Here is a 144,179-nt window from a genome sequence, read left to right on the forward strand (position 1 = left end):
GCAGACAGTTCCTATCTGGCTCCCGAGATCCTTCTTTATACAAATACATCGCTTATTCTCAAAGTTTATATGGAACGCTGCTCACCCTAGGCTGGCATACGCTCAAATGCGACTTGGCAGAAAACAGGGGGGATGCGGATTACCAGATGTTCAGACCTATTATAGAGCTAATCACTTGGCTAGGTGGCTGACGCTAGTGCACCCACAGCAGCCTGTGTGGCCGCATACACACGTTGAACGACATATTCTCGGGGAGGAGGGGATCATACACCTTTGGTCCACGGTTCCGATAAAGGCAGGTCATCTGAGTGACACACTGAAGGGCACAGTGGAGGTGGGGCAGCACTTCTTTATAAAACTGTTACCGGATACAGGACCCTCTCCACTTATGCCTTTAGGGGTCCTCCCGGCCTTCCTGAGAGCAGCTGTTACCCCGATTCATTTTCCTTGGTCCCATTTACAGCGAACCTCAATATACCCTACTTTACAAAATGTATCAGCCCTACCGAATCTAGCGGACTTACTAACCCCACTAGACTCTACCCCCATCTCATTTATACATGAATTTGCATTCAATAAGGTATGTAGAGAATTCTGTGCAAGGTATACACAACCATTAAGGGATATTAATTGGCTAGAACATTATTTGATATTTCCTAATTTACCTAAAGGTCTTCTCTCTAAAATATATACTAAACTCCTGCAGTTAGCTGCTCCGACTAAACCTAGGTACCTGTTAGCATGGGAAAAGGAGCTCTCTGCCACCTTTACACCTTCTGAAGTCTCTGTGGTTCTGTCCAACTCGCATGGATTTTCCCGTTGTGTTAAGATCCAAGAGAATTCATTTAAGACGTTGACAAGATGGTATAGAACCCCCCAGATCCTCGATAAATGGAGGCTTACCACTGATGAAATGTGTTGGAGGTGTGGATTGGATGTGGGGACCATCTCACATTTATGGTATCACTGTTCAGTCCTACAGAAATTTTGGTCTGAGGTTGGGAGACTTATTAACGTAATATGTGGGGCGAACATATGCCTCACCCCTGAACTGGTGCTGATGTGGCTACCTAACATTTCATTTAGACCATCTAAGCATTCACTGGCAACCCACTTGCTGACAGCAGCCAAACTCCTCATCCCCATGCAATGGAAATCTGAGTCCCCACCTACAATCCCTCAATGGCTAGAAAAAGTTAGACAAATTTTCAGAATGGAAGATGGGATGGGAGAGTGGCACACACGTAAAATTCCTACATACGTGGAAGAATTGGGTGGAATTCACTAAGAGCCCCGTATACAGTCACAACATGACACCCTCCCTTTTGACCTAACCTTCACCTTTGTCACTATCTCATATACAGAAGTTGAGCTTTTTAGTGCATACACTGATTTTACTAGGTTCTCATGGTAGTCATCTGGTTTGTATTGTTGGTTTATTTGTGTTTGGGTTCATCAGTTACCAAAAAGAAATGCCCCGGATAAATAAAGCTGATATGCTTGAATATGTATACAATGGGTATGACAGGAAGACTTTTAATAAAGCCGTACATGGCCAGGTTCTTAACTTATCTAGATATGATTAAGATTGTACTTGCCTATGTACATATGTCTCTTATTAGGCCTGTGTGCCGCAAAGTATTATGTTATATATTATGCCATGTTGCATGTCAAGTTCATATGTTATAATGTATTTCTCAATAAAAATATATTGAAATAAAAAATTATCTCCAGCTTAACAGAATTATTCCATCACGTATTGTTGGCTGTGAAATCTGCATTAGAAGAATGGTGACATCTCCTGGAGTGGGCCAATCATCCTGTCACCATCTATACGGATCATAAAAACCTGTAGCACCTTCAAGCCGCCCCGAGATTAAACTCTTTTATTTTCACTTGTTTCTATTTCATACTCACGTACAGGTCTGCTGACAAGAATCAAAGGGTCGATGTCTTATCTCACACCTTAGGTGGCCAATGTATTCTAGCTGACAATGCAGACTCTACATGCCATCCTAATGATTTCACTTTTTTGCCACTTGCTATGCCCAGCTCAATCTACGTATGCACAAGTCAAATGTTCCTGCTCAGACACCTTTTTGGTCTACTGCAGTCATTACCAATTCCCACACAACCCTGGACCAACTTCCCCATGGACTTTATTACCTACCTGCCTACCTACCTACCTACCTGTGGACCAAGATAATTGTGTAATATGGGTGCTGGTGGACAGGTTTTTTTTAACCCCTTCCGTCTTTGGCCACTTTTGACCTTCCTGACAGAGCCTTATTTTTCAAATCTGACATGTGTCACTTAATGTGGTAATAACTCTGGAATGCTTAGGGTATGTGCACACGAGAAGTGGCTTTTACGTCTGAAAAGACAGACTGTTTTCAGGAGAAAACAGCTGCGTCATTTCAGACGTAAAAGCTCCTGCTCGCATTATGCGAGGCGTCTTTGACAGCCGATCATTTGAGCTGTTCTTCATTGAATTCAATGAAGAACGGCTCAAATTACGTTTCAAAGAAGTGTCCTGCACTTCTTTGATGAGGCAGTCATTTTACGCGTCGTCGTTTGACAGCTGTCAAACAACGACGCGTAAATTACTAGTCATCGGCACAGTACGTCGGCAAACCCATTCAAATGAATGGGCAGATGTTTACCGACGTATTGTAGCCGTATTTTCAGGCATAAATCGAGGCATAATACGCCTCGTTTACGCCTGAAAATAGGTTGTGTGAACCCAGCCTTATACCTATTCAAGCGATTCTAAGACTGTTTTCTCGAGACATATTGGACTTTAAGTTAGTGGTAAAATTTGGTCAATACGTTCAGTATTTAATTGTGAAAAACACCAAAATTTTGCAAACAAATCCAAAAATGTGAATTTTTCGAAATTTACATGTATCTACTTGTAAGACAGATAGTAATACCACACAAAATAGTTGCTAATTAACATTTCCCATATGTCTACTTTAGATTGCCATCGTTTTTTGAACATCCTTTTATTTTTCTAGGACGTTGCAAGGCTTAGAACTTTAGCAGAAATTTTTCAGGTTTTCAAGAAAATGTCAAAAGGCTATTTTTGCGGAGACCAGTTCAGTTCTGATGTGGCTTTGAGGGGCCTATACAATACACACCCCATATGTCACCCCATTTTAAAAAACGGCACCCCTCAAAGTATTCAAAACAGCATTTAGAAAGTTTCTTAATCCTTTAGGCGTTTCACAAGAATTAAAGCAACGTAGAGGTGAAATTTAAAAGTTATTTTTTTTTTTGCAGAAATTCATATTTAATAAAACAAATTCTGTAACACAGAAGGTTTTACCAGAGAAAAACAACTCAATATTTATTGCCCAGATTCTACAGTTTTTAGAAATATCCCACATGACGCTCTAGTGCGCTAATGGACTGAAACACCGGCCCCAGAAGCAAAGGAGCACCTAGTGGATTTTGGGCCTTTCTTTTTATTAGAATATATTTTAGGCACCATGTCAGGTTTGAAGAGGTCTTGTGATGCCAAAACAAAGGAAACACCCCAAAAAAGACCCCATTTTGGAAACTAAACCCCAAAATGAATTCATCTAGGGGTGTAATGAGCATTTTGACCTCACACGTGTTTCATAGATTTTATTAGAATTTGGCCGTGAAAATTAAAATTAATTTTTTTTTCCAAAAAGGTGTAGTTTTAGCTAAAAAAAACAGTATCCAAAAGGAATAAAGAAGAAAAAGCCTCCTAACATTTCTAAAGCAACTTCTCTGGAGTACAGAAATACCCCATATATGGGCATAAAATACTGTTTGGGCACACGGCAGGACTCAGAAGAGAAGGATCGCCATTTGGCTTTTGGAGTACAGATTTTGCTGGATTCGTTTCTTTGCACCATGTCGCTTTCGCAAAGCCCCTAAGGTACCAGTACAGTGGAAACTACCAAAAAGTGACTTAATTTATGAAACTACACCCCTTGAGGAATTCATCTAGGGGTATAGTAAGCATTTTGAACCCACAGGTGTTTCAAAGATTTTATTAGAATTGGGTAGTGAAAATAAAAACAATACTTTTCCTTCAATAAAATGTAGCTTTAGCTCAAAAGTTTTAATTTTCTCAACAAATAAAGGGAAAAAAAGGAACCCCAACATTTGTAAAGCAACTTCTCAGGAGTACGGAAATACCCATATGTGGTAATAAACTGCTGTTTGGGCACATGGTAGGACTCAGAAGAGACGGATCGCCATTTGGCTTTTGGAGCACAGATTTTGCTGGATTGGTTTCATGGCACAATGTCGCTTTTACAAAGCCCCTAAGGTACAAGTACAGTGAACACTTCCCAAAAGTGACTCCATTTATGAAACCACACGCCAGAAGGAATTCATCTAAGGGTGTAGTGAGCATTTTGACCCCACAGGTATTTCATATATTATTAGAATTGGGCAGTAAAAAAAAAAAACGTTTTCTTCAATAATACGTAGCTTTAGCTCAAAATTTGTATTTTTCCTCAACAAATAAAGGAAAGAAAGAACCCCAACATTTGTAAAGCAATTTCTCCCGAGTATGGCAATACCCCATATGTGGCACACATTAGGGCTCAGAAGGGAAGGAGCAGCATTTGGCTTTTGGAGTACAGATTTTGCTGGATTAGTTTCTCGGCACCATGTTGCTTTTGCAAAGCCCCTATGGTACCAGTAGAATGGAAACTCCCCAAGAGTGACTCCATTTACGAAACTACACCCCTTGAGGAATTCATCTAGGGGTGTAATACTCATTTTGACCCCACAGGTGTTTAATAGATTTTATTAGAATTGGGCAGTGAAAAAAAACAAAAAACCTTTTTCTTCAACAAGAAGTAGCTTTAGCTCAAATAAATATCCCATATGTGGTCATGAACTGCTTTTTGGGCACATGGCAGGGCTCAGAAGGGAAGGAGCGCCATTTCACTTTTGGAGTGCAGATTTTGCTGGATTGGTTTCTGGGCGCTATGTCGCCTTTGCAAAGTCCCTGTGGAACCAAAACATTGGAAACCCCACAGAAGTGACCCCATTTTGGAAACTACACCCCTCAAGGTATTTACCCAGGTGTGTAGTGAGCATGTTAACCCTGCAGGTGTTTTGCAGAAATTAGTGTGCACCCGATGTTGCAGAGTGAAAATGGCAATTTTTCCATAGATATGCCAATATGTGGTGCCCAGCTTGTGCCACCATATCAAGACAGCTCTCTAATTACCATGCTGTGTTTCCCGGTTTCAGAATTACCCTACATGTGGCCTTAGTCTTTTGCCTGCATATTCGACAAGGCTCAGTGAAAGAGTACCATGCGAAATTGAGGCCTAATTTGGCGATTTACAAAGTATTGGTTCGCAATTGCAGGGCTCTGATGTGAAATAATAAAAGAAACCCTGAGAAGTTACCCCATATAAATTATTTTATAAATTATTTTTTATATTTTATTATATTTTATAAATTATTTTTTTACATTATTTATTTACACTTTTTAGTCCCACTAGGGGACTTGAAGGTCCAACTGTCTGATATTTTTTCTAATACATTGCACTATCTATGTAATGCAATGTATTAGATCTGTCAAATAATCTGGGCAGGCCTAATCTGCTTCCTTAATGGCCGAGCAGGAGGCCATTGTTAGGTCTCCTGTTGCCAAAGTAGCAGTTGGCAGCCCTTCGATCGCATGGCAGGGCTGCCGATCTGCTACCAACCTCTAAGATGCATCTAAGTGGCTAATGGCAGGGATCGGAGCCAGCTCCGGTTTCTGCCATTAAAGGGGGATGTCAGCTGTAACATATAGCTGACATCCAACGCTGATGACGCCGGCTCCGGGTGGGGCCTGCAATGCTTGTACTAGGCAGACCGAGAGGCCAGTATTAGGCCTCCGGTTGCCATTGCAGCCACCGGCACCCCGGCAATTTCAAACTGCTTAAATGCAGCGATCCCTTTTGACCGCTGCATTTAAGGGGTTAATGGTGGGGATCGAAGCTAACTTCGGTCCCCGCCATTACATCAGGGTGTCAGCTGTAACATGCAGCTGACACCCGTGGATGGAGGCACCGACTCAGCTTCTGAGCCAGTGTCCACCATTTGTCGTATGGATACGGTAAAATGCGGGAAGCACTAGCTTTCCATGACGTATCCATATGACAAATGTCGGGAAGGGGTTAAAGATTGCTCATTTAGTCGCCCTGGCACCTTGTTTCCTTGACCTCTTCTGGGACCTCAGACGCATTAGCCCTGTGACATTCAGCCTTCATCTTCCCTACAATCTTCACATTCCAAAAAGTTTCCATATCTCTCTGCTAAGACCTCTGGTCTTGAATAGATTTTCTAAATCTCCGAAGATTTCTAGAACACAAAACACGATTTCCGCTTTTGAGTTTGAGGTTAACTTGACTTTAAGTCTGTTCAGGGCATACTTTACAACTTAATGGGTTCCTGAACCCCCTGCTCCTCCTCACTGCTTAACCCGCAGTGAGAAGGATATTGAATGGAGCGACAGTCATGCCTGTGCGCTGCTGATCCATACAAACTCTATGGGATGGATGGAGACAGCCGAGTACAGCGCTTGGCCATTTCCGACAGTCCCATAAACATTGAATAGATTGGCCGGCACATGCTAGACCACCGCTCCCTTCAAGCTTCCCCATTCTCCTGATGGCTGGAGGTCCCAGTGGTGGGGGCCCCCCAGCGATCAGACAATAATCACCTATCCTGTAGATAGGTGATAAATCGTTATGTTATAAGACAAAACAACCTGTTTGAAACAGAATACAATTTTACACATTCTAAAAAATAACATAGTCCAAATTCGTTGGCCAACAATCTATCGCCAGCAATCTAAAACACATAACTTGTTATGTTATGCTGCGGACAGTCCCATCTGAAACTACCTACGGAGCAGATTACCTGTCTCTAGAGCTTTTACTAAGTCAATAAATTGCATAAGTGAAGGGTCTACTTTGGAAATCACATAATGTGTATTAGCAAAAGTAAGCTACACATACAAAAGAAACCGAAAAATTATGATTTGCATTTTGGCATACTTCCAACTTCTTTATTGATACCATTGTTTAATAAGGCTTCGTTCACAACTGCGTTGGGGTCCCGTTCTGAGGTTCTGTCTGAGCTTTCCTTCAGAACGGGACCCTGAACAGACACAAACTGACACAAACGGAAACCAGATTTCAATGGTGACGGATCCGGTGCCCATGGTTTCCGTTTGTCTCTGTCGTGCACCGGATCCGTAGTTTTGTCGGAAGCAATAGCGTAGTTGACCTCTGGTTTCCGTTTGTGTCAGTTTGTGTTTGTTCAGGGTCCCGTTCTGACGGAGAGCTCCGACGGTATGTCAGAACTGGGCTCCAACGCAGATGTAAACGAAGCCTAAGTTATCTTCAATGTTTTCATCCCAAACTGAGCAACATGGAGTACCAGCAATAAAGTTAAACTATGCCACTGCTGTAGGGTCCATCAAAGGGAAGGGGACAGCAACCCTTGCCCCCTTTTCTGACAGATTCTCTTTTCTCTCCTGTTGGCTACCCCGTTTTCCAACTGGCAAGAGAATCATCCAAAGAATGAATTTAGCTACCTTGAATCTCTTGACTTTATGCCCACATCCAGTTGCCCTGTGTTATATCTCCACAACTGTACTGTGAATAAGCCATCAATGGCAAGCTCTTCCTGACATTTGTCATAAGTATAAATCATGGAAAGCCAGTGCTTCCCGCAATTTGTCGCATACTTACGACAAATGGATGGCACGGACTCAGAAGCCGAGTCTGTGCCATCTACCCGGGTGTCAGCTGGATGTTACAGCTGACACCCTGCTGTAATGGCAGGGACCGAAGTTAGCTCCAATTACTGCCATTAACCCCTTAATTGCAGTGGTCAAAAGTGACCGCTGCATTTAAGGAGTTTGTAGCCAATCGCCACCCCACCGACGAGATCGCCAGTGAGTCGATGGCTGGAGAGGGGGCCTAAAAGGCTCAGAAGATAGCGCGGGCTCAGAAGCTGGGCCTGCGTCGTCAGCGGCGGGTGTCAGCTGTATGTTACAGCTGACATACTAATGTAACGGCAGGGACCGGAGCTAGCTCCGATCCCTGCCATTAACCCCTTAGATGCAGCAATCAAAAGCAATCGCTGCATCTTAGTGGTTTGCCCTTGCGACGCGATCGCATGGATGCCGAAGGTTGCTGTGGCAACAGGAGGCCTAACAATGGCCTCCTGGTCGGTCTGCCAATTACGGAAGCCGATTTTGCCTAGCTCGGAGGTGGAACCTAATCGGCTTGTTGTCAGTGAACGACTGACAGTTCTAAGGGTATGTTCACACGGCAACGCCAATTACGTCTGAAATTACGGAGCTGTTTTCAGGCGAAAACAGCTCCTGAATTTCAGACATTTTGACAAGCGCATGCGTTTTTCGCGGCGTCTTTTACTGATGTAATTGGAGCTGGTTTTCATTGGAGTCAATGAAAAACGGCTCCAATTACGTCCCAAGAAGTGACATGCACTTCTTTGAGGCGGCCGTCTTTTTACAAAAAAAGCCCGCCTGCACAGAACACCGTAAGACCCATTGAATTCAATGGGCAGAGTTTTGCAGACGGTTTGGAGCCGTTTTTAGGGCTTGTGAACATACCCTAATACATTGCACAAAATAGGTAGTGCAATGTATAAGGGCAGAAATCGGACAGTTGGGCCTTCAAGTTCCCTAATGGGACTAAAAAAAAGTGTAAAAAAAAAATGAAAAAAAAGTTGTCAAAAATAAAAAATAAAAGTTTCACGTAATAAAATAAAACAATCACCCTTTTTCCCTTATCAAGTCCTTTATTATTGAAAATAAATAAATAAACCATACATATTTGTTATCGCCATGCCCGTAACAGCCTGAGCTATAAAAATATTATATAATTTTATCCTGCGTGGTGAATGCCGTAAAAAACAAACCTAAAAAACATTGTCAGAATTGCTGTTTCTTGGTCACCTTGCCTTCCAAAAATTGAAATAAAAAGCCCTCATACAGCTGCGTCGACTAAAAAATGTAAACGTTATGGTTCTCACAACATGGCGATAGAAAAAATACATTCTTTTTACAAAAGTAATTTTATTGTGCAAAAAGTTGTAAAACATAAAAAAGTGCTATAAATTTGGTATCACCGGGATTGTACTGACCCGCAAAGTAAAGTTAACATGTCATTTATAATGCATGGTGAACGCTATATAAAAAAAACCTTAGAAAACTATGCCAGAATTGCTGTTTTTTGGTAACATTGCCTCCCAAAAAATAGGATAAAAAGTGATCAAAAAGTCGCATATACCCCAAAATGGTACCAATAATAACTACAGATCGTCCTGCAAAAAAACAGCCCTCATGCCACTACATATATGAAAACACAAAATAAGTTGAGGCTCGAATACGTCAGGAAATAAAAAATATGCAGTTGTGCAGGCCCGAGAGGAACATTTCTTCTGTTTCAAGAGGCAATTTATCAAGGCCCTAAAATTGGGAAACCAGGAAGGGGAGGGCCCAAACATATCTGCTGGAAGCGAGGGTGCGCGTATTATACCAGGAAAACACTTCCCAGCAAATTCTCCAAACTGCAAAGGTGCGGAGTGTGGACCAAAAGGGGGATAAGAAAGGACGCCATATATCAGTGCGACACTGGCCTGTGCAGAAAGGATTGCTTCACAGCGTAACACAGATCTATGGATTATTTTATTGTTTTTTTTATCCCCTTATTATGCTCTCTTATTATGCGCCTGATGTACTCTGCCCAGCTTACATGTACCCCCACAGTATGAACTCATTTACTAGTTTAACTCCAAACAAAACTACTACCAAGCAAAATCCACCCTCCAAAAGCAAATGGCGCTGCCTCCCTCTGAACCCTACACTGTGCCCAAACAGCGGTTGGCAAATATATGGCATCGCTAATACCCGGGAGAACCCTTTTAACAATTTTTACTTTGCACCATCCGCAGCGCAATCATTTATGGAAAAGGCCAGTGGGGCAAAATGCTCACTACACCCCTTAATAAATGCCTTGAAGGGTGTAGTTTCCAAAATGGGTTCTCTTTACAAGGGTTTCTTTTATTATTTCATATCAGAGTCTCTGCAATTGTGAACCAATACTTTGTAAATCGCCAAATTAGGCCTCAATTTTGCATGGAAGTTTTTCACTCCTGTGCCCTGTCGAATTTCAAGGCAAAAGATTAGGGCCACATGTAGGGTGTTTCTAAAACCAGGATACACAGCATACTAATTAAAGAGCTGTCTTGTTATGGTGGCACAAGCTGGGCGCTACATATTGGCATATCTATGGAAATATTGCAATTTTCACTCTGCAACATCGAGTGCACACTAATTTCTGCAAAACACCTACGGGGTTAACATGCTCACTACACACCTAGGTGAATACCTTAAAGGGTGTAGTTTACAAAATGAGGTCACTTCTGTTGGGTTTCCACTGTCTTGGTCCCACAGGGACTTTGCAAATGCGACATAGCGCCCAGAAACTAATCCTGCAAAATCTGTACTCCAAAAGCCAAATGGCGCTCCTTCCGTTCTGAGCCCTACCGTGTGCCCAAACAGCAGTTTATGTCCACATATTGGGTATTGCTGTACTCAAGAGAAATTGCTTTACAAATATTGTTGTTCTTTTCTCCCTTTATCTTTTCAGAAAATTAAATATTTTAAGCTAAAGCTACATCTTATTGGAAACAAATGTAATTTTTATTTTCACTGCCCTACTCTAATAAAATCTATGAGGCACCTGTGCGGTCAAAATGCTCACTACAACCCTAGATGAATTCTTCAAGAGGTGTAGTTTCCCAAATGGAGTCACTTTTGCGTAGTTTCCACTGTACTGGTACCTTAGGGGCTTTGCAAATGCAACATGGTGCATAGAAACCAATACAGCAAAATCTGCACTCCAATAGCCAAATAGCGCTCCGTCCGTTCTGAGCCCTGCCATGTGCCCAAACAGCAGTTTATGACCACATACGGGGTATTTCCGTTCTCTGGAGAAGTTACTTGACAAATGTTGGAGGGCTTTTTCTTCTTTATTCCTTGTGGAAATATATATTTTTTTTTTTTAGCTAAAACAACATCTTATTGGAAAAGATTAACATTTTTCATTTTCACATCCAAATTCTAATAAAATCTATGAAAGACTTGTGGGGTCAAAATGCTCACTACACCCATAGAAGAATTATACAAGAGGTGTAGTTTCCCAAATAAAGTCACTTTTTGGGAGTTTCCACTGTTTTGGTTCCACAAGGGCTTTGCGAAGCGACATGGTGCCAGAAGCCAATCCAGCAAAATCTGCGCTCCAAAAGCCAAATTGCACGCCTTCCCTTCTGAGCCCTGTTGTGTGCCAAAACAGCAGTTTATGACCAATTGTGGGGTATCTCAGTAATCTGGAGAAGTTGCTTTAAAAATGATTTTTCTTCTTTATTTGTTGAGAAAATGAAAAATGTTGAGCTAAAGATACGTCGCATTAAAAAAAATAAAATTATTTTCACTGCCCAATTCTAATAAAAACTATAAAACACCTGTGGGGTAAAAATGCTCATTACACCCCTATATGAATTCCTTAGGTGGTGTCGTTTCCTAAATGGAGTCACTTTTGGGAAGTTTCCACTGTACTGGTACCTTAGGGGCTTTGCAAATGTGACATGGTTCAGAGAAAACAATCAGCAAATCTTGCACTCCAAAAGCCAAACGGCGCTCCCTCCCTTCTGAGCCCTGCCATGTTCAAAAACAGCAGTTTATGACCACATATGGGGTGTTTCCGTATTCTGAAGAAGTTGCTTTACAAATGTTGGGGGGCTTTTTCTTCTTCATTCCTTGTTGAAATAGTTTTGTTTTTTTAGCTAAAACGACATCTTATTGGAAAAGATTTTCATTTTTCTTTTTCACATCCAAGTTCTAATAAAATCTATGAAACACCCGTGGGATCAAAATGCTCAGTACACCCCTAGTTGAATTCCTTGTGGGGTGTAGTTTCCAAAATAAGGTATTTTTTGGGGAGTTTCCATTGTTTTGGCATCACAAGACCTCTTCAAACCTGAGATGGTGCCTAAAATATAAACTTTGCTTCTGAGGCCTGTGCTTCAGTACATTAGCACGCTAGGACCATATGTGGGATATTTCTAACAATCTGGACAACACATATTGAGTTGTGTTTCTCTGGTAAAACCCTCTGTGTTACAGAAAAAAAATTGATTCATTAAGATTAATTTCTGCAAAAAAAATGAAATTTGTAAATGTCACCTCTACTTTGCTTTAAATCTTGTGAAACACCTAAAGAGTTAAGAAACTTTCTAAATGATGTTTTGAATACTTTGAGGGGTGCAGTTATTAAAATGAGGTGATTTATGGGGGTTTGTATTGTATGGGCCCCTCAAAATCACTTCACAACTGAACTGGTCCCTGAAAAAATAGCCTTTTGAAATTTTCTTGAAAATGTGAGAAATTGCTGCTAGAGTTATAAGCCTTGTAATGTCCTATAAAAATAAAATGATGTTCAAAAAACGACGCCAATCTAAAGTACACATATGGGAAATGTAAAAAAGGCTCTGTCACCACATTATAAGTGCCCTATCTCCTACATAAGGAGATCGGCGCTATAATGTAGGTGACAACAGTGCTTTTTATTTAAAAAAACAATCTATTTTCACCACTTTATTAGCGTTTTTAGATTTATGCTAATGAGTTGCTTAATGTCCAAGTGGGCGTATTTTTACTTTAGACCAAGTGGGCGTTGTACAGGGGAGTGTATGACGCTGACCAGTCAGCATCATGCACTCCTCTCCATTCATTTAGGCAGCGCATAGGGATCCTTTTAGATCCTTATGTGCTGTCTTATAATAACACATTAACAATACTGAAGTGTTTAGACAGTGAATAGACATTCCACGGGATGTCTATTCACAATCCCTGCACTTTGTTACTGTTTCTTTGGTAGTTACAGCAGAGAAAGCGTGATCTCGTTGTACCTGTCATTTACACCGAGATCTCGCTAGATCACGCTTCCTCTGCTGTAACTACCACAGACAGAGTAACGAAGTGCAGGGATTGTGAATAGACATCCCGTGGAATGTCTATTCACTGTCTAAACACTTCAGTATTGTTAATGTGTTAGTATAAGACAGCACATAAGGATCTAAAAGGATCACTATGCGCTGAGTAAATGAATGGAGAGGAGTGCATGATGCTGATTGGTCAGCGTCATACACTCCCCTGTACAACGCCCACTTGGTTTAAAATAAAATTACGCCCACTTGGGCATTAAGCAACTCATTAGCATAAATCTAAAATCGCTAATAAAGTGGTGAAAATAGATCGTTTTTTTAAAATAAAAAGCACTGCTGTCACCTACATTATAGCGCCGATCTCCTTATGTAGGAGATAAAAGTGAGACATGTCAGATTTGAAAAATAAGGTCAAAAGTGGCTGCAGCGGAAGGGGGTTAAGAAAATTTATGTATTTTGTTTTTGTTTGTTTTTTAACAATTTTCAAAGATATTTTAGTCATTTGACTTTCGCTTCACAGAATAAAGTAACAAATATAAGGGTTACTTCTATTAATGGCAACAAAATCACAAGCAAAATGTTCAAATTCTAAAAGCTCACTAACATATCGGCAATGTTTACAGCTGCATCATCATCGCAAAAAAACAAGTTTCGCTTGTCAGATTTGTATGGAAAATTCTGTGAACACCGAAGCGTCTGATACCATCTGTCCAAGAACCCTGCATCTGCTGAGGGATCCATGCCATATCAGGTACAGAGATTACTTCTCTTCTCACAGAATGTGCACTTGACAGAGCTACAAAAAAATATGGAATGGCTGTCAGTGAAAACGACTCTATATTCCAGAAAAGACCAGATGCCTCGCATTTTGTCAATTCGTTTTACAGCCGAATATAAGGTCACACTTTTCAAAAAGTGCAAGGCCAATGTTACGTGGCTATAAATAAATGCATAGATTCCAAGGCTTTCATACCTGTGAAGATCTCTGCTGTCTTTATGTTCTCCACAAGACAGGCTGTAGAACAAGTTTACAATAAAGCAGTGAAAGAATCTTTTATATTTTGTCAGATGTTTCCTCTGTATACATTTATAGAACCGTCATGTAGTTCATTCATTTTATTTTAAAATCTTGTTTTATGGCTCCTTTCTACAAATTCTAAGAAGTCTAAGAACCCTTATACTGTAGCACATTTTACTTACATGAGTTCATATTTTCTCTTGACACCCACAGAATTGTGGGAGTAAACTGGTGTGCCCAGAGGAAATTCACCCAACACAGGAAGAAGATATGAACTGCTTACAGATGTTGCCCATGTTGGGATTTGAACCCAGGACCCAGTGCTTACCCCTGAGACACAGTGCTGCCTTGCTTGCAATTTACAGATCTACTTTTGTGCCTGTAATGCTATAGTCCTATGTTGGGATATAGCTACACACAACCGACAGCACTTTGTGATTATTTACTTTTTAGCCACAAGTGGAGGTGCACCCATTTCCAAATTAAGGTAATTATTTTAGATCGGTAATTGCGAATGGTACAAAAAAAAAAACTGGAAACATTATAGTGCTAATTCCATCAGTAGCCTTAAAGGTTATTATGCGCCATCTGCGTGTCTTGAAATTTAAAAGTGATGGTGTGAGTAGCTGCCAGGAGAAAGGACGGTCAAGTTTTCTAGGCAATTGTACAACATTGAAAGCCTCTCCTGCAGAGCACCTTTATGCGAGAGGCATCCGACCTGGGGCTGTTTCCTAGATAACCTGAACTTCCATGTTTCCCTTTGTCACTTTTAAACTTCTGGAGGTGTAAATGGAATAATCATTGGAGGTACCTTTTAAAGTGCATTAACATGATGGTACTGAGATGCATGAATTACACAATCCCCACAACTCTCTAGAATTCCCTTCTGTCCAAAAAGGTCAACAGAAGATGATATTGCTTTTGGATGGAATTCGGTACTGACCCACCCCAAAAAGTCTAGTTCCTATGTCCTAATGCTGTTACTTGACTACAGCTTGCCTACAATTTGACATTTCTGCTTCTTTAGAAACTCTCAAACCTTGGACGACCTGATTGACTTGGAAACTAGATTGACTTGGATTCTAAACCTTGTCCACAGACTACAGGTTGTCAGAATTGGAGGTCTCTCCTCTTCAGTCAGTTCTATATGCTCTAGTACTCTGCAAGGGGGCTGTCTCAGAAAAACTCTTGTCCAGCAGAAAATCTATAGTCCCTCTAGTAGATTATTATTTTTGTTGTTATTATTATTATTATTAGCATTATCTTATCAAATTGTTATTAGTCATCGAAGGGTAAAAAACAGCCCCCAGGGACAGCCCCCCAGGGCTCCTACACAGTTTCTCGCCTATTTCTCTGCCTCATCTGGAGTGCCAACAAGTCATAGTACAGACAGCAAGTACAGAACATCCTTAATTACAGCAGAATCAACAACCTTCAACAATGCAAAAACTAAATACCTGATCTTCAACTTCAGGACGAATCTGGCACAATTTAACACCTTAATCCTACATGGCCAAGAAACTAATTTCTACAAGTTCTTGGTCCTGCATATCACAAAATCACGCTGGAGATTCAATGCTGAACAGTGTCAAAAAAACTTACCATAGACTCTACTTTGTTAGAAAGCCAAAGGGAATTGTCCTCCATGCTTTCCTTAACTTCTAAACAATTGCCCTGAAGGAAATTTACAAGTAACCATCGGGTACCCATAGCAAAACGTAGAATAGGGCCCCACTCTACCATGACCGCCTTCAGTTGCATGTTCAGAAAATATAAAACGTATTATTGTTTTAGTATCCACATCCTGCCATGTGTCTTTTCTTAATATCATGTATCTCATTTTTTTTTTTAATTTAATTTTTTATTGTTATTTTTCAGACATAACATAAACAAAAACAACAACAGGTTAATTTTTACATACATATCCATATCTTATAACAAATACAAATAAGTATTAATTTGTCTTTTCCACTAGTCAAACAAATACAATAAAAACATTAAGGAAAAAGAAAAGAAAGAAAAGGAAGAAAGGAGAGAGAATACAAAATACAAGAAAGGCAGTTACGATTTTTCCCGGGTACAGTTTTGCTAATTATAAACTGTATAAATGACAATGCGGGACTTTATCTTTGTAATTTACTATGGGTCCATTACTTAAAATTGTTAAATCCTTACAGCTATATCCTGGTGTCCTTGCGCCAATCAATTAGAAGGGCTTCCAATATTTATAACCTGGGAAGGAAATGTTCTTGAAGTGTTATAGTCTGACCATAACATCCAATTACTTAAGAATTTCCCATATGAGTTGGAGCGAACCGCTATCATTTTTTCCATAGTATAATCAAATTGAACAAGATTGGTTAACTTAATGATATTAATGGGGTCTGAAGATTTCCAAGTCCTAGCTATCAACAATCTAGCTGCAAGAATGACATGCCCCGTTATGCACCTTAGGTCTCTGAGAATGTTAAAGGGCAACATTCCCTTGGATTCGTAGAAAAAACCAATCGTCTCAACCCCAGCTGCCTCCCATTTTAGTACATTTAATTCCGGTGTAAAGGAGAAAAGATACCGGAGGGGTGATAGCCGGAGGGGGTGACAGTCAGACTTAGGAGTATGTGAAATCAGATATTGCCAGGAAGCTATAGAAGCAACAATAGAAAGCATGTTTATGTTCCTATGCGGGCATTTAGAACTATCTAATGACAAAAGGGAAATTAGATGAGCCCCCAGTGTGGCCCTCTTAATTTCTACCCATTTAAATTCATTATGCCTACCCCACCAATGGTAAATCTGACTAAGAACCTTAGAGTGAAAATATTGCCTAATATCAGGTACCCCCATCCCCCCTGAGGACCAAGGACGAGACATGGTAGAAAATCGAATCCTAGGTTTCTTACCAGCCCATATGAAATCCGTAAGCAACTTTTGAAGTTTCGAGAGATAATTAATGGGAAGTGGAATAGTTACTGTACGGAATACTTATAGTATTATAGGCAGAATCATCATCTTAATAATAGCAATTTTCTCTAATTTTATATAAATAACATCGATATCTAATACACATAATATATAATGTAATAATATTATAGTAAAGGGACAATTAGCTCAAGTTGCATCACTGGACCCATGTGCACAATGATGTAGTAGTCATAGTAGTGGGATAATGTGCACAGTGATGTCCCAGTGCAGTGATATACACACGGTGATGTCACAGTAGACGGATAATGCACACAATGATATCATATCACAAGAATATGACACAAAAATGTTACCATGCACACAGTGACATCACAGAGCAGGAATAAATAACATAATGATTTCACAGTGCAGTGCACCAAGTTGGAGAATGTATCATAGGGACAAAAGTATGCTTAAGGGGATTGTCTTACTAAGACAACCCCTTTCCATATGCCCTATTAGGGCATAAAGATTTTAACGAGGGGTATTCCCCACTCGGGAACCCCCTCTATGAACCACAGTGGAGAAATGTTAGGTATCAGTGTCTCACGTTTTGGCAGACCCAACCCCTAATTTGGTTGCCCCAGCAGTAACAGCTGATCACTGGGAGTTTCCCAATCAAGACCTGCAATGATGAATTTTAAGGTAGCCTCTGTTATCAAAAGGAACCGATCTCATCCTGGCCATAACATTTAAAGATGTTGTGGCCAGAATAGGATGGGTTTCTTAAAATAAAATTGGCGTTCTAAAAGGGTTTTTCTAATAAGACAACTTTTTGAATTTGTTATGGCCAGAATGGGTTGGGTCCCTTGAGATGACCCCCTCTTCCCAGATATGGCCCTTAATTTGTCTGGCAGCAACTTCCCCCCTGGCATTAATAGCTGATTACCGGGCGTTAAAGAAGCAAAACCTATGTTGATAAGCTGTACCTGCTTAACTTAAAAAAGGCGGGTGTTTTTATTATACAACCCCTTTAAGAAAACTCCCATCCCACTCTGGCAATAACATCTTTAAATGGTAAAACTCATTCTGCACAAGGTGAAATCAGCGGCGGCTCATAATCAAAGTCAGAAGCAGGAGACTCTAAAAAAAAGTTCCCCTCTAGAGCTGTGAGTACTAACCAACGTCTTTCTATGCTATGACATCTAGCACCCCCCAAGATTCCTTGTCCCTCACCCCACAACTCCTATAAATAGTCTTTGAATGATGTGAATATTATGAATACGAGCAGGACAAACTACTATAAACTTGACTTCTCTCGACAGTTGCCCTATTTGAGCTTATGTGAGTCATTGCAAACATGATCATTTTGTTGCTATAAAACCTTGAATTTACTACATTGACAACAAATCTATTTTAAACTAGGGAATGATTTAATGTATAAACGTTTTCTAGTATGAAACAAAGAAGTACTCAATATTCCTGATTTTATTAGTTGTGATTGAGTATAAAGTTTTCCTTCTGTAAACTTTAATGACTTTTCTCCTTTGGCGCCCCGTCAGGTTGTAGTGACAACCACATTTATTTCCTACCTATAATTAAGGAGACGCGACTTCTCTAAGATGGGCTATCTCTCTTCCAAATATAATACTTATATTTCTCTACAGTAATATATTAGAGCAACTCACGTAGATGAAACAAGAACGTAGATTATAGTGACAAGCGAAAAGATGGAGACATTCTAGAATTCCGTTACTTTTTGTCTTTTAGAGCAGCATGTAATGGGATCTGAGCTGGGATGGGGATATTAGGCTGTCACATCTAACACAAATAATTAGCACTAGACAAATATCATTATTTCATTCTATTCCTTGATTGTCAGTGGGTATAGTTCATGTAAAGCTTCTGTCAGGCTATTCTACCAATTACCTCCTCAGATATGGTAGATAAATGCCATGAACAACACTAAGAGGTTGAAAGCCAAGGAATTCACAGAATAGAAATGGAAAACTGCAATTCTATCACGCTACCGCAAACACATTCTTTAATTGAAACATCAGCTATCGCTTAGAACCGTCACAGAGTGACACAACCGCTGATAGCAAATCCAATCTGAAGACGAAAGAAAGCCCCATATTAAAATGAGAATTCGGCAGATTTTGGACACTCGGTTAGCGTTTTAAAAAATTGCGTTGACATGCTACAATTGCATGGGCAGTAGTACAAGGAATGTTGCCAATTTCTAAAAATATTTTAAAAAATATTGAACAGTGTAATATTGCTCCAAAAAGTTTAACCCTTAATCATCAGGATTAAACCCCTTAAGGGCACAACCAATCTTAATGTTTTCATTTTCATTTTTTCCTCTCCGCCTTCTAGAAGCCATAACTTTTTTATTTTTTCGTCGACATAGCCATATAAGGGCTTGTTTTTTGTGGGACAAGTCGTTTTTTTCATGGCGCCACGTACTGGGAAGCTGAAAAAAAATATTTGTGGGGTGAAATGGGCAAAAAAATTAGTCCATTTTCTGGGGGGTTTTGTTTTTACGGTGTCCATCAGGCAGTAAATCTACATATTCACCTTATTCTACGGGTTGATACGATTCCGGCTATACCACATTTATATAGTTTTTTTTATGTTTTACAACTTTTATAAAAAAAAAAAAAGAGATTTGCTAAAAAAATTGTTTTGTGTCGCCATGTTCTGAGAGTCATAACTTTTTATTTTTCGGTCAATTGAGCAATGTGTGATGGCTTATTTTTTGCAGGGCGAGTTATAGTTTCCACCTATACCATTTTGGGGCACATGCAACTTTTTGGTCACTTTTTATTCCATTTTGTTTTAGAGCTAAGGTGACCAAAACACAGCAATTTGGGTGATATATATATATATATATATATATATATATATATATATATGTATATATATATATATGTATATAATATTTTATTTTTTGGGGTTAAATAAGGCTATATTGTGGTAGTTTGGACTTTTATGGACGAATCAATACCAGTTATATTAACTTTTATTTTTTTTAACATTGCTTTAGGGAAAAATGGGAAAAGGGGGATTTCTTAAACTTTTAATAATTTTTTTTTTGGAACATTAAAAAAAACTTTATTTAACTGTATTTTACTTTTTTTTTATTAGTTCCCCTAGGGGACTTGAACCAGTGATCGTTGGATCACTTGCCTGATAAACTACAATACCAATGTACTGCAGTATATCGCTACACTGACAGTCTCCTTTGAAGCCCTGCTGCATTAGGCCCCCTGGCTGCAGTGATGACTAATGGCAGCAAAGTGGCGAAGTGGCGTGGGGCAATGGCACATCAGAGGGGCCGTCCCCCTGATTCTAACTATTTAAATGCTGCGGTCGCGATTGACTGCGGCATTTAAGGTGTTAAACGGGCGGAAGCAAAGTGATCTTTGATTACGCTCATTGCAGTAAGGTGTTGGCAGTATTACACAGCCAATACCCGCTGAGTATGGAGAGCACTGAACCCGTGAGGGGTTAAAAATGTTTTTATTTTTGCCTCTTTGCTTTTCAGTAGCCTTAAAGAGGCTCTGTCACCACATTATAAGTGCCCTACCTCCTACATAATGTGATCGGCGCTGTACTGTAGATTTTTATTTTGAAAAACGATCATTTTTGAGCAAGTTATGAGCAATTTTAGATTTATGCTAATTAGTTTCTTAATAGACAACTGGGAATTACTCACACAGCTCAGCGTGATCTCGCGAGATCACGCTGTGCTGTCATTGACAGCTTGATCTCGCTGTGCTGTGATTAAGTTCCACACAAGCTTTCGTCCTGGCTGGAGGCAATGTCTATTCACTCTCAAGACACTTCAGTTAAATTAATGTGGGTGTATGTGACAGCACAGCGTGATCTCGCGAGATCACGCTGTGCTGAGTACAAATAGACATGAATGGAGAGAAGTGTATGACGCTGATTGGTCACTGATTGGTCAGCGTCATACACCTCTCTCCACAACGCCCACTTGGTAAAAAGGTAAAAAAACGCCCAGTTGTCTAATAAAGAAACTAATTATCATAAATCTAAAATTGCTCATAACTTGCTCAAAAATTATCATTTTCAAAATAAAATAACACTGCTGTAATCTACATTACAACACCGATCAGATTATGTAAGAGATAGGGCACTTATAATGTGGTGACAGAGCCTCTTTAACCTTTTTAGTTTTTCATTGCCGTGGCTATATGAGGCCTAGTTTTATGTGGGAGAAATTGTATTTTTTTCCTGGGCAGTTTGGTGGGTACAAAAAATGTACTGTGTAAGCTATGTAATTTATTTTTGCGGCGTGAATATTGGACTGAGCGATATTTGGCATTGTTCATTTTGTTTATATTTTACTTCACGTTTCACGCTAAATAACTTGTTATTTAAGATTTTCAGGTTATTACGGTTGTGTAAATACCTAGTATGTGCAGGTTTTTTGTTTTTATGTAATGTATGGGCAATACAATATATTTTATGTTAAGTAATAACTTTTTTGGACATTTTTTTAAAAAAAATTTTTTTACAATTTATTTTTAATCCCACGAAGGGGTATCTTTTTAACCCCTTAATGACCGGGCCTGAAAAGGCCTTAATGACCAGATACATTTTACTGTTTTTGCCTCTCTGCATTTCAGCAGCAATAACTTTATTTTTTCATTGACGTGGATGTATGAGACCTTGTTTTTGCGGGAATAATAGTATTTTTTTTCTGTTGTTTGGGGGTAGAAAAAAATTATTTTTACGGCAAGAATGTAGGAAAAAGCGATTCTCGGCATAGTTTTTCTTGTTTATTTTTTATCCCGTTCATGTTTCACACTAAATAACCTGTCAAATTAATTATTCGGGTTATTACAGCCGTGTAGATACCTAATATGCGTAGGTTTTTAGTTTTTATGTAATGTAGGGGCAATAAAATATATTTTATGCAAAATAATCACACTTTTTTGGGGAATTTTTTTATTTATTTAATTATTTTTTGTTACTTTTTTTTAATCCCATTAAGGGATAACTTTACTCACAACTTTATTTTTTACTTATAATGTATTAGCATACTCCTGTATGCTAATACATTACACTTTGACATAGGCTGCTGTTAGGGCAGCACATAGCGTGCCCGAACAGCAGGCTTACTGAACAGAGGGATTCCCTGGTCTATGATCACGTCACCAGGTTTCCGATGAGGAGATCAAAGAGGGGAGTTTCCTTTGATCATGCCGCGGTCACTGACTGCGGTGATGAAAGAGTTAAACAGCTGGTGTTGGAATGTTTTCCGATCCCAGCTGTGTTCAGGAGGCTTCTCTAAGATCAGGAGCTGTAAGTTACAGCTCCTGCTTAGAGCATGAGCACTCACAGGAGCGCTCATCAGCCTCTTCTACAGTGACGCCAAAAGACGTCGCTGTAGACTAAGCACCTGCACCGCCTGCCGTCAAAAGACGGTGGGCGGTCGTTAAGGTGTTAATTACATTATTTTTTTACTTATGATGTATCAGCATACTCCTGTATGCTAATACATTACACAGTGTCACTATGAAACAGACTGCTGTTAGAGAAACAGATAGTGTGCCCTAACAGCATCCATACTGAACTGACTGCCCTAGGGTCCTTTCTAGGCCCCCAGAGCTTACTACAGAGGGATCTCCCAGATTCCAAACGCATCAACAGGTTTTTCAATGATGCAACCAAAGAGAAAAGTCCCCTTTGATCATGCCACAGTCACGGACCGCAGTGATCAAAGGGATAAAAAGCTGGGGTAGGAGTTTCCTCCGATCCCAGCTTTATTCAGCAGGCTGCTCTAAGTAACAGCTCCTGCTTAGAGAATGAGCGCTCATAAGCCCTTTCTACAGCAATGCCAAAGAGATCCAGTCACCTTTATTTTGTACCTTAAATGGGATTTTTAACAGCTAAAACGTTTTCCAGGATTTTACATAGATAGCATATCCTGGATTCCACCCCTGGTGCCCCACAATAGTGAAGCAACATTTACTGGAGACCTACAGCACCTTTACTACAGTAACTGACACAGCATTGTCAATGCCCATGTGTGATGCCCACTCATTCCCTCTTACCACGACCGTAGGACTCTCCACCGGCGTCTCCTTCCACAGGGATGCCGGCGCGCTTTGTTCTCTCCTCTATCCTGTGCCCATAGGTTTCACACACACTCGTCCCCGTCCTTAAAGGGCCTGTGCTCGCACCACGAATGTTGCTTCCAACCTATCCCAGCACACCCTTGACTTTATTTTAAGGAACTCTGCCCACTTCTTCAGTGTCTGAGCAACGTTGTTTCTAACCTTGTGTTAGTCTGTAAACGTTCCATAGCCTGTTCCTGTATTCAGTGTCCGCGACGACTTCAGTATCCGTGTCCGGTATCGGTGTCAAGTCCAGTGTCGATGATGACTTCAGTATCCATGTCCGGTGTCCATGCCAAGTCCAGTGTCCAGGACGACTTCAGTATCCATGTCCGGTGTCCGTGTTAAGTCCAGTGTCCGTGACGACTTCAGTATTCATGGGTGGTGTCCGTGTCAAGTGCTGTGTCTGCGACAACTTCAGTATTCGAGCCTGTTGTCCGTGTCAAGTCCAGTGTCCGTGACGGCTTCAGTATATGTGTCTGGTGTCCGTGACAAGTCCGGTGTCCGTGACGAATCTGATAATACTTCACAAGCCAGCTTCCGATAATCCGACATAAACCAGTTTTCGATAATCCGGCACAAACCAGTTTCCGATAATCCAGCACAAATCAGTTTCAGATAATCCGGCACAATCCAGTTTCTGATAATCTGGCTCGTCCAAGTGACTGTTATACATATTTGTTTGGCCAGCTGCTACTCCTTTACGGCGGAGTTGCCCAGTAGGTACACAATCCCCACAGTTGTGACAATGTGCAGTTGTGTCTGGTTCTGTAGTTCCGTCATTTAAGTAAGAAATTATAAGTGGGGGTCCCTTGGATTAGACCCATACTCATCACACATTGATCGCCTATAATTACTTATCCCTGTGCAACAACACAAAGGTTTATTTTCTGAATTTTTAGTTCTTGCAATGTGAGCAAAAAACAGAAAGGTGACAGGGGAACAGGACATCGATCAGATACCTTTAGTACTGCTAAACTAGCAGTTGCAAGAGTGCCTGCTAGGTGGCTCAGTGATCTTCATGAAAATAAACAGACTGATGGAAAATCCATTTGATTTTTAAATCTGTGCCCTAAAAATATTGAATTTTAGTACAACTGAAGATTAGTGTTCAGTGTGTAGTTGACAAACTGTACATGGTAAAAGAAATGCAAAGTTAGTCCTGATGCACTTGCCAGTTTGCATTTTGCGGCCCGTAAACAAGAGATCTGTTGTTTATTTTTTTGCGGTCCGTGTGTTATCAGTGTGTCTTCTGCACCCCTTCTGTATGTTTCATAGGTTTGACTTGAATAGGCGAGACCGAGCCGCAAACATGGACAGGAATAGGACTTGCTCCAAGTTTTGCGGGTCTGTCCCACGGCCCGCACACAGGACAATGGGAATCACAGTCATGTGTATGTGCTATCAGAAGTGAATGAGTTTGTGTGCTCTCCGTTGAACATTGGATATCAGACGAAAATAATACAACGGTCGCGTGCATGGAACCTAACTGAACATGGGTGAAATGGTGCACAAGCAATAGAAGAACACTGAATGGAGAACAAATATATATATATATATATATATATATATATATATATATATATATACTACCGTTCAAAAGTTTAGGGTCACTTAGAAATTTCCTTATTTTTGAAAGAAAAGCACAGTTTTTTTCATTGAAGATAACATTAAATTAATCAGAAATACACTCTATACATTGTTAATGTGCTAAATGACTATTCTAGCTGCAAACGTCTGGTTTTTAATGCAATATCTACATAGGTGTATAGAGGCCCATTTCCAGCAACCATCACTCCAGTGTTCTAATGGTACATTGTGTTTGCTAACTGTGTTAGAAGGCTAATGGATGATTAGAAAACACTTGAAAACCCTTGTGCAATTATGTTAGCACCGCTGTAAACAGTTTTGCTGTTTAGAGGAGCTATAAAACTGACCTTTCTTTGAGCTAGTTGAGAATCTGGAGCATTACATTTGTGGGTTCGATTAAACTCTCAAAATGGCTAGAAAAGAGAGCTTTCATGTGAAACTCGACAGTCTATTCTTGTTCTTAGAAATGAAGGCTATTCCATGCGAGAAATTGCCAAGAAACTGAAGATTTCCTACAACGGTGTGTACTACTCCCTTCAGAGGACAGCACACACAGGCTCTAACCAGAGTAGAAAGAGAAGTGGGAGGCTCCGCTGCACAACTGAGCAACAAGACAAATACATTAGAGTCTCTAGTTTGAGAAATAGACGCCTCACAGGTCCTCAACTGGCAGCTTCATTAAATAGTACCCGCAAAACGCCAGTGTCAACGTCTACAGTGAAGAGGCGACTCCGGGATGCTGGCCTTCAGGGCAGAGTGGCAAAAAAAAAGCCATAGCTGGCTAATAAAAGGAAAAGATTAATATGGGCAAAAGCACACAGACATTGGACAGAGGAAGATTGGAAAAAAGTGTTATGGACAGACGAATCGAAATTTGAGGTGTTTGGATCACACAGAAGAACATTTGTGAGACGCAGAACAACTGAAAAGATGCTGGAAGAGTGCCTGACGCCATCTGTCAAGCATGGTGGAGGTAATGTGATGGTCTGGGGTTGCTTTGGTGCTGGTAAAGTGGGAGATTTGTACAAGGTAAAAGGGATTTTGAATAAGGAAGGCTATCACTCTATTTTGCACCGCCATGCCATACCCTGTGGACAGCGCTTGATTGGAGCCAATTTCATCCTACAACAGGACAATGACCAAAAGCACACCTCCTAATTATGCGAGAACTATTTAGGGAAGAAGCAGGCAGCTGGTATTCTATCTGTAATGGAGTGGCCAGCGCAGTCACCAGATCTCAACCCCATAGAGCTGTTGTGGGAGCAGCATGACCGTATGGTACGCAAGAAGTGCCCATCAAGCCAATCCATCTTGTGGGAGGGGCTTCTGGAAGCATGGGGTGAAATTTCTCCCGATTACCTCAGCAAATTAACAGCTAGAATGCCAAAAGTCTGCAATGCTGTAATTTCTGCAAATGGAGCATTCTTTGACGAAAGCAAAGTTTGAAGGAGAAAATTATTATTTCAAATAAAAATCATTATTTCTAACCTTGTCAATGTCTTGACTATATTTTCTAGACATTTTGCAACTCACTTGATAAATATAAGTGTGAGTTTTTATGGAAAACACAAAATTGTCTGGGTGACCCCAAACTTTTGAACGGTAGTGTATATATATATCTCTCTCTCTCTCTCTCTCTCTCTCTCTCTCTTTCTCCCTGCTCCCTCTCCTGCTCCCCCTCCCCTCTTCACAGACTTCTATAGGCAGGCTTTGAAGAGACACAACCCCAATTCCTGCAGTCTTTCTTCTCTACTCTGTAACTAGAGATGGATTTTTATTGGCAACAGGGGGTGAACGACAAAATACAGGAAGGAATACACCGAGTGGCAGTAACTTCACGTAGAATTTCATTGCTAGAAAATGTTAACAGTAGTTAAATTACAACGTTGATCTATTTCAGGTATACTATTAGATTAGCATAAATTGTATGAAAAGTTAAGCCCCTTTTACACTGGCCAATTATCGGGCTAACGAGCATTCAAAGAACGCTCGTTCCCGATAATTACCCTGTGTAAACAGGGCGGCGATCAGCAGATAAACGCTCGTTTATCAGCTGATTGTATGATTTTAAAAGGGCAAAATATTATCGTTGTCAGAAGCACATTTCCCTATGTAAACAGGGAGACCTGCTGCCAACATGATACAAATGAACGGCGACGAGCGATCGGAGTAACGAGTGCTCGTCCCCATACTAGCACCTTGTGAAAGGAGTAAATGAGCGCCGATCAACGACCTTTTTCGTTGATTGGCGCTCGTTGCACTGGTCAAAATATGCCGGTGTAAAAGTAATTAAATCACAAAATGTATCTATATCAGGTATACTCAGTGGCGTAACTACCGCTATAGCAGCCGTAGCGGCTGCTACGGGGCCCGCAGCATGAGAGGGACCGCTCCACCCGCCAGCACAGCCCCCCCCATGGCCGGAGGCTCCGCTAGCAGCTACTATGGCTGCTACAGCGCGATGCCACTGAAGGGGTAGTTCCTACAAAAGACATGCATCCCCTATCCACAGGATAGGGGATACATGTGTGATCGCTGGGACGCCCAGCGATACGGAGAACGGGGGACCGAAAGTCCCCCGAAGTTCTCCATGACAAACCTCGGACTTCCGCGGTCTGTCTGCAGCTCCATAGAAATGACTTGCACACCAGTCGCACTTGTGCGCATGTGTGACCAGCTCTCCTTTCATTTTTATTGAACTGCGCAGACGCCGGAAGTCCGAGGTTTGTCAGGAGAACTTGGGGGACTTTCAGTCCCCCGTTCTCCTTATCACTGGGGGTCCCAGCGATCACACATGTATCCCCTATCCTGTGGATAGTGGATGCATGTCTTGTGTAGGACAAACTATAGGCTGTTTTTTTTTGGGGTGGGGGTCTGTATGGCGTTATCTACAGGGGGTGGTTCTGTATGGTGTTATCTACAGGGGGGTCTGTATGGCGTTATCTACAGGGGGTGGTCTGTATGGCGTTATCTACACGGGGACTGTATGGCGTTATCTACAGGGGGGTCTGTATGGCGTTATCTACAGGGGGGATTTGGGGCTGTAAGACGTTATCAACAGGGGGGGCGGTATGGCATTATCTACAGGGGGGCTGTATGGCATTATCTACAGGGGGGCTGTATGCCGTTATCTACAGGGGGGATTAGGGGCTGTAAGACGTTATCTACAGGGGGCTGTGTATGACGCTATCTACAGGGGGCTGTGTATGGCGCTATCTATAGGGGGCGCTGTGTGGTGGAATCTATAGGGAGGCACTATCTCAAGGGGGGGGGTTGTGTGATACCCAGCGGAGGGGGGGGCCCCAGTCAAAAGTTTGCTATGGGGCCCAGTCTTTCCTAGTTACACCCCTGGGTATACTATTAGATTAGCATAAGTTGTATGAAAAGTTACTGTCCATTTAAGTAGAAAATTCTGAAACATACAAATAAACTGTGACTAAAATGCAGCAGTGATAATTAAATGTGAAATGAATGTATGTACTGTACGCAACATTCAGACAGATGTCTAAGACAGCAAAATGAGCCACATGTGGTGTTCTGCTAAGTGATGTTTGAAATATTTTGTGTATCCTGCTGACTTTAAGTACAAAATATAAACTGCAGAACATTTTATTATATTTGGAACACATTTTCTTACACAGTGGAATTAAGCATTAAGTTCCCAAAGTAATCTCTATTTGTAGACTGCAGGAATCAGAAATGGGTTTAGTCGGTGAGAAGTGACTCCTTATTATCCTTATGCCACTGCATGCTGTCATTAAGTGCACAGCCTGAAGCTTTTATGAATGGAAAAAGTTTCAAACACGGCTGAAACTTTCTGTAGGTGACACGAGGAAAAGATTTAATCAAGATAAAGTGAACACAACATCAATAGATAACTATTTTCTTACTCTGTCCTTTTCAGGTGGTGTAACAGACAATGTATTGTCAAAAGGGCAGAGTTTGTGGGCAGTCAGAGGCCAACTACGTCTTTGTTGTATACATGTACCGGGCCGGTTTTAGACAAAGTGTGGCCCTGGGCAAAGTTAAAAGTGGGGCCTGAAATGCTGAATTAGGGCCTGTTCACATCTGCGTCAGGCTTCCGTGGACTGCGCTATTAATTCCGCCCAAAAAATGGAAACCTCACGGAACGGAGACAAACTTAAAGCATTTGCAACCGAAGAATTACTATTGAAATCAAATGGAAGCTATGGTATCCGTTTGTCTTTCCATGATGGGTTCCTCTGACGGAAAGGTCTGACAGAAGCCATCAACGGAAACCAAACGCTGATGTGAACACACCCTTACTGTATCAATAATGCAGTCATTTCAGAAGGTGATGTGTAGAGAACTGCAAAGATCCAAAGAAAGGTATATGGGCAGCACAGCAGAACAAAAACCTCCAGGGCATCTAGGTGCAAGCCTCCAGGGATCTGACTTGTAAATCCCCAATGGTATACAAATGTAAAGAGAAAGTGGCAGCACTTCAAAGGTCAGAAATATAAGAAGTTTATTCGCCCATCAGTGAAAAAGGTGCAACGTTTCAGCTGCTCAATGCAGCCTTTGTCAAGTTTTTCACTGAGGGGTGAATAAACTTTTTATATTTCTGACCTTTGGAGTGCTGCCTCTTTCTCTTTACATGTGTAGAGAACTGCATCACTGATTACTAATGCATCAAGGAGTGTTGTAAGCCCAAAAGCATATGTCCCCCCTCTCACACAAAAGAATTATCTATATACATATACCTGCAATCTGCTATGTCCTCCCTTGTACGCTTTTATGTTTTTGCTTGATGCCACATTAAAGAAAGAATACAAACCACGGGTGAGTGCCGTAATTTCATCGCTCACTACTTGCTATATACATATACAATTATTAATTCATACCACTATAACAGATGAAATATTACATGCATTCTGTTACTGAACACTACTCACTATTATAAGACCAATATTACCAATAATAATACATTATAAGGTCCAAATAATACCGCCACACCATAACCACATAGTGACGGAATAATACCCCCATACTGTTACTGAATAATACCGCCACACCATAACCACATAGTGACTGAATAATACCCCCATACTGTTACTGAATAATATCACCACACCATCACCACATAGTGACTGAATAATACCCCCATATTGTTACTGAATAAAAACACTAACAGAAAAAATGGGACATAGATATCATCAAAACCACAAAAAAGGCCATACTTACTAGGTAGGTGGGTGGGTGAAAACCCGTTCCCATCAGGACGCAGACGGGTCAAAGAATGCTGCAGAAGGAGTGTGCATTAAATAGTGATAGCCCCTCCCACTAGTCTTGAGGGGAGTGGCGAACTAAGTGCTCAAAGGTGTGCGATAAATGAGTGTCAGTGTAGTGCTAGGGTGTGAATGGATGGTAAAAAATAATAAATATGTTTGCAGGTAAGATCGACTTACCTGCAAACGCTGATGCTGCTGCAGAATCAACTGTAGCCTCTGGTGCCGATGTGGCCGTCACGATGCAGGACCTGTGAGTGACGTCACAGATCTGCACTGTCAGAAGCTGGGCGTTCTGAAGAGAAGAGGATGTTACTTCTCTTCAGAGCGCCCAGCTAGTAAATGTATTAAAAACGCCCCGATGTACGCACATAATACACGCCCACTTGGACTTTTACTTTTAAACACACCCACTTGGACTTTTGCAAGCCTCATTTGCATAACTACAAAAATGGTCATAACTTGGCCAAAAATGTTCGTTTTTTAAAAATAAAAACGTTACTGTAATCTACATTGCAGCGCCTATCTGCTGCAATAGCAGACAGGGGTTGCAAAATCTGGTGACAGAGCCTCTTTAAACAGTATTCTCTGAATATCAGACTGTTGGCCTCCTTACCAGGCCTGGTAAGACTGGCAAGTTTACTGGAGATCATATTCAGACAACATGTGCTTGTAGATAGAATGATGTGTTATTAGTGCACATTTCTTGTGTCGTCAATAACTTGTAAGGTGGTTCCTTGATGGCAGTTATGAAGAAAAGACCATTAAAAGGTTAATCTAAAAGTTAATATTTGGGTCTTCTGTCTAACTTTTCAGAGGATCTCCGTGGCCATGTCTTTCTTATTTCTTACTTTTCTCTCTTAACTTATTATTGTAACTTTTCTTTCTCAATAAAGCTTTAAAGGGTTATTCCCATCTTCATAAATTGAGCTATTAAGTTCAACCTGTTAAAGTTAATAATTTTTGCAAATACCTTGCTTTATGAAAATAATATTGTTTTCGTGCTATCCATCCTCCATGTTGCTGTCAGTCCCTCTTTGTTTATTGCTCGTTGCCTAGGGATCCAGCCTCCGCTGATTTCAGATAGCGGTGGCCACGCATGCGCAATGATAGCCTTTCTGTCCTTAGGAGAGGATGTCATTCTAATCGTGAATGCGCATATCAGTGTATGCGCATATAAGCGCATGCACATTAGATGCTGGCGTGACCACTGCTCATCTGGATATATCAGCGGTCGGCTCCAGGTACTGCGGGGTACTGTGGAGGAAGTGTTGCTGTGATGGGGGTATACAGCTTATCGCGAGGGAGAACATGGGTTAGAGAGTAGGGTGGCGGGGGGTTGCAGTGAGGAGTGGCATGGGTGCCTTGAAAGTAAAGGTGTTACTACTTAAAACTATGTAGGGAATTGGAGGGGGGTGCGTCTCAACCACGCTTACCATGCCTGGTTGAGACGATCGTTCTCCCGATGCTGCTAGAACTACATTATCTAGCAGCGTCGGGAGTGCGCACAGTGCAGAGCGGCTTGATTGACATCGAGACGTTCACGCCCACTTTTATAAAAAGATAACCAGCACTAGCTGAGTTATTAAGTTAGAAAAAAAGGTAGTTAAGGAAGGAATTTTTTTAATTTTTTAACATGAATAGATTTATAATTTAATCTCTGATTAGGATTCATTATAAAATAAAATGACTCAACTTGGGAATAACCCTTTAATTTAATTTAATATTACTGTAAGACAAGATAGTTTGTTCAAGATTTCCTTATCACCCTAGAACTTTAGGTATAATAGATATTAACCCATAAGCACCCTAGACCACTATGGATAATGGATATCATCAACAACACCTTTATCACCCTAGACCACCAGAGAAACTCGATAATACCCACTAAACCACTCTAAGACCACCAGGGAAATTACAGGAATACGATACTTAAAGAGGCTCTGTCACCAGATTCTCAAATCCCTATCTCCTATTGCATGTGATCGGCGCTGCAATGTAGATAACAGTAACGTTTAGTTTTTTTTTTAAAACGTTCATTTTTGGCCAAGTTATGAGCTATTTTATATATATGCAAATGAGGTTTTAAATGGACAACTGGGCGTGTTTTTTTTCGTATGTCCAACTGGGCGAGTATTGTGTTTTTAACTGGGCGTGTTTACTTGTTTCACTAACTGGGCGTTGTGAATCGAAGTGTATGATGCTGACGAATCAGTGACCAATCAGCATCATGCACTCCTCTCCATTCATTTACACAACACATAGTGTTCTTACTAGAACGATGTGCAGCCACATACACAAGTGTCCTGATAATGAATACACATGACCTCCAGCCTGGACGTCATGTGTATTCAGAATCCTGACACTTCAGAATCTTTTCTGTGAGATTTCCAGCAAGGGAAACGAAATCTCGTTTACCTCGTAATCTCGCGAGATTATGCGTGGCTTGCTGGAATCTCACAGAAAAGATTCAGAAGTGTCAGGATTCTGAATACACATGACGTCCAGGCTGGAGGTCATGTGTATTCATTATCAGGACACTTGTGTATGTCGCTCTACATCGTTCTAGTAAGAACGTGATGCTGCTGTGTAAATGAATGGAGAGGAGTGCATGATGCCGATTGGTCACTGATTGGTCAGCAACATACACTTCTATTCACAACGCCCAGTTAGTGAAACAAGTAAACACGCCCAGTTAAAAACACAATACACGCCCAGTTGGACATACGAAAAAAAACACGCCCAGTTGTCCATTTAAAACCTCATTTGCATATATATAAAATAGCTCATAACTTGGCCAAAAATGAACGTTTTTAAAAAAAAACAAAAAAACGTTACTGTTATCTACATTGCAGCGCCGATCACATGCAATAGGTGATAGGGATTTGAGAATCTGGTGACAGAGCCTCTTTAACCCTAAATCAAGCCTATGTAAAATTGTAATGTAAAGCTATATTCACATCAGTATCCCAGCACTGTATTGAACTGACAATAACCCATGGAAATTCTCCAAAAGCAACACCTCCACTCTATGTATAAATTGCTTTTCCACTTGCTTATTGCTGCATACATTATCGAACAATAAATGCAAAGTCATGCCTGCTATAGTATTGAAAGGAGGCATTAATACAGCATATAACAACATATAATAAATTCATTGTCCTTCAATTACTTGGCTGACAATGTGATATATGAAATGGGCCAAAAGCTAAAAAGAAATACAATCACCATACATGAAGTCATTACAATGCACATATTGTAATACAAGATCAGTAATGACAGACGTCATTGGAAGAGTTTGCAGTCTGTTGCTGAGTTTTGTGGGGCATATAATTTACCTTGTATGTTTGTTTTTGTGCGGTTTTTTTATTTGCTTGTTGCATAAAAATAAATCAATTTTACTCAGTGTCAGGTGCCTCCTTACAGTTCTATAACAAGGTGTACTTTTGTACGATTTTAATCTGCATACGTTCAAGACAGCAAAGCTTTTCAAAATCATTTTTTAATGGCATTGCAATTTATAGACAGTAACTAATTTCAAACTTCATAGCACTTGGCTTTTATGATTATTTCAAATCATTTAAATGCAAATGAATTTCCATAGAGGGAAAACATCAATGCCCTGGAGTGGCAACGTGTAATAGACCTGCAAGCTAAAATCACAGCCAGAATTTGAAACAGTCTGATAAGGTTTGACAGGAGGTCTATATAAAAGTGTTTGCCCAAATCCAATTTACATTTCATTTCACATAGCATTCTATTTGCCCGTTTTGTCACTTCAATATATCTTATTTATTTAATCATATTCTGAAATCCAATCTTCAATCACAAATACATATGGATTTCAGACAGATATAAAAATCACATGTCTAATGGTTTCATGGCAACAAGAATATTATCATATTGGGACACAGACTTTAATTTATGGCAGCCGTTAATTTCATAAATGTGCAGGGTTTCCAATTACAGGAATCGAAATTGTAAGCAATGTGATCTATTTTTCCTTAGAGTTTTATTTATGGGCTATTGTTACTTGTTAAAAGAAAACCTGATAAATGACTAATTGACTCAAATTAAGCAACAGATTGAAGGATGCCTATGGGTCAAAGAAAAAAATCAGTGTTGGACTGAGATATCTTGGGCCCACCAGGAAAATAACCCTAAGAGATCATCTCCAGACAGCGTCGGACTGAGATTCCTTTTGGCCGACTAGGATAAATGAAGGCCCACCCTTCATCTATACAGAGCATTGTAAACTTAGAAGTTGTTATTATTGCACACACAAGACATATCATCAATAAGGTCTAATATGTTATTTGTGAATTAGCCCATAATAAAAAGACCCTAGGGGCAAGTGATTTATCTAAAGTAGGGTTGCCTTCTTCTGGACTATTGGAAGCTCATTATTATATCAGAGCATGTGCCCACCGGAAGATGTTTTGGTGTTATCATTGCACACACCATTTCATCAGTAAGGATAATAGGTTATTTACTATATGCAATAACCATCCTCTTGTCCCCCCAAAAAAAGCAATATACCCTAGTAGCAAGTTATCCACTCCCCTGTCAGCTTTTAGATGGGGGCATCCTTTACCAAACCTCATGAATAACACATTGGCTGAGCCCCATTATCATTTTAAAACCTGTGCCCAATGGGGGATCTTCAGGTTCTCTGCTTGACCAGTTCAAACTTACATAAAAGAACCGATAAAAACAAGGGGACATATACGAAAACACAGAAAAAGGCCATACTTACAAATGGACACAGCCAGGTCAGAAACGCTGATGAAGGAATGAGCAGGTGCTTTAAATAATAATAGCCACTCCCACTGGTCTTGAGGGGAGTGGTGTGTGTGGTGCATGGGATGTGTAGTAAGAAATGAATAATGTGTGTGCAAGTGTAATACTATGAGTGAAATATAGGGGGCAGTAATGAGTGAAGTGCCTCAATAGAAATAAATGGATAATGAGGTGCAAGTGTGTGAAACATGGAGGGATAGTGTGTATGTCATGAGGCACAACGTGTATAGCCAGGTAGAAGCCTATTTGTGACGCCTTGATAGTTTATAGAGCGGGCTACCCTGCTTGCTATGCCAAACAACAACACACCATGCTCTCCCAGCATCAAAGACCCGGCTGTGTCCAAAAGAAGCGAATATATGTAGTAATGAAAAATACCTGGGGTATTAGTAATCATTTTGACCAAAAGGACGCAAGCTCGCAATCCACGACAAGGATCCCCAGACTTGCGAGTCCCTAACTCCTTAAATGGAACAGAACTTTCCTGATGTACAAACAGAACCGATAAAAACAAGGGGACATATACGAAAACACAGAAAAAGGCCATACTTACAAATGGACACAGCCAGGTCAGAAACGCTGATGAAGGAATGAGCAGGTGCTTTAAATAATAATAGCCACTCCCACTGGTCTTGAGGGGAGTGGTGTGTGTGGTGCATGGGATGTGTAGTAAGAAATGAATAATGTGTGTGCAAGTGTAATACTATGAGTGAAATATAGGGGGCAGTAATGAGTGAAGTGCCTCAATAGAAATACATGGATAATGATGTGCAAGTGTGTGAAACATGGAGGGATAGTGTGTACGTCATGAGGCACAACGTGTATAGCCAGGTAGAAGCCTATTTGTGACGCCTTGATAGTTCATAGAGCGGGCTACCCTGCTTGCTATGCCAAACAACAACACACCATGCTCTCCCAGCATCAAAGACCCGGCTGTGTCCAAAAGAAGCGAATATATGTAGTAACGAAAAATACCTGGGGTATTAGTAATCATTTTGGCCAAAAGGACGCAAGCTCGCAATCCACGACAAGGATCCACAGACTTGCGAGTCCCTAACTCCTTAAATGGAACAGAACGTTCCTGATGTACAAACAGAACCGATAAAAACAAGGGGACATATACGAAAACACAGAAAAAGGCCATACTTACAAATGGACACAGCCAGGTCAGAAACGCTGATGAAGGAATAAGCAGGTGCTTTAAATAATAATAGCCACTCCCACTGGTCTTGAGGGGAGTGGTGTGTGTGGTGCATGGGATGTGTAGTAAGAAATGAATAATGTGTGTGCAAGTGTAATACTATGAGTGAAATATAGGGGGCAGTAATGAGTGAAGTGCCTCAATAGAAATAAATGGATAATGAGGTGCAAGTGTGTGAAACATGGAGGGATAGTGTGTACGTCATGAGGCACAAGGTGTATAGCCAGGTAGAAGCCTATTTGTGACGCCTTGATAGTTCATAGAGCGGGCTACCCTGCTTGCTATGCCAAACAACAACACACCATGCTCTCCCAGCATCAAAGACCCGGCTGTGTCCAAAAGAAGCGAATATATGTAGTAATGAAAAATACCTGGGGTATTAGTAATCATTTTGACCAAAAGGACGCAAGCTCGCAATCCATGACAAGGATCCCCAGACTTGCGAGTCCCTAACTCCTTAAATGGAACAGAACGTTCCTGATGTACAAACAGAACCGATAAAAACAAGGGGACATATACGAAAACACAGAAAAAGGCCATACTTACAAATGGACACAGCCAGGTCAGAAACGCTGATGAAGGAATGAGCAGGTGCTTTAAATAATAATAGCCACTCCCACTGGTCTTGAGGGGAGTGGTGTGTGTGGTGCATGGGATGTGTAGTAAGAAATGAATAATGTGTGTGGAAGTGTAATACTATGAGTGAAATATAGGGGGCAGTAATGAGTGAAGTGCCTCAATAGAAATACATGGATAATGATGTGCAAGTGTGTGAAACATGGAGGGATAGTGTGTACGTCATGAGGCACAACGTGTATAGCCAGGTAGAAGCCTATTTGTGACGCCTTGATAGTTCATAGAGCGGGCTACCCTGCTTGTTATGCCAAACAACAACACACCATGCTCTCCCAGCATCAAAGACCCGGCTGTGTCCAAAAGAAGCGAATATATGTAGTAACGAAAAATACCTGGGGTATTAGTAATCATTTTTGCCAAAAGGACGCAAGCTCGCAATCCACGACAAGGATCCCCAGACTTGCGAGTCTCTAACTCCTTAAATGGAACAGAACGTTCCTGATGTACAAACAGAACCGATAAAAACAAGGGGACATATACGAAAACACAGAAAAAGGCCATACTTACAAATGGACACAGCCAGGTCAGAAACGCTGATGAAGGAATAAGCAGGTGCTTTAAATAATAATAGCCACTCCCACTGCTCTTGAGGGGAGTGGTGTGTGTGGTGCATGGGATGTGTAGTAAGAAATGAATAATGTGTGTGCAAGTGTAATACTATGAGTGAAATATAGGGGGCAGTAATGAGTGAAGTGCCTCAATAGAAATAAATGGATAATGAGGTGCAAGTGTGTGAAACATGGAGGGATAGTGTGTATGTCATGAGGCACAACGTGTATAGCCAGGTAGAAGCCTATTTGTGACGCCTTGATAGTTCATAGAGCGGGCTACCCTGCTTGCTATGCCAAACAACAACACACCATGCTCTCCCAGCATCAAAGACCCGGCTGTGTCCAAAAGAAGCGAATATATGTAGTAATGAAAAATACCTGGGGTATTAGTAATCATTTTGGCCAAAAGGACGCAAGCTCGCAATCCACGACAAGGATCCCCAGACTTGCGAGTCCCTAACTCCTTAAATGGAACATAACGTTCCTGATGTACAAACAGAACCGATAAAAACAAGGGGACATATACGAAAACACAGAAAAAGGCCATACTTACAAATGGACACAGCCAGGTCAGAAACGCTGATGAAGGAATGAGCAGGTGCTTTAAATAATAATAGCCACTCCCACTGGTCTTGAGGGGAGTGGTGTGTGTGGTGCATGGGATGTGTAGTAAGAAATGAATAATGTGTGTGCAAGTGTAATACTATGAGTGAAATATAGGGGGCAGTAATGAGTGAAGTGCCTCAATAGAAATAAATGGATAATGAGGTGCAAGTGTGTGAAACATGGAGGGATAGTGTGTACGTCATGAGGCACAAGGTGTATAGCCAGGTAGAAGCCTATTTGTGACGCCTTGATAGTTCATAGAGCGGGCTACCCTGCTTGCTATGCCAAACAACAACACACCATGCTCTCCCAGCATCAAAGACCCGGCTGTGTCCAAAAGAAGCGAATATATGTAGTAATTGAAAATACCTGGGGTATTAGTAATCATTTTGGCCAAAAGGACGCAAGCTCGCAATCCACGACAAGGATCCCCAGACTTGCGAGTCCCTAACTCCTTAAATGGAACAGAACGTTCCTGATGTACAAACAACAACTGGCTATACACGTTGTGCCTCATGTCTGTGTGTAAAGGATCTGCCAGGCACAGCTTCGGGGTTAACTCCCATAATTAATCAGTGTCGTGCACTTACTGAGCGCAGGGACCGCCGCCCAGTTGTACCCTGTCGCCTCGGGCGGGTCGTTGCAAGTAGGCAGGGACAGAGTGGCGGGTAGACTAGGGCTCACTTGTCCGTTTCCCTACCCCCCGTCATTACATAATCACAAGCCCATACCTAGTCTACCCTGGTCCCTGACACCACTATGGACCCCCGTGAGACCCTGGCTCAGCAAATGCAGGGTCTCTCCCTACAGGTCCAGGCCCTGGCTCAGAGGGTCAACCAGCCTGATGCTACCTTGGTAGTTCCCCTCACCTCACCTGTTGAACCCCACCTCAAGTTGCCCGACCGGTTCTCAGGGGACCGGAGGGCTTTTCTCTCCTTTCGGGAGAGTTGTAGGCTTTACTTTCGTTTAAAGCCTCATTCCTCAGGTTCTGAGAGCCAGCGGGTGGGTATAATTATGTCCCGGCTCCAGGAAGGGCCCCAAGAGTGGGCCTTCTCCTTGGCTCCTGACGCCCCTGAACTTTCCTCCGTTGATTGTTTCTTTTCTGCTCTCGGACTTATTTATGACGAGACTGACAGGACTGCCTTTGCCGAGAGTCAGCTGGTGACCTTACGTCAGGGTAAGAGACCTGTTGAGGAGTATTGTTCTGACTTTAGGAAGTGGTGCGTAGCTTCTTGGTGGAATGACCCTGCCTTAAGGTGCCAGTTTAGGTTGGGTCTGTCGAATGCCCTGAAAGACCTGCTAGTTAGCTATCCCTCTTCTGACTCCCTAGACCAGGTTATGGCTTTAGCGGTACGACTTCACCGACGTCTCAGGGAACGACAACGTGAACGTTTATGTCTTTTCTCCCCGACCCATGATGCCTCCCGAAGTTCCGTTGCTTCGTTCCTCCCCAAAAGACTCAGAGATACCTATGCAACTCGGGGCCTCCGTGTCCCCCCAACAATGTAGAGAATTCCGCAGGAAGAATGGTCTCTGCTTCTACTGTGGGGATGACAAGCATCAAGTGAACAACTGTCCTAAGCGTAAGAATGCAGCCAGAGAACTTCCGCGCCTAAGTGATCATCGGGGAGGTCACTTGGGCGCACAGGTATTTCCCGTAAATAGGAAACGTACTAAGATCTTGCTTCCCTTTCAGGTCTCTTTTGGTGGTAGGTCTGCTACCGGCAGTGCCTTCGTGGATTCAGGGTCCTCTACTAATATCATGTCTGTGGAATTTGCTATGTCTCTTGCTATGCCTCTGATTGATTTGCCTAAACCTGTCCCGGTAGTGGGTATCGACTCCACTCCTCTTGCTAATGGTTATTTTACACAGCATACCCCTGTGTTTGAACTCCTTGTTGGCTCCATGCATTTGGAGCAGTGCTCTGTACTGTTGATGCAGGGATTATCGTACGATTTGGTTCTAGGCCTTCCCTGGTTGCAGTTGCATAATCCCACGTTTGACTGGAATACTGGGGAGCTAACCAAATGGGGTAATGAATGTTTTACGTCATGTTTTTCTGTTAATTCTATTTCTCCCCCTGAGGAGGTGAACACGCTACTCGAGTTTGTTCAGGACTTCGCTGATGTTTTCTCTAAGGAGGCCTCCAAAGTGTTACTTCCTCATAGAGAATACGATTGCGCTATCGAATTGGAACCAGGAGCTAAGCTTCCTAAGGGTAGGATATTTAATCTTTCTTGTCCCGAACGTGAAGCCATGAGAGAGTATATACAGGAATGCCTGGCCAAGGGTTACATTCGTCGCTCTACTTCTCCGGTAGGTGCTGGCTTCTTCTTCGTAGGGAAGAAGGATGGTGGTCTTAGGCCATGCATTGACTACCGGAGCCTGAATAAGGTCACGGTAAGGAACCAGTATCCCCTTCCTTTGATTCCTGATCTCTTCAATCAGGTTCAGGGGGCCCAATGGTTCTCTAAGTTGGATCTACGGGGGGCGTATAACCTTATCCGCATCAAAGAGGGGGATGAGTGGAAGACTGCGTTTAACACGCCCGAAGGCCATTTCGAATACCTCGTCATGCCCTTTGGGTTGTGTAATGCCCCTGCGGTCTTCCAGAATTTAATAAATGAGATTTTGAGAAATTACCTGGGGATATTTCTTGTAGTGTACCTTGATGACATACTGGTGTTTTCCAAGGACTGGTCCTCCCACATTGAGCATGTCAGGAAGGTGCTCCAGGTCCTTCGGGAAAACAAACTGTTTGCCAAAACCGAAAAATGTGTGTTTGGGGTACAGGAAATACCATTTTTGGGTCAAATCCTCACTCCTCATGAATTCCGCATGGACCCCGCCAAGGTTCAGGCTGTGGCGGAATGGGTCCAACCTGCCTCCCTGAAGGTATTACAGTGTTTTTTGGGGTTCGCTAATTATTACAGGAGATTTATTGCTAACTTCTCGGTCATCGCTAAGCCTCTTACGGACCTCACTCGCAAAGGAGCTGATCTCCTCCACTGGCCTCCTGAGGCTGTCCAGGCTTTTGAGGTCCTTAAGAAGTGCTTTATCTCGGCCGCGGTGCTGGTTCAGCCCAACCAAATGGAGCCATTTATCGTGGAAGTTGACGCATCTGAGGTGGGAGTGGGGGCTGTCTTGTCCCAGGGTACCAGGTCCCTCACCCATCTCCGCCCCTGTGCCTACTTCTCCAGGAAGTTTTCGCCAACTGAGAGTAACTATGATATTGGCAACCGTGAACTCTTAGCCATTAAATGGGCATTTGAAGAGTGGCGCCACTTCCTGGAGAGGGCTAGGCACCAGGTAACGGTCCTTACCGACCACAAGAATCTGGTTTTCCTAGAATCTGCCCGGAGGCTAAACCCGAGACAAGCTCGATGGGCGTTATTTTTTACCAGATTCAATTTTTTGGTTACCTATAGGGCTGGGTCTAAAAATATTAAGGCTGATGCACTGTCGCGTAGCTTCATGGCCAGCCCTCCTTCGGAGGAAGATCCTGCTTGTATTTTGCCTCCAGGTATAATCATTTCCTCGATCGATTCTGATTTAGTCTCTGAAATTGCTGCTGATCAAGGTGCAGCTCCCGGGAACCTTCCTGAGAACAAGCTGTTTGTTCCCCTGCAATTCCGGCTAAGGGTACTTAGGGAAAATCATGACTCCGCACTATCTGGTCATCCAGGCATCCTGGGTACCAAACACCTCATTACTAGAAACTATTGGTGGCCTCGGTTGCCTAAAGACGTTAAGGCCTACGTCGCCGCTTGTGAGGTTTGTGCTAGGTCCAAGACTCCCAGGTCCCGACCAGCGGGCTTACTGCGTTCGTTGCCCATTCCCCAGAGACCTTGGACACATATCTCCATGGATTTTATCACCGATTTGCCTCCATCCCAAGGCAAGTCGGTGGTGTGGGTGGTAGTAGACCGCTTCAGTAAGATGTGCCACTTTGTGCCCCTCAAGAAACTACCCAACGCCAAGACGTTGGCTACCTTGTTTGTCAAACACATCCTGCGTCTCCATGGGGTCCCTGTCAATATTGTTTCGGACAGAGGGGTACAATTTGTTTCATTGTTTTGGAGAGCCTTCTGTATGAAGTTGGAGATTGATCTGTCCTTCTCCTCTGCCTTCCATCCTGAAACCAATGGCCAAACTGAGAGGACTAATCAATCTCTAGAACAATATTTAAGGTGTTTTGACTCTGACTGTCAATATGATTGGGTCTCATTCATTCCCCTCGCCGAATTTTCCATTAATAACCGGGTCAGTAACTCGTCAGGGGTCTCCCCCATTTTCTGTAATTTTGGGTTTAATCCACGGTTCTCCTCCGTTTCACCTGGTAGTTCCAACAATCCCGAGGTAGAGGTCGTTCATCGGGAACTGTGCACAGTCGGGGCCCAGGTTCAGAAGAACCTAGAGGCGTCCCAGAGCGTACAAAAAACTCAGGCTGATAGAAAACGTTCTGCTAACCCCCTGTTTATGGTCGGGGATCTGGTGTGGTTGTCGTCTAGGAACTTGCGTCTCAAGGTTCCGTCCAAGAAGTTTGCTCCCCGGTTTATTGGGCCGTATAAGGTCATTGAGGTCCTCAATCCTGTCTCCTTCCGGCTGGAGTTACCCCCGTCTTTTCGTATACACTACGTGTTTCATGCCTCCCTCCTTAAACGCTGCTCCCCGTCCTTGGCTCCCTCGAGGAGACCTCCTGTTCCCGTTCTCACCCCTGAGGGGGTGGAATTCGAGGTGGCCAAGATTGTGGACAGCAAGATGGTCCAAGGCTCCCTCCAGTACCTGGTCCATTGGAGAGGATACGGGCCCGAGGAGAGGACTTGGGTACCCGCCCGGTATGTTCACGCTGGGGTATTGGTCAGGAGGTTCCACCTGCGTTTCCCCAGTAAGCCAGGTCCACTTAGAAAGGGTCCGGTGGCCCCTCATAAAAGGGGGGGTACTGTAAAGGATCTGCCAGGCACAGCTTCGTGGTTAACTCCCATAATTAATCAGTCAGCACCTGAATCTACATCCCTGAGACTGACTCCAGCTTCCACCACTCAGGCTGGCAGGCTTAGGAGTGGGAGAGCCTATCGCAACCTGGCCAGACTCAGCTAGCTCCCGCCCTCGGTCTATTTAAGCCTGCCCTTCCTGTCCCTCGGTGCTTGTGATTCTTTTCGTGTGGTTTCCTGGCCCAGCTACAGCTCCTTCTATTTTGATCCTGCTCCATACAGACCCTGGCTTACTGACTACTCTTCTGCTCTTCGTTTGGTACCTCGCACACTCCTGGCTTGACTCGGCTTGTTCACCACTCTGGTTGCTCACGGTGTTGCCGTGGGCAACTGCCCCTTTCCCTTGCTTGTATTCCCTTGTATGTTTGTCGTGCACTTACTGAGCGCAGGGACCGCCGCCCAGTTGTACCCCGTCGCCTAGGGCGGGTCGTTGCAAGTAGGCAGGGACAGAGTGGCGGGTAGACTATTGCTCACTTGTCCGTTTCCCTACCCCCCGTCATTACACTGTGAAAATGAAAATCTTTTTTCTGGAAAAATATAAAAAAATGTAATTTTTACAAGGAATAAAGAATAAAAAGCACCCCAAAACGTGTAAAGCTATTTCTCACGATTACGGCAATACCCCATATGTTGGTAATAAACTGCTGTTTGGACAGACGGCAGAGCTCAGAAGGGAAGGAGCGCCATTAGGCTTTTGGAGTGCAGATTTTGCTTGGTAATAGTTCTGTTTGGGGTTTTGCTGGTATTTCAGTTTATAATGTGGTGGCATATGTAAGCTGGGCAGAGTACATCAGGGCATAATAAGAGGGTATAATAATGGGGTAAATAAATAATTCATATATGTGTGGCCGGTGTCGCACTGATAAATGGTGCCCAATCTTACCCGCTTTTGGACATTCTGCACAATTTCTGTCGCTATATTCTGAGCGCCAGAACTTTTTTTTATTTTTTCTCCACCGGAGCTGTGTGCGGGCTTATTTGTTACGTTACAATCTGTAGTTTTCATTGGTACCATTTTAGGGTACATGTGATTTTTTGATCACTTTTTATTTGATTTTTTGGCAAGCAAAGTGACAAAAAAAACATACATTTTGACAATGTCTTTTGTCCTTTTTCTTACAGTAATTACTGTGCACTATAAATTACATTTTACTTTATTCTGCAGGACGGTACGATTACGGCGATACCATCTGTATATAGTTTTTTTTATGTTTTGTGGCGTTTGCGCAATAAAATCACTTTTCTATAAAATTATTTATTTTTGTGTCACCATATTCTGAGAGCCATAACTTTTTTATTTTTCAGTCAAAAAAGCTGTGTAAGGGCTTGTTTTTTGCGGGACGGGTTGTAGATGTTATTGGTATTATTTTGGGGTACATGCAATTTTTTTGATCACTTTTTATTCTATATTTTGGGAGGGTTGATGACCAAAAAAAATAGTGATGCTAATATTGTTTTTGAATTTTTCTTTGCGGTATTCACCGTGCGGGAAAAATAATATTATAGTTTTAAAGTTGGGGTCGTTACGGATGCGGTGATACCAAATATGTGAACTTTTTTAACGTTTTATTTTTTTCCTATAATAAAAGACTTATAGGAAAAAAAGCTTTTTTTGTTTTTGTAACTTATAACTTGTTTTTACACTTTTATAAAACATTTTTATAACTTTTTTTTTTACTTGTTTTACTTGAAGACCTGCAGCACTGATGGCTGCTATAACACATTACACTACCTAGGTAGTGCAAAGTGTTACAAAATCGCAGTGTGCCGTTGACAGTCAGGGTATGTGCACACACACTAATTACGTCCGTAATTGACGGACGTATTTCGGCCGCAAGTCCCGGACCGAACTCAGTGCAGGGAGCCGGGCTCCTAGCATCATAGTTATGTACGACGCTAGGAGTCCCTGCCTCTCTGCAGGACAACTGTCCCGTACTGTAATCGTGTTTTCAGTACGGGACAGTAGTTCCACGGAGAGGCAGGGACTCCTAGCATCGTACATAACTATGATGCTAGGAGCCCGGCTCCCTGCACTGAGTTCGGTCCGGTACTTGCGGCCGAAATACGTCCGTCAATTACGGACGTAATTAGTGTGTGTGCACATACCCTCACACTGACAGGAAGCCTATGAGGACCAGCTGGTCCTCATAAGCTTCCATAATGGCAGAATAGAGGCCGTTGTATGGCCTCAGGTTTTGCCATGCAACCGACGGGAGCACCCGCAATCGGTCCTCGGGAAAGTTTGTTGTAGCAAGATGATCGGGACCTGAACCAATCAGGTCATGGTCATGTCTCCGGGACCAGAGTCAGCAGTTAACAGCGCGATCCGGGTGTCAGCACTACTCTGAGACATCTGGATCGCGCTTTTAACACCCACTGTGAATTCACGTCGGCGCTGCACAGAGCCCAGCAAGCGCCGACGTGCATTCACTGTGGGCGGTCGGGAAACAGTTAATAATGGTGATCATATTCTCTGTAGCCGAACCAATCGGTTCGGCTGTCAGAGAACAGGTTGCTGGGGAGCCGGGGACACTGACACAGCCGGCGTCCGAGCGCTTTTCACAGTGCTATACTGGCTGGAACAGAGATCTGTATATTCACGCCCTGGCAGCACGGGGTATGTGCAAAAAGGACATGTATGTACAGATTGTCGGCATGAAAGGGTTAATTTGCTTTCTTAAAATCACCCAGAACACAGCTAAATTGCGACATGCCCTATGCAGAGACGAAACATGAAGTTTCTATGACCCAATCTAAAATCTATAACATGATCGCCCAACTTCATATGCAATTTATAGTAGTGGTATCTTCTTATGTGACAGAGGAACTGCTGGGCCACTAGATCCCAGGTGCAACTGCAACCTCTGCACCTCATTTGCTTATGCCCTTGAAAATGCACACAGTGACATCACTGCACGTGAATAATTCTTACAGAACCTGAATAATGCACACAATGCACACAATGATACCCCACCACAGGGGCAATAAACACAGTGATGTCACAGTACAGAGATAATAAACACAGTGATGTCACAGTGATGTCACAGTACAGTGATTAAACACAGTGATGTCACAGTACAGTGATAAATGAAGTCGCAGCACAGTAATAATAATCACCACAGTGACCAGAGTAGTGACCAAAGTGTAGTAAGAGCACAAGCATAACACTCACAGTGATGTCACAGTGCAGGGATGGTGTCCACAGTGTATCACCATACAGGTCTAATGCAGATAGTGATGTAACAAAAAAGGAATAACAAACACAATAATGTCACAGTACATTGAAAATAAACACTGTGAAGTAATAGGAAAGGGTTATTGCACATAGTGATGTTACAGTATGGGGAAAATGTCACAGAGTAAAATTTATATATTTTGAATGTACCGTACAACAGTTTTTGAAATTGTAGTGTTTGCAATATACCTACTAAATTGCCACGCATGTGCCTCCATTGTTATAAAATCATGTTGCCCTTGGTAGTATCCTTATTTTGCTATCCACTAATGTTGTGCTTATGGGTGCTATTCAGGGGTATTCAGGATTGAATTCTAAGGGAACGACAAAATAGCTTTGAGTTCCCGGGATCAGAGCCCGTAAATTAAACAGATCACAGATAAGACCCTGTAAATTAATCAGACCCCAGATCAAACGCCTACATTTATAAGACCCCCTAAATCAATCAGACCCCAGATCAGACCAGCTCAATTAATCAATCCGCCTAAATTAATCAGACCCAGATGAGACCCCCTAAATTAATCAGACCCCTAGACCAGAGCTCCTTAATCAATTAGACCGTGATCAAACCCCCTAAAATAGCAGAGCCGAGAGGGAAAAAAAATATTCAGACCCCAGATCAGATGCTTATACTCACGGCTCCTGACTCCTGCTCCCGACTCCCCGCTCTTTAGATCCAGCCAGGCACCGCTCACAAAGTCATGACCCTGTCCAGTGGTTGATTCGAAAAAAAAACGGGCCAGTGGTCTAGGGAGGGCAATTGCCCCTATCGTCCCCCTAATAAGCCCCTAATGCTATTCTAGTCACTTGGGAGACAATTCCTCATTATGATACTTTGGGCTGGAGAGTATAAGCATGAAATATGGTATTAGAGAAGGCCCTTATAGTAGATACCTCAAAAAGTTTGAATATTTGATACCTGTGAAGTGTAGCAACATAATACTGTGAAGGGATGTGTGATAACAACCCTATATGGAGGATGTTAGAGGGAGGGACTGTTCTGAAGGGTGGATGGGAGTATAAGGTAACATAATAACAGCAACAGATTGGAGTCAAGGACATATATTAGAAAGGTATTGGCTTCTACATTTGGGTTAGTAGATGATACCTGTGTGTGCGGGATTGTTGAGAGCTGATCTACTGTAGGTTGAGGAAGACCAAAATATTAAATTATGGGGCTGTTTATGTCTATAAATTATTTTCTCTCCTCTCTTATTTGTGTATTTATCTGTCATAGCTATATCTGCCTCTCTCTCTCTCTCTCTCTCTCTCTCTCTATTGTCTCTTTCGTTCTCTATACCTAACAACCTTGCACAACACACATAAGTTCTCCCAAGAAAGAAAGAAATGAACCAAACCCACCACACTCGCCCTCACATACACAAGACCCACAACCATCAAGCATTCTATACTAAACTAATACTATCCTCCACCTTACTTCTAAAGCATTGAAAATATTCTGTACAATATTGTCTTCTTTAAAAAGCCATCAGAAAAAAAAAAAGCTGCATTGAACAATTAAAGTGACTTAGAATTTTTTTTAAAATCAAAGTGGATTGTGGCATCATGTGGCGGTCCTTCAATATGTCAGCAGGCGACAAATGTGACACATCACTGTTGGCTTCTCAGATCTGAACTCGCTGGGGTGAAGCTTCATCTCAGCAGGTTTGGGATAAGAATTGAAGAATATTACATTATTATTTAGGCCTGTAAGTCAGCGCTGATGTAGCAGAGTTCAGGCTGTGACTATTGGGCTGTTGATACCATTAATAAATAAATGACATGGATTTTAAGATGTGGAATAATACAATTTACAGCGTTGCCGCCCCGATGTATTGTACATCATGAGGAATAGTAATTATGGCAATTAGCGATAGAGCCAACTCTCTAATTGATCCCAGCTGTGATGTTCACCATCTAAAAATACTGCAGGGTATTGTTCCTGACATTTAATGTGACATTTATAGTCCCTGACAGTAAAGGTTATTTACAAAACTGCACCAATGCAAAAGTGCAATGTATATTTTATAATGAATATACCATTTTATTTCTTGCCCATTCAAGATGCCCCGGTTTTCTTCTTTTCTCCTTATAAAATCTGCCTCCATCTACTCTTGAGGACCAAGGGAATGCGTCACTATAGTCCTTAAAAGCTTTAGTGGTCGAAGAGAAGGCGTCACCTCTCATGACATGTCTGTTTCTGCAAATACTTGTATTCCCCATGAACTAACAATTCTGGAGCATCTTTTCTTAATGCTCTGTGTGGTGCCGATCCAATGTTATTCTTCCTGTAAGGCCTCATTTACACGAACGTAATATACGCGCGTGCGACGCGCGTGCTTTGCACGCATGTCGTACTCACCTATATTAGTCAATGGGGCAGTTTAGACGATGCGTGATTTGCGCTCAGCGCGTGTGCGCAGAAAAAAACTCACGACATGTTCTATAATCGTGCGTTTTTCACGCACTCACGCACCCATTGAAGTCAATGGGTGCGTGAAAACCACGCATGCCGCACGGAAGCACTTCCGTGCGAACTGCGTGATTCGCGCAAGAGCTGTCAAACTCCTGAATGTAAACAGAAAAGCACCACGTGCTTTTCTGTTTACAAACATCCAAACGGAGTGTCAAATTCGAGATGAGCGCACCGAACTTCACCGGGTTCGGCCAAACTCGTTTTGACCGAAACCGGTAAAAAATGTTCGGGTACGCGACGTCAGGAGACAGTCACTGTCCACGGTGCTGAAAGCGTTAAACTGGTTCAGCACCATGGACAGTGACTTCCGCTCCGAAAATCCATGAACCTGTAAAAAAAAAAAGACGTTCTGACTTACCGATAACTCCGGTCCGACCTCCCGGGATGACAGTTCAGTCAAAGAGACAGCTGCAGCCAATCACAGGCCAAGCACAGGCTGCAGCCAATCACAGGCTGCAGCGGTCTCATGGACTGCGGCGTCATCCTGGGAGGTGGGGCCGGATGACAAGAGAGGGACGCGTCACCAAGGCAACGGCCGGGAGCCCGGACTGGGGGAAGCAGGAAGTTCTTGGTAAGTATGAAAGTCTTTTTTTATTCACAGGTTGGTGTATATTGTGTTCGGCATTCACTGTCGAGGGTGCTGAAAGAGTTACTGCCGATCAGTTAGCTCTTTCAGCACCTTGGACAGTGACGGGCGTCGACTAGCCTCATCTCTATGATGGCGGCTGCGCGAAAATCACGCAGCCGCGCATCATACACGGATGACACACGGAGCTGCCAAGTGCCTTTTGCGCGCGCAAAACGCAGCGTTTTTTGCGCGCGCAAAACGCACACGCTCGTGTAAATGAGGCCTAAAACTACAAATAAACTGACAAGTGGTTGTAACCATTTCCCTTATAAATGGGGTGTGTCCCTACACAGTTTGACACTGTCCAATCAGTGCTTACCGTTTCATATTGTGTCGGGACACATCCTTTTAACAGGGGGAATGGTAACGCCCAGCTGACAATTGATATACACTTTTGCAGGAGGAATATCAGAGGAACAGCACAATGCAGAGTTCTAAAATTAGACACTCCAGAATTTTTATTTCATAGGGAAAACTAGCATTTTCTAAAACAGACATGCAAACAGGTTCTCTATAAACGGGCCATTGATGTAATAATTATTTCAAATGACCCAAACAATCATTAACAATAATCATTACCCCTATGGTACTAAAAATATTCAGCTTGCAACCAATATAAAGCTGTTTTACCAGTCTAAATTTTTTTTTATATATTACTAGCAGAGTTACCCAGATTCGCACGGGTCTATTTGTTTGATTCTTGTGTGTGTGGTTAGAAACGTTGTTGGTTGTGACGTATCTTGTCAGCCTGGAGACGGGCTTGGGTGTGTTGAGAGGTTTCAGCAGCTCAGGCAGCAGCCATGCGCTTTGCTGCAGGAGTCCTTCGTCCAAGTGCAGGGTTCCTTTTTGTGGGCATGTCTGATCTGAAAGGGGTTAAATTTATGAGAATGATGAAATCCAGTATAGGTCTAGTGTAGTATAGGTACGGCCCGTTCACGGCGAGTAAAGAAAGATGGCTGGATTGTTATGGAAACCCGGCGTAAAACAAAAATGACTGGGCTGTTATGGGAAACTGGTGTAAAACTGTCTGTATGTCAGCGAGACTAAGGCTGGGTTCACACAACCTATTTTCAGGCGTAAACGAGGTGTATTATGCCTCGATTTACGGCTGAAAATAGGGCTACAATACGTCGGCAAACATCTGCCCATTCATTTGAATGGGTTTGCCGACGTATTGTGCAGACGACCTGTTATTTACGCGTCGTCATTTGACAGCTGTCAAACGACGACGCGTAAGTTGACTGCCTCGGAAAAGAAGTGCAGGGCACTTCTTTGCAACGTAATTTGAGCCGTTCTTCATTCAAGTCAATGAAGAGCAGCTCAAGATTTACGAGCGTCACAGACGCCTCGCATATTACGAGGAGGAGCTTTTTTTCGTCTGAAACAAGGCAGCTGTTTTCTCCTGAAAACAGTCTGTCTTTTCAGACGTAAAAGCCTCTCATCGTGTGCACATACCGTTAGAATGAAAAACCTGTGAGCTTCTATTGGCTAATACGAGTCATGTGATGTGATATGGAGGAGGACTCTTTATGTGGAAGCCAGTGGTTCCATATTTGCTTTTGTATTGCAATTTTTTGTGAATATGTCAAGAATGGTAGGCCCTAGAGAGTTGAAGCCCAGTGTAAACCTTCGAAAGCGCCTGAATATATATATATATATATATATATGTATATATATATATATATATATAAAATAATGCAAGAATTACTGTTTTATGTTCAGCCTGCCTTTAAAAAAAGTTGATAATAAGTGATCAAACAGTCACATGTACTCCAAAATGGTACCAATGAAAACTACAAATCATTCGGCAAAAAATAGCCCTCATACAGCTATGTCTGCAGAAAAATAAAGAACTTGTGGCTCTTCAAATATGGTGACACAAATACAAATAAAAGTGTTTTTACTGTGTAAAAGTAGTAAAACATAAAAAAATATATATAAATTTAGTATCGACGCAATCCTAACGACCTGCTGAATAAAGTGATATGTTAGTTATACCACACGGTAAACGACGTAAATTTAAGATGCAAAAAAGTATGGTGAAATTTCAGTTTTTTCCTATTACCCCACTAAAAAAGTTAATAGAAGTTAATCAATAAATTATATTTACCCCAAAATGGTGCTATTAAAAAATACAACTTGTCCCGCAAAAAAACAAGCCCTTATACAGCTAAGTCGATAGAAAAATAAAAAATGATAGCACTTTGAATGCGACGATGGAAAAAATAAAAAAAAATGCTCGGTCATTAACCCCTTCCCACCGCAGCCCCTTTTAAGATTTTCATTTTCGTTTTTTCCTCCCCACCTTCCAAAAGCCATAACTTTTTTATTTTTCCCTCGATATAGTCCTATGAGGGCTTGATTTTTGCGGGAGGAGTTGTAGTTTTTCTTAGCACCATTTATTTTGCCATATAATGTACTAGGAAATGGGGAAAAAAATATTTGTGGGGTAGAAAATGAAAAAAATCAGCGATTCCTCCATGGTTTTTTGCGCGCCGTTTTTACAGAATTCACTGTGCAATTAAAACAACATGTTAACTTTATTCTGTGGGTCAATACGATTACGGCGATACCAAATATATGTATAGTTTTTTCTATATTTTACTACTAAGTGTAAAAAAGAAAATGTATTTTGTGTCGCCAAATTCAGAGAGCCATAACTTTTTTATTTTTCCGTCGATTAAGTGGTATCAGGGCTTATTTTTTGCGGGATAAGCTGTAGTTTTTAATAATACCATTTTGGTGTACATGCCATGTTTTGATCACTTTTTATTAAATTTTTTGTGGGAGATTAGGTGACCAAAAAATAGAGATTCTGGCGTTTGCAATTTTTTTTTTACGGCGTTCACCGTGCGGCTTAAGTAATAATATATTGTAATATTTCAAACGTTTACGGACGTGGCAATACCAATTAAATGTATTTTTTTTTTTTTTTTTACTATGCTCTAGGGGGAAAATGGGAAAAGGGGTTTTTTTGAACTTTTTTAATTTAAATTTTTTTGTTTACATAAAAAAACAACTTTATTTAACTAATTTTAACTTTTTTTATTAGTCCCCCTAGGGGACTTCAACCAGCAATCGTTAGATCGCTTGCACGATATACTGAAATACTAATGTATTGCAGTATATCGTGACTCTGACAGGCTTCTCTCAATAGGTGCACAAAGATGGTGGACCTGGGGTCCCCCAGGCAGCTATAGCAACCATCGTCCCCCCGCGCGATTGCGTTGCGGGGGGGCGCCCCCTCTTTCTAACGATTTAAATGCTGCGGTTGCTATTAAACGAGTGGGATCGCGCTCGAGCACGTTCGTGTGCATGAGACCTTAAATGGAAATAAAAAATAAAATAAAAAACAAGGATTTGCTGGTGCTGAAGAGAGAGAGAGGCTATGCGCTTCGACATTGGAATGATGTCTTCATTATGCCATACAAGTGAAGGAGTGTACATACAGGCTTTACATACACAAGAAAACATTTAAAAAAAGTACGAGTACAAAGGAGAGACTTTTCATGTCGGGATTGACAAGTCGCTCACGAGGTGTTAAGGATAAGGAAAAAGGTGAAGTGGGCAAAAGAGTGAAAAGGAAAAGAAAATGTGGAGCAAGAATGACGAGTGGGATTATAAAAAGACGTGTTGTCAGGGAAACCTGACACCGTATCGGGCATGTACGAAGGACTGGGAGGGTTGCTAAGAGAATGAAAATGCTTCCGGTGTGGGGAGCGGAGGGGCATATTGTGTGGTGTGTGTGGCCAGCAGCTTAGTATGGGAAAGAAAAATCTCCCAGCATGGGGAGTGAAGGGGGATGTGTGTATGGTAGGAAAGGTGAAGTTGTGAAAATAGGAGATGGGCGGGCAAATGAGAAAGACTCAAATGAGCAAATAAAAAGATATTTAGAGCGGTGTTTGGAAATAAATGGTGGGAGGGTGTATGTGTATGGAAAAACGTGGTCGGGTACATTGAGTATTCTCAAAATGCACAATACATGGATAATAAAAACAATACATGTATAATAAATAATATAAGTAACAATACATGGATAATAAAAACAAAAGTACAAATAAAGTACATAAATAAATACAGCAGGAGGATTGTATAATAGCAGTAAGACCATGAGTACAATGGATCATGCAAAAAACAAACAAAAGCAAAAAACTGTGTTTAAAACCGAATAGATAAAAGATGCTGGAAAGGTGGGGTAATTAGAAATACAATGGAAGAAAATCTTAAAAGGATCATGCAAAAAAAGGTATAAAAATTATTTCAAGTATAATATAAAGTATATTAAGAATTTAAAAATGAATGAATAAAAGCTAATAGATAAAGGATGCATGAAAGGCAGTTGGGGTGAGTAATAATATAGTGAGAGGATGGGTTCAATATGGTGGTACCTGGGTAAAAAAGGAATTAACAGGTGTATTGTTGAGGCCATTTGGATGTAAAGTGGACAGTTTGTATATCTAGAACAACTCCCTCTGTCGTAAACGTAGAAATCTGTTGGGAGTGATGGTTAGGATTAGAGATGAGCGAACCGGGACAACCGAACCCGGTTTCGGTCCGAACTTCCGGAAAAGTTCGGTTCGCAGCGAATCCGAACTTCACCGGGTTCGGCCGAACCCGTTTTGACCGAACCCGGTCAAAAATATTATACAAATCGGCAGCCACTTGTCTCTATCAATCACTGATAGAGAAAAGAGGCTGCTGATTAAAAATAAAATAAAAAGCATTTCATACGTACCTGGTCGTTGTCTTGCGGACGAGTCCCTCTTCTTCCTCCAGTCCGACCTTCTTTTCTGACGCGGCAGCCTGTGATTGGCTGCAGCGGCCTCTGCAGCCTGTGATTGGCTGCAGAGGTCTCTGCAGCCCGTGATTGGCTGCAGAGGCCTCTGCAGCCCGTGATTGGCTGCAGCGCTCACATGGGCTGCATCGTCATCAAGGAATGTCGGGCCGGATGTCGCGAGGGACGCGTCACCAAGGCAACGGCCAGGAGACCGGACTGGAGGAAGCAGGGAGTTCCCGGTAAGTATGAACGTCTTTTTTTTTTTACAGGTACTCTATATTGTGATCGGTAGTCACTGTCCAGGGTGCTGAAACAGTTACTGCCGATCAGTTAACTCTTTCAGCACCCTGAAGAGTGACTATTTACTGACGTCGCCTAGCAACGCTGCCGTAATGACGGGTGCACACATGTAGCCACCCGTCATTACGGGGCCTCATGCACACGACCGTAAAAACACCCGTTATTAAGGGTCGTAATTACGACCCAAAATAGCGGGCCCATAGACTTCTGTTAGCCACGGGTACCTTCCCGTTTTCTCACGGGAAGGTCCCCGTGCCGTTAAAAAGATAGAACATGTTCTATTTTTTTATTTTACGGGTCGTGCTCGTAATTACGACTCGTAATTACGAGCACGGCCGGCCACGGGCAGCCGGCCGCTTTTACGAGCCGTGCTGTCATTATAAGGGTATGTTCACACGACAGCGTCCGTTACGGCTGAAATTACGGGGATGTTTCCGCCTGAAAACATCCCCGTAATTTCAGCCGTTACGGCATATGCAGGCGCTTGAACGCCGCGTACATTACGGACGTAATTGGCGCTGCTATTCATTGGAGTCAATGAATAACGGCTCCAATTACGGCCAAAGAAGTGACAGGTCAATTCTTTGACGCGGGCGTCTATTTACGCGCCATCATTTGACAGCAGCGCGTAAATTACACCTCGTGTGAACAGACAAACGTCTGCCCATTGCTTTCAATGGGCAGATGTTTGTCAGCGCTATCGAGGCGCTATATTTGGCCGTAATTCGCGGGGCAAAAACGCCCGAATTACGTCCGTAATTAGTGAGTGTGAACATACCGTGTTCACACGCACTAATTACGGATGTAATTCAGGATTTTTTGCCCCGAATTACGCCCGAAAATAGCGCTGACAAACATCTGCCCATTGAAAGCAATGGGCAGACGTTTGTCTGTTCACACGAGGCGTATATTTACGCGCCGCTGTCAAATGACGGCGCGTAAATAGACGCCCGCGTCAAAGAAGTGACCTGTCACTTCTTTGGCCGTAATTGGAGCCGTTATTCATTGACTCCAATGAATAGCAGCGCCAATTATGTCCGTAATGGATGCCGCGTTCAAGCGCCTGCACATGCCGTTACGGCTGAAATTACGGGGATGTTTTCAGGCGGAAACATCCCCGGAATTTCAGCCGTTACGGACGCTGTCGTGTGAACATACCCTAAATTTTATAGCAGCACGGCCCGTAAAATAGAAAAATAGAACATGTTCTATTTTTTTAACGGCACGGGCACCTTCCCGTGAGAAAACGGGAAGGTACCCGTGGGTAACAGAAGTCTATGAGCCCGTTATTGCGGGTCGTAATTACGACCCGCAATAACGGGTGTTTTTACGGTCGTGTGCATAATGGGAGCACGGCTTGGAAAAACGACCGGCTGCCTGTGGCCGGCCGTGCTCCTCTCCTGAAATACTCTGTGCTGCCTTAAACTCTGTGGACAGGTCAGGATCCTGTTTCTTTTAAATGCTGCTAGGGAACCCGCTCGATCCACTATATAAGGCTGCGCTACAGTGCAGCATTTAAAAGAAACAGGATCCTGACCTGTCCACAGAGTTTAAGGCAGCACAGAGTATTTCAGGAGATGAGCGTGCAGATTCAGTGCTGCTGTGAACTCTGCTCTTACCATTACGTAGCTCTCAGTCTGTTACCTCTCCTCCACTCCTGTCCTCAATAACACCTTCACATGATTGGCAAGTCACCACCACGCACAAGATCCGCACGCTCATCTCCTGAAATACTCTGTGCTGCTGTGAACTCTGCTCTTACCATTACGTGGTGACTTGCCAATCATGTGAAGGTGTTCTTGAGGACAGGAGTGGTAACAGACTGAGAGCTACGTAATGGTAAGAGCAGAGTTCACAGCAGCACTGAATCTGCACGCTCATCTCCTGAAATACTCTGTGCTGCCTTAAACTCTATGGACAGGTCAGGATCCTGTTTCTTTTAAATGCTGCACTATAGCGCAGCCTTATATAGTGGATCGAGCGGGTTCCCCAGCAGCATTTAAAAGAAACAGTGTGTGTGTTTGGGTATGTGTCTTTGTCTGTTTTTGCTTTTATATGTGTGTTTGTGTTTATGTGTGTTTGTGTATATATGGGTGTGTTTGTGTATATATATGTGTGTGTGTATATATGGGTGTATGTGTATATGTTTGTGTGTGTTTTTGTATATGTGTGTGTTTGTGTATATATGGGTGTGTTTGTGTATATATATGGGTGTATTTGTATATATGTTTGTGTGTAGATGTTTGTGTGTGTGTTTATATATGGGTGTGTTTGTGTATATATATGGGTGTATTTGTATATATGTTTGTGTGTAGATGTTTGTGTGTGTGTTTATATATGTGTGTGTTTGTGTATATGGGTGTGTGTTTATGTGTGTGTGTTTGTGTATATATGGGTGTGTTTGTTTATATGGGTGTGTTTGTGTATGGTTGTTTGTGTGTGTGTGCGTGTATATATGTGTGTAGGTGAGTAGAAGTATTGTTATTGTTCACATTGATAACTGTTTTTTTATGTTGTTGCAGATTTTGATGTACCGATTGGACTACATCTTCGATTTGTTGGACTACTGCGTAGATCTACGTTTTTTTCAAATTTTAATAGAATGGTTAACGAGGGTTTTGTTGGGGATTTCTTATTTCAATAAAATAGAATTGTCTTTGTGTTTTTTTTTAAACTTTATTAGTGCCTAGATAATGGCAGTTGGCTGATTGACAGCGTCCATTATTAAGGCGGTACTTAGTGTTAGCCGGTGCAGAGGCTAGCACTAACCACCCATTATTACCCCGGTACCCACCACCACCAGGGGTGCCGGGAAGAGCTTGGTACGATCCAGTACCCGACCATCTGTTGTGATGGTCGGGTACTGGGGCGGCCGTAGGCTGGTATTATGAGGCTGGGAAGGGCCAAAAACAGTGGACCTTCCCACCCTTGTAATGCTAGGCTGCTGCTGCTGTGTTGTATCGGGCTGGTTATAAAAATGGGGGGGACCCCCACGTAGTTTTTTTTGGGAATTTAACAAATTTAACAATAGACGTTGGGTCCCCCACATTTTTAATAACCAGCCATATACAAGGCCGCAGCAGTCTGGCATTACATGGGTGGGAAGGGCCACTGGTTTTGTCCATTCCCAGGCTAATAACACTGTGTTGTATGTGGCTGGTTATGATAAATTGGGTGGAACCCCATGTCTTTTTTAAAAAAAAATTTAAATAAATAAATAATAAAAAAAAAATGACGTGGGGTCCCCCCCACTTTTATAACCAGCCAGATACAACACAGCAGCAGCAGCCTAGCATTACAAGGGTGGGAAGGTCCACTGTTTTTGGCCCTTCCCAGCCTCATAATACCAGCCTGCGGCCGCCCCAGAGCCCGACCATCACAACAGATGGTCGGGTACTGGATCGTACCTGGCTCTTCCCGGCACCCCTGGTGGTGGTGGGTACCGGGGTAATAATGGTGGTTAGTGTTAGCCTCTGCACCGGCTAACACTAAGCCTCCCCTTAGTAATGGATGTTGTCACTCAGACAGCGGCCATTACTAAAGTGGTAGTAATAAAATTTGAAAAGAAAAAGACAAAGATATAGATAAAATATTTTATTGAAATAAAGCACCCCCAACACAACCCTCATTAACCATTTTATTGTAGAAAAAAAAACCGTCATCTAAGTAGTCCTCGAAACCGACGTAGTCCAAACACCAAACCTGTAAAAAAAAAAAAAAAATTAAATAAAACATGTCGTAGGCTTAGATTCAGTTTAATGTGTGATACTGACTGTTATACCATGTATAGAAGCCTGCCGCGAAGTTGACTTAGATACAGGGCGCCAGCAGACAGTATCATACATGGCCATACAGACATATATACAAACAAACATACATACATACATACATACACACATACATACATGCAAACTATCATACATACATACATGCATACACACACACACATGAAACCATACATACAAACATGCAAAGATACATACATATATACAAGCATGCACAAATATACATGCAAACATAATTACATACATGCACATACATATATATATATATATATATATAAACATACATGCAAAAATAAAAACATGCAAACATACATGACAACATACATACATACATGCAAACATACATACATACAAACATGTATACATACATGACAACATACATACATGACAACATACATACATGCAAATATACATTAATGCAAACATACATAAATGCAAACATACATACATACATACATACATGCAAATATATACATGCAAATATACATACAAACATGCACATATATACATACATGACAACATACATACATGACGACATACATACATACATGCAAACATACATACATACATGCAAACATACATAAAATGCAAACATACATACATACATACATACATTCATGCAAACATACATGCAAATATATGCATGCAAATATACATGCACATATATACATACATGCCAACATACATGCAAACATACACACATGCAAACATACATACATGCAAATATATACATGCAAATATACATACAAACATACATGCACATATATACATACATACATGACAACATACATGCATACATACATACATGACAACATACATGACAACATACATGCATACATACATACATGACAACATACATACATGACAACATACATGCATACATACATGACAACATACATACATGACAACATACATACATGACAACATACATACATGACAACATACATGCAAACATACATTCATGCAAACATACATTCATGCAAACATACATGCAAATATATACATGCAAATATACATACACACATGCACATATATACATACATACATGACAACATACATACATAAATACATGCCCAAAAAAATAATAATACGTTCATACTTACTTTCCTCCTGTCCGGCCTCCAGCGATGACGTTTCATCCATGTCGCCGCTGCAGCCTGTGATTGGCTGCAGAGGCGGTCACGTGGGATGAAGCGTCATCCTGACGTGCGTGACCGCCACTACAGCCTGTGATTGGCTGCAGCTGCGAAAGGGATGAAACGTCATCGCTGGAGGCCGGACAGGAGGAAAGTAAGTACGAACGTATAATTTTTATTTTTTTATTACATTTAAATTGTATTTTCCGCGCGCCGAGCATGTACTGTGAAGGTTGCTGAAAGAGTTAGTGCAGCCCATTAACTCTATCAGCACCCGAGACAGTAGCATGCTCGGCGCACGTAAGTGACAGGTTCGGTCCGAACTAGTTCGGTCCGAATCGAACTTTTTTGTGAAATTCGGCGAACTAGCCGAACCGAACTTTTGAAAAGTTCGCTCATCTCTAGTTAGGATGTGTTCAATTAGGGTAATGGAGATGTATTTGAAGTCACATTTATGTAGCAGCGCAAAATGTCTTGAGACACTGGTTGATGAAGTTTTGTGCTATTTCATTGATGTTGGTTCATTCAGTTGCAGAGTTGTTAGGTGGTTTGGCCAATGTATTGAAGGTTGCAAGGACATTGAAGGGGGTAAATAACGTAGTCAGTACTGCAAGTCATGAAAGGTTCGATTTGGGAGGATTCTTTGGAGGAGGTGGACTGGTGACGTGGTATTATGCAGATTGTGGCAGCAGAGACTCTGTGACTTGTCTCTTGGCGAGGGCGTCCTATAGAAAAGGCATCATTTAGTAGGATATTCCAGTATTTTGAAAGGATGGATTTGATTTGTGTGTGAAAAAAGTTAAAGATGATGATGTAATTGTATTAAACGAAGGCTCGTCCATTAGCTTTGGTTTTTATACCAGATATTTTTATTTTGTTTACTCCGGTATTTTTTTAACGCATTATCAATGAGATTTTTAGAATAATGTTTGTCTTGAAATCGTTTTCTTAATATCATGTATTGATTAATAAAAGTGACGTTCCTTTCGCAATATTTTCTGATGCGTTTGAATTGTCCGTAGAGGATATTTTTTAGTCATGGTGGATAATGAGCGCTCTAGTAGTCCAAGTAACTTTTAACATCTACTGTTCTGAAGAAAGTGCGGGTGATGAAGTTGCCTCCTAGATCTTTTGAGATTGTCAGGTCCATAATTTCAATGCAGTCGTAGGAATAATGATGAGTGAAAGTTAGGCTGCAGTTATTGTTATTGAGCAGATTGAAGAAGTCATACAAAGGTGTGAATTGCGCGCCCATTTTGCCGCCTTTTATTTATTTGTACAGCGAGGAACCAAAAGTTTAATTGCATGGTATCAAATGTTCAATTCCCCTGCAGCGCCACCACAGGAGAAGTAAAACATTACACAGTTCTCAATAAAATCAGTGATATGTCTGTGTAATAGACAGACTGTGTAATAGACAGACGTGCCGGGTCCTCCAGAGTTGGAGACATTCTTTATAGCAACGTTCGACTTTTGTTAAAAGATGAGGGTCCTGGACAGGGGACTTCCCTCTATTAACCTAGAATTTTATAACAGGACTTATGTAACTAGGTTTTTAAAACCCAGACAACCTCTTAAGTATAGAAGCTGCTCACTCTTTTTTCCTAGTAGCTGAAAGTTTCTAGTTGGGTGGGAGTTATATTGATGCATTATCTGCCACATGTAGCGTAAATACTTCGGATTTTCAGCAACGGATTCTTCCGCAGTATAAGGCTATGTTCACACAGAGTATTTTGGGGGAGGAATATCTGCCTCAAAATTCCGTTTGGAACTTTGAGGCAGATATTCCTCTCCCTGCACGCCGATTTTCGCGGCAATTATCGCACCGTTTTTCGCCCGCGGCCATTGAGCGCGGCGGGCATAAAACAGCGAGATATACGCTTTCTCCTGCCTCCCATTGAAGTCAATGGGAGGTCCGAGGCGGAAGCGCCCGAAGATAGGGCATGTCGCTTCTTTTTCCCGCGAGGCAGTTTTACTGCTCGCGGGAAAAAGACGCCGACGCCTCCCATTGAAATCAATGGGAGGCGTTATCGGGCCGTTTCTGCCGAGTTTTGCGACGCGGTTTCCACGTCAAAAAACTCAGCAAAATACCCCGTGTGAACATAGCCTTATACAGTAGCAGCAGAGTGGATGAGATTTAAACAAATATCATCCACACGCTGAATAAATGATAAGCAGAAAAAACGTTCAGGAATTAACCTGCGGTGCGTTTTTTTAATTTGCCACATGTTAATTGTATTTGTGTAATCGCTGTTTTTTTGTTGCAAATTTTCCCCATTCAATTCAATGGGAGGTAAAACCCACAACAAATAGCAGATTGTTGTGGTGGAAAAGCAGCGAAATCTCAGAAAAAAAAATAATCTTATACTTACACAGAATTCTATGCTTCTTCATCCAGGCAGGCCTCCTGGGATGAGGTTTCATCCCATGTGGCCGCTGCAGCCAATAACAGGCTGCAGCAGTCACAAGGGATGAAACCTCATCCCAAGAGGCAGGGCTGCAGGACGGCAGAGGGACGTGTCGCCATGTTTACCTAAGTATGAAACTTTTTTTATGTGCATTCCGGCCGAAAAAACTGCACATCAATTTGGTGTGATTTTACACAGCGTATCCGCCCTGTGTAAAAATACTCTTATAAATCACATGCAACATTTTCTCCTTCAACTACTACTACTCCTGTCATGTCAGGTAACAATAGACATGCATTGTGGAAGGGTTTTTAATGAAGATTTGGTTGATTCTGATGCAGCATTTCTCTTATTAGACATTAATATGACAGCTATGTATCAAGAAGGTGCTCAGTCACACTTGCTGGGATATATTATAGCTTTGCATAATTCTGTTGCTCGTTATTGCAATGTTCTATGTCATGTACCTTAACTGATATTTTTGATGTGCGTTCGACAATATATGGTATTTGTGCCTAATTTACATGTGTAGATGACGCATTTTAAAGAATATTGTATAAATCTGATAAAAAATGACACCATTTTCTATGACGGAGAGCAACTCCAAAATAATAATATTTATACATGTGCTAGACGATGTTTTCAGCATTATATAATAGTAACGATTACTATACCATTTAAATCATATTTCCAGAATATTTTCTGACCAGGGCTAATTGCGCTATATACAGGGGGGGTGGGGTAGCGCTATCTACAGGGACAGTGGTGCTATCTTCAAGGGGGTGTGGCACTATCTACATGGGCACAGTGGCATTATATAGGGGCACTATCTACAGGGGACACTGGCACTATCTACATGGGTACTGTGGGCACTATTTACATGAGCACTGTGGCACTATCTATGTGGGCACTAGCACTAGAGGCATCTAAGGGGGCATTATACTGTATGGGGCAGTTATGGGGACATTTTACTGTATGGGGCATCTAAGGTGGCATTATACTGTATGGGGCAGCTATGCTGCATTATACTGTATGGGGTAGTTATAGGGTATGGGGTAGCTATAGGGGCATTGCACTGTATGGGGCAGCTGTGGGGGCATTCTACTGTATCGGGCAGCTATATGGCAGCTATATGGCACTATACTTGTATGGGGGCAGCTATTCGGGCATTAGGCTTTATGGGGCAGCTTTGGGGGCATTAAGCTGTATGGGGCAGCTATAAGGGCATTATGCTGTATGGGAGCAGATATAGGGCATTATGCTGTGTGGGGGAATTTGATTAGGCATTATACTGCATGGGGGCATCTGTGTGGGCATTATACTGTATGGGGGCATCTGTGGGCATTATACTGTATGGGGGCAGCTATGGGGTCATTATACTGTGTGGTGGCAGATAGAGGGCATTATACTCTGCGAGGGCAGCTAGAGGGCATTATACTGTGTTGCTATGCATGCCCCATCGGTTGTCCCTCTTTGTGATACTTGAAAGTTGGGAGATATGGAGGAATCCCCGGCCAAAGCATTACAGGCGCTCTTCCCGGGGATTCCGCTTCTAGAGAAGCCCCTGATGTCACTATCCGTATATGGACAGTGACATCAGAGGCTCCTCTAGGGAGACCCAATGGTGCTATGTACAGGGAGGAGGGGGTGTAGTGCTGTCTACAGGAGGGTATGTGTGGAACTATTTACAGGGTGTGTGTGGCACTATTTACAGGCAGCTGTGTGGCACTATCTACAAGGGTAGTGTGTGTGGCACTATCTACAAAGGGGCTGTATGTCACTATCTACAAGGGTGTGTGTGTGGCACTATTACAGGGGGCTGTGTGTCACTATCTACAAGGCGGCATGTGTGGCACTATCTACAAGTCGGTGTATGGCATTATATACAGGGGGGCTGTGTGGCACTATCTACAAGGGAGTGACTATTTATAGAGGGCACCATGGCACTATCTACAGGGTAAGGACCCCATCAAACAGCTATGCATATCTGAGCTGACCCTGGTGAGTATAACATAGCGAGAAGTGCAATATTCGGGGCTAGTTTTTAATTCAGCCGCTACTGGAATATTGGGCTACAATGGCAATGACAAGTTTAAATATTGTATAACATACTAAGGCACATTTATCAAAACTGGTGCAAGGGTAAAGTGAAGTCTATGTAAGTGATGTACAGTGCTGCGAGATATGTTGGCGCTATATAAGCAACAGAAATAAATAATAATTGTCCATAGCAACCAATCAGATTACAGCTCTCATTTTACTATAGGTAACTATTAACTGGTCTTCTGTTCTCTTGCATAAATTTATTTCCCCCATCGTCTATTAAACTGACATTGATACTATTATGCTGAGAACAACTTTTTACGATGGGTAAACAAATGTTGGTATAGTCTTTAAGAGAAGACTGTTCATCATATCCGCTGCTACTACAGTAAAAACTGCAGTCCAATAATAAAGAAGACTATGTAGCATATTAAGAATATGCCGCTTTAAATGATTGTACCACTTATTTTCCAAAACATAGTTAAGGCCCTGTTCACATTGCAGCATCCCGACGTGCACGCTAAACGTGTCCATAGGGCTCTATTAGCCCGAAGAAGGCCAAAATAGTGTCCTTTCGTCCTCCGTCGGGCTGTTTTACATTAATATACCTTTGTTTTTGAAGGATGAAATAGGGTAGTAGACGTCACTTTTCCCTCTCGGCGGATCCCGCAGAAAATCTTATCACGTGCGGTATACATTTTTTTAACATAGGAGCCTATATGTGCTATATGCTACTGTATGACATACTTCACAAGCATTTGTTTACAGGATGCATCATGGACTTCTAATAGGCTTTAGATTACGTATCTGTTAAATGCATACCATTATAGTCTATGGGTGATGGATTTGTTAACCGGATGCCTAATAGTGGCATCCATCACCTATAGACTATAATAGTATACATTTAATTGATACGTCATGAACTCTCATGACCCTCGTTCATGACGTATCTGTTTAACGGATATTATTAAATCCTAAGGTGACGGATGCAGCCTACATTTAATGTATATGTCGGGGACTTTTTCCTGACATACGTTACACGTAGGCAAAAACGAGACGTGAAGGGGCCCATTTTCTAATTAAAATAGCAGTTTGCCATTTTAGGTCATTTTGAAACTCATTTAGTATAGAGCTGGGGGCGCTGTTGCATTATTGACTTTGGAAGGTGCTTTCCAACAGCAGTGGTTGAAAATGGTACTACAAGTAAACGGCAGAAAATCCACAATATATTGCGCAAGAAGATATCTAAATAATTGGATATTCATTACAGAAGAGAGGACTTTAATATGAGATCATACATCCCCTATAAGACTTGCAAAAGATCAATGTAGCCAAAACAGAGGCTGGATTTACTATACTGTATACACCTTTAGAATTGGAGCTAGGGACATGATCAGTGTAGCAGATGTGCCATGTCATTTCCAAGCTTCAGTTAAATGAAATCAAATATGTTTTAATCATCTATGAGATATGAACGTGTTCAGCTCTCACGTACTTAAGCTCATCGTCTTGCTAAATGAAGTAAAGGAAAATGTCAATTACTGATTATTCTCACTTTGATACTCTAGGTGTTCAGGCTGCTAGTTTGTGCTTGGAAATATTCTAATTTTGCGTGTAATTATTTTAGAATTGTAAGAAGTAGGTGAATTCACATGAAGATCTCGCTTCTTAAACCACTAGTTAATTAATGCTGTGATTAAACAGGAAAAAGGTAATTGAATGTGCATTCCGGGTTTTGGAAATGTACATTAGTAATAAAACCAATTATGGCAGCAAGTAATTGCAGGCAATGTATGATGTTCATTTAAGTGGATAGATGCGAGATCAGAAAACTGGAGAAAAGAATAGTGTCTCATGTACATACATAGTGATGCAGCAAACAGTGTATACAACAACATACATGTACATACTAGAAGATATTGCAATAGTATATACAGCAAATAGTATATACAACAACATACATGTACATACTAGAAGATACTGTAATAGTATATGCAGCAAACAGTGTATACAACAACATACATGTACATACTAGAATATATTGCAATAGTATATACAGCAAATAGTATATACAATAACATACATATACATACTAGAAGATACTGCAATAGTATATACAACCACATACATGTACATCCTAGAAGATATAGTAATAGTATATACAGCAAATACTATATACAACATACATGTACATACTTGAAGATATTGCAATAGTATATACCGCAAAGAGTATATACAACAACATACATGTACATACTAGAAGATACTGTAATAGCATATACAGCAAATATTATATACAACAACATACATGTACATACTAGAAGATACTGTAATAGTATATGCAGCAAATAGTATATACAACAACATACATGTACATACTAGAAGATATTGCAATAGTATATACAGCAAATAGTATATACAACCACATACATGTACATCCTAGAAGATATAGTAATAGTATATACAGAAAATACTATATACAACATACATGTACAAACTAGAAGATATTGCAATAGTATATACTGCAAAGAATATATACAACAACATACATGTACATACTAGAAGATATTGCAATAGTATATTCAGCAAATAGTATATACAATAACATACATGTACATCCTAGAAGATATAGTAGTAGTATACACAGCAAATACTATATACAACATACATGTACATACTAGAAGATATTGCAATAGTATATACCGCAATGAATATATACAACAACATACATGTAGATACTAGAAGATATTGCAATAGTATATACAGCAAATAGTATATACAACAACATACATGTACATACTAGAAGATACTGCAATAGTATATACAGCAAATAGTATATACAACAACATACATGTACATACTAGAAGATACTGCAAAGGTATATACAGAAAATAGTATATACATCAACATACATGTACATATTAGAAGATATTGCAATAGTATATACAGCAAATAGTATATACAACAACATACATGTACATACTAGAAGATACTGCAATAGTATATACAGCAAATAGTATATACAATAACATACATGTAGATACTAGAAGATACTGAAATAGTATATACAGTAAATAGTATATACAACAACATACATGTACATACTAGAAGATACTGCAATGGTATATACAGCAAATATTATATACGATAACATACATGTACATACTTGAAGATACTGCAATAGTATATACAGAAAATAGTATATACAACAACATACATGTACATACTATAAGATATAGCAATAGTATATAAAGCACTAAGGGCACATTCAGACGTGGTGGAATTGCTGTTGAATTCCGCTGTGACAGTCCGCAGTGGAAATCTGCAGCAGCTGGTTTTTTAACCCCTTCGGGCCGATGCCATTTTTTGATTTTTGATTTTCGTTATTCACTCCCCGCATTCCAGGAGTCATAACTTTTTTATTTTTCAATCAATAGAGCATTGTGAGGGCTTATTTTTTTTGCGGGAGGAGTTGTAGTTTCTTTTGGTACCATTCATAGTTCCATATAATGTACTGGGAAACTGAAATTTTTTTATTTGCGGGCTGAAGTTGGATAAAACTGTGATTCCTCAATTGGTTTTTGGGTTTCGATTTTTTACGACTTTTACCGTGCGGTAAAAATGACAATTTATCTTTATTCTGTGGCTCAATACGATTACGGTGATACCAAATTTATATAGTTTTTTTTTTATATTTTACTACTTTTGTTTATAATAATCTCTTTGTTAAAAAAAATAATGTTTTGTGTCGCCATATTCTGAGAGCCATAACTTTTTAATTTTTCACCGATTGAGCGTTGTGAGGGCTTATTTTTTGCGGGACTAGCTGTAGTTTTTATTGGTGCCATTTTTTTTATCATTTTTTATTACATTCTTTTGGAGAGCTAAGTTGACCAAAAAACAGCGATTTTGGCTGGTTAAATTTTTTATTGCTTACAGTGTACACCATGCACCTTAAATAACACTATATTGTGATAGTTCAGACTTTTACGGATGCAGCAACACCAATTTTGTTTACTTTTTTATTTTTTACATTACTTTAGGGGGAAAATGTGAAAATAAGGTTTTTTTGAACTTTTAATAATTATTTTTTCATTATTAAAAACTTTTTTTCACTTTTTTTCACACACTTTATTAGCCCCCTAGGGCACTTGAACCAGCGATCGTTAGATTGTTGGTACAATATACTGCAATACTAACGTATTGCAGTATATAGTCATTTATACAGGCATCTGTTGAGCCCTGCCACAGGCAGGGCTTAGCAGAGGTAGATTGAAGACAACCCTGGGGGCCTTCATTAGGCCCCTTGCCTGCCATAACAACCATCGTTACCCCCTGACCTCACTGCAAGGGGGGGGCGATGAGCTGTCAGAGGGGGCCGCCCTGCTCTTTTCAACGCCTCAGATGCTGCGGTCGCGAATTGACCACATCATTTGAGAGGCTAAACAGCCAGGAACAGCGCGATCGCTGCTCTCGGCTGTTAGTCTTGGGTGTCCGCTGTAAAATACAGCCGACACCCCCAGCATGTGGAACGCGCTCCAAACATCAACCCCCGCACCCGGTCGTAATGGCACATCAGGGTGCGCGAAGGGATTAATTGGATTATATACATTTTTAGGTAATAGATGTTGCGGAACATAACAGTGTGGAATTTAGGCTGCGATGCAGAATTTTCACTCCGCAGCATGCACATTATGTTGCGGAGAAGGAGTTTGCCACATGCTGTTTGGTGAACTCCATATGTGTTTTCTTATGTTTTTCTCTAAGCAATGGCATTTTTCTGGCCACTCTTCCATAAAGCACCACTCTGTGTAGTGTACGGCTTCTAGTGATCCTATAGACATATACTTCCATCTCCGCAGTGGAACTTTGGATCTCCTTCAGTGTTATTGTTGGTGTCTTTGTTGAATCTCAGATTAATGCCCTTCTTGCCCGGTCTGTGAGTTTTGGTGGGCGGCTTCTCTTGTCAGGTTTGTAGTTGTGCCATATTATTTTTGTTGTGTTATAATGGATTTATTATTGCTTTGTGGGATGTTTAACGTTTGGGATGTTTTTGTATATCCCGACCCTGATCTATTCTTCTCCACAACCCTGATCTATTCTTCTCCACAACCCTGATCTATTCTTCTCCACAACCCTGATCTATACATCTCCACATCTTTGTCTCTGACCTGTTTGGAGAGCTCCTTGATCTTCATGTTGCTTAGTTGTGTTGTAGACTCCGGGGTCTTTCAGAACAGGCGTATTTATACTAACATCATGTGACTGATCATGTGACGCTTTGATTGCACACAAGAAGACCTTATACAACTAATTATGTGACTTCTGGAGTTAATTGTTTTCACCAGACCGTATTTAGGGGTTTAATAGTATATGCACTCACAACTTTTCTAGAGTCTTTTTTTTATTCTTTTAAACATTGTACATTATTTTTTCATTTCACTGTAACAATTTGGACTATTTTGTCATGTCCATTACATCAAATTACGTTTAAAATAAATTTTAATTCCAGGTTATTATGCAACAAAAAAGAAAAAACACCAAGGGTGTTGAATACTTTTGCAAGGCACTGTATATAGAGTACATACAAGAAGATACTGCACATACATGTACATAGAAGGGGATACTGCATTAGTGCATACAGAAACATACTGCACATGTTCATACAAGAAGATACAGTATTGCAATAATATAAACAGCATATATATGTATACAACGACATACATGTACATACAAAAAGATACTGCAATATTTTACATGTACATAGATACTGAAACAGTGTATACAGCAAATACTGTACACTGTGACACACATATACATACAAGATACTTATCAAAGAGGCTTTCCAGTCCCTAAAAATTAGCTGATCGCTAAAAATGTTCAGGGAGATGGCAGTTCATTGGGCCCCCCAATGTGTTACAACAGCCCTGTATTTACAGATGAATGTCCTAATCTTTAAATTATTTTTTTTTTTGTGTGAATTGTGGACAACTTTCATCATTTTATGTAAAAAGAAAATTCTTTGACAATTGTTTTTTTTTATATTATAATAAAATAAATAATATAAAAAATATTATATATTGACTATCTTGCTCATTTTACAAATTATTAGTGTATTAGTGTGACTTAAATCTTTATTTTACATTAGTTAACAAACCTAATGTTATTCTATACATCAGCATTCCAGATGTTCTTATGATTTACGGTAATTTGTCAATATGAAGGAAACAAACAATTTAATTAAATTTATCTCACTACTATGAGAAAATGGGTTTACATTAGGGCTTGTAACTATAGGAAAATGCCATAGTGTGAATTCTGAAGGTGAATATTTGTGTTTTTTTATGTCTTGTATCTGTCACGATGCTGGGGTATGTGGACCCACTAGGCCACTCCGCCGTTTCGGAGTGGCAGCTGGCCAAACAACTGTCAATGCAAAGTCTTAGCACAAGAGTACCTGTAAGAGTCCAGACAGACACGAGATGTAGAAGATGTTTCAGCACAGATGATTCGTAGCACAGATGATGCTTTCCGTGGCAGGTGATACCAGACGTGACAGATGACACCAGACATGGCAGATGATACCATCACGACTCCAACACTAGACTTGAGCTCAGGAACAAACACAGTTACTGGATACAGGATACGGAAAGCAGGATACGGGAACACAGGGAACAGGATACAACTAAGGGACCATTTGATGTACGAACATGGGTAGGCAACAACAACGCCCAGTCAATGAGTGAAAGGGCCAGTGGCGGACACAGACTGCAAAAGGCCCCTGTGCAGATAATGTGCCAGGGCCCCCCCGCCCCCCCCCCAATACCGACAAAGTTACCTAAACATATATATGCATATAAAAATAAACCTTACTAATAAAAATTATGAAGGAAGATTTATATTGTACATTTTATTACCAGTTTAGAACACAAGTAACACATTTTTTTCCGGGTTAAATTCTTATCTAAACTAAGTCCCTAAATGTGGGCAAAGAAAATGAAAAACCTATACTCACCTCCTCCGGCGCCTCCGTTCCCCCTCCGCAGCCCCTATCCCTTTCTGTGTTTACAAAGCTGCTGTGGTGACGCGCGGTCGATGGCACATGACCGCTGCAGCCAATCAATGCCCTCAACAGCGATTTGCTGTGGAACTACTGTCCTCAGCAGCACACCAATGAGGAGTTATTGGCAGCAGCGGTCACGTGCCATCGGCAGCGCGTCACCAGTGCAGCCTTGTACACTTGTAACACAGACCGAGACAGGAGGATGGGGGCTGCGGCGGGTGAACGGAGGCGAGGGAGGAGGTGAGTATAGTTTTTTTATTTTCTTTGCCCACATTTAGAGACTTAGGTTAAATTGAATCATTGAATATAACACAAAGCACTCATGCAACTGAGATGCAATAATTTAGATGATCTTATCATGCTTAGCTTACTGCACTGTTACCTATCAAGCAGGACTGAATCTCAAGATATCTACAGAGGGGGCTGTATGGCGTTATCTACAGGGGGGACTGTATGGCGCTATCAACAGAGGGGGCTGTATGGCGTTATCTACAGGGGGGACTGTATGGCGCTATCTACAGAGGGGTCTGTATGGCGCTATCTACAGGGGGGTCTGTATGGCGCTATCTACAGGGGGGACTGTATGGCGCTATCTACAGGGGGGACTGTATGGCGCTATCTACAGGGGGGACTGTATGGCGCTATCTACAGGGGGGACTGTATGGCGCTATCTACAGGGGGGACTGTATGGCGCTATCTACAGGGGGGACTGTATGGCGCTATCTACAGGGGGGACTGTATGGCGCTATCTACAGAGGGGGCTGTATGGCGTTATCTACAGGGGGGCTGTATGGCGTTATCTACAGGGGGCTGTATGGTGTTATCTACAGGGGGGACTTTATGGCGTTATCTACAGTGGGGTCTGTATGGCGTTATCTACAGGGGTTCTGTATGGCGTTCCCTACAGGGGGGGTCTGTAGGGAAAGTCATACAGCCCCCCCCTGTAGGGAACGCCATACAGACCCCCCTTTAGGGAACGCCATACAGACCCCCCTGTAGGGAACGCTATACAGCCCCCCCTGTAGGGAACGCTATACAGCCCCCCCTGTAGGGAACGCCTTACAGCCCCCCCCTGTAGGGAACGCTATACAGCCCCCCCCCTGTAGGGAACGCCATACACCCCCAATCACTCAAAAAAATGCGACCTACAGTGTGAAAAGACAAAAGACATGTATCCCCTATCCACAGGATAGGGGATACATGTGTGATCGCTGGCATTGATAGGGAGAGCGGGGGACCGAAAGTCCCCCGAAGTTCTCCATCACTCACCTCTGACTTCCGGTGTCTGCGCAGCTCAAGTGTGACCGGCGCTCCATTCATTTCTACGGAGCTGCCGACACAGACCCCGGAAGTCCGAGGTTTGTGATGGAGAACTTCAGGGGACTTTCGGTCCCCCGTTCTCCCTATCAATGCCAGCGATCACACACGTATCCCCTATCCTGTGGATAGGGGATACATGTCTTATGTTTAATGGCAGAGCGGGGAGATACTCCCTGCTCTGCCGTAGTGTTCCGTGGCATCGCGCTGTAGCAGCCATAGCGGCAGCTAGCGGAGATTCCGGCCAAGGTGGGGGCCCGTGCCGGCAGGTGACGCGGGCCCCCTCATGCCGCGGCCCCGTAGCAGCCGCTACGGCTGCTATAGCAGTAGTTACGCCCCTGTGTTAGGGGGAGTTCACACTGAGGTTTTTTTCGCGAAAAACGTCAGAAAGTGCCTCCCATTGAAATCCATGAAATTTTTCCTGCGAGCAGTAAAAACCGCATGCGGGAAAAAGAAGCGCAATGCCCTTTCTTCGGGCGTTTCTGTCTCTGACTTCCCATTGACAACAATGGCAGGCAGAAAATGCGTTTTTTGCTGCGTTTCCCTGCCCACGGCCCGATGGCCGAAAAACGCCACAAAAAAACGCAATGAAAAACGCGGGAAGTGTTCTACCGGCAGGTCAAAATATGCCTCAAAATTCCGGAAGGAATTATGAGGCAGATTTTTCTACATAAAAACTTCTCCCTTCTGACATGAACTTTTTAACTTCATCTACCTGTCCTCTGCAGTCTGCACGTCCTCCACTCGTCCTGTGTCTGTCCTCCGCTCATCCTATGAGTTCTCCGGCAGTCCTGACTGTACTGTCCAGCCGCCCGAAGTCTTACGTCGCACCGCCCCCTGTCCTCTCCCCTGCCTGAGCGCTCCTCCTACCACCAGCATCGCCGTCCTGTCCTATTCATCTGTGCCAGATTGGCAGTGCAGTGTAGCGGCTATCACCGGGCCCGGGCACCCGCCCCCTCCCTCCCGATTGGTAGTGCAGTGTGGCGGCTATCACCGGGCCCCCGCCCCCTCCCTCCCCTCATGCCTAGTGTTGTGATGCTACTAGGCATGAGGGGGCCCGTGCCGCCAGGCCTGGTACATAAAATGTAATGTGCCTGTCAGGGCGACACGGGCCCCCCCATGCCGCGGGCCCCGTAGCAGCTGCTACGGCTGCTACTGTGGTAGTTACGCCACTGAACGGGCCCCCTTCCCACGCGGGGCCCTTGTGCAGCTGCACCGGCTGCACATGCGGTATGTCCGCCCCTGGAAAGGGCAGAGCCCTTTATATATTCCAGTATGTAAAGGCATAGGCTAGGGAACATTTTAAGGCTGGGGATGAGCATGCGCGTGCACCCCAAAAGCAAGAGAGTGCACCCGTGTATGCTGGCGTCTCCTGGGAGGGAGACGCCGACAGGCCTTCAGTGTGCCGCGACTGCAAACACAACTGTATCTAGCCAAAAAATATGTATTTTGTATATTTTTTGCTGGAAATGCGAGGCTTTCTTATGGTATCAAAATGGAATTAATATCTTTTGTAAGCTTAATGCACATTGCAAACAACCGAGTACCACTCGGGCTGTTTTTCATGGCACCCGAGTTTTCATGGACCCATTCATTTTAGCAGGTGAATAGGGTCAGTGAGGATAGGCCATCAATGTTTAGGGACTGAACAACCCCTTTAAGCCTACGATGTAGCAGGCTTAGAGGGTCCATGAGACAGAATCACAGCTTGTGTGATGCTGTCTGCTGGGCCCTGTATCTAAGCCAATCACATGGTAGGCTTAGATACATGGCCCATGTGTGATCCTATCTGATGGGCCCTGTATATAAGCCTACCACACGGTAGGTTTAGATACAGGGCCGCAGCACACAGTAATCTTATACTGTATAAGATTACTGTCTGTTGGACCCTGTATCTAAGCCTACCTTGTGGTAGGCTTAGATACAAGGTCCCACAGACATTATCACACATGGGCCCTGTATCTAAGCCTAACACGTGTTACTAATCGTTTTTTTGAGTGTTTTCTTACAGGTTCGGTAGTTGGACTACGTTGGAATCGAGGACGACTTAGATGACGGCTTTTTTTATTATTAATAAAATGGTTAATGAGGGTTGTGTGGGTTTTTTTATTCAATAAAATATTTTTTTCTATGTCTTTGTGTTTTTTTTTAAACTATATTACTACCGCCATAGTAATGGCCGCCGGCTGATTGACAGCATCCATTGCTAAGGCGGGGCTTAGTGTTAGCCGTTGCAGAGGCTAACGCTAACCCCCATTATTACCCCGGTACCCACCGCCACCAGGGTTGCTGGGAAGAGCCGGGTATGATCCAGTACTTGACCATCTGTAGTGACGGTCGGGCAATGGGGCGGCTGCAGGCTGGTATTATCAGGCTGGGAAAGGCTAGAAACAGCGGCCCTTCCCACCCTGGTAATGCTAGGCTGCTGCTGCTTTATTGTATCTGGCTGGTTGTGAAAAATGGGGGAGACCCCACGTCATTTAAAAAAAATAAAATTAAAATAATTGAAAAGAACGAAGTGGGGTCCCCCCCCAATTTTCATACCCAGCCAGATACAACACAGCAGCAGCAGGCAGCATTACCAGGGTGGGAAGGGCCACTGTTTTTGGCCTATCCCAGCCTAATACTACCAGTCTGTGGCCGCCCCGGTGCCTGACCGTCACTACAGATGGTCGGGTACTGGTTCGTACCCGGCTCTTCCCAGTACTCCTAGTGGCGGTGGGTACCGGGGTAATAATGGGGGTTAGTGTTAGCCTCTGCACCTGCTAACATTAAGCCTCGCGTTAGTAAAGTTGTCAATCAGCCAGCGGCCATTACTAAGGCGGTAATAATAAAGTTTAAAAAAATACAAGCACATAGAAAAAATATTATATTGAAATAAATAAACACAACCCCCATTAACCATTTTATTGAGAATAAAAAAACACTGTCATTGAAGTAGTCCTCCAATTCGAAGTAGTCCAACAGCCGAACTTGTAAAAAACCACAAACACACAAAAATAATTAGTAACACATAAAGAAGCAAAACAATTATTATTCTTACCTTTCCTGGGTCCAGCGCTGGAGCCGCAATGTCAGCGAGCTGGGTCCTGTATCTAATCCAATCATGTGTGATACTGTCTGCTGAGCCACTGTATCTAATCCAATCATGTGTGATACTGTCTGCTGAGCCACTGTATCTAATCCTATTATGTGTGATACTGTCTGCTGAGCTGTGTATCTAATCCCATCATGTGTGATACTGTCTGCTGTGCCCCATATCTAATCCTATCATGTATGATACTGTTTGCTGGGCCCTATCTCTAATCCTATTATGTGTAATACTGACTGCTGAGCCACTGTATCTAATTCTATAATGTGTGATACTGTCTGCTGAGCTGTGTATCTAATCCCATCATGTGTGAAACTGTCTGCTGGGCCTTATATCTCATCCTATCATGTGTGATACTGTCTGCTGAGCCACTGTATCTAATCCTATCATGTGTGATACTGTCTGCTGAGCCAATGTATCTAATCCTATCCATAGTTTATAGGGTCGTAGTGCTATAGATATGCTATAATGTTTCCTATACACACACACACGCACGCACACACACACACACATTTTTTTGGGTGGACTCATATGTATTGGGGCTATTTCCCCTGAAATTTTAAGTCCTTAGTCACACCCCTGGCTGCTAGTGCTGCATTGTTGTGTCACTTAGGAGACCCAGCAATGCAACTGAAAGCTGCGGACCGTCGGCCATGAGAAGTTTGCGGGGGGCAATAAGAACTTTTGCATCGGAGCCCATGAGCCATTAGGTATGCCCCTGTTGCCCACGGATATGTTTCCCTGGCGAAGGCTCAGCAGAGATGCAGCTGCAGACGAGACTCGCCCAGGTTCCTCAAATACCGTGCGAAAAGTCTGTAGGAAACACTGAAAGTCACGGGTCTCTGGTCCCTGACTTTCCCAGATAGGATTCGCCCATGCTAGGGCCTTGCCAGTCAGGAGCGAGATGATGAAAGCGACCCTTGCGCCATCAGACGGAAATGCATCTGAAGTGGATCTGGCACTGGTTCAGAAATCCCCTGCAGGTACTTGCGTCTCCATCGAAGCGAGGAGGTAGTGGCAGCGAGAATCGGGAGTCGGCACCGGTACTGCCAGGAGGAGTAGTTGGAGAAACAGCCGAGCAACAGGAGCAGGTGCCGTGATGGCTGCAGCTTGCGCATCCAATTGCTTAGCAATGGAGTTTACTGCCAGGAGGAGTTGGTCTTGTCATGACCGAAGGTCTTGCAGGTCTGCCTGCATGGCTTGTGATGTCATCATGGTCTTGGGTTGACCAGCGGGGTCCATGGCCTGAGCGAACTGTCACGATCTGTGGGTATGTGGACCCACTGGGCCGTACTGCCGTAGCGGGATAGCCAAACAGTGTACCAAGTCAATGTATATACAGTCGAAGCACAAGGGTACCTGTAGTAGTTCAGACAGTAGCAATAGCTAGGCTCAGATGGGACCTTGGCAGCAGACACCAGGCACGGTGTAACACAGCAGGCATGACCGGTGGCACAACACGACTCCAACTTTCTAAGGCACAGAAACAACGGTAGCACGGGATACAGGATACAGGTAGAAGGTACGGGAACACTGGTAACAGGATAACACTAAGGGATCATTTGCAAGACTAACACGGGTAAACACAACAACACTCAGTGAAGGAGTAAAGGGGCAGGGCCCTTCTTATAGTCCAGGGTGATCATGGGCTAATAGATTATTATTTTCATCTATGGGACACAGCAGAATGGAGCTGAAGTGAGCGCTGGCATCTCCTAGGGAGGAGATGCGGGCCAGCGCTCACAGATCCATGGCTGCGATGATCAGGGGTTGAGTAATCCCGACGGTCCGCGGCCTTGGACGTTACAGCTGGACTCTAATGTAGATGGTTTAACTAGGCCCCCCATTATGGAAATATGGTGTTGGGTTTTACCACCAAGAACAGAAGGACCTTTGATCGAACTCCCCCCTGCCCCCATTTACTAACAATGCATTACTTCTATAGAGGGAATTCCTGTTTTTGTTTTTATCTATTTTTCATGCAGCTTTTCTTTTTTTAATGTTATTGAGGTAAGCAGTGCAGATGTGTCTCCAATTTTCCAATGTACAGATCATCAACAAACAGCTAAATCTACCTTACGAACGGAGCCAATATATTTATGATAACACAAACCACTTACCATCTAAGAAATATTAATTTACCAAGTACTCAGAATTGTGGCTCAAAAATGTAACTATTCCCTAGTGAAAAGAAAAGCTTCATTCTTATAAACAATTTTTCACAAAATAGTTGTTTTGCTATTTTTAGGTGTAGTTCCTAGTGATAGCCTGGAGAGGTCAGCCTTACGCTGTTATGAAAAAGTTTAGTCTGTGACTACTCACAATATGACAATGAACATAATAACATGACTCCAGCTGTTCAGGGTTCACTGCCGACTCTGAGTACTGTAAACGCCTGTACTTTTTATAATGTTGAAAGGTTTAGTAGGTCAGAGGGAAATTGGTTTATAATGCTGTTTAGCGCTGGTTATAATGTGCTGGGATTAAGCTATATATAACTACTAAAGCATATTACTCTCTAGAATACCTCTACCAGATCAACATGGTTTATGGTAGTGGTCTCCAAACTGTGACTCTCCAGCTAATGCAGAACTACAACTTCCAGCATGCTAGGATTTTGCAACAGCTGATATAAATCAGCTCAACGCTTCTCAAACTTTGTTAATCAGTATAAGGTCCTCGGATTTGGACAAGCTGGGTTCTCTGCAAAATGAATGCAATGACAAATAAATTGGTGCTGAATCCAGCGCTAACCTATTTATATTATTACTGTTTTATTTCTGTTGCTCATAATAGTGCCAACATATTCTGCAATGCTGCACTGAGGTTGTCATTACTCACTGTATCCAGGAAAGCTTGCATTCTAAATGTCCTATAAGTATGTTTTTGGGGGAAATCCACGCAATTACAGGTAGATCATACAAACTCCATTCTGATGTTGCCATTGGTCAGATTCGAACCCAGGACCACAGAGCTGCGAGGCAGATTATAAAACAATGGGGAGGTACCAAGGGTAAAATAACAACAAAGCTACCATTTGCTTAGCATATCCTGTTGAATCCCAAAACCCTATGCTTCTAGCCTAAAATAGCCCCTAACTTAGTCCTGCCTGGCAATATGTGATATGACATGGGAGATGACGTAGATTAGGGATACTGGTGTCAGATATGAAAATTCAGTTTTCAGTGGAGTTAAACTTTTATTTGATTTGATTAGAACCTCTGTAAGACATGAATGACACAACGTGTTAATTGTAAAGGAGTTGTGTGCTTTTGACAATCCCTTATTTTTAGAGATCCCCTAAAAATATGTTGATCACAGGTTGTCCTAGCTGTAATCTACTGGGAAACCTGTCAGTGAGTGTTCAATTCCCTTACAGTGCCATTTTAGGGAAAATTAAGCCAATTGAAATAAATAGTCTGGGTCCACCAGATGCTCTTTGTAGCCACTCTACCCTTCAACTGATTGATGTAGATCCTAAAGAAGGAACTCCCCTCTATTAACTCAGTATAGGTCACTTGAAAATGAGTTTTCCAAGGCAGACAGTGTCTTAAACGTTCTCTAATTCTTCTATGATAATGCATAGATAGTATTGGAATCTAAGAACGAGGACCTGTTAGTTCTCCTTTAGGGTGCAGTAAAGAGGACATGTCAACTCTTCTTTGTGGTGTAGTAAATAGGATTTGTCAGCTCCCTTGTGTGGTGATGTAAAGAGGATCTGGCAGCTATCCTGTGTGGTGTAGTATAGAGAAGATGTCAGCTCTCCTGTGTGAAGTAGTATAGAGGATCTGACAGCTCTCCTGTGCAGGGGCGTAGCTAGGGGGGGCAGGCGGGGCATGTGCCCCGGGCTCAACTTAGAGGGGGGCACCAGCGCCACCTCCTCCTGCACTATAATTGTACCTGTGTCTATAGGACACAGGTACTATTAGAAGCAATGAATGACCGGGCACGTTCCGTGCCCGGCTATTCAGCGCTTTTGTACCAGTGAAGCGACTGGTACCTTTTGTACCAGTGAAGCTTCCGTCAATGAAAGGCGCTGATTGACAGGGAAAGTCATCCTGCCCAGCCAATCAGCGCCTTTCATAGACGCTTCGTTCAACCCCCAGGAGACCTGCCCAGAAGAGAGCAGGTCTCCATGGCTGCCGGACGGCGTGGGAGTGGGATTAAGGTGAGTTTGAATCGTTTTTTATTTTTTTTAATTGTAATAAAAAAGTGTGTGGCTGTATCTACAGGGGGGCTTTATCTACAAGGGGGAGTTTATCTACGGGGGGGGACTTTATCTGCAAGGGGGACTTTATCTACAGGTGGGACTTTATCTACGGGGGCTTTATCTACACGCGGGGGGCTTTATCTACGGCGGTGTCTATCTACAGGGGGGGGCTATATACTGGGGTGGGCTATCTATGGAGCACCATATACAGGGGTGGGCTATAGCTACAGGGGGGCTATATACAGGGGTCGGCGATGTATTGAGCACTATATACAGGGGTGGGCTATATCTACAGGGGGGATATATAGTATATAGCCCCCCTGTAGATATAGCCCACCCCTGTATATAGTGCTCCATAGATCGCCCACCCCTGTATATAGCCCCCTGTAGATATAGCCCACCCCTGTATATAGTCCCCCTGTAGATATAGCCCACCCCTGTATATAGTATCCCACAAATAGCTCCCCCTATAGTGCTCCACAGAAAGCCCACCCCTGTATATAGCCCCCCTGTACATATAGTCCACCCCTATATACAGGGGTGGGCTATCTGTGGAGCACTATATTCAGGGGTGGACTATCTAGTGGAGCACTATATACAGGGGTGGACTATATGTACAGGGGGCTATATACAGGGGTGGGCTATCTGTGAAACACTATATACATGGGTGGGGTATATCTACAGGGGGCTATATACAGGGTTGGGCTATACGTGGAGCACTATATACAGGGCTGGGCTATATCTACAGGGGGCTATATACAGCGGTGGGCTATCTGTAGAGCACTATAGGGGGAGTTATTTGTGGGCCACTATATACAGGGGTGGTCTATATGGGGGAACTATCTACAGGGGGCTATATACAGGGGTGGGCTATCTGTAGAGCACTATAGGGGGAGTTATTTGTGGGACACTATATACAGGGGTGGGCTATATGGGGGCACTATCTACAGGGGACTCTATGGGGGCACTATCTACAGGGGGCACAGTGTGTGTGTGTGTGTGTGTGTGTGTGTGTGGGACATGGTGTATGGTGCTATTATAAATAGAGGTGCAGTGTATGGCGCTATTATATTTAGGGCGTAGTGTGTGGTATAATGAGAACTTTATCTTTATTTATAGGTGTAGAAATGTTGGAAAAGTGAGAAGCTGAAGACATCTGAGCGGCAAACTGCAGAAATGGTCTGTGACCGGGAGAAGTCATCATAGAGGTCTGAACCGGATGGAGAAAAAGAACTAGAATCTGAGACGTCACCGGTGAGTCACTTAATGTAAATGTTTATTCTGCCTCTTATCAGCACTGTAGTCACTGTATGATCTGCAGCGAGATGATGGGTGGTATGATTATGATAGGATTTATTTTTTGTGAAACAGCAACTCCCAGCATAGCCTTACCATTGTTCGGACCATACTGGGAGCTGTAGTTTTACGCCGTACAAACTTATACAGCAGGGGTTGCACTAAATTGTATTTGTGCTGGTGCTGTATATATGTACTGAGCTTGGTTCTGGGGCTGTATTTATGTACTGAGCACTATTCTGGTGTTGTGTATAGAACTATATTGCTTGTAAAATGTGCAAATGTTTTTATGCTCGCGTTACATAAAAAGAAATGTGGAAAAAAAATGACACGTCATTGATTGGTAGAGAAAACAAACACGGCGAGGGGGAAGGAGATGTCGGGAAAGAGGTTGGGGGGGGGGGGGCGCCAAACTGAATCTTTGCCCCGGGTGCTGGAGAACCTAGCTATGCCTCTGTCCTGTGTGATGTAGTATAGAGGATCTGTCAGCTCTCCTGTGTGGTGTAGTATAGAGGATCTGTCAGCTCTCCTCTGTCATGTAGTATAGAGGATCTGTCAGTTCTCCTGTGCGGTGTAGTAAAGAGGATCTGTCAGCTCTCCTGTGTGGTATAGTATAGAGGAGATGTCAGCTCTCCTGAGTGAAGTAGTATAGAGGATCTGACAGCTCTCCTTTGTGGTGCAGTAAAGAGGATCTGTCAGCTGTCCTATGTAGTGCGGTAAAAATAATCTGTCAGCTCTCCTGTGTGGTGTAGTATAGAGGCGCTGTTAGCTCTCCTGTGTGGTGTAGTAAAGAGGACCTGTCAGCTCTCTGGTGTGGTGTAGTATAGAGGATCTGTCAGCACTCCTGTGTGGTGTAGTATAGAAGAGATGTCAGCTCTCCTGTGTGACGTAGTATAGAGGATCTGACAGTTCTATTGTATGGTGCAGTATGGAGGATCTGTCAGATCTCCTGTGTGGTGTAGTAAAGAGAATCTATCAGCTCTCCTGTGTGGTGTAGTATAGAGTGTCTGTCAGTTCTCCTGTGTGGTGTAGTATAGAGGATCTGTCAGCTCTCCTGTGTGGTGTAGTAAAGAGAATCTATCAGCTCTCCTGTGTGGTGTAGTATAGAGTGTCTGTCAGTTCTCCTGTGTGGTGTAGTATAGAGGACCTGTCAGCTCTCCTGTGTGATGTAGTATAAAGGATCTGTCAGCTCTCTGGTGTGGTGTAGTAAAGAGCATCTGTCAGCTCTCCCATGCAGTATAGTATAGAGGATCTGTCAGCTCTCCCTTGCGGTGTAGTATCGAGTATCTGCCAGCTCTCCTGTTTGATGTAGTATAGAGGAGCTGTAAGCTCTCCTGTGTGGTGTAGCGTAGAGGATCTGTCAGCTCTCCTTTGCGGTGTAGTAAAAAGGATCTGTCAGTTCTCCTGTGTGGTGTAGTATAGAGATATCAGCTCCCCTGTGTGAAGTAGTATAGAGGATCAGACGGCTCTCCTGTGTGGTGTAGTATAGAGGATCTGTCAGTTCTCCTGTGTGGTGTAGTATAGAGGATCTGTCAGCTCTCCTGTGTGGTGTAGTATAGAGGATCTGTCAGTTCTCCTGTGTGGTGTAGTATAGAGGATCTGTCAGTTCTCCTGCATGGTGTAGTATAGCAGATCTGACAGTTCTCCTTTGTGGTGCAGTATAGAGGATCTGTCAGCTCTCCTGTGTGGTGTAGTATAGAGGATCTGTCAGCTCTCCTCTGTCATGTAGTATAGAGGATCTGTCAGTTCTCCTGTGCGGTGTAGTAAAGAGGATCTGTCAGCTCTCCTGTGTGGTATAGTATAGAGGAGATGTCAGCTCTCCTGAGTGAAGTAGTATAGAGGATCTGACAGCTCTCCTTTGTGGTGCAGTAAAGAGGATCTGTCAGCTGTCCTATGTAGTGCGGTAAAAATAATCTGTCAGCTCTCCTGTGTGGTGTAGTATAGAGGCGCTGTTAGCTCTCCTGTGTGGTGTAGTAAAGAGGACCTGTCAGCTCTCTGGTGTGGTGTAGTATAGAGGATCTGTCAGCACTCCTGTGTGGTGTAGTATAGAAGAGATGTCAGCTCTCCTGTGTGACGTAGTATAGAGGATCTGACAGTTCTATTGTATGGTGCAGTATGGAGGATCTGTCAGATCTCCTGTGTGGTGTAGTAAAGAGAATCTATCAGCTCTCCTGTGTGGTGTAGTATAGAGTGTCTGTCAGTTCTCCTGTGTGGTGTAGTATAGAGGATCTGTCAGCTCTCCTGTGTGGTGTAGTAAAGAGAATCTATCAGCTCTCCTGTGTGGTGTAGTATAGAGTGTCTGTCAGTTCTCCTGTGTGGTGTAGTATAGAGGACCTGTCAGCTCTCCTGTGTGATGTAGTATAAAGGATCTGTCAGCTCTCTGGTGTGGTGTAGTAAAGAGCATCTGTCAGCTCTCCCATGCAGTATAGTATAGAGGATCTGTCAGCTCTCCCTTGCGGTGTAGTATCGAGTATCTGCCAGCTCTCCTGTTTGATGTAGTATAGAGGAGCTGTAAGCTCTCCTGTGTGGTGTAGCGTAGAGGATCTGTCAGCTCTCCTTTGCGGTGTAGTAAAAAGGATCTGTCAGTTCTCCTGTGTGGTGTAGTATAGAGATATCAGCTCCCCTGTGTGAAGTAGTATAGAGGATCAGACGGCTCTCCTGTGTGGTGTAGTATAGAGGATCTGTCAGTTCTCCTGTGTGGTGTAGTATAGAGGATCTGTCAGCTCTCCTGTGTGGTGTAGTATAGAGCATCTGTCAGTTCTCCTGTGTGGTGTAGTATAGAGGATCTGTCAGTTCTCCTGCATGGTGTAGTATAGCAGATCTGACAGTTCTCCTTTGTGGTGCAGTATAGAGGATCTGTCAGCTCTCCTGTGTGGTGTAGTAAAGAGAATCTATCAGCTCTCCTGTGTGGTGTAGTATAGAGTGTCTGTCAGTTCTCCTGTGTGATGTAGTATAGAGGACCTGTCAGTTCTCCTGTGTGATGTAGTATAAAGGATCTGTCAGCTTTCTGGTGTGGTGTAGTAAAGAGCATCTGTCAGCTCTCCCATGCAGTGTAGTATAGAGCATCTGTCAGCTCTCCCTTGCGGTGTAGTATGGAGGATCTGCCAGCTCTCCTGTTTGATGTAGTATAAAGGAGCTGTAAGCTCTCCTGTGTGGTGTAGCGTAGAGGATCTGTCAGCTCTCCTTTGCGGTGTAGTAAAAAGGATCTGTCAGCTCTCCTGTGTGGTATAGTATAGAGATGTCAGCTCCCCTGTGTGAAGTAGTATAGAGGATCAGACGGCTCTTCTGTGTGGTGTAGTATAGAGGATCTGTCAGTTCTCCTGTGTGGTGTAGTATAGAGGATCTGTCAGCTCTCCTGTGTGGTGTAGTATAGAGGATTTGTCAGTTCTCCTGTGTGGTGTAGTATAGAGGATCTGTCAGTTCTCCTGCATGGTGTAGTATAGAGGATCTGTCAGTTCTCCTGTGTCGTGTAGTATAGAGGACCTGCCAGTACTTCTGTGTGGTGTAGAAAAGAGGACATGTCAGCTCTCCTGTGTGGTGTAGTATAGAGGATCTGTCAGCTCTCCTGTGTGGTGTAGTATAAAGGAGCTGTCAGTTCTCCTGTGTGGTGTAGTATAGAGGATCTGTCAGTTCTCCTGTGTGGTGCAGTATAGAGGATCTGTCAGTTCTCCTGTGTGGTGTAGTTTTGAGGATCTGTCAGTAGTCCTGTGTGGTGGAGAAAGAGGACATGTCAGCTCTCCTGACATGTCTGCTTTAGCAAATTCTTGTATTCCTCATGAAGGTCAATCTCCTGTTGTACAGGTATGTTATAGGGACCCATCTGAATGAAGTCACCTTGTAATAACTGCACATTTATAACTATAGTAAATATAGCAATAGTGCAATATAAAATAACACAAATATTACATGTTTTCATATATTTTAAGGTGAGTTCATACTGAGTTTTTTGCAGGCAAAAAAATCTGGCTCAAAATTCCTTTGGACCTGCCTGCACTCTCTTTGCCACGTTTTTTGCAGCGTTTTTCGGCCGCGGCTATTGAGTGCCGCGTGCAAAAAATGCAGCAAAATACGCTTTCTCGGTCTCCCTTTGATGTCAATGGGAGGTCAGAGACAGAAACGCCTGAAGAAAGAGCATGTCATTGTTTATGAAGTTTTTTTACGCGGTTTCCATGTCAAAAACAGCGACAAATAAACTGTGTGAACTAGGCCTTAGCGCCCACAGGGTGCTGCTGTATCTTTGTTTAGTTTGCATTGCAGTCACAACAGACCAGTTGCTGACCATCTTAGTCTTTTGCATTGTATTTTTGCAGGTGGTGACTGCCTCCATCTTGGTTGTGCACTCCTCCCATCCGTCCAATTCTCTTTTGTATTAGTATGGAATGAAGCTGGATACCTAAATACATTTTGTAGGTCTAGGCCCTAGAGAGAGAGATAAGTTTGTTATTGTACCGGTATAATGTTTAGTGTAGGGACCCATCTGTATGAGATTTCCTTGTCATGTCAGATGGACTAATGTATCTATCTGTTTGTTTGTTTGTTTGTTTGTTTGCATTCCCCATGAAATAACAATGCATCTTTTCTTAGAACTCTGCATTGTGTTATTCCTCTATTATTCCTTCTGGAAATATATGACTGAAGTGACAATTGGGCTTTAGCATTCACCTTTTTATTAGGATGTGTGCCTACAAAGTCTGTCACTGTTGGAAAGTGTCAGACTGTGTAGGGACTTGCTCCATTGACAGAAGGAATGGAAACGCCCAGTAGCCAAATAATGCATACATTTACAGGAGGAATAACAGGGGAATGGTCAGCAGCAGCACAAAGTTCAAAGAAAAGATGCTCCAGCATTGTCAGGGGACAAAACACACTTAAACAGAGGAAAGGTACTATTATTCTTGGTGTAAGGTACTATATGAGCACATACTCCACATTAAATACCATGTTCGATTCTTTTTCATATTCCTGAGACATCTCAAATCATTGATAGATTCTACTGCAAGATAAGGCCAACAGAGCATCACTTCATTTGGGAGCGCACTGCACAGCATACTGTGGATGACAGTCTTTTTGCTTTAGCTGATGTAGCTGGGGTCACACAGGGCAGAGAAGAACTAATATTCTCTGGCTCATTTGATCTTAGTTAGCAGACGTCTTCAATGGCCAAGAGATCAGAAGAGACAGGGAAGTCATCAAGTCTTACACTTCCAGGCGTATTTTGTGATGACTTTCAATCTGCGTTGTAATCTGGAAGAGAACCAAGGTCTTGACACATCTCATGTCATTACAGCAGGCAGGATTTTTCACACAGCCTGTCTCAGCCATGGTTTTGGTAGCTCCAAGCGTTTATAAGGAAGAACTTTATTTATGTGTGTCCTTCAGCAGACCAATTCTATATCCAGTATAATGTAGCGCTATGTTGTGAGCACTGATAGAACGATACTTAGTTGTACTGTGTTCGACCCTCACCTGTAAAAGTTTGGAGACCCTTGGTGTGCTGACTCTTTCTCTGCTACATTGGCTGATCACAGTCTTATCAGAGATAAGATTTTGTGTCTATCGTCTCCTGAGATGAAAAAAGTGAATTGAAAAAATAAAAAAAAACGAGCTTCGTGACCTGAATCAAAGTCGCACAAAACTACACAGGATTTAATATACCTGTAGAGTCGGGTAACTGCAGTGGCATACCTAACAACCGTCCCGGATCCGGCGGGCCGGTCCCGGTTTCTCACCGCTGTCCCGCCGTCCCGGGCGGTTTGCAAAATGTCCCACTGGGCGCTGCATCAAAACAGCTGATCGCCGCTGACTGCAGCAGCGATCAGAAGAAGGCAGGAGTCTTGTGGCAGTGTTCTCACTGGGATCTATGCCGGCACGGGAGTGGACCAGTCCAGTCACCTGACCTATCACCTGACCTGTCATCCGACCTCACCGGTCAAGACTCCTGACCTCTTCTACGGCGAGTGACATCAAAGCAGAGCGGAGAGTGGCAGCAGTAGGACTGGCTACCTCTACCGCTCTCCGCTCTGGCGGCAATGTGGCACCAAGTATAATGGGGTTGTGTTGCTCTACCTACAGGGGGGCTGTGTTTGGAGCTATTTACAGGGGGCTGTGTGTGGCGCTATCTACAGGGGGGCTGTGTATGGAGCTATCTACTGGGGTGCTGTGTGTGGAGCTATGTACAGGGGTGCTGTGTGTGGAGCTATGTACAGGGGGGCTGTGTGTGGAGCTATCTACAAGGGGGCTTGTGTGTTGATATATCTACAGGGAGGCTGTGTGTGGCACTATCTACAGGGGGCTGTGTGTGGCGCTATCTACAGTGGGGCTGTGTGTGGCGCTATCTACAGGGGGCTGTGTCTGGCGCTATGTACAGGGGGGCTGTGTGCGGCGCTATCTACAGGGGGGCTGTATGTGGCGCTTTGTGCAGGGGGGCTGTGTCTGGAGCTATCTACAGGGGGCTGTGTCTGGAGCTATCTACAGGGGGGCTGTGTGTGTACCTATCTACAGGGGGGCTGTGTGTGGAGCTATGTACAGGGGGCTGTGTGTGGCGCTATGTACAGGGGGGCTGTGTGTGGCGCTATCTACAGGGGGGCTGTGTGTGGAGCTATGTACAGGGGGGCTGTGTGTGGCGCTATGTACAGGGGGGCTGTGTGTGGCACTATGTACAGGGAGGCTGTATCTGGCACTATGTACAGGGGGGCTGTGTGTGGTGCTATCTACAGGGGGGCTGTATCTGGAGCTATCTACAGGGGGGCTGTGTATGACGCTATCTACAGGGGGCTGTGTGTGGAGCGATCTACAAGGGGGCTCTGGTGGATGATTTTTCCATTGACCGGTAGCAGAGTTACACAACTGGAAAAATAAAATCCCCATCATGTAACTCTGCTACCTGTCAATTGAAAAGTCATCAACCACAGGGTCTTCCTCTTGACTTTCATTGTTCTCAGCCTTTTGGTTTGTCCTGCAGCTGCTGCCGTGATGAGCAAATGTTATACCCAAGTTAGGAAAAGTAACACAAAGACGACATAACCGGATCCATAATATCTGTGATATCCAGACAGTCTAGAGATCCACAGTGACAATGTGCGCTTGTTATTTGCAGAAGGATCTGGCCGTGATTTGATGTGTTTATGTGGGATATTGGGCGTGGTTAGGGGCGTGGCTTAAAATGTCCCTCTTTTCCTTATTCAAAAGTTGGGAGGTATGCAGTGGTTCCGTGTTCGATACATGACAGTAGCTCCAGACACTGTACTGCTTCACTCAAGGGCTCACTCACTTGTCAGCTGCGCATAGGCCCGCACAACGACTTCCAACCTCCGGTTCACCACTCCTGCAGGTGTAGTCTCCAGTCTCCTTGCCTCAACGCAGAGGGACAAGCTTGCTTTGAATGGCAACCAGGTCCCGGCCTAACTTTAACACAAACCGACAGCCCACAGGTCGAACACCTCATGTGGTTCATAATGATACTATCTGTGACACTCTGGTAGACGATTGGGTGCTCTTGGTAGGGTCCCCACCCCATATAACATCAAAGAATAAACTTGAGCACTCCGTAGAGGTGAATTGCAGTTTTCTTTATTCAGATTATCTAGGCAAATAATATGACGTCTCGGCCTGAAGTTGGCCTTTTTCAAACACTTTTGCCCTGTAGTAATGCGGTTAAACTGCTAAGGGCTCGTAGAAGCGTAATACCTTGGGAATCCTCCCGCCTCCATGCGCCAGATCCTAAGCAGTTTAATCGCATTACTTTGGGGCAAAATGTTTGAAAAAGGCAAACTTCAGGCCGAGACGTCATATTATTTGCCTACATAATATGAATAAAGAAAACTGCAATTCACCTATGGAGTGCTCAAGTTTATTCTTGTTACAGCACCATAACAGCACCATATACATACGACAGTGCCGCAGGGCACCACGACACATCATCATGCCAACCTAAAAGACAAAATGACACATACAGTGCAACACAACATATGTATATACAGTGAAGGAAATAAGTATTTGATCCCTTGCTGATTTTGTAAGTTTGCCCACTGTCAAAGACATGAACAGTCTAGAATTTTTAGGCTAGGTTAATTTTACCAGTGAGAGATAGATTATATTTTAAAAAAAACAGAAAATCACATTGTCAAAATTATATATATTTATTTGTATTGTGCACAGAGAAATAAGTATTTGATCCCTTTGGCAAACAAGACTTAATACTTGGTGGCAAAACCCTTGTTGGCAAGCACAGCAGTCAGACGTTTTTAGTAGTTGATGATGAGGTTTGCACACATGTTAGATGGAATTTTGGCCCACTCCTCTTTGCAGATCTTCTGTAAATCATTAAGATTTCGAGGCTGTCGCTTGGCAACTCGGATCTTCAGCTCCCTCCATAAGTTTTTGATGGGATTAAGGTTTGGAGACTGGCTAGGCCACTCCATGACCTTAATGTGCTTCTTTTTGAGCCACTCCTTTGTTGCCTTGGCTGTATGTTTCGAGTCATTGTCGTGCTGGAAGACCCAGTCACGAGCCATTTTTAATGTCCTGGTGGAGGGAAGGAGGTTGTCACTCAGGATTTGACAGTACATGGCTCCATCCATTCTCCCATTGATGCGGTGAAGTAGTCCTGTGCCCGTAGCAGAGAAACACCCCCAAAACATAATGTTTCCACCTCCATGCTTGACAGTGGGGACGGTGTTCTTTGGGTCATAGGCAGCATTTCCGTTCCTCCAAACACGGCGAGTTGAGTTAATGCCAAAGAGCTAAATTTTAGTCTCATCTGACCACAGCACCTTCTCCCAATCACTCTCAGAATCATCCAGATGTTCATTTGCAAACTTCAGACGGGCCTGTACATGTGCCTTCTTGAGCAGGGGGACCTTGCGGGCACTGCAGGATTTTAATCCATTACGGCGTAATGTGTTACCAATGGTTTTCTTGGTGACTGTGGTCCCAGCTGCCTTGAGATCATTAACAAGTTCCCCCCGTGTAGTTTTCGGCTGAGCTCTCACCTTCCTCAGGATCAAGGATACCCCACGAGGTGAGATTTTGCATTGAGCCCCAGATCGATGTCGATTGACAGTCATTTTGTATGTCTTCCATTTTCTTACTATTGCACCAACAGTTGTCTCCTTCTCACCCAGCGTCTTACTTATGGTTTTGTAGCCCATTCCAGCCTTGTGCAGGTTTATGATCTTCTCCCTGACATCCTTAGAAAGCTCTTTGGTCTTGCCCATGTTGTAGAGGTTAGAGTCAGACTGATTAATTGAGTCTGTGGACAGGAGTCTTTTATACAGGTGACCATGTAAGACAGCTGTCTTTGATGCAGGCACCAAGTTGATTTGGAGCGTGTAACTGGTCTGGAGGAGGCTGAACTCTTAATGGTTGGTAGGGGGATCAAATACTTTGTGCACAATGCAAATAAATATATATAATTTTGACTATGTGATTTTCTTTTTTTTTTATATATATAATCTATCTCTCACTGGTAAAATTAACCTAGCCTAAAAATTCTAGAATGTTCATGACTTTGACAGTGGGCAAACTTACAAAATCAGCAAGGGATCAAATACTTATTTCCTTCACTGTATATGGCATGAACAAATAAACACCTGACCACTCTCTCAGCAAAACTTTGCTGTCCTCTTAAAGTGACAGGCAACTTTTTACAAAAGGATACATGTACAGTCCCTATGCTTTAACCCCTTCCCAACATCTGCCGTATATATACTTCGGAGGTTGGAGGTTATGAAGCAGGCTCACATGCTGAGACTGCTCCATAAGATGAACCTGCTCCATAAGACTGAGCCTGCTCCATATGTTACAGCCAGCAGTGTAACGAGCGGGATCCCGCTTAATTAAACCCTTAGATGACGTGATCAACAGCGACCGCGACATCTAGGTCATTAGAATGAGGGGACATCCCCCTCTAACGGCCTCCCCGTGCGACTATCGTGGAGTGCTGATGGTTGTCATGGCAGCCTGGAGACCTAATGAAGGTACCCAGGTCTGCCATCTTTGTGCTCCTATAAAGCCCTGCCACTCTACAAGTCTCTACACAGATTTGAGGTGGTAATTCAAATGTTTATTATGTTTGTTAATGTTTTTGTAATTATTTTTAGGTAATTTATTTCCTTCCATCACTTTCCGATTGCTGGCTTCGACAGAATTTTGGAAATGCTCAGCCCCAACCTTACATATGCTGACACATGAGGAAGAAGATCTCTACAGAGGAAAAGCTGCTCATCACTTTGTGTTAAATATGTATTTTTTTTAACACTGTAATATAAATTGTGGCCAGATTTTAATTTTTTGGGGAGGTTGAAAATATGTGATGACACCACCACTTTTTCAGCTAGTTATGCTGAATTTTGGCCCTTAAGCTGTCTCTGTCCTCCTTCAACACTTTCAATAGAGGAAAAAAGGCCTTACTGCTTTCTATTTCCCAACAATTTAAAACCCAGTAGCTTAGTTCCACCCTTGGCCACTCTTCTATGACTATACATATACTATAATGAATATGTGTTTCAACAGATAAAAAAAAGTTATTTTTACGTTTCCTTTTAAGTAAGTTAAATTTTACTAATTGTGCTTTTTCTCATTATCTTGCAGATTTTTTGCCACAGGAGACAGCTTTGTATCACTACACCCAGGGCCGGCCTTAGGTTGGATGGCGCCCTGTGCGGGACTCTCTATTGCCGCGCCCTACACAAACCAAAAATTAACTACATATATAGACACGCACACACTGTAACATATATACAGTACATACATAAAGACAGACATTTAGACATACAGGCAAATATACATACACACATCTGGAATATATACATACAGGTAAATATATAGACGTACAGACACATACACACACACACACACACACACACACACACTGGCAGATAAATACATAGACAGGGACATTGCAATTTGTGAAAACTGTGGCAACATCTGCAACAAATAAAATATGCTGCATATTTTCTTTACTGTACTTACCTATACACAATTTCATGCTATTTCACTCTCCTTATTTTTTTTATTTTCTTTGGCTATTTCTTCTATAATTTTTTTCTGTTAGATATCCAATGTGGTTCACTTAATATCTTGTATAGTCCTTTTTCAGTCCTTAGACCAGATGTAAATATAAAACATACTGGGACAGATTTACTACTACTGTCTAAGTTAGACAAAGCAGTCAGTGAATGCCCCAAATTTATCAAAGTGGTGCATGTTGCATGATACATTTGACGCATCTAGCTTTTCTCTTCCTTATACCACCTATTAGTTGTCTTAGTTTATGCCAGTTTTTGTGCCAAAATTTGGGCACGTTTTTGCGAACTGATTCACATTCTAAGCCACGCCCCTTTTGTTACACTACGTTCCTTTTAAGATAAGCAAGCCTTGCCGAAAAAAGTATCTGAAACAGTTAAAAAATGTGGCGTACGGCATATACGCTGGAATTCTATCTCAATTTGAATAGTAAATCAGCTCCACTCTTTTTTATTGTACCTGCTGACCTTTTCTGATACACAGGGCATTAGGTTTATACACTTAGTCAGTGGCGGATCCTCACATGAGCGGTTCGGGCGGCAGCCCGGGGCCCAAGGCACCCAGGGGGCCCATGGCCACCCAAACCGCACATAAGTTAAAAATAAACAGTCCAGGGCTGCTGGCTGTCATGGTCATTGGTCCCACCTGCTGCTGATGAGGAGGAGGTGGGGGGGCATGTACAGGTGGAGTCAATTTCGGCCAGGGAAAATGGGGGCGGGCGGCACAGCACATCAGCGGTACAGAGCCGACTGTCAGAGAGGGTGATGGGCAGGTGCAGGGGCCTCCCTGACAGTCAGCTCCTCTGTGCTGCTGTGCGCTGTCCCATCTGTCTAAACCTCCAGCAGCTGCCTGATAATGGCAAGACTGCAAGTAGGAGGTAAAGGACCTGTGGTGACATCACAGTCACATGATTAAGGTCCTGGAGGTAGTACACAAGCACAGCACAAGCACCGCAGAGGAAGAGGCTCTGGTAAGTGTGGTATGTGTATATAGGGAACATAGTGTAAGTCTATATAGTGTGTCCAGTGTATATAGTGTGTGTGTATAGTGCAAGTCTATATAGTGTGTGTATAGTGTAAGTCTATATAGTGTGTGTGTGTGTGTGTGTGTGTGTAATGTAAGTCTATAGTGTGTGTGTACTGTAAGTCTATATAGTGTGTGGTGTGTGTATAGGGTTTATAGTGCGTTAAATGTAAGTCTATATAGTGTATATAATGTAAGTGTGTGTGTGTATATTGCATATAATATGTGTGTATAGTGTGTATATTATATGCTGTAAGTGTGTGTGTATATTGCATATAATATGTGTGTATAGTGTGTATATTATATGCTGTGTGTATAATGTAAGCCTATATAGTGTGTGTGTGTATAGTGTATATAGTGTAAGTCTATATAGTGTGTGTGGTGTATATAGTGTAAGTCTATATAGTGTGTGTGTGTGTGTGTGTGTGTGTGTATAGTGTGAGTCTATATAGTGTGTATAGTGTTTATAGTGTAAGTCTATATAGTGTGTGTATAGTGTATATAGTGTAAGTCTATATTGTGTGTGCTGTGTGTATAATGTAAGTCTATATAGTGTGTGGGTATATAGTGTATATGCTGTAAGTCTACATAGTGTCTGTATAGTGTATATAACGTAAGTCTATATAGTGTGTGTGTGTGTGTAGTATATACAGTGTAAGTCTATATAGTGTGTGTGCTGTGTGTATAATGTAAGTCTATATAGTGTGTTCTGTGTGTGTGTGTGTGTGTGTGTGTGTGTGTGTGTAGTGTTTATAGTGTAAGTCTATATAGTGTGTGCTGTGTATAGAGTTTATAGTGTGTATAATTTAAGTCTATATAGTGTAAGTGTGTGCGTGTGTGTGTGTGTGCGTGTAGTGTGTGTGTGTGTGTGTGTGTGTGTATATAGTGTGTGGTTTGAATATATAGTGTGTGGTGTTAGTGTGATTTGTATATAGGGTATTTAGTTTCAAAAATTTTGTGTGTGAAATTATTTCCCACCCATAGTGCCCTCTGCAGTAAGTCAAATGCTCAGAACCCCCCTGCAGTATAATCAAACCCCAATGTAAAGGGTTTGCCAGACACAGGTTCTGTGTCGTCGCCTGGGGTTAATCAGCCCTCATCAGCTCCAAGGTCTGCTAGAGTGATGCGATCTGTTAAAACTTAGGCTTGCAGGCTGAGGGGAGGTAGAACCTATCACAGCCTGGCATGATGGTTCTAGCTCCCGCCCCTGGACTATTTATACCCTCACTTGCAGCATGCTCCTTGCCTGTGATTGTCTGGTTTCTTGGCTCTGCGATTCCTGCTATTCACCCGTTTGACCGCTGTTACTTATTGACCCTGACTTGCCTGACTATTCTCCTGCTCTATTTTGCTACTACATACTCCCCTGGTTTTATTCGGCTCGTTCACCACTCCTGTTGCTCACGGTGTCTCCGTGGGCAACTGCCCCTACGCCCCCCTTGCTTCTGTGTGCCCTTGTCTTGTGTTGTCTGTCTTGCACTTACCGAGCGTAGGGACCGTCGCCCAGTTGTACGCCGTCACTTAGGACGGGCCGTGCAAGTAGGCAGGGACTGAGTTGCGGGTAGATTAGGGCTCACCTGTCCGTCTTCCTACCCCGATTCATTACATAATCACAGGCCCAAATACCTTTTCTTACCCTTGTCCCTGACTCTACTATGGACCCCCTTGAGGTCCTGGCTCAGCAAATGCAGGGTCTCTCCCTACAGGTCCAAGACCTCGCTCAGAGGTTCAACCAGCGTGATGCTACCCAGGTAGTGCCCTTCACCTCACCTCTTGAACCCCACCTCAAGTTGACTGACCGGTTCTCAGGGGACCGGAGGACCTTTTTCTCTTTTCGGGAGAGTTGTAGACTCTATTTCCGATTAAGACCCCACTCCTCAGGTTCTGAGAGCCAGCGAGTGGGTATAATTAGGTCCCGGCTCAAGGACGGCCCCCAGGAATAGGCCTTCTCCTTGGCTCCTGACGCCCCTGGACTTTCTTCTGTTGACCTTTTTTTTTCTGCTCTCGGGCTCATCTATGACGAGACTGACAAGACTGCCTTGGCCGAGAGTCAGCTGGTGACCTTACGTCAGGGTAAGAGACCCGTTGAGGAGTACTGTTCTGACTTTAGGAAGTGGTGTGTAGCTTCTCGGTGGAATGACCCTGCCTTGAGGTGCCAGTTTAGATTGCGTCTGTCGAACGCCCTGAAAGACCTGTTAGGTAGCTATCCCTCCTCAGACTCTCTAGATCAGACTATGGCTTTAGCGGTACGTCTTGACCGACATCTCAGGGAACGACGACTTGAACGTTCTGGTGCCTTCACCTTTGGCTCCCCTATGATGGCTCCAGAGGTTCCGTTGCTTCATTCTTCCACGAAGAACTCAGATGAACAGATGCAACTCGGGGCCTCCGTGTCTCCCCAACAACGTAGAGATTTCCACAGGAGGAATGGTCTCTGCTTCTATTGTGGGGATGACAAGCATCAATTGAACTCCTGTCCCAGGCACAAGAATAAGCAGCCGGAAAACTTCCGCGCCTAAGTGACCATCGGGGAGGTCGCTTGGGCGCACAGGTATTTCCCGTAAACATGAAGCCTAATAAAATCTTGCTTCCCTTTCAGGTTTCTTTTGATGGTAGGTCTGCTGCTAATATTATTATTATTATTATAACCGGCAGTGCCTTCGTGGATTCAGGGTCTTCTGCTAATATTATGTCTGTGGAATTTGCTATGTCTCTTGCTATGCCACTAATTGATTTGCCTAAACATGTCTCGGTAGTGGGTATAGACTCCACACCGCTTGCCAATGGTTATTTTATGCAGCATACCCCTGTTTTTGAACTCATTGTTGGCTCCATTCATTTGGAGCAGTGTTCTGTGTTAGTGATGCAGGGGTTATCGTTTGATTTTAGGCCTCCCTTGGTTGCAGACGCATAATCCCACTTTTAATTGGAATACTGGTGATCTTACTAAATGGGGTAATTAATGCATGACGTCATGTTTTTCCATTAATTTGGTTTCTCTCGTTGAGGAGGTGATCACTCTACCTGAGTTTATTCAGGACTTCGCTGATGTTTTTTCTAAAAGGACCTCCGAAGAGTTACCTCCTCATAGAGAGTAAGATTGTGCAATCGATTTGGTACCAGGAGCAAGGCTCCCTAAAGGAAGGATATTTAATCTCCCTTGTCCTGAACGTGAAGCCATGAGAGGTTATATCCAGGAAAGCCTGGCCAAGGGTTACATTCGCCCCTCTACTTCTCCGGTAGGTGCTGGCTTCTTCTTCGTGGAGAAGAAGGATGATGGTCTTAGGCCGTGCATCGATTACCGAAATTTAAATAAGATCACTGTAAGGAACCAATATCCCCTTCCTTTGATTCCTGATCTCTTCAATCAGGTTCAGGGGGCCCAATGGTTCTCTAAGTTCGATCTTCGGGGGGCTTATAACCTTATCCGGATCAGAGAGGGGGATGAGTGGAAGACTGCGTTTAATACACCCGAAGGTCATTTCGAATATCTCGTCATGCCCTTTGGGTTGTGTAATGCTCCCGCGGTCTTCCAGAATTTCATAAATTAGATTTTAAGAGACTATCTGGGGGTATTTCTTGTAGTGTACCTTGATGATATACTTGTGTTTTCCAAGGACTGGTCCTCCCACATTGAGCATGTCAGAAAGGTGCTCCAGGCCCTTCGGAAAATCAAACTATTTGCTAAAACCGAAAAATGTGTTTGGGGTGCAGGAGATATCATTTTTGGGTCAAATCCTCACTCCTAACGAATTCCGCATGGACCCTGCCAAGGTTCAGGTTGTGGCAGAATGGGTCCGCCCTGCCTCCCTGAAGGACTTACAGCGTTTCCTGGGGTTTGCTAATTATTACAGGAGATTTATTGCTAACTTCTCGGTCATCGCTAAGCCTCTTATGGACCTCACTCGTAAAGGTGCTGATCTCCTCCACTGGCCTCCAGAGGTGGTCCAGGTTTTTGAGATCCTTAAGAGGTGCTTTGTCTCTGCCCCAGTGCTGATTCAGCCTAACCAAATGGAGCCATTCATCGTGAAGTTTGACGCCTCCGAGGTGGGAGTGGGTGCTGTTTTGTCCTAGGGTACTAGGTCTCTCACCCATCTCCGTCCCTGTGCCTACTTCTCCAGGAAGTTCTCCTCCACCGAGAGAAATTATGACATTGGCAACCGCGAACTCCTAGCCATTAAATGGGCATTTGAAGAGTGGCGCCACTTCCTGGAGGGGGCTAGGCACCAGGTAACGGTCCTCACTGACCACAAGAATCTGGTTTTCCTAGAATCTGCCCGGAGGCTAAACCCGAGACAAGCTCGATGGGCGTTGTTTTTTTTACGAGATTCAACTTTGTGGTTACCTATAGGGCTGGGTCAAAAAATATTAAAGCTGATGCTCTGTCGCATAGCTTCATGGCTATCCCTCCTCCTGAGGAGGACCCCACTTGTATTTTCCCCCCAGGTATAATCATATCCTCCGTGGATTCAGACTTAGTCTCCGAAATTGCGGCTGATCAAGGTTCTGCTCCCGAGAACCTTTCTGAGAACAAGCTGTTTGTTCCCCTGCAATTCCGGCTAAGGTTGCTCAGGGAGAATCATGACTCCGCACTATCTGGCCATCCAGGCATCCTGGGTCTGCGATCTGTTACCACTCAGGCTTGCAGGCTGAGGGGAGGGAGAACCTATCACAGCCTGGCCTGATGGTTCTAGCTCCCGCCCTTGGTCTATTTATACCCTTACTTGCAGCATGCTCCTTGCCTGTGATTGTCTGGTTTCCTGGCTCTGCGATTCCTGCTATTCACCCGTTTGACTGATGTTACTTATTGACCCTGACTTGCCTGACTATTCTCCTGCTCTATTTTGCTACTACGTACTCCCATGGTTTGATTTGGCTCATTCACCACTCCTGTTGCTCACGGTGTCTCCGTGGGCAACTGCCCCTACCCCCCCCCTTGCTTCTGCGTCCCTTGTCTTGTGTTGTCTGTCTTGCACTTACTGAGCATAGGGACCGTCACCCAGTTGTACGCCGTCACTTAGGACGGGCCGTGCAAGTAGGCAGGGACTGAGTTGCAGGTAGATTAGGGCTCACCTGTCCGTCTCCCTACCCCGCTTCATTACACCCATAGAACCCTCAGTAGTTATACTGCATAGTGACATGTCAAAAGCTCTGATTGGGGGGGGTCCGGACACTGAGACCCCACCAATCGCTAAAACAAAGCGGCAGAAGCGCTCAGGTGAGTGAGTGATGAGCCACTTTGTTTCTGATTGTTTTTCCTCTGATAGCCGAGCAAGCGCTGTACGGGCTCAATAGAAAATCTATGAATCCATACACTGCTCCAAGGAAAGATGATCAGAAATGAAGTGGAACAACGCTCACCTGAGCCCTTCTGCCACTTTGTTTTAGTGATCGGTGGGGGTCCCAGTGATTGGACCCCCATCGATCAAAACTTCTGACATATCACTATGACACGCCAAGTGTTTTTTTAAAAGTTTAGTTACTCCTTGGGGACTGAATTTATTGGTCTGAGTTAATGTATGGGCCTGGGGTTTGGTCTGGGGTATAAAACAATTTAGGGTGTTTAGTTTCTGAATTTTTGTGTTGCTATAGATGCTGAAAATTGCTGCAGAATCGAGGGGCAAAGATTTCTTATCAGGAAACTTTGCAGTCATCATGACCTGCCTAGGTAGAGTCGTGTGTTAACCTTAAACCATACTATCCCCCACCCCCATTTAGTAACGACACATGACACCGAGGTTGGATGTGAAATGGCCACAGCAGCCGTTTATTAATTTCACAGTTTTATAAAAACAATTTAAATCCGAAACATTCGGATAACTAGTTAGGAATCCACCAGAGAATTCCTCCTAATAATTCACATGACCCAACATGGGTCAGAATCATAAATAACCATTAAACGTTAACATTAACCCGAGCAGAGGAAGTCCTTGAAGCCCCTTCAGATGTTCCTTTCAAGAACACACCGAATTAGCCATCTGCAAACCACTAATTACCTCCAGCCGTAAACCAGCTCGGAAGCACCGTTCACCTCTGCAGATGGCTCCACCCACTAGAAGTCCACTTCAAGGGGATAACACCCGTTGAAGCCCTCAAGTGATATACCGACCACTAGAAGTCCACTTCAAAGGGATAACACCCGATGAAGCCTTCAAGTGACATACCTTCTACCAGAAGACCACTTCAAAGGGATAACACCCGATGAAGTCTTCAACCATGTACCTTTTTTGGGGGACGCATACCCCCGATGCGACCCCCCCACCATTTTGTACTGACTGGCCTCAAGGACTCCCCCCGCCAGCTGCCATGACAACAGAACCTACTCCGGAAAAAAGAAAAACATGTTAAATAAACACACAAAATAAAACACAACGCTCATATACGGACGTACAGAAGACCTAAGGAGTAACAAAACAAGGGTGGGAGGGTGGGAGCTTTGCTTCTTGTGTACTACTCCTCCCGCTGCTTCCGGCTCAATGCCGAGAAACAGCGGGAAGCGCAGTAACGGCCCCCCCGTCCCCCCTAGCTCCTCCCCGTCCCTCCTTCAGCTTCTTCACCTTTCCCTCACCTCTTAACATTAACCCTTTCCCTACCAGGACGGTCATGTCGGCTTCCCTCAAGCCTGCAGCTGCGTCCAGCCTCTTCTTGACCTGCCTAGGTAGAGTCGTGTGTTAACCTTAAACCATACTATCCCCCACCCCCATTTAGTAACGACACATGACACCGAGGTTGGATGTGAAATGGCCACAGCAGCCGTTTATTAATTTCACAGTTTTATAAAAACAATTTAAATCCGAAACATTCGGATAACTAGTTAGGAATCCACCAGAGAATTCCTCCTAATAATTCACATGACCCAACATGGGTCAGAATCATAAATAACCATTAAACGTTAACATTAACCCGAGCAGAGGAAGTCCTTGAAGCCCCTTCAGATGTTCCTTTCAAGAACACACCGAATTAGCCATCTGCAAACCACTAATTACCTCCAGCCGTAAACCAGCTCGGAAGCACCGTTCACCTCTGCAGATGGCTCCACCCACTAGAAGTCCACTTCAAGGGGATAACACCCGTTGAAGCCCTCAAGTGATATACCGACCACTAGAAGTCCACTTCAAAGGGATAACACCCGATGAAGCCTTCAAGTGACATACCTTCTACCAGAAGACCACTTCAAAGGGATAACACCCGATGAAGTCTTCAACCATGTACCTTTTTTGGGGGACGCATACCCCCGATGCGACCCCCCCACCATTTTGTACTGACTGGCCTCAAGGACTCCCCCCGCCACCGCGAAACAGGCCTTGACCACCTTAAGCCTGTGAGTTCCTCCACACCACCACCGCCCTTTCTATGCCTTCTGCTATAGCCAAGCTCCAAATATCAATGCCAACCTCGGTCAGATGAACCCCGTCACTCCTCCAGAAATTCCCCAATCCTGACTCCAAATCCCTATGCCTCACGCAAATGCCCCCGTTCTTTGCCACAAAACGGGACACCGCCCGGTTAACTTTTATCCGAGCCTTATTGACTCTCTCCACCGATCTAGCTAACCGCCAATGCTTCCTTGGGACTATGTCCGACCACACTACCACCAACTTGGGATAAGATACCCACAAACACAACAAATCATGTTTGATATCCCGCACCAACTCACGAAAAGGGCGGACTCCTAAGTCATTCCCCCCCACGTGCAACACTAAAACCTCCGGAACCCTATCAAGCCGCACATATGTCTGGAATTCCGCCAACACCCTGTTCCACGACATACCTCTAAACCCCAGCCAATGCACAACCGCATCCTGTCGCGGAATGCGCAACTGGCGACCATCCGGGCGGACGTCCGCCCTCAAAGCCCCCCAGTGCACGTACGAATGACCCATCAACCACACCAGACAAGGAGGCGAATCTGAAACGGAAAACACAGTTAGGCACCACCATATACATTTGCAAGCATAAACAACAAAATTACAACATATGGGGGCGGACATAGGACTTAAACCTTTTAGACTCCCAACGACCAATACGCCTCACCCCCTCATCATCCAACCCCCAGCGCCCTGCTTCCGTTGCTGCGCCAATCCGGAAGGAATGAGATGAATATGAGCCTGCCGCAACCCCAACCGCCGTCAAACATTTTTTAAAAACAGCTCCAAACTGAAACCTGGACAAGAACGACCCGTCCACATGACATAACAAAGGCAAATCTGGAGACCCCCTGTTTTTTGTAAAACCACGCATGCACTCTACTGGGCACATGACCGACCCCGGGAGAGCGAACAAAACTATCAGTTTTCCCTTCCCTAATTGGTCAGTTTTTGATCTACGCAACCATACCTCCAACCGATCTGCAAAAAGGCTCACCTCCCCAGATCTCAGCCCCCCTGCCTGTTTAGTACTTGGCGACACCAACTCACCTATTCTAAATGCTCCGAAGAACGCCAACGAGAAAGCCAACCGAAACAAATCCATTTCATCTGAAGAACGACATACCGATGCCAATGAACCACCCAACAAGCCCAGCAAAGCAAACGACACCGGCCTTCTACTATCCGCCTCCACCCTACCTCTGCGCAACCCCTTCAAAGCCTGCGATACCAGAAATTCCTTCGATACATCCCGCAAGCCCCGCAACTTAAGCCCAAACGCCACCGCGGATATAAACCGGTTCACCTTCGCTACTGAAAACCCCGCCTCCCAGGCATCCCCTAACCAATACAAAAGTGCCACCAACCTGTCTCTATCCGTATTGACATCACCCAACTCTCTTACCCACTCCTCCCACTGCCTCCAACAAGCAGCATAAGCCCTCCACGTCGTGCCCGCCAAAGACCTTTGTAACAGCTGCTCTACGGGACCGATACCAGATCCCATAGATGATCCGGACACGCCAAACCAATACGTTCCGCTCCCGGAGCCAATTGCCGAAACCGGTCCCACTGCGAGCGAGAAAGAGCATCAGCAACACAATTCCGTACACCCGGGACATGCACCGCCACCACCCACGCGTTCAGCGACAAACACACCAACACTAAATGTCGCAACAATTGAACTACCGGAGGAGAGGACGCCGTGATGTTATTAATGGCAAGCACCACACCCATGTTGTCGCAGTAAAAACGGACCTTCTTATCCCTGAGCCTGTCCCCCCAAATGGTAGCCGCCACCACGATGGGAAACAGCTCGAGCAGGGCCAGATTCCGCGTCAATCCACTGGACACCCAGCTAGCCGGCCATTGACCTGCGCACCACGGACCTCCCCCGTAAGCTCCAAAGCCACCCGCCCCAGCCGCATCCGTGAAAATATTCAGATCACTCGTATCCTGCGCTGGGGCCATCCATAGCGAGCGACCATTGTACTGGCCCAAGAAGTCATCCCAAACCTGAAGATCAGCTCGGTGCTCCTCCTTGAGCCTCACAAAATGATGCGGCGCCCGCACTCCCGCCGTTGCCGCCGCCAACCTTCTACCAAACACCCTCCCCATCGGCATAATCCGGCAGGCGAAATTCAACTTCCCCAGCAGCGACTGAAGCTCCCTCAACGACATTTTCTTCCTTCTACAAGCCCGTCGCACCTCCAGCCTCAAAGCACCCAGCTTATCCGCCGGGAGCCGACACTCCATTGCCACCGAGTCAATTTCGATTCCCAAGAAACAAATCGTCGCTACCGGGCCCTCCGTTTTTTCCGGCGCCAAAGGGATCCCAAAATCCCTCGCCACCTTCTGCAGGGCATGAAGCAAGTTACCGCAAACCGGCGAACCCCCCGGGCCAACGCACAAAAAATCATCTAAGTAATGGATCAACGAATCGACCCCGGATACTCCCCTCGTTACCCACTCCACGAAGCTACTAAACGCCTCGAAGTATGCACAAGAAAGAGAACACCCCATCGGAAGGCACCGATCTACGTAAAAGGCCCCATTCCAAAAACAGCCCAACAGCCGTTGGCTTTCTGGATGCACCGGCAACAACCTGAACGCCGCCTCGATGTCGGTTTTTGCTAGCAGCGCCCCCGGACCCGCAGCCCGCACTAACCCCACCGCCTTATCGAATGAGGTATAAACTACGGAACACAACTCGTGATCAATCCCGTCGTTTACCGACGAACCTTTGGGATACGATAAATGTTGAATCAAACGAAACTTTCCGGGCTCGCGTTTAGGGACAATACCCAAAGGGGACACAACTAAATCTTTCACCGGCGACTCCACAAATGGCCCCGACATGCGCCCCAACGAAACTTCTTTTAACAACTTTTCCGACACGACTTCCGCATGCACGTAAGCCGATTTTAAATTTCTCCGCGTAACCGGAACCTCATAAGGAGGCGGAGGAATAACAAAACCAACACTAAACCCTTCATAAAGCAACTTAGCCGCCGCCCTATCCGGATACTCATTTAGATAAGGGGCCATCCTTTCCACCCTCACCGGCGACACCCCCTTGACCAGCCCCGTGCTGGTTCCCGGACCTCTTTTTACGCAGACATTTTGCCGCCCCGTGTGATGCACCATTACACTCGGAGCACACGTGCTTGAACTTGCACGTGGCCCCGAACTTACACTGGCCTTCATTGAATTGCCAGCAAAACCCCGCCTTTCCCCCGCCGCTTGGTCCACTCTGACTAGTCTGGCCTCCCTGGCCACCGCTCCCGGGAAAGGGCTGCCTAACCGGAACCGTAACCCGTAACCAGAGAGCAATATCCTTCTGGTCCCACCGAATCGCCGGCCGAACCGCCTTCCGCTGACGGAATTGCTCATCATATCGCAGCCACGCCTGACCCCCATACGCCCTATGAGCCTCCCCAATAGCATCAAAATAACAAAATAACGCCGAACAATTTTCCGGCGCCTTTTCCCCTATCACACTAGCCAATATGGCGAACGCCTGCGACCAATTAACGAACGTCTGCGGGATAAGCCTATACCGCCGCCGTTCCTCCTCGTCCTTTTTACTCTCATCCCGCTTGCTCTTATCCAAATTGAATTTAGCCAGCGGCAAGAGAGAAAAAATTTCAACATATTCATCTTTCCAGATCCGATCACGCACCTCCTGCTTTAAATGCGCCCCCAACGGACCCTCAAAACAAACATACACCTCCCCCCGAGCACGATCGTCCATGCGCACTCGATCGCCGTCCTTCTGTGCCTCAGTCTGCACCGACACCGCGACCGCCTCTCTAACCGCCACCACAGGACGCGCCTGCAACGATCCCACTTCCCTGGGGCCTTCCCAAACTACCGCAGGGGACACTTCCGTTACTACCGGCGCCGCGGCCCTATCCAGGCGCCCCACCAGCTCCCGTAAGCAACCCACTAAATCTGCCAAACCCGCTCCGTCGCGTCCGCCCGCGCCACTACCGGCCCCCGATGCTATGCTAGCAGCCCCCCCGCCGACACCCGACATAAAAATCGCTGGATAAGACAATAAAGGAGTTATACACTCACCGGGCTGCACAGGCGCTGTGTTCCCGTCAGCCGGACCATCCTGACCTCGACGATAGACGTCCAGTTCACCTTCCTCCAGTTCTTCTCTCGCCGACGACTGTCCCTCCCAACGACCTCTTCGGAAAGGGGATGAGGACGCGCTGACCGATGGGCCGGCAACCTGCCGCCCGACCGCCGGGACCCAGACTTCCGACCGGACCTGTTGCCTCGACGTCGCTGCAGATCTAGTCGTCCGTCTAGACGATCCTGACGAAGCCTGCCCCCTGGCCGGAACATCACCATGCGGGGCGGCCGTACCTTGCTCTTGACATCTTCCATCTGATGGGGGAGGGGTGACAGGGAGCCCGGCCTGCGACTCCCTGCTTACCGCCGGACCCCGTCGCGGCCTGGGATTCCTGCCAGGACGCAGGGCCTGGGAAGGGGCGGTCCTCCCAGCTGCCTGGCCTGCAGCGTCCGGGATCGGGCTCCCTCTGCGACGCCGTGTCCGCGGGACTACCTCCGGACTCAGGCGCTCTGGAGGTCGGGACCGCCGAGAGGGACGGGTCGACACAGCCTGCATCGCCGTCACCCCTGCTACCGCTCTCTGCCTGCCCAGCGCAGGAGCGGTTGTTGCCGACTCCCCCCCCGCCGCCATAGCCATGCTCGTAGGGGGGCCGGGGGAGGGGAGCCTGTCCCTTACAACAGACCCCGAACGCCGTGCCCGACGTGGCGAAACGGCGTCCGGGATCCGCGTTAATGCAGCCACGGTCTCCTCCAGCCATCCGGGACCGTGGTGCACAGCAGCGGCACGCAGCCGCTCTAAAATCAGGGCCTCTGCCATACTAAAAAGCCGGGCAACGGGGAGCTTTGCTTCTTGTGTACTACTCCTCCCGCTGCTTCCGGCTCAATGCCGAGAAACAGCGGGAAGCGCAGTAACGGCCCCCCCGTCCCCCCTAGCTCCTCCCCGTCCCTCCTTCAGCTTCTTCACCTTTCCCTCACCTCTTAACATTAACCCTTTCCCTACCAGGACGGTCATGTCGGCTTCCCTCAAGCCTGCAGCTGCGTCCAGCCTCTTCTGGAGAAGTCACCATAGCGGTCTGTGTCCTGTGTCAGATGGATCAGAGAAGAAATCACTTGTGAGTAATTTGATTTATAGAAGATCTGTCCCCTTTCCTGACATGTCTGTTATAGGAAATCCTTGTATTATATAAAAAGTCTTTGTGAACCCAGGACTAATAGACAAATGCATGTTACCATTCCCATTGTCAAGAGGATGTGTGAAACACTGTGATACTGTCAGGAATGCTTGGAGACTGTCAGTATGTAGGGACACAGCCCTTTGACAAGGGGAATGGTAACACTCATTTGTCAATGCTCACACAGAAAGGTGGTGCTCACTATAGACACGGCAGAGCGGCGGTGGTGGAGAAAGGGGGCCCAAGCTTGTGGAACAGCCCAGGGCCTATGGTCTACTTAATCCGCCACTGCACTTAGTGTCCACTTTAATATGACTACCTACTGAAAGGGGTTTTCTGGGAAAATACTTTTATGGCCTATTCTTAGGATGTATGATTGGGGAAGGTCCGGCCCACTGGCAACTTTATTGATCTTCAATATTTATCATGGCACAAAGTCGTGTCCACTTGTTAGTACTATGACTCAGCCCAGTACTGGCTCTGCAGCTTAGCACCAGCCCCAGAGAGGCCCCTTTGTTCTGCTGATCGGTAGGGGTCATCTGGATTGAACCACCAATGATCAGACATTTATTTTCTATCCTAAGGATAGGCTATCAATTTAATTTTTTCCTAGAAAAGCCCTTTATTAATTTGTTGGGCAACCTTTTGCCCATGCATTGTTATGTATGGCATTGTACTGTGCATTGAGAGGCTGTGACCTCACATTTAGATAATCTGTTATGTGCCTGTTACACATTTGTTTCCTTCTTCAAGTCTAACAATCCTCCACTCAGCTCAAGCATCCAATAGCTGTTTATCACCCTGTGTAATCCCGGCGGCGGATCCCACTCCTGCTGGTCGTCCCCGCCAGCGGTTCTCTTACCTTCTCCGATGGCCTGTCTCTACTCCAGGCCACCATCTGCTGTTGTCCTCTGTATGTGGCCACAATGTCCAGACGTCTCTTAAAGGGCCAGCCTGCGCAAAAATCTAAATTAATTCATCTAATCCCTGTTGTCCCCCTATTTAGGGCACCTCCACTATCCACCTGGTGTCTGAGCAACATTGGAACAACCTAGTTGAATCCTGCGAAGGTTCCTGTGTGCAGCTGTTTCTAGTCCGCTATTGCTATCTGTTGTCAGCCTGTATCCCGTTTTCTACTATAAGGCCTATAACCAGTTCGCTATTGCTGCCTGTTGTCAGCCAGTATCCAGTTATCCAATGTCTGCCACTGTCCAGCTGCCTGCCTGTGTCCAGCTGTCCGCTATCTGGCTGTGTCCAGTCATATGCTATCCACCAGTGTACAGCGATTCACTATCATCTTCCATTCAGTCTGCCTCCTACTGTCGGTGACAAGCCTGAACTTTCCATCCAGTAAGGTACCATCTGCCAGTGCCTGTTTCTATTTTGCTTGGACAGCAGCTACTCCACCGGGACCACCACAAGAGGTAGAAACCTGGTAGCCTCCCCGCAACGAAGACCCTTTCCCTGTATGGACGCTAAAGGGTGAAGACCGGGGAGGCTGCTTAGATAATGCCCTTAGAGGTGGTCCTAAGCCAAACCGGTGGAGTAGCCCAGTGGGTCCTCAACCTGCTGGTCATAACACTCTGTTTTTTTGTACTATGATCTATCCTCTGAAAACTTTAACAATTGATACTCTGGAACAATTCACAATTGTGCAACGGTTTTGCTCCCACATTCAAAGTGAAAAACTTTTAGTCTAGCTCTAGCTTCTTGCTCGGCTCTTTCCGTAACTCTCATAGACTCCGATAGACTTCATAAATCTGTATGGAAAGCGGTGGCCGGAAATTAACAAACTGGGGCCACTGGATCCCAATTCTCCCGCTAGGTGAGGGTGCCTATCAGGTATTTAGAGTTTGTTTTGTACATATGTGAAATATGTTTAAGATAGAAATACCCCTTTAAGATAGTTTAACGTTTTAATATACAGTTTGGTGTTTTGGTTATTTTATTTAGTTTCCATGTTTGAGTTTTAGGTTATTATCTAAGTTATGGGATCTTTGAAGCTGTTTGTTGCCTATCTTTTTTAGTTACATTTACCACTTTGAGCCTCTGTGATAACAAGTATTAGAACTGTCCCAAGTTTCTTTCTTTGATTCCCAATGACTGGTACTTCAGAACAGCAGCCAGATTTGTGAACAGCATGCCAGGTTTTCTAAGGGGTTGTTTATTGGGCTCAGGAGATAATGCCAAACATTTTGTTAGCCAGGTTTTTCAAACAATGGGAAGAAAAAAATCTATTTGTTTCCATGGAAACACTTTATTCTTGTAGAGGTGGTACAGGTTTATTTGCTCTTGCTTTGTAGCTGAACAGAATTTATATTTGCTAGATACATTGGCGGAATACAAATTGACATCTGTATGTTGTTTTATTGATTATTACAGCAGTCTATGTAACGATGTGGGGTTTATGAAGGAGACGTGAGTATCTTGATACATTAAATCCAGGCTTTATTTTCTCTACCCTTATACTGAGCTAAGAAAATTCTTCCAGCTATATATTTTGGGCACCATGATTGGCAGCCCCATCTTGGTGAGAAGTGAGAAAACGGCAGAAAAGTTCTCCAATATAATTATGGACTATGCTATAATATTGCCAGTAGTATCAGGATACCGACCAACCCAGGGCCAGATTATAGGGAGCATCCTGGGGCCTCCACTACCATGGGAATCTAGGGGGGTCTTCCACAACCTCCCTCCCTGATGGCTGTTCGGTTATCCTATCTAGCCTTGAATAGACATAGAGGTGGAGGCTCATGCGTTTTGCTCTTTTGAAGTCTAATAACTCAGTGGAGAGTGGCACGTGCACGTGAAGCCATCTCTTCTGTTTGGCTGCAATAAGGGTTTGAGTGGTGTTCAGGTCCCAGAGGGGGTATAAAACACTCATCAACCTCAAGAGGGTTTTCTTTATGAGACAACCTCTGTCCATATGCCCTATTAGGACACATGGACATCATAAAAGGTAGCACCCCGCTTGGGAAACCGCTTGGGACCCCACTTTATCAGTGCTGGATCCAACACATCTATTCATTACTTGAACAGTCACTCATTTGACTGCATAAGCCACAAAGTGCCCAGGTGCGGCTTCCCCTGGCAATAATAGGTAATTGATGGTTATAGAAGCTGGACACATGGTGAGAGGGCATACATACCATAGAGGCAGTCCATGCAGCTGTTATGAGGCCCATGAAGAAGAGTAAGCCCCATCTTAGGTTGGTTGGATCCTACTACTTATTGCGTGTTAGGATCCAAAGAAAGGCACTTTCTCTACACAAGAATAACAATGTAAGAAAACAGAGGGTCATGTTACTGAGAAATGTGAAAAGCAAAGAAGCACTGGGCATTAATACTCTTGATATAGGTATTCAATGATGTGAACCTGCATTTCAGGTGAGGCCCCAATTTGAAATCTGCTACCTCTATTTTATATATGCCTCTGGAAGAATGTACAGTATCAAAATGAGCATTAAACTTGACAACAAATTTTGGGAGAATGAGATGCAACTCAAGGTAACCACTGTGCTTGCGGGTATTATCCCACATTGGAAGTGGTCCAGTGACAGCCAGAGTCATGTTTCTAAATTACCGTAGTTTTTATAGATTAGAGGGGTTTTCCAGCCAGTAAAAATTGATGGCCTGTCCTCAGGATAGGCCATCAATAGTTGATCGGTCGGGGTCCGACTGCCGGCACCCCCACCAATCAGCTGTTTTGAAGGGGGTGCAGCGCTGCTTCCCCTTCATTTCTACTTGCTCTCTGTGAATATTCGACATGCATTTAGCAGGGATTCACAGGTATTGCAGCCTTTTCTCACATTCACTCCAATAGGAGAGAAGGCTGCAATACATGTGAATCGCAGCTAAATGCATGTCGAAGATTCATAGTGAGCAAGTAGAAATGTACAAAACAGCGGATCGGCAGGGGGGACCCAAGTCGGAATCTATCAGGTACTGATGGCCTATCCTGAGGATAGGCTATCAATTTTTACTGGCCGGAATAAGCCTTTACATTTCTGAATATACTTGTTTATAAATCTAATTAATACTTTGAATGCAATTTCTTCAAATAAGATTTGATGAAATGTGTGATTACTGTCATGCAAACATCACTGAAAATAACCAAAAATAGATTTTACTGATATGAAATATTGTCGCAGGAAAACAAATCTTTTATTAGTCCGCACCACACATATAGGAATAATATAGAAATGAACCTGCTACCATTTATGTATTTATTAGTAATAAATACTCCTCAAATATGGTGACCATGGCACATTTTAGTAGACGACATTAACAACTCCACCATTATTAATAAAAAAAAATCTGAGAAGAATTAGGAGATGTCTCTATCTAACAACAAGTATCTTGTTGCTGAGCACTGCTACAAATATTTCTGGACACGTTATTTTCAAAGGTGCCCAATTTACCATCAAACAATTGACAAAGCTGCTTTCATCGTACTACTGACCCAGCTATTATCATCAAGAAGATATAACACTAAATGGCCAAAAGTGCGTGGACACCCCACCTAATTATTATTAAGGATAATGGACTAGGGCTGTTTTTCAGAATTTGGGCTACACCCTTATTTCCAGTGAAGGGTAATGTTAATGCTACAACAGACGAAGACATTCTACACAATTAGGCCGGGCTCCCACGTAGCGTAAACCCTGCAGAATTTCCGCAACTAAATTGTGTGCGAAAATTCCACAGCGTTTAAAGTAGCATCAAAGTGGATAAGATTTAGAAAATCTCATGGCCACGCTGCGGATTTTTAAAAAAAAATCCACAACGTCAATTTATGCAGCATTTTTGTTTATATTTTGTTGCGGGTTTTCCCCATTGAATTCAATGGGAATGCAAAACCCGCAACAGAAGGACCAGTGTTGTGACTTTTGCGACGTAATCACAGCGATTATGCTGCAAAAATCGCAACCCCGGGAAAAAAAATCATACTTACCCAGAACACTCTCCTTCTGCCGGCAGACCGATCTCCTGGGATGACGTTTCATCCCATATGACCACTGCAGCCAATCACAGGCTGCAGCGCCACATGGCCGCAGCGGAAATTAATTTTGAAAAACCGCACCACAATGTTGTGCGATTTTTTTGGACGGAATGTACTGCGAGTGCCAGGTCGGACACGTATCCGACCTGTGGGAACCCGGCCTTATATGCTTCCAACTTTGTAGAAACTTAACCCCATCGAACACCTTTTGGATGAATTGGAGCATCATTGTCTGACCTCACAAATACTCTTTTGGCTGAATGGACATAAATTCACATGGACATATTCCAAACCCTTGTGTAAAGCTTCCCAGAAGAGTGGAGGCTGTTATAGACACTAAAGGGGGCCCAACACCAGAATAATGCCCATGGTTTGGGATGGGATGTCCAACAAGCTCATTTGGTCAGATATTGTATATGGCACACAAAGAGTTTTTTGTGTACAGTACATTTCTCATATTCAAAAGGCTAAGGCCTCGTGTACACTTCCATCACCGTTTTCACGGCCGTTTTTGACGTATCCGTGTGCCCGTTTTAGAGGCACTCCCATGTGTACTCCTTGTTTCCGTTTCCGAGCGCCGAGCATGGTACTGTCCAGGGTGCTGAAAGAGCATGCTTCTTCAGCACTAGTTACTGTACAGGGTGCTGAAAGAGTTAATGGGCTGCACGGATCGGCGGTAACTCTTTCAGCACCCTGGACAGTGACTAGCGCTGAAGAACCATGCTCTTTCAGCACCCTGAATAGTACCATGCTCGGCGCACATAAAATAAAATTTTATTGAAATAAAATATAAAAAAATAAGTTCATACTTACTTTCCTCCTCTCCGGCCTCCAGGGATGACGTTTCATCCCATGTCACTGCTGCAGCCAATCACAGGCTGTAGTGGCGGTCACGCAAGTCTGGATGATGTCAGGAGCCCGGCCTCCAGGGACGACGCTTCATCCCATGTGATCGCCTCTGCAGCCAATCACAGGCTGCAGCGGCCTCTGCAGCCAATCACAGGCTGTCGCGTCATACAGGAAGGCTGGAATGGAGGAAGAAGAGGGACTCGTCACCAAGACAATGACCGGGGTATGTATGAACTGCTTTTTATTTTATTTTTAATCAGCAGCCTCTTCTCTCTATCAGTGATTGATAGAGACAAGTGGCTGCCGAATAGTGTAATATTTCTGTAATGTACTTCTGCCCGCCCAGCCGTTGCCAGGCAACGGCTCCGTCACACACGGACGCCTTCCGTGTGCCTTCAGTTTTTTGATTGCCCCATTGACTTGCATGGGCCGCAACGGGACCGTCAAAAAAAACTGAAGTGTGCATGAAATGAATGGGTCAGGGTGCTAGCTGTCAGAAAAACGGCTAGCACCCTGAAGGAAGACTGAAGTGTGCATGAGGCCTAAGACCTAGTAAAAACTGACATACACTATTGTGTACACTATTGTGTAAAGAATATTAAAAATTTTGAGCTGTTAATATTTATTTCCTAAAATGTATGTAAAAGTAAGAACACATTCCATGGTTGATTCCAAACATCCACAATATAACCAATCAGCGGCACACATCTCAGCATCTAGCAATATCTGCAGGACTCTGTTGCATGTTGGTAGGTTGGCAATCATCTACAGAGATCTGTAATGTAAACTGTTAACGTCAAGAGGACAAAAATAGTCAAAAAACAAGAACCGGAAGGAAATCAGAAGAAACGACTCTGATCTCAGAGTCACCATCCTAATATAACTCTAAAATTAATATGAAATTAAACACATTTTCTTCACAGTGCAGCCCCTCAAAATGTAATTGTCTAGACCTAAATCATTGAACATACTGGAAATAATTAGAGTCAAAACGGCACACTGATTTTGTCAACTTTATCTCATCATGGGCACTTTTTGGATATGTGAATCAAACAATACACCAATGTACAATGCTATAGTAAATAGATATATATTTGGACCTGCTGTTCCTACTAAAAATTGGAAGCAAAATTAAAACTCCCTGGATATTTGGGGCCAATTGTTACACAAAGGGCATATATGAGCAGCAGGAGAATTTCCTTAAAGAGGCTCTGTCACCAGATTCTCAAATCCCTATCTCCTATTGCATGTGATCGGTGCTGCAATGTAGATAACAGTAAAGTTTTTTTTTTTTTTAAAACGTTCATTTTTGGCCAAGTTATGAGCTATTTTATATATATGCAAATGAGGTTTGAAATGGACAACTGGGCGTTTTTTTTTTTCGTTATGTCCAACTGGGCGTGTATTGTGTTTTTAACTGGGCGTGTTTACGTGTATGATGCTGACCAATCAGTGATCAGTCAGCGTCATACACTCCTCTCCATTCATTTACACAGCAGCGATGTGCAGCCACATACACAGAGATTAACGTTAATCAAGTGTCCTGATAATGAATACACATGACCATCCAGCCTGGACGTCATGTGTATTCAGAATCCTGACACTTCTGACTCTTTTCTTTGAGATTTCCAGCAAGGAAAATGAAATCTCGTTTACCTCCGTAATCTCGCGAGATTACGCGTGGCTTGCTGGGATCTCACAGAAAAGATTCAGAAGTGTCAGCATTCTGAATACACATGACGTCCAGGCTGGATGATCATGTGTATTCATTATCAGGACATTTGATTAACCTCATTTGCATATATATAAAATAGCTCATAACATGGCCAAAAATGAACGTTTAAAAAAAAAAAAAAAAAGTTACTGTTATCTACATTGCAGCGCCGATAACATGCAATAGGAGATAGGGATTTGAGAATCTGGTGACAGAGCCTCTTTAAATCAAGTGAACAACATACTTTCCTCTCTTTAATTATAACCCTCACTATCATTAGACATAAGAAATATGTATTAAAAATGTTTACGTTCTGATATCGTTTTTGCCATTTTTGCCTATCTTGTGGTAGGCATTCCAAAGTCTGATGCACTTACTGTGAAGAACCCCATCTATATTGATAATAGGAACACCTCTCCCCAACAGGTGAATTCATAAGGTCGTTTTTTGCTATATTAGATTATTGCATAGTGCCTGGTATATAGACTACACTTTCCAAATCGTAAAATCCCCAGAGCCTCTGAGCAAGCAGGGAATGGTGTGAGATTCGAGCTCAGCATCCTGTACAATTGTGAATGTGGCTATGTATGAGATGATCGTCTTATTTTATGACAGAACTCACAATCCGCACAAGATAAATAAAGCAACGTTCTTTCTGCACACTTGTAAATCGGTAAAAGGGACTTTTTCATGAATACAACGGTCTATATGCCCTATTAGGGCATATGGACACCATAAAGGGGGGAACACCCTCTAAGAGCCAGGAGCGAGCCACTCTGTAAGAGCAGATCCCGCTCTGGTTGACTAGAGTCATCCATGTATTACATGGATGGACATTTATCTGAATAGACACCATGCCGCTGCAGAGGAAATGTCTGACTGGCCACATCAAAATCATTTGTTTTTTTTTCTGTTAAGACAACCCCTTTAAATTACATCCAAAATAAGAAATGCCACAAAATGTTATGTCTTAAAGAGGCTCTGTCACCAGATTTTGCAACCCCTATCTGCTATTGCAGGAGATCGGCGCTGCAATGTAGATTACAGTAACGTTTTTATTTTTAAAAAACGAGCATTTTTGGCCAAGTTATGACCATTTTTGTAGTTATGCAAATGAGGCTTGCAAAAGTCCAAGTGGGTGTGTTTAAAAGTAAAAGTCCAAGTGGGCGTGTATTATGTGCGTACATCGGGGCGTTTTTACTACTTTTACTAGCTGGGCGCTCTGATGAGAAGTATCATCCACTTCTCTTCAGAACGCCCAGCTTCTGGCAGTGCAGACACAGCGTGTTCTCGAGAGATCACACTGTGACGTCACTCACAGGTCCTGCATCGTGTCAGACGAGCGAGGACACCGGCACCAGAGGCTACAGTTGATTCTGCAGCAGCATCAGCGTTTGCAGGTAAGTAGCTAAATCGACTTACCTGCAAACGCCGATGCTGCTGCAGAATCAACTGTAGCCTCTGGTGCCGGTGTCCTCGCTCGTCTGACACGATGCAGGACCTGTGAGTGACGTCACAGCGTGATCTCTCGAGAACACGCTGTGTGTCTGCACTGCCAGAAGCTGGGCGTTCTGAAGAGAAGTGGATGATACTTCTCATCAGAGCGCCCAGCTAGTAAAAGTAGTAAAAACGCCCCGATGTACGCACATAATACACGCCCACTTGGACATTTACTTTTAAACACACCCACTTGGACTTTTGCAAGCCTCATTTGCATAACTACAAAAATGGTCATAACTTGGCCAAAAATGCTCGTTTTTTAAAAATAAAAACGTTACTGTAATCTACATTGCAGCGCCGATCTCCTGCAATAACATTGTCGTTTTAGATTTCCATTGTTTAAAGAGGCTCTGTCACCAGATTTTGCAACCCCTATCTCCTATTGCAGCAGATCGGCGCTGCAATGTAGATTACAGTAACGTTTTTGTTTTTTTCAAAAACGAGATCTACATTGCAGCGCCGATCTGCTGCAATAGGAGATAGGGGTTGCAAAATCTGGTGACAGAGCCTCTTTAACTAGTTTTATTAACACTTGGATCCGTGTTATGTTCATAATCCCCTAATAGTCCATAGAAAAAACAAAAGCACTATGACTACTGGGAGTATTGATTTTCAAAATTGCTTTGTTATATTTTCTAATGAAAATGATATTTTTGAACAAGCGATTTTCTGGACGTTTCGGCTTATCCAAGGCCTTTATCACAATCGCTTCATATGATGTTAGCCGAGATTAGTGTAATGGCGTCTGCCAGACGCTCCAAAAGAATTGGTGTGACATCATTACACTAATCGCGGCTAACATCATATGAAGCGATTGTGATAAAGGCCTTGGATAGGCCGAAACGTCCAGAAAATCGCTTGTTCAAAAATATCATTTTCATTTGAAAATATAATAAAGCAATTTTGAAAATCAATACTTCCAGTATTCATAGAGTGCTTTTGTTTTTTTCTATGGACTGATAGTGTGGGTTTCCAAACCCGAACCTATATAGCACCAACGCAAATCTATCCAGGAGTGCATCCTTACATATATTTTTTGTAACATAATCCCCTAATAGGTATTAGCTATTATCTTGTGCAATAAAAGAAAAACAATATCCCAAAAAGTATAAAACCATTGACCCCAATTAATCCAAAATTTATACTGCAAAAATGTCAGAAACGGCTTTGGAACTCGTGTTCTTCCACTAAATGTAGACCCGTGTTTGTCACAGACTACGTTCCCATAAAAATACCACTAAAGGAAGGGAAAGGATGTGGTTTGATCTCTGATCTTTTGAAAGGCCTTTGTTCACAAATTACATTTTGGGCCTGTTCTATTTTCAGATAATCTTCACTCAGAGTCTAAACATTAAGGAACAGTCTCAAAATTACAAGATATCTCTCGTAAAGGAGCTGGAAAGGTGTTTTATGAAATGGGGTGCGGCCAAAAAAAGGGATTGCTATGCACAGTAAAGGCTGGGAATTGGAAATCTATGGAATATTTAGTGAACTGACTGGATAGTTTGGTGAATATTACATCAATTTCTTTTGAGCTTCTATAAATGTACACATAAAAGGGAATTTACTTCTTACACAGAATTTTACAAGTTGCAGTAAACTATGTTAGGGCAATGGGCTTATGGTAAACAAATGTGACATTTTGGGTGACAGCCCTTCAAGATTGTGTAACTGTGCTTTAAAACTTTTTTGTGTTATATATGGCGTACTTTTTGAAAGGTATTTATTGGGTTTTCTGGGAATCAAACATTAATGGCTTGTCCTTAGAATAGGCCTTCAAAGATTGGTGGAGCACCGACCCTAGGGACCCCTGCCGATCAGCAGAATGAAGGGGCGGTGGCGCTTACTGGTCCTCTTTATTGTTTACACAGGCAAATCATACTTAGGGGACTGTGCTATTGTAAACAATAAAGGGGAGGTATCGTTTACTGGGGGAGGGGAAGGCGAATTCTGCAGATGTGCACTGGTCCCAGAAGTTGGGTCCTTTCTGATCAAACATTGTGCCCTATTGTAAAGATAAGCCATTAGTAATCAAGTCCTAACAAAAACCCCTTTAATAAAGGAGATTTTACATTTTCCCATATGATAGTTGTATGCAGAATTAGGATTGCGAGTGGGTGACCTGTGTTGCACATCACTCCTCCCCATTGAAGGTGTACCTCACCGTCAAGAGGCTGACAAGATCTCTTACAGGTTAATTTCACAGGGTCTACAGACGCCTTCCCCAGCCAGCAGCACCTTTTTTTCCCATGCTGTATATTATTTGTAGCAGCCATCAGCATCTTATGCGGAGGTTCCTGTGCTTTATGTAAGGCTGGGTTCACACGACCATGTTACATCCGTAATGGACGGAACGTATTTCGGCCGCAAGTCCCGGACCGAACACACTGCAGGGAGCCGGGCTCCTAGCATCATAGTTATGTACGATGCTAGGAGTCCCTGCCTCTCCTTGGAACTACTGTCCCGTACTGAAAACATGATTACAGTACGGGACAGTTGTCCCGCAGCGAGGCAGGGACTCCTAGCATCGTACATAACTATGATGCTAGGACCCCGGCTCCCTGCAGTGTGTTCGGTCCGGGACTTGCGGCCGAAATATGTTCAGTCCATTACGGACGTAACATGCTCGTGTGAACCCAGCCTTAGAGGAGACCATAAGTTTCTTCTCAAATATTATTGCTGTTAAGAGTTGCTGACAGCTCCTACAATCACTAAACAGTAGGGGAAGAGAGAGGGTGCCACCAGCTATGAGAGGGGGGTTAGAAGTTGCAGAAGCTATGAGTGTAAGGCTACATTCACACGAGCGTGTCAGATTTAAAATACGTGCGTAAATCTGGTCCATGTGCGTTGCGTTATTGCATCTGCGCTTTGCGAGTGGCATGTGTTTTTCACGCACCCGCAAAGCACATCTTTTTTTTTAAATGGAATTTATGCACAAATCACGCACAGCAAATGGATGTGTGAAGGAGTCAAGCAGCGTTGGGGAAAAGGAGGAATTATGAAAATGCTGCCACTGGCTGGGAATATAATTTCTAGTGCAATGTGGGAGGTAATGGGGGGATGATGCTATAAGGGTAATGTTGCCATAGAGGAAGGGCATGTTGCTGTGTAGTTATAATACAGTAGTGGTTTGGGTCAGTGTGTTTCATCCATTATCTGAGACCTTGGGAAAGACTTTGGTGCACTGAATGCGGCTATGGGAAATGCATTATTCAACATTAATCTACCTAACATTGTAGTTTTAGATTTCCATTGTTTAAAGAGGCTCTGTCACCAGATTTTCAAACCCCTATCTGCTATTGCAGCAGATAGGCGCTGCAATGTAGATTACAGTAACGTTTTTGTTTTTTTCAAAAACGAGATCTACATTGCAGCGCCGATCTGCTGCAATACGAGATAGGGGTTTGAAAATCTGGTGACAGAGCCTCTTTAAGGATTTTATACACTGCGAGTTTGTACATGTATTTGGGAGTTATGTGCTGATTTCACCCCACTTTTTCTAACATTTTCTCTTCTTAATGCGTTTTTGTTTTTTTATCAATCAGTTACTGCATTCATGAAAAATATTTCTCCTCCAATTAGACATTGGCATGAGAAGACCATAATATTGCACCAGCTGCTGCTTCCAGCAGGTTGTGCCACCAGATCACCACAATTTGAATATCTCAATATATTTTAAAGGGTACCCAAACCTTTAAAAAAAAAAAATTAACATGTCATAGTGACATGTCAGAAGTTTTAAACCACGAGGGTCTGAGCACTGAGATCCCCACCGATTGCTAAAACAGAGAGGCAGAAGCGCTCAGGTGGGCGCTGTGCTGCTTTGTTTCTAATCGTCTTTCCTTGCATGTGTTTCTCACGGTGTACAGACTCATAGACTTTCTATTGAGCCCAGACACCACTCAAAGGAAAGTCAAGGAAAGCCTATCAGAAACGAAGCGGCCTAGTGCTCATCTGAAAACATTTGCCGCTTCGTTTAAGCGATGAGTGGGGGTTTCATTGATCAGACCCACACAAATCAAAACTTCTGACATGTCAGAAGAAAAGTTTACTTACACTTTAACGCCTTCCCGACATTTGACATATCCATACACCAAAGTCGGGTAGGGGAAGTATGGAACGGGCTCACGGAGTGAACCCGCTCCATACGATGCGGGTTTTGGCTGTTTGTTACAGCCGATACTTCAGAGTAATGAGCGGCATCACACTCGAGCGCGATCCCGCTCGTTTAACTCGTTAAATGCTGTGGTCAATAGTGACCGCAGCATTTAAATCGTTAGAAAGAGGGGGGCGACTCCTTCTAACAGCTCATCGCGCCCCCCCGCAACACAATCGCGGGGGGGGGGCAATGGTTGCTATGGCTGCCTCGGGCCTAATGATGGCCCCCAGGTCCGCCATCTTTGTGCACCTATTAAGCCCTGCGTCCGGCAATAGTTGCTTGTCAGAATCACGATATACTGCAATACATTAGTACTGCAGTATATCGTGCAAGCGATCTAACGATCGCTGGTTGAAGGGGGACTAATAGAAAAAAAGTAAAAATGAGTTAAATAAAGTTTTTTTTGTGTAAAAAAAAATTAAAAGTTCAAAAAAAAAACCTTTTCCCATTTTCCCCCTAGATCATAGTAAAAAATTCAATAAATAAACATAATTGGTATCGCCGCGTTCGTAAAAGTTTGAACTATTACAATATATCATTATTTAACCCGCACAGTAAACAAAAAAAAAAATTGTAAACACCAGAATCTCTATTTTTTGGTCACCTAATCTCCCACAAAAAATGAAATAAAAAGTGATCAAACCATTCCATGTACACCAAAATGGTATTATTAAAAACTACAGCTTATCCTGCAAAAAATAAGCCCTCATACCACTTTATCGACGGAAAAATAAAAAAGTTATGGCTCTCGGAATTTGGCAAAACAAAATAAATTTTCTTTTTACACTTAGGTTTTTACTTGTAAAAGTAGTAAAATATAGAAACAAACTATATATATATTTGGTATCGCCGTAATCGTATTGACCCACGGAATAAAGTTAACATGTTGTTTTAATTGCACAGTGAATTCCGTAAAAACGGCGCGCAAAAAAACATGGAGGAATCACAGTTTTTTTCATTTTCTACCCCACAAATATTTTTTTTCCCGTTTACGAGTACATTATATGGCAAAATAAATGGTGCTACGAAAAACTACAACTCATCCCGCAAAAATCAAGCCCTCATAGTACTATATTGACGGAAAAATAAAGACGTTATGACTTTTGGAAGGTGGGGAGGAAAAAAAGAAAATGAAAATCTGAAAAAGGGCTGCGGCGGGAAGGGGTTACGATCCTAAAGAGATCCAAAATATTATCTACAAGGGTGGGCTGTGTGTGGCACCCAGGGGAGGGGGGCCCAGTCAAAAGTTTACTATAGGCCCCAGTCTTTCCTAGTTATGCTCCTGGCAACAAGTGAGCAGTCTTCTTAAAGTTTTTGCGTTGGTAGCAGGAAAATGGGTATGCATAAGTGTCTGAGCGAGTTTGACAAATGCCTAATTGTGACAGCAAGATGACTGGGTCAGAGAATCTCCAAAATGGCAGGTTTTGTGGGGTGTTCCCAGTATTCAGTGGTTAGCACTTACCAAAAGGGGTCCAAGAAGGACAACTGGTGAACCGGTCACAGGGTCATGGAGGACCAAGCCTCATTGATGCAAGTGGGGAGTGAAGGCTAGTCAGGTTCGATCTCACAGAAGAGCTACTGTAGCACAAATTGCTCAAAAAGTTACTTTTTGGCTGTGATAGAATTGTGTCAGCATCGCAGCTTGCTGCATTTGGTACTACATTGCCGCAGACCGGCTAGAGTGCCCATGCTGACCATTGTCCTCTGCCGAAATAACCTACAATGAGCACATGAGGACAAGAATCGGACGATGGACAATGGAAGAAGGTGTGATGAATCACATTTTCTTTTACATCATGTGGATGCTTGGGTGATAGCACCAGGATGGACTATGGGAAGAAGATGGAGGCAGTGTGATGCTCTGGGCAAAGTTCTGCTGGGGAACCTTGGGTCCTAGCATGTGGATGGTTGGGTGATCGCACCACGATGGACTATGGGAAGAAGATGTAGGCAGTGGGATGCTCTGGGCAATGTTCTGCTGTGGAACCTTGGGTCCTAGCATGTGGATGCTACGTTGACACATATCACCTACCTAAAATTTTTTACACCCCTTCATGGCAACGGTATTTACTAAGGCAGTTGCCTCTATCAGCAGGATAATGTTCAGGAATGGTTTGAGAAACATAACAAAGAGTGCAAGGTGTTGACTTGGCCTCCAAATTCTACAGATCTCAATCTGTTTAAGCATCAGTGGGATGTGCTGGAAAACCTAGTCCGAGTCATGGAGACCACCTCACAACTCACATGATTTAAAGGATTTGCTCGCTGAGCTACGCTGTTTCCGTAAGTCCCATAGTAGTGAATGGCAGTTATGGAAGCAGCGTAGCATGCAAGCTACTCTGTTTCCGTAACTACCATTCAGTTCTATGGGGCTTACGAAAACAGCGTAGCTCAGCGAGCTACGCTGATTTATTCTTCATGGTCGGAAATCTCCTGCTTCAGCCGCAACAGGGAGCGGCAGAACAGGGTTTAGGGGGCCCCGTTCTAGAGATAGGTGCGGGTTTCAGAGGTGGGTCCTGCATCTATCTGACATTTAGGACATATCCTGTGGATATGTCACAACTGTCCCTAATGGGAAAACCCCTTTAATGACAATAATGGTTTTCTATTAGGCAAAGCCAATCATTTTGTCACCTTCGATTTATGCTAATCATTGGCATGTCTATAGCTTCTTTACACTGTTTTCTTTCTCAGGGTATGTTCACACGATAGCAGGCATTTACGGCTGAAATGACAGCCTGTTTTCAGAAGAAAACAGCTGCGTCGTTTCAGCCGTAAATGCTCCTCCTCGTAATATACGAGGCGTCTGTGACGCTCGTATATCTTGAGCTGCTCTTCATTGAGTTCAATGAAGAACAGCTCAAATTACGTTGCAAAGAAGTGCCCTGCACTTCTTTGCCGAGGCAGTCAATTTACGCGTCGTCGTTTGACAGCTGTCAAACGACGGCGCGTAAATTACAGGTCGTCTGCACAATACGTCGGCAAACCCATTCAAATGAATGGGCAGATGTTTGCTGACGTATTGTAGCCCTATTTTCAGACGTAAAACGAGGCATAATACGCCTCGTTTACGTCTGAAAATAGGTCGTGTGAACCCAGCCTCATACAGCCACATTTTAGGGTCTGTATTACAGTCAAGAGGCCTCCACGGTTTTACAGAACTGAACTTTGATCACTCTAGGGTTCTAAGGTGTTTTCTATGTTCAGATCAATAGAACGGCAGGGGGTCCTAGTGTTAAGGCCATAATATTGACCTGAAAATACAGCTATGTTGTGGCCTTGTGAAACCAGTCATATAATTTATGCCCATAGAGCCGTATGCACAGATCTTGTATGGTGGCGCATGGAGTCTATGGAGCCATAAGTCGCTGTATGGGGGCTCCATACAGCACTGTGTTATGAAGATAATACCGTAATGCTGTGTTCGATGGAGCATGTGATGATTTTTTTGTGAATTGAAATCAAAGGCACAAGAGGTACAGTATGACTCCAAAGACTGCGATCAGTGCGTAATATAGCTCTGTACAACTCAAGGGTTTTAGGAGCTGTAATTAACCCATTTGTATGAGCATGAAACTGTCCACTAATGTGCAACCTTATACTTCAATTAGCTCTTTACTGACAGTAGAATATAAACCATGTGTACACCCCACACCTCATAGCCGCCCTCTCCTCTTAATAGTGCTGATGAGAATACTGTACATAGAAAATAATGAAGCACAATATTTGTCCAGAGTCTCTCTTCTCAGGGTAGAATAGAGGAGCGAAGAAGAGATATCTCACATCTCATTAATAAGTGTCTGTCTCGTAGGCTTGCACAAACACAGACTTTAGTAACAGCAGAGCAGTAAATGGCAATGTCCAGCTAATTATACCTGGTTCTTCACAATAAATCAGAACAATCCTCTGATAGGAGGGGATTATCTGTGCACAACACACAGTCACTAAGTCCCGCAACTCCCAAACAAAGGTTAACTGTGAATCATCAACCGTGAAGTCACTAAATGAGTATTAGAGCGGCTGTCAGTAGAGCAAGATCAGCACAAATAAATCCCTGGAAGTGTCCTACAATGGGAAAAATATAATTAAAGAGCAGCCTATGTATATATTATCCAATCAAACTTAGCCTTTAGTATTTATATTCTGAATAATCCTAAAAGGATAGATAGATAGATAGATAGATAGATAGATAGATAGATAGATAGATAGATAGATAGATAGATAGAGTAAGGTTGGGCAGAGGCATAGCGTGTCCACTTTCAGTTCCATAGCTGGTGAGTTCATCAAGGAGGTTGTCAGTTATATGGATTGGTTGAATCTGGGAAATCACTGCATGTGATGATGTCCCAGGGGTGTGACATCACAAAGGTAGTGACGTCACAGGGGTGTAATGGGCACAATCCGTGACATTGTCTGACAGCTTCTCTTTAAGGTTCCAGAACGGGTGATGATGTCACAATTGGGGCATGGCTGGGGTGACATCACAAAAAGTGCTAGCACTATAAATTGAGCAGCGGAACCAATCAGCTGCGATGGATACACCCTGAAGCTTAGGCTCCATAATCAGTGATGGCGTCGCAGGTCAGATGTCAGAAGTTCTGAAGTCACTGCTGAATATATCATCAGAGATGTTGCCATTGACATGAAGTAGTTTGTCCTCTGTAGGGCACAGCAGCATGTGATAATGTCATATCGGTGCGGACAACATAGGGTGATCATCTACAGGCGTAATAGAGTCATAACAAGCAGTCACTACATTGCATTACCTGTCCTCTTTAAAGTGGTTTTCCAGCCAATAAAAATGTATGCCCTACCCTCAGGATAGGCCGTCAATAGCTGATCAGTCGCGGTTCGACTCCCGGGATACCCGCCTAGCAGCTGTTTTGAAGGAGCCGCAGCACTCGTACGAACGCTGCATCCCCTTAATTTCTTCTTGCTCACTGTGAAACTTTGACACGCATTTAGCAGCGATTTACAGGTATTGCAGCCTTTTCTCACATTCACTTCAATGGGAGAAGAAAGCTGCAATACCTGTTTCGCCGCTACATCCGTGTTGATTTTCTATACCGCGATTTTTTCATTGCAGTTTTTGGCTGGCTGGTGAAAAAGCAGCAAAACCGCACTGTGTGAATACAGCCTAAGAAAATATTTTTTTATTGAAATAAAAACTCTCCCACTCAACACACGTTAACCATTTTATTTAAAAAAAACAAAAAACCTAGATCATCAAAGTAGTCCAAACGGTCCGGCGGAAAAAGTTAGTAGTATGAAAAATAAAAAACGTATACTTACCTACAGCAGACTTCGGTCTTCTCCTCTGCGCTGCAACAGAAACTAGAGGCCAATGAAAAATAATTCTCTTAGGGCAAGTTCACACGGCGCTACAATAAAACGACGTGTTAACCTGTCAAATATACTAGAGTTTCTTGTGAAGCGCTTTTTAAAATAAGCGTTTTTATGCGCTTTTCGCATGTTTTTTTATGCACTTTGTGTGCGCTTTTTCGCACGTTTTTTGGAGCGTAATTAGGACTCCCATTGACTATGGGAATATCTGGAGCATTTCACGTGCCAAATAATTTAAACACTCACATAAAAAAGCCCGTTATATAGACTAAGGGCGTGCGATCCCATTGATGTAAATGGGAAGCTTAATCAAGCGTTTTTTTTATGCGTTTTTCAAGATTTTTTTACGCATTTTGTGTGTGCTTTTTGCGTGTTTTTGGCACATAATTAGGTCTCCCATTTACTATGGGAACATTTGGCGTGTTTTATGTGCCAAAGAATTGATCTGACGCTTCTATTTTTCCGCAACGTGTTTTTTAAAAACGCTTGCGTAAAAGAGTGTATTGTATGTACTAACGGCACACTTTCCTATTGATGTAAATGGGAAGCTTAATCAAGCGTTTTTTTTACACGTTTTTTGGCGTGTAATATTCGCCAAAAAACTGCGTCAAATATACGCTGTGTGAACCTGTCAACTGAAAAGTTATTCACCACAAGGTCTTCCCTCTTGGCTTTTATCACTCTTAGAGCTAGTCCACGCGTGGTGTAAATATTGCTGATTTTCCGCAACGTATTTAATTGCGGAAAATCCCCAGCATAATACTGTACAATAGCAGAGGAGTGGATAAGATTTCAAGAAATCTGCGTACATGATATGCGAAGATTCCGCAAACAAGTTGACCTGTGGTGCGTTTTTTTAAGCCGCAGCATGTCAATTGTAGATGCGGAATCGCTGGTAATTTGTTGCGGGTTTCCCCCTCGTATATTCAGTTGGGATCTAAAGCCTGCAAAAAACAGTCAAGTGTTGCAATGGAATCGCAGGATTATGCCGCAAAACTCGCAACTTAGAAGAAGAAAGACACCTTATACAGTACTTACCTCTGACGTTCTGCAGGCTGGCCTCCTGGGATGAATTTTACTCCCATGTGACTGCTGCAGCCAATCACAGAGGAAACGTCATCCCAGGAGACCGGCTTGCCAGCAGGCCGGCTAATTCTGCATTTTCCCGCAGTGGACATTCGGGGCCTAAAACTGCACCACAATTTGGTTTTTCGGCCGGAATTCCCTGCAGCCACCGGGGCAGATACGCTTTGTACCTTTATGCAGCGTATCCGCCCCGTGTGAACCCGGCCTTAGCCTTTTGGTGTGTCCTATAGCTGCTGCCAGCTACCATTGTGGAATCACTCCTAAAATGGAGCTAAACAATGCTTGGCAATTTGAAAAAGAAAAATGGGGAGGCGGGGTGAGTCTCCCTCCCACATTTACATTAGCTGTGAGTCAGTCAGTTTGCTTTGCCTGATTCACCTTGCCGTAATTCTGGAAAGTGCTCCCTCTGGTGGCCAACATAGGAAAACATGTCAAATTATTATTACATTTTTAATACTTCCCACCATATAATACCACAAAATACACCCAAAAAAATAAATAAAAATATAACAAAAATAAGTAACTTACCTAAACAAATGTTTGCTACACATTCCCTTTAAATACCAGCTGCAAGTCAGCCTGGTGGCTGAACATTGGAGCAAGAGTAGCACTTTTCGGCAGATGACGCCGAATGCATGCAGTCAGGAGATCATTATCATTGCCTCAGTGACATCACCGATGTTAATGTCGTACAGGTGCTTGTGAACAACGCAATTAAGGCACCAGCTCATGTGATGACATTATAGAGGTGATGGCATTATTGGAGTAATGACGTCACAGGGAAGATTATGTCATAATTAGCAATGTCAGTGACATTGTCTGATTTGTCCCCTTTAAAGAAAATCTGTCACCAGATGTCACAATACAAACGGCATACATTAAATAGATTTCTTAGGCCTGATGAGGCTGGTGTACTTACTCTGAAAATCCATGACAGAATTGCTGTATAATCTCTTTAAAAAAAATTCCTATCTGATATTCAAATTAGAATTTTATGAGTCCAGCTAGAGAGTGAGAGAGCTCATGAGTCTGGTGTATTAATTAGAGATCCATATTCTTGGGCAAAAGTGTATGTTACTTCAATAGGGTAAGGTTGATAAGTGGCTGCTAGCCACTTCTGCCACCGCTTATCTGGAGGGAAAGAAAATAATACAACAGGTTGAAATCAAACCTGTAAGATACTTGTTTCCCCAATCTGGATACATTAGGAAACTAAAAATCCTCAAAGCCATTTGATTATTGGGGATCCCAACAAGGGAATCCCCTGGGAAAAAGATCAGGAACCTGGTGCATTACTTTCTTAATGGGAATTCCCTAGCTACTTCACCCTATTTACATGCAGGGCAAAAAAGTTTGGTGAGGGCTCCCATCCCATCTCTGGAACCAAGACCGTTACAGACCCCCTATAGGTGTGTAACGTCCATGGTCACTGACCACGAACTCCTTCCATCCAGTCGACGCCCTTCTCTCCAGAGATGTCTGCACATACGGCCGTCCTGTTCCACAGTGACCACCAGGGTGCACTCGCGAGCTCAGTCCAGACAGAAGCCAAAGCGCATGCATGTGGGAGAATGAGCTGATTGCTCCCAGAGCACCTTGGGCTATAAGAAGGTCCCAGCCCCAGTCTCCCACGCCTGAGCATTATTGTCATATCCTAAGTTTGTCTTGCAAATGATCCCCTAGTGTTTCCTGCTCCCAGTGTTCCCTGTTCCTGTATCCTGTATCCTGATCTAGTGCCGCGCTGAGCTGTTGCCGTGCTGTATACAATGCCTGTCCTGCTACTCCACGCCTGACGTCTAACTACTGCCTAGTCCCAGATAAGCCTGCCTTGCTACGGTCCGTGAGTATCCTTCTCTCCTCAGTGTAGATCCCTAGGTCATAAATTATATATAATAGATCTAAAGATATAAAAATAATATGAGAGAGATAATCAGATAGATAGAACCAGTCTTGATGGAGGCCCTTTGGTCCACAAGGTGGTGGAGGCACCTGCGCATGTGCTTCTTGTGCCCTTTCTATAGTGTGGCCCTGACCACATAAATGTTTTTCCAATTGTCTTACACACTAAAACTTTGTTTGCATCTTTACAATGATGTGCATGTCATTCTGCCCCTCATATAGTTACCAATCAATTCAAGTGAATGGGACAAGGTGCAGTACTGTATAGACAAGCCAGGGTGGCTGTGTAAACAATTAAGGGGACTCTGCGTTCTCTCTGCTGATCTGCGGGGGACCCTGGAAACCGCATTAACTTCTCAAATATTCACAATTGTTTTGCGAACTGCATTTGCATACGACTGAGATCGGGCCATGAAATACGGTCCAAGTGTCGGCTGGATTTCCCGACCCAACCACGGTACAGGTGAACGTGACTCCTGGCATCATAGACATTGTATGATACTAGGAGTCTCTGCCTCCCTACGGAACTGCTGTTCCGTACTGAACAAAATTATACAGTACGGAACACTCAGTTCCGCGGGAAGGCAGGGACTCCTAGCATCATAAAATGTCTATGATTCCAGGAGTCCTATTCACCTGTACCGTGGTCGGGCCGGGAAATCCAGTCGACACACGACCGAACTCGTTACATTTGTCCTGATATAGAAAGATGACATGACAAGGCATTATAAGGAATCATACTGTGAAATCATTCTTCATTGTTTTTTCATTATTGTTTTTACAAATAACAATTTGATGAATGTTAGTGGAACAATTTGCACGTCAACCAAATGTGAAACAAAGACATGGGTGAGATCTACATTCAACATGGAGTAGTCACATGGGCTGATGATAGAATTCCATATCTGACACAACAATACATGCATATTTGCATTTTAATTGGAGCTTTTATAACAGTGTGAATGTCTATGAAGGACTTTCAGGGCAGCCACATTCTGATGTTCAATGACATGCAGCCAAACCCGTTTGACTTTAATGTGTGCAATGTAGACACAGTTATTAAAATGTGTTCTGCTAATATTAATATTATGGCAAATTAACAAGAGGCTCATAAATGTGTGTCGTACATTGAAACCTGCTTAACTGGATTTGGAGATGATTTAAAGCTGACAGTGGGTTGAAGAGGGAAAAAAATGCACTTGGATGGATAATTAACAGTGTCCTCATTCTTTTTTGTTTTAATATCTAAATAGAGGTCATATTTAATACTGGCATTGCTACTAGCATTAGGTCATGTTCACAGAGAGACACAGTGATAGTGCTGTGTTCCTTAACCCCTTTGCGCTCATTGACGTACTATTCCGTCATGCTGACCACACCGTTCGCGCTCTGTGACGGAATAGTACGTCATGGGGAAAAAGCATCAGCATTTTCCGCCGGCGCGTTCACGAGCTGGGACAGCTGCTGTTTCGGACAGCAGGCTATCACAGCTCAATACGCTGGGACCTGTCGCAATGGTCCCACTTCCTCGATCGCCGCTATTGGTCAGTCAGTGACTAACTGTCCAATAGCGGTGATCGGTCTCTTCACTTCCTCTCCCTGACATCACATTCTGCTGCAACCGCCCTGACCGCCTCTGTTGGAGATAGCGAGGTGTTCAGAGCGGTTGTGAGAAGAGAGAGAAGAGCAAAGTGCAAAAAAAGTTTAAAAAAAACAAACTTTTTTCTGCTTCCCACCTCCCCCATCCACTACCCACTCCTGTACCCTTCCTCCTTGTGTTACCCCAACGTTTTGGTCAGTGATCTCCTATCACTCTTAGTCTTCAGGATCAATCTCTTGGTCCGTGGGGATTATTTTTTTTCTTTTTTTTCTTTATAGAATATATAAAACAAAAAAAATATAAGAATTAAAAAATAAAAATAAAAAATACGTCAAAAGGCGTAGTTAGGTATAGCGTCAGGGAATTAAGTGTCAGAAATCCGTCACCACAGTTAGGTTTAGCGTCAGGGAAGCTTGGAATAATCTAGTTAGGTTTAGTGTCAGGCATCCGTCTACGTAGTTAGGTTTAGTGTCAAGGAAGCTCGGAATTATCTAGTTAGGTTTAGTGTCAGGGAATAGTCACCTTTGTTAGATTTAGTCTTAGGGAAGTTCAAATAAAATCTAGTTAGGTTTAGTGTTAGGAACCCTCGCCCTAGTTAGGTTTAGTCTCAGGGAAGCCCACTCGTTCTATAAAAACAACAATTTTTTGAGCTAGTTTTGGGCTAGTTTAGTTTAGCACCCTATTGCTACTAGTTATGGACATTTACTGCCAAAGAGGCATATTCATTTCTTGACTCTGACACAGACTTGTTGGATGGTGAGACTCTGTTTTATTTATCCACCTCCTCATCCAGTGATGAAGAGGAGGAACCCCCTAGGAGATGCCCCAGGACCACCACTACAGTTGAAACCCCTGAGCGAAATGACCCCGCCACAGTTGAAACCAGAGGCGTAGCTAGGTTCTCCAGCACCCGGAACAAAGATTCAGTATGGCGCCCACCCCCCCAACCTCTTTCCCGACATCTCCTTCCCCCTCGCCGTGTTTGTTTTCTCTACCAATCGACGTGTCATTTCTTTTTATGTAACGCGAGCATAATAACATTTGTACATTTTAAAAGCAATATGGTTCTATACACAACACAAGAACCAAGCTCGGTACATAAATACAGCCTCAGAACCAAGCTCAATACATAAATACAGCACCAGCACAAATACAGCTCAATTTAGTGCAACCCCTGCTGTATAGGTGTGTACGGCGTAAAATTACAGCTCCCAGCATGGCCCGAACAATGGTAAGGATATGCTGGGAGATCTAGTTTCACAAAAAATAAATCATATTATAATCACACCACCCATCATCTCACTGCAGATCGTACAGTGACTACATTACTGATTAGAGGCAGAATAAACATTTACATTAGATGACTCACCGGTGACGTCTCAGATTCTAGTTCTTTTTCTCCATTCGGTCCAGACCTCTATGATGACTTTTCCCGGTCACAGACCATTTCTGCAGTTTGCCGCTCACATGTCTTCAGCTTCTCACTTTTCCAATATTTCTACACCTATAAATAAATATAAAGTTATCATTATACCACACACTACATCCCTAAATATAATAGCGCCATACACTGCACCTCTAATTATAATAGCACCATACACCGTGTTCCACACACACGCACACTGTGCCCCCTGTAGATAGTGCCTGCCATAGAGCCCCCTGTAGATAGTGCCCCCATATAGCGCACCCCTGTATATAGTGTCCCACAAATAACTCCCCCTATAGTGCTCTACAGATAGCCCACCCCTGTATATAGCCTCCCTGTAGATATAGCCTACCCCTGTATATAGTGCTCCACATATAGTCCACCCTTGTATATAGTGCTCCACAGATAGCCCAACCATGTATGTAGCCCCCCTGTAGATATAGCCCACCCCTGTATATAGTGCTCCACATATAGTCCACCCCTGTATATAGTGTTTCACAGATAGCCCACCCCTGTATATAGCCCCCCCTTGTACATATAGTCTACCCCTGTATATAGTGCTCCACTAGATAGTCCACCCCTGTATATAGTGCTCCACAGATAGCCCACCCCTGTATATACTATATACAAGGGTGGGCTATCTGTGGAGCACTATATACAGGGGTGGACTATATGTACAAGGGGGCTATATACAGGGGTGGGCTTTCTGTGGAGCACTATAGGGGGACCTATTTGTGGGATACTATATACAGGGGTGGGCTATATCTACAGGGGGACCACATCTACAGGGGGTGGGCTATATACAGGGGGTGCGCTATATCTACAGGGGGACTATAGTTACAGGGGGTGGGCTATATACAGGGGGTGGGCTATATCTACAGGGGGACCATTTCTACAAGGGGACCATATCTACAGGGGGACCATATCTACAGGGGGTGGGTTATATACAGGGGGTGGGCTATATCTACAGGGAGGACTATATCTACAGGGGGTGGGCTATATCTACAAGGGGACCATATCTACAGGGGGACCATATCTACAGGGGGACCATATCTACAGGGGGACCATATCTACAGGGGTGGGCTATATACAGGGCTTGGCTATATACAAGGCTTGGCTATATACAGGGCTTGGCTATATCTACAGGGGGGCTATATACAGGGCTTGGCTATATACAGGGGGACTATATCTACAGGGGGTGGGCTATCTACAGGGGGGCTATATACAGGGCTGGGCTATATACAGGACTATATACAGGGGGGCTATATCTACAGGGGGGCTATCTATGCAGCACCATATACAGGGGTGGGCTATATCTACAGGGGTCTATATACTATATAGCCCCCCCTGTAGCTATAGCCCACCCCTGTATATGGTGCTCCATAGATAGCCCACCCCAGTATATAGCCCCCCCCCAGTATATAGCCCCCCTGTAGATATAGCCCCCCTTTAGATATAGCCCCCCTGTAGATATAGCCCCCTGTAGATATAGTCCCGCTGTATATAGCCCCCCTGTAGATAGCCCACCCCCTGTAGATATAGTCCCCCTGTATATAGCCCACCCCCTGTAGATATAGTCCCCCTGTATATAGCCCACCCCCTGTATATAGCCCACCCCCTGTAGATATAGTCCCCCCCTGTAGATAGACACCCCCCCCATAGATAAAGCCCCCCGCGTGTAGACAAAGTCCCCCCCACCGTAGACAATGTCCCCCCCCCCCCCGCAGATACAGCCACACTTTTATTACAATAAAAAAAATAAAAATTGAACTATTCAAACTCACCTTATTCCCGCTCCCATGCCGTCCGGCAGCCATGGAGACCTGCTCTCTTCTGCGCAGGTCTCCATGGGGTTGAACGCAGCGTCCATGAAAGGCGCTGATTGGCTGGGCAGGATGACTTTCCCTGTCAGTCAGTCAGCGCCTTTCATCGACAGAAGCGTCACTGGTACAAAAGGTACCAGTCGCTTCATTCGTGGAAAGGCGCTGAATGGCCGGGCACGGAACGTACCCGGTCATTCATTGCTTCTAATTGTACCTGTGTCCTTGTGACACAGGTACAATTATAGTGCAGGAGGAGGGGGCGCTGGTGCCCCCCTCTAAGCTGCGACCGGGGCACATACCCCGCCTGCCCCCCCCCTAGCTACGCCCCTGCTTGAAACCCCCGAGTGAAGTGACCCTCTCCACAGTTCAAACCGTCGAGCGAAGTGACCCCATTTGGACCCCCACACCAGACATTTATGAGCCCCAAATCCCTGAGTACACAGGCAGCCCGGGGATCAAATTTAATACGGCAGGGCTAAGTGAAATGGACTTTTTCAAGTTCTTCTTCACTGATGACTTTATAGAGCTTATGGTCTCCCAGACGAATTTATATGCCCAACAATATATTACTAAGAACCCCACATCATTTTATGCCCAATCCCACAGGTGGACCCCTGTAGATGCAGCAGAGTTGGGCAAGTTCTGGGGACTTCACTTGAACATGGGGCTTCTGAAAAAGCCGTCCATTAGGACCTACTGGATGTCACGGACACTGGGTTTGTGGACCCACTAGGCCGCTCCGCCGTAGCGGGGAGGCAGCTGACCAGGTCACAGTCTATGCGAACGTAAAATGGCAGACAGTAATGCTTGGGTACCTGAAATAGTCCGGGCGGTGGCTGTGGCTTCAGCACGGGTGGAGGCAGGTGCGGCAAGTGGCGCCAGACGTGGTGGGCAGTATCCGATGAGCGGTAGACACTTGACGTGGCAGATGACACTTGACGTGGCAGATGGCACTTGACGTGGCAGAAGACACTTGATGTGGCAGAAGACACTTGACGTGGCAGATGGCACTTGATGTGGCAGATGGCACTTGATGTGGCAGATGGCACTTGACGTGGCAGAAGACACTTGAACACGGGTAGGCACAGGAACAATACGGAATACAGGAACGGTAACAGGGCACGGGTAACAGCTGGAACGGGAGACACTAAGGGACCATTTGCGAGACAGACTGGGAAAGACTAACAACGCTCAGGCAAGGATTAGAAGGCCAGGGGCCTTCTTATAGACCAGGAAATCGTGGCAGTTGATGATTATGACGATTTCCTAATTGCGCGCTGGCCCTTTAAGGCCAGGTGCGAGCGTGCGCGCGCACCCTACGGGATCCAGCCGGACGGAGCGGAAGTGGGCCCTGGCATCTAATAGGAGGGAGACGGAGGCCAGCGCTCACAGATCCATGGCTGCGGGCGTCGGGAGGTGAGTAAACCCGACGGCCCGCGGCCATGGGCGCTACACTGGAGCACGGACATCTTATAACACACCCCGATGTATCGTTTGCGTTATGAGGCAATACTTCGCTTCTTACATTATACTGATAATGAGCAGTGCCCACCCCGAAATGACCCTAGTTTTGATCGTTTGTATAAACAAAGACCCCTATTAGACCATTTCAGTTCCCGGTTTGCCCAAGCATACACACCTGAGAAGTATATTTCTGTTGATGAGTTCCTGGTACATTTTAAAGGGAGGCTTCAATTCCGCCAGTACCTGCCGAGTAAGAGGGCAAGGTATGGCGTGAAGATGTATAAGCTGTGAGAGAGTGCATCAGGGTGTACATACAAATTTAGGATATATGAAGGGAAGGACACCAGGGAGTTAAAAAGGCTCTGTCACCACATTATAAGTGCCCTATCTCCTACATAAGGAGTTTGGCGCTATAATGTAGGTGACAGTAGTGCTTTTTATTTTAAAAAAATGATCTATTTTCACCACTTTATTAGCGATTTTAGCTTTATGCTAATGAGTTTCTCAATGGACAACTGGGCGTGTTTTACTATATAACCAACTGTGCGTTGTACAGAGAAGTGTATGACGCTGACCAATCAGTGACCAATGAGCGTCATACACTTCTCTCCATTCATTTCCTCAGCGCATAGGGATCCTTTTAGATCGCTATGTGCTGTCTTATACTAACACATTAACGATACTGAAGTGTTTAGACGGTGAATAGACATTCCACGGGCTGTCTATTCACAATCCCTGCACTTCGTTAATGTTTCTGTGGTAGTTACAGCAGAGCAAGCGTAATCTCGCTGTAACCTGTCATTTACAGCGTAATCTTGCAAGATTACACTTGCTCTGCTGTAACTACCACAGAAACATTAACAAAGTGCAGGGATTGTGAATAGACATCCTGTGGAATGTCTATTCACTGTCTAAACACTTCAGTATCGTTAATGTGTTAGTATAAGACAGCACATAGCGATCTAAAAGGATCCCTATGCGCTGAGGAAATTAATGGAGAGAAGTGTATGACGCTGATTGGTCAGCGTCATACACTCCTCTGTACAACGCCCACTTGGTTATATAGTAAAACACGCCCAGTTGTCCTTGTGAAAATAAGAAATTTTGAGCCAAAACTACACTTCATTGGAAAAAAAATTATATTTTTTTTTAATTCACAGCTCAATTCAAATAAATTCTGTTAAAAAACTGTGGGGTCAAAATGGTAACAACAACCATAAATGAATTCCTTGAGGGGTGTCGTTTCCAAAATGGGGTCACTATATTCTAATAAAAGAGGCCCCAAAATGCACTAGGTGCTTCTTTGCTTCTAGGGCTTGTGTTTTGGTCCACGAGCGCACTAGAGCCACATGTGGGACATTTCTAAAAACTGCAGAATCTGGACAATACATATTTAGTATTTGTTTCTCTGGTAAAACCTTCTGGGTTACAGCAAAAAATGGAATAAAATTGAAATTCAGCAAGAAAAATGAAATTTGCAAATTTCACCTCCACTTTGCATTCATTCCTGTGAAAAGCCTAAAGTGTTAAAAACTTTCTAAATGCTGTTTTGAATACTTTGAGGGGTCTAGTTTTTAAAATGTGGTGTTTTATGGGGGTTTCTAATACATAGGCCCCTCAAAGCCACTTCAGAACTGAACAACTTAATAAAAGGCTTTTGAAATGTTCTGAAAAATATGAGAAATTGCTGTTTATGTTCTAAGCCTTGTAACATCCAAGAAAAATAAAATATTGTTCAAAAAACTATGCAAATCTAAAATAGACATATGGGAATTGTTAATTAGTAACTATTTTGTGTGGTATAACCATCTGCCTTACAAGCAGGTGCATTTAAATTCAGAAAAATATTTTTTTTTCTAAATTTTCTCTAAATGTTGCAATTTTTCACAAATAAACACTGAATATATCGACCAAATTTTACCACCAACATAAAGCCCAATGTCTCAGATTCGCTTGGATAGGTTTAAGCATTCCGAAGTTATTACCACATAAAGTGAAATATGTCAGATTTAAAAAATGGCTCTGAGCCTTAAGGCCAAAACAAGGCTGCTTACTTAAGGAGTTAAAGGGGATGTCCATTTTGGTGAGAAGGGCCACCTGAAAATAATCTGATTAGAGGATGTCCTGGTGCTGTAATTTACAGCAAAACCTGGCAGCAAGTGTCTCATTTCCCTGCAGTGCCACCACAGGATAAATGAAGCATTACATGTTGCCTATTGAAATCGTGCTGTCCAGGTAACCCATGTATGTACTGGGTCCTTCAGAGTGTGAGACACTATTCGTGGCAGCTGTTTACTCTGGCTTATTTATGGAATTTATGAATGAGGGATTCTTTAACTCCAAATGTCCTAGTGGCCTATAACTCCTTAACCGTACTGCCATGACACCACAGCACAAAACACAGTTTTTGTTGCAATTTTGTGTATATGTGTGCATTTGCTGGAAGATGGGGAAAGAAAATCTTCCTAAATCTGCTTCGATCTATGCAGTATCACATAACCGTGACATTCTTATATTAATCTTAATCTGTGCTGTTCTCCCATGGATGATGGACAGGATGCATCCAATGGATATAGGGTTATAATGCACATGACATTAACAGTGGATAGAAAAACAATAAAAGTACATATCTCTTAAATAGATACATACAAGAAAAATTTATGTTTTGGTATTTTAAAAGTCGAGGGAATACTAAAAAAAAACACTTAAATATGAACCATAGCATCTAAAGATATCTAAATATCAACCAAAATATATCAAATTAGTGCACGTGGTACGTTAAATTTGGATCAATCACTAGTCATGCAAGAGGCACATTTTATGACTTTAGCCCCTTTTTTAAACACTTTTCAGAACTGTTGAAGGTGTAAAACAGAATACATTTGGTGTATGGCATGGTATTTGTGACATATCTCTGGTGCATTTGTTGTATGATTTTTTTTTTCATAAAACAGCACCACTCTGTGCCTGGTATTGCTTCTCATCCCCATTCACTAGATCAGGGTTGAGCTGCAATACTAGACACAGCCCATGGACCAGTGTGGTGCTCTTTCCGAAAACTGAAAGTCGACCCATTTTTCCAATCTCATACAATTACTTTAATTCAAAGAAAAGATTCACCTTTAGACATGTTCTGACACGTCATTGATTCGTATAAGATGGCATGCCCCCCAGCTTACTTACTGGGTCCCTACACATATGAGTTTGCGCAATTAAACCTCTAGCATATTTCTGGTACATTGATGACCTGCTGATAATCTGGACAGGCTCTGAACATGAACTGCTTTCTTTCCATAAAAAGTTTAAAGAGAGTCTGTCACCAGAATGTCAGTATTAAACTAGTAACAGGGTGCTGTAGAGGAGACGAACCTGTTTCTAACGTTTATTTTCATTTTCTGCTTACTGCCTCCTTTGTAGAGAAATACGTTTTATTAACTTTATGCTAATGAGCATTTAGGTGCAATAAGGGCGTCACCATTGCACCTAAATGCTCTTACTTCGCTCCCCAGTTCAACCCCCTCCGTCCCTTCTTACATTGATTGACAGGAGCCAGGCAGTGTAATCGGCGCGTTCATGCCTGGCCCCGTACTGTCGGTAATGCGCGCGCATCCCTGCTCTTCACTAGGCGCATGCGCAGTACGATCTTTCTGCTCGACGTTCTAATCGTCAGTACTGCGCATGCAGGGACGCTGCGCATGCGCAGTACCGCTGTATTTCTCTACAAAGGAGGCAGTAAGCAGAAAATGAAAATAAACGTTAGAAACAGGTTAGTCTCCTCTACAGCACACTGTTACTAGGTTAATACGGACATTCCCCAGATTCCCTTTAACAAGTTCCATCCTACGATCAGACTCACTCTCAACTACTCAAAATCGCAACTACATTTCCTGGACATGATCATATACATGAGAGACAATAACATACAAACAACTATCTACCATAAACCTACAGGCCGTCCAGCATATTTGGGATGGAACAGCTTTCATCCGAGACACATAAAGAAATCCATCGTCTACAGTCAGGCTCTGTGGTACATACGGATCTGTTCAGACAGCGAAGACAGAAAACACCTGCTATCACTGAGGAATATATTCCTACAACAGAGATATAATCCACGGATTATAGACGATCAGATCTACAGAGCCACAAGAATTCCAAAGAGCAGTGGTGTAACTACCGCTGTAGCAGCTATAGCGGGTCCCCCCAATGCCCGGAGGCGCCGCTAGCAGCAGCTATGGCTGCTATAGCGGTAGCGACGCCACATTCAATAGTGTCTGCTTCCTTCGGACGCAGATGCTATTATACACTATGACAAAGCAGGGAGGTACCTCCCTGCTCTGCCATAGGCTACTGTAACAGTGACATAGCTCTAGGGGTCGCAACGGTCACAATTGTGACCGGGCCCCTATGCCTGCTAGCCACATAGCGCCGACCGCGCTGGTCCCGTACCTGAATGCTGGAGCAAGGAACTGACGGCTCCTTGTTCCAGCATTCACTCTGCCGTGTGCGGCTCGGTGCAGGGAGGAGCGATGTAGTGACGTCATCGCGCCTATCTGCGCCGGATCACTCACAGCACAGACCGGAGGAGAAGGATCCCCCACCCATTGTGGGAACAGAGGTAGGTAAGTAATTATGTTAGTATTTTTCTATTAGGCACTATGGGGGATTATACTGGGTAAGGAAGGGGGGCTGATATGGTGGCAGCTATAGGAGCATTTTACTATATGAGGGGCCTTATACTTTATAGGGGCATAATACTGTGGGGGCATTATACTGTAGGGACATTTATGGTGGGCATTATACTGTGGGAACATTATACTGTGGGGACAGCTATGGGGGCATTATACTGTATGGGACATTATACTGTGGGGACAGCTATGAATGGCATTAAACTATGGGGGCAGCTATGGGGGCATTATACTGTGGGGACAGCTGTGGGTGGCATTATACTGTGTGGGGCATTATACTGTGGGGACAGCTATGGGTGGCATTATACTGTGGGGACAGCTATGGGGGGCATTATATAGTGGGGCAGCTATGGGGGGCATTATATTGTGGGGGCAGCTATGAGGGGGTATTATACTATGTGGGGCATTATACTGTGGGGGCAGCTATGGGGGCATTATACTGTGTGGGGTAGCTGTGGGTGGCATTATACTGTATGGGGCATTATACTGTGGTAGCCGCTATGGGGGCAATATACTGTGTGGGGGCAGCTATGGGAAGCATTATACTGTGTGGGGGTAGCAATGGGGCTTTATAATGTGTGGGGGCAGCTATGGAGAGCATTATACTGTGTGGGGCAGCTATGGGGAGCATTATACTGTGTGGGGCAGCTATGGGGGTATTATGCTGCATGGGGGAAATTGTTTGGGCATTGTACTGCATGGGGCATTATACTGTGGGGGCTGCTATGGAGGCAATATACTGTGGAGCAGCTATGGGAGGCATTATACTGTATGGGGCATTATACTTTGTGGGGGCAGCTATGGAGAGCATTATACTGTGGGGCAGCTATGGGAGGCATTATACTGTGTGGGGCAGCTATGGAGAGCATTATACTGTGGGGGGCAGCTATGGGTGACATTATACTGTGTGGGGCAGCTATGAGGAGTATTATACCGTGTGGGGGTAGCTATAGGGCTTTATACTGTGTAGGGGCAGCTATGGAGAGCATTATACCGTGTGGGGCAGCTATGGGGAGCATTATACTGTGGGGGCAGCTATGGGGGTATTGTGCTGCATGGGAGAATTTGTTTGGGCATTGTACTGCATGGGGGCATCTGTGTGGGCATTATACTGTATCAGGGGAACCGGGTTTGGCATTATACTGTATGGGGCATCTGTGTGGGTATTATACTGTATGGGGCATCTGTGTGGGCATTATGCTGTATGGGGCATCTGTGTGGGAATTATACTGTTTGGGGGCATCTGTGTGGGCATTATACTGTATGGGGGCATTATACTGTATGGTGGCAGCTATGGGGACATTATAATGTGTGGGGGCACTATGGGAGCATGATACTGTGTGGGCTGAACCGGGTGTGTATGGGCGCGGATTAGGTGGGATTAGAGGTGTGGCTTAAAAGAAAGAAAATTGCCACTACGCACCGCATCGATTGTCCCTCTTAGTGAAACTTGAAAGTATAGCACTGTCTACAGGGGGGCTGTATAGCCCTATCTACAGGGGGTGCTGTATAGCACTGTCTACAGGGGAACTGTAAAGCACTGTCTACAGGGGGGGTTCTGTATAGTACTATCTACAGGAGGGGGCTGTATGGCACTATTTACAGGGGAGCACTATCAACAAGGGCAGGCTGCGTGTGGCACCCAGGGGAGGGGGCCCAGTGCTATGGGGCCCGGTGTTTCCTAGTTATGCCCCTGCCAAAAAGTAATCTACTGGAGTACAAAAAGGAGGACAATTAGCATCTTGATGAAAATTGCTGCTGATCTCCAACCTATATTTTACAAAGACAATAAACTGAAGGAAATATTCCCAGATTTACCTCTTCTTGCATACAAACAGCCACCAAACCTAAGGAATCTCTTGGTCAGAAGTCCCTCTCATCACCATCAGAGACTGGCACTTTCCCTTGCAATAGTAGAAAATGCAAGACCTGAAAAACACGCAGCAGGACTATAAGGCTATGTTCACACGGGGTATTTTGCCGAGTTTTTTGACGCGGAAACCGCGTCGCAAAACTCGGCAAAAACGGCCCGAGAACGCCTCCCATTGATTTCAATGGGAGGCGTCGGCATCTTTTTCCCGCGAGCAGTAAAACTGCCTCGCGGGAAAAAGAAGCGACATGCCCTATCTTCGGGCGCTTCCGCCTCTGACCTCCCATTGACTTCAATGGGAGGCAGGAGAAAGCGTATTTCTCGCTGTTTTATGCCCGCGGCGCTCAATGGCCACGGGCGAAAAACGGCGCGATAATTGCCGCGAAAATCGGCGTGCAGGGAGAGGAATATCTGCCTCAAAGTTCCAAACGGAATTTTGAGGCAGATATTCCTCCCCCAAAATACTCTGTGTGAACATAGCCTCAACTTACTGGCACGTTCTCTTGTACATCCTCCAATGTAGTGTACATGATCCTGTGTACAAGGTGCAAAACTAAACTAAACGAAACTAAACAAAAATTGCAAACAATTGCAAACAATTGCAAACCAGGATGAATCTTCAAAGACACAAAATAAAAAAAGCAGCTGGATACACACGGGGGAAAACACTTCTCTAGACCAGACCACAGTTTGTCAGACTTAAAGAGGCTCTGTCACCAGATTTTGCAACCCCTATCTCCTATTGCAGCAGATCGGCGCTGCAATGTAGATAAGAGTAACGTTTTTTTTTATTTTTTAAAACGAGCATTTTTGGCCAAGTTATGACCATTTTTATATTTATGTAAATGAGGCTTTCTAAAGTACAACTGGGCGTGTATTGTGTTCGTTACATCGGGGCGTTTTTACTTCTTTTACTAGCTGGGCGTTCTGACGAGAAGTATCATCCACTTCTCTTCACAACGCCCAGCTTCTGGCAGTGCAGACACAGCCGTGTTCTCGAGAGATCATGCTGTGACGTCACTCACAGGTCCTGCATCGTGTCAGACGAGCGAGGACACATCGGCACCAGAGGCTACAGTTGATTCTGCAGCAGCATCAGCGTTTGCAGGTAAGTAGCTACATCGACTTACCTGCAAACGCCGATGCTGCTGCAGAATCAACTGTAGCCTCTGTGTCCTCGCTCGTCCGACACGATGCAGGACCTGGGGCAGGAAGTGAGTGACGTCACAGCGTGATCTCTCGAGAACACGCTGTGTCTTTGCACTGCCAGAAGCTGGGCGTTGTGAACAGAAGTGGATGATACTTCTATACACAACGCCCAGCTAGTAAAAGTAGTAAACACGCCCCGATGTACGCACATAATACACGCCCAGTTGTACTTTTACTTTAAACACGCCCAGTTGTACTTTAGAAAGCCTCATTTACATAAATATAAAAATGGTCATAACTTGGCCAAAAATGCTCGTTTTTAAAAAAAAACAAACGTTACTCTTATCTACATTGCAGCGCCGATCTGCTGCAATAGGAGATAGGGGTTGCAAAATCTGGTGACAGAGCCTCTTTAAAGGTCCTAATACTGAAGGGTCATTTTAAAGAGAACCTTTCACCTCCCCATACATGTGCAAATGAGTGCAGCATGTAAAGGGGAGGGCAGAACAAACCCTGGGGCACTTTCCATTTATTTTCTACCTCCCTCCGTTATTTAGATATCGGTGCCATTATATTTGGCGCCCAATATTTAAATAACCCCCTGAACAGTCAACAGGGCGTGTACTGGGAAGGCGGCGTGTTACTATGGCTGTGACACTGTCCAATCAGATATGGATCGTGTTACAGCAAGAGCGAGGAGAGTGTGCGCGCGCACGCTTTCACTCACTCTACAGCTTTCAAGATTAGTCTTCTGCAGAACTGGCAAGGGAGCGTGTCACTGCTACGGACAGTGTAAGAGCTGTAGAGAGTATGCGCGCTCTCATCTTTTCAGCTCTTCTGAGAGATCAGTCTTGTACTTTGTCTGCCGAACTGGCAAGGGGGCGTGTCTCTGCTACGGACAGCGTAAGCGCTCCCCAGCTCTTACACTGTCCGCAGCAGTGACACGCCCCCTTGCCAGTTCAGGTGAAAATACTACAATCGCACACTCGCTCTCCTCGCTCTTGCTGTGGCGCTGTCCATATCTGATTGGACAGTGTCACAGCCATAGTAACATGCCCCCTTGCCAGTACACGCCCCGCTGACTGTTCAGGGGGTTATTTAAATATCGGGCGCCAAATATAAAGGCACCCATATCTAAATAACGGAGGGAAGTAGAAAAAAAATGTAAAGTGCCCCAGGGTTTGTGCAGCCCTCCCCATTACATGCTGCACTCAGGTGCACATATATGGGGAGGTGAAAGGTTCTCTTTAAGAACGACAGGGAAATAAAAATTTGTGAATACAAGCTGATGATAAAATTTCAGTCATTGACACAAGGCCTCAATCTAACACCTGGATGTATGAGCCACTACATGGACCCACATCACATCCCCCATCAAACTGACTCCAGATCCCTTAACTCCTAAGGGCTCATTCAGATGAGCATGTTCCTCATCCGTGTGCTGTCCGTTGAAATAACTGACAGCACACGGACCCATGCAAATCAATTGTGCTATTCAGACATACGTGATTTTTCACGCAGCGTGTGTCCGTTGCATGAAGCACACTGCATGTCCTAATTTGGTCAGTTCTTGCGGACCTTGTTGCCCATTAAAGTCTATGGGTGCATGAAACACGGATGACATCCGTGTGCTGTCCGTGTTTCACACATCAGTTGCTAAAGAAATGCAGAGAAAAAAAAAAAGGAAGTGCTTGCTGAGGAGAAACACGGACGTGAAAACTGGATGCCACACGCAAAGCACACCGATGTGTAACGGAAAGCACACTGATGATACACGGACATGAAATGCATGAAATACAATCCGTTTTTATTTGCGCACGCAAATCGGACACGCTCTTGTGAATGAAGCCTAAGTCATCACCTCTATAACCTCAGTTTTATTGATCCGGCTTATCTTCATGATGTATCACCTCATGTACTAATTGTCTTTGTGTAACATTTAAATGTTGTGCTCTTTTCTAAGTTATTCATTTGTAAACTGCCTGAAGGGGCCGGTGTGCTCTGAAAGCTTGCATACATAAGTTTTCTGGTTAGCCAATAAAGGTATCATACCTACCATACTTTTGTCTTTTGTGACACAAAAGTATTTAACATTTCATGATAGAAACTCTTCAAATCCTATAAATAATTAAACCCTTCCCCCAATCACAGCAAACTGCACCTGTCAATCAAGTGCTAGAAGCAGGGGTGTAACTAGGAAAGACTGGGCCCCATAGCAAACTTTTGACTGGGGCCCCCCTTCCCCTGGGTGTCACACAACCCCCCCTTGTAGATAGTGCCTTTTTTACAACCCCCCCTGTAGATAACGCCATACAGCCCCCTCTGTAGAGAATGCCATACAGCCCCCCCTGTAGATAACGCCATACAGCCCGAGCTGTAGATAACGCCATACAGGCGTAATCTACAGGGGGCTGTATGGTGTTCTCTATAGGGGGATGTATGGCGCTATCTACAGGGGGGCTGTATGGCGTTATCTACAGGGGGGACTCTGTATGGCGTTTTCTACATTGGGGGCTGTATGGCGTTATCTACAGGGGGGCTGTATGGCGTACTCTACAGGGGGGGCTTTATGGCGTTATCTACAGAGGGGGCTGTATGGCGTTATCTACAGAGGGGGCTGTATGGCGTTCCCTACAGGGGGGGCTGTATGGCATTCCCTACAGGGGGCTGTATGGCGTTCCGTACAAGTGGGGCTGTATGGCGCTCTCTACAGTGGGGGCTATATGGCGTTATCTCGTTATCTACAGGGGGGCTGTATGGCGTTCTCTACAGGGGGGCTGTATGGTGTTATCTACAGAGGGGGCTGTATGGCGCTAATGCCATACAGCCCCCCTGTAGAGAACGCCACACAGCCCCCCTGAAGAGAACGCCATACAGCCCCCCCTGTAGAGAACGGCATACAGCCCCCCCTGTAGGGAACGCCATACAGCCCCCCTGTAGGGAACGCCATACAGCCCCCCCTGTAGGGAACGCCATACAGCCCCCCCTGTAGGGAACGCCATACAGCCCCCCTGTAGGGAACGCCATACAGCCCCTTGTAGGTAACGCCATACAGCCACCCCCCCCGTAGGGAACGCCATACAGCCCCCCTGTAGGGAACGCCATACAGCCTCCTGTAGGTAACGCCATACAGCCCCCCCTGTAGGGAATGCCATACAGCGTCCCCCCTCCCAAAAAAATGTGACTTACAGTGTGTCCTACTAAAAGACATGTATCCCCTATCCACAGGATAGGGGATACATGTGTGATCGCTGGCAGCGATAAGGAGAACGGGGGACCAAAGGTCCCCTGAAGTTCTCCATGACTAACTTCTGACTTCCGGCGTCAGCGCAGCTCAATAAAAATGAAAGGCGCGCTGGTCACGCATGCGCACAAGCGTGACCGGCGCTCCATTCATTTCTACGGAGCTGCCGACACAGACCCCGGAAGTCCGAGGTTTGT

This window comes from Rhinoderma darwinii, chromosome 1 (assembly GCF_050947455.1).
Source record: "Rhinoderma darwinii isolate aRhiDar2 chromosome 1, aRhiDar2.hap1, whole genome shotgun sequence".
NCBI classification, from domain to species: Eukaryota; Metazoa; Chordata; class Amphibia; order Anura; family Rhinodermatidae; genus Rhinoderma; species Rhinoderma darwinii.